Raw genomic sequence first — 108,906 nt, 5'->3', positions numbered from 1 at the left:
AGGGCTCAGTATATTTTTAGTATTGTTGTTCTGTCAATACTATGTCCTCACATAAGCATGTCATCTACTGTGTATTTTACTCCACGTCATGAGATTATTTTGAGGCTCTTTAAAAAAGAAGTCACTAAGATAGACATACACACATTATTCGAATGTGTCATTTTGCATTTTTATTAATCATAGAAAACCTTCTATTAATGCCATAGAAAAAGAAAAGTTGAAGCCTCACTGGCTTCTGTATTTGAGTTTTTGCTGTGTATTTTTCCTTTTGACTAGAATGTCCTTTTTACCTCTTTCCTCTTCCCTTCTGTGGGCAAAGGAGCACTCACTTATCTTTCAAAACCGTTTATATGTCCCTTCCTTTATGAAGCCCCTATTGACACACCTGCCACCAAGTAAACTGGACCACTCCCTCTTTTTGTGGCCCCACGGCACCCTGAAAGCTTCTACCTTCGTAATCATAATTTTTATTGCACTAATATATTTATAAAGGCTAATCAGGTCACCATATGGCTGCTGGCAGAGGGAAATGAATTCCTAAGTGCCTACCATGTGGGGAATACAAAGAGGAATAAGCTGAGTCCTTTGCTCTTGGGGACTCATCGTCGATTAGAGGAGGAGATGGCTATCAGGTACATATTTCAAACACAATCTTAATTTCAGGGCTAGAGATCTGTACACGGTATATGGAAGCACTTTAACCACTTGAGTGGGGTTTCATTTGCCAGAATACTAGGAAGGCTCCCTAAAAAAAGTTTTGCTGCCTAATACAGGTAGCTTCAAGAAGTATCACTATAATGATCTCACATCCCAAATGCAGCCTTTGTCACTTCTGGGCCCCACGCATAAGTGGGATGACCTCAGAGAAGCGAAGACAGTGACAGCTCATGTTTACTTGGAGCGGATGGGGATTTCTGATGGATAAGGGCTGTCCCACTGTGCGGTGAGACTGCGAGGACCCTACTGAGGGCCAGGGCTTCTAAGACCTTCGTAAGGTGGGATAAGGGCACCGCTTGAGACTTTAGTTCAGTTTCCTTGCAGGCCAGAGAAGTACTTTTACGCCGAAGAAAAAGACAGATGAAAAAAGCATCTGAAGACATGAAAACTACCCTTGAACTCACCTTGACCGGATGGGTTCCTGTAACAGCTCANCTAAGACCTTCGTAAGGTGGGATAAGGGCACCGCTTGAGACTTTAGTTCAGTTTCCTTGCAGGCCAGAGAGGTACTTTTACGCCGAAGAAAAAGATGAAAAAAGCATCTGAAGACATGAAAACTACCCTTGAACTCACCTTGACCGGTAACAGCTCCTGTAACAGCTCGGTGTACTGGGTTATGCTGCTGTAACAGATTATCCCCAAATTTCAGTGGCTTATAAAACAAAGGTGTACTCCTCACGGACATTACACGCCAACTTCTGCTTGCCTGGGGCTCTGATCTATGCGTCTTCTTCATGCCAGGATCCAGAGTGACTGAAGAAGCAGTCCCTTTCTTGGATAGTTTGGGGACAGAGGGACAAACAGGATGGCAGAACCACGTGACAACTCCTGAGGCTTCTATTGGAAGTGGCATGTGCCTACCTACCCATATTCAATTGTCAAAGCAGGTCCTATGGGCAGTCAGTGAAGTATAATCTTGCAGAGAGGGGCAGCGAATGACATAAACAATAAAACAATCCGCCACAGTTACACCAGTTGATGTTCGGAAGACAAAGACCAAGAAGAGGTCAAACCAAAGTAGGTTCATAAACAAAACTGTATGCAGGCAAAATATGAGATTAATCTGATAAGAAAAAAAAAAGAAAGCATCAGAACTTCTTGACTTACAAGTAAAGCTTGAAAGCTTCAGAAATCAAAATGTACATAATGAGAAAAATTTTGATGTTGTAAAATTTAAGAAAGGGAAGCCTCACTAAGATGGAGTTGGGAGGCCAGAGGGGGAACGCAGAAAGGGGGAGCCTTATCTCTCAAATGTCTATTAGAGGAAGAATTGTCAATTGCAGACTTGAACAGAAGAATTGTTGACAGGGAAGAACCATCAATTACAGGCCCCCATAGGGAATGATGTCCACTGTATCTCCTATAAGAAATGAATCCACCCCTGCAACTCAGCCGAGAAACCATTATCACCTTTAACTCTCGCTTTTCTCCAATGGGCTTTCATTCAAAACAACCCCTTCCAACCTTCTCCTCCTTCTCCATAAAATAATATCCCTTTCTTTTGTTTGTTGGACTTGCCTCTGGTTTTGCCATGGCTTACATCTTCTGAATCGCAATTCTCTGATACTCTTGAATAAATCTCTTTCTGCTGGGAAAACAGGTGACTGCTTTGTTTTAAAGACATTTTAACAATGTCTTTACTGACAGAACAAAAATCAGATTAACAAAATAAACCAAAGAAATGTCGTACTTCAGACATGATCCCCTTGAAACACACTTATTTTGAGTAATCTAGCTTGGTCTTGGCAGGTCACTGAGGTACTTCGTGGAGAAATGGATCCACAAGGAGCACTTCCAGGGTTTGCCATCATTACTTGTGCTTGAAATGCTGTTTGCTCACTCACTGTCCTCTAAATCCTACTCATCCTTTTGCATTTGCCTTAAAAGCCATCTTTTCCGTGAAACTTTGCTCGAATGTTCCCATCTGTATGCATCGCATCTTCCTTAGATGTAATGGTGCTTGCAACTCTATTAAATATATTGCCTTTATTATAGTTAATTATTGACTCCCCCCTCGCCCCCCGCCCCTGTCCCACAATCCTGAGAGAACTACGAATTCCTTGCGGGCAGAAGGAGCGTTACTCATTTTGGGGTCTCCCACAGGCACAGGGCAGAGCAGTGCACATGAAGGAATGTAATTCATTGTTGAATCTCAGAAATTTACAATCTGGTTAGAAGCCACTTGACATACATATGTTAGCTCTGTCCTGGAGGTGCTCCCAGAGCATAAGATGCACACAAGAAGAAGGTAATAATTGTTTGTGACTGCTGTAGGGCCGAAACTCGTCAACACAGGAAGAAAGCCTTGATTAGGTAGGCAGAGGAGAGGAAAAGATTGGGAGGAGAGGGGTGTGTAAGTCAGGGGCGCTGTGAAGCAATCTTAGTGTCTCTTTGTCCCTGTGACATCTACATCAGTTTGTCTCTTTTAGGTATTTCTATTTCTATTTTCTTAGTGTCAAATAGCAATTAGTTATATAGGTCTTAGTTTTAACAGATTGTTCTACTGATGTGGTTTGACCTCAGTTATGCAAACACTAAAAGCGAGCAATAGAAAGTTAATTTAAGGAATCGAATATGATATTAGGCTGAAATATTTAAAAAATTACATACGGGGATATGAGGAGTCCTTATGTTCATAATACAGAGCATGAATATTTTTAGATTATCTGATATTAGATTTAGGTGTGTTTGTTCTAGTTTATAAATCAGAGAATTGGCCTATATCTTCGGTCTGTGTGTTTAGGTTTTATGGTGACAGATACCTTATAATAACTAGAAATAGAAATTCCATCTTTAGCAATAATATAGTACAGGGACCTGAGAAGAGAAGGTCTTAAGGTGCTGTTAATTAGCAGAAATCTGAAGCACGCAGTCTCAAAGCAATTAAGGCTGTTAATTGAATACTTGGATGCAGGGTGGAATGGTTCATATGTTCCTGGGTAGGGTATCCTAGGCTTGCAGTGGGGAGCTACGTTATACACACGACGTTGAATAATTTAGAAAGAACAAGTATGGGTAAACATATGTTTGTCTAGTGGTTAACTGCATTTATGAATAGTGATGTATTGTTGGCTATATACGAAATGGTCTATTAGCTGCAAAATTCAATATTGGTAATTCAATCTTTCAGCCTGTCTGCAGTAAATATGGCACACCATTTACTCATGGAACATTGAGTTTTTTGCCATGGTGATTTTGCTGTCCTCTGGTTTGGTAAACATCTCTATAATTCATGTGATACTTTAAATGACATTGGTTACAGTTTGGCACCTATGCATGTTTGGGCCATGGAGGATGGACATTGCTGATGAGATCAGGGTGGCAAAATGATTTTATTATTTTTTACAGGTTCCATTAGCTGCAGCGTTTGATTAATGTGTGAATATACTTCTAGAAAGAAACTTTAATGAAAATTTCAAGATTGTGAAAAAGTTTTCAACAATGGAAAGATAAATGAAATGTTCCTTTTAGAAGAACTTCAGTGAAAACTGTTAATACTTTGGGTAGGGCTTATTATTTTTAAAAACTATAGCTTTACGGTAGCCTTACACTTCTTTCAATCTCAGGCTTATTAAGGAACAGAGGAGAGAGGCTATCCACTAAAGAACACCCAAAAGGCAGTGAGTGGAAGAATGAATTTCATCTCTCTTAGACTGTGCTGCAAGTCCTCCTAATGGTAGACTTTCTAGTCTCTATGTTGAGGGGGAATTTTTTTTTTTTTTTTAACTAATGCTTGGAATCCTCAAAGCTAAAGCTGACCAATAGTTTTCACCTATTTTGCTAAATGTTCCAGAAAGTGTCAGAATTGATTGATTTGAGCTCCCTCCTTCAATCCCAATCCACTTTGTGGAATAATTTCTCATAACCTGTTAAGCGGCTTTTTTAAGTGTGGAGGGCTGAGCAGGCAGTGAAGGGTAAGGAGCACAAAAGGGAAAAATCCCCAGGAGGAGCGCCTCCATCCTAAGAGGAATTAAGCGTTCTTAAACATGGGATGATTGAAGAACCGGCTATTCAAACTGCTAACAGACGTTTTGGTGCATGCACAGAACATATAAAAACAGATTCTGCTTAAGGTCCAAATCTGAGCTTCTAAAAATTTGCAGTTAACCTGGTCAGAGGTTATTAGCTGGGGCTTTTAAAGCGCATTGAAACACGTGGGTTAAGGCATTAAGTTGTTGGGAAGCATGTTTAAGAGGTAACAATGCGACCTCTTTGGACCAGGAAAGTTCCTATCTGTTATGCAATGTGTGCATTTCATTATTTACACGATTTCACCTGGCGTTTGGGAGCTGGGTACACAGCCCCTGGGCCTGCAGCAGCACCCCACACTCCGAAACTAAAACCAAACACCCTTTCTTTATTGCTTTTCACTACTCTTGCTTTTGAGATAATTTCTTTCAGGGGAAAAAAAATCCCCAAAGTGTATCTACTTCTCTAGATTAAAACAATTTTGTCTTACATGTTTTAGGAGCTCCAAGTTTCTTGGAAATTGTTCTATTCTCCTTTCCACCGTCCTTTAAGGACGAATGATAAAGTAAATAGCCAATAATAAAAATTCAGAGTGGGAAACTTTACGGGGTCTTCCCAGCCCTCTCTTCTCTCTTACCCAGGGCAATTAATCTCTCTCCTTCCGGACCCACCCCTCCGCTTTTTTTTTTTTTTTTTTTTTTTTTTGGTATTTCCTTCAGTAAAGCCGAAAGTAAGTAAGGTAGAAAGCCCCTGGTCTAGGGCCTGCACACACGCGTCCTTGGACTACTCGCGGGCTTCTGAAAGGCAAGCGTGGGCCAGCCGGCAGTGGGGAGTCGACCCCGCAGGTAGGGCGACCCGGCTTCTGCAGTTTCGTTGGTGGGGCCGATAGCCCCAGGCCCTTTCCCCGGTGTCCAGCCCCCGGAGCCCGGGCCTTCGAGCGAAGGGGGCGGATCCTCCCGTGCCAGACACGCCCCGGTCGGGTTTATAATCCGCCGGCTGCCGCTCCTGGAGCTGCGGCACCCCTCGCCCAACGCCGGGACTCGGGACGCACTCCCCGCCCCGGCCGCCCTAAAACTCCGGCCCAACCCGCGCCCGCTTCCTGCCCGTTCGAGCGTTCACACCCACACGCGCGCGCTCACACTCACACACGCGTGCGCTCGTACCCCGACGCGCACCCGCTCGTCCTCACACACGAGCTCACACGCCCACTCCTGCCCGCTACCCTGCGGCCGCGCAGGCACCGCGGGCGAGGGCACCGAGGGGACCCACGGCATTTCCCATGGCTGACCTGAGCTTCATCGAAGATTCCGTCGCCTTCCCGGAGAAGGAGGAGGATGAAGAGGAAGAGGAGGAGGGGGTGGAGTGGGGCTACGAAGAAGGTAACCGACCGCGAGTCGGGCGGGCTGTCCGGGGTCCCGAGCCACGCGAGTGTGTCCTGCCGAGCGCGGAGTTCCTGCAGCTCTTGCGCGCTCCCAGCTCCGCCGCGTCCCCTCTGTCCCACGTGCGTCTCTGTTGCTTTCCCGCTCCCCAGGCCGGATTTGGGTCCGAAGTGGCTCCAGGCAGAGCGGGCGTGCCCGCCGCCTGCGTTCGCGTCGGGGAGCTTGGCCGCACTGCCGGGCGGCAGTTGGCACCTGCGGCCGTGCGGAGGGCCAGCCTTAAGCTGCGCCTGTAAGCCTTCTGTGCACTGAGTGCCCGCGAAGAGCAGCGTTACGTTCCACTCAGCATCTTGGGTACACAGTGTTCCCGAAACTACTCGTTTCTTGCTTGCTGTGAGGACTCTGCTGGGAGAAGGCATTCTTGCCACTACTCTTTCCATGAAGGATAATAACGGTGTTCAGCTCTTCCAGAAGAAGTCCTAAATTTCAAGCTGAATCAGTGGGCTTGGTCGGAAGGGGGTTGACTTTTTAAAAAAGTTTTGTTTGCCACGTCTATCCCAGAAGATGTAGGACTCTTAATAGATTTGACCACTGGTGCTGATGTGGAAATACATGTGGAATTCATAACTTTATAAGATATGCCAAGAGAATATATGTATATATTGTATGAATATATCGGTGTGCGTATATATATGCATGTGCCCACTTCAAAATTGCTGTATTTGCATTTCTGATAAGAGGTGTTTATTCACTAGCATCAGATTTATGGTATTTGGCTCTCGTCAAGCAACTTCAGAGTTTCAGATATTTCTCAAGTACTGCATGTAATTGAACTGATGAGCGGAGGAAATTTTTATGGAACTATTGATTCTTTTGCAATCCCTTAAAGATGACCTAAATTTCCTAGGGTCACATAGTATTACCGCTATGTGGACAAATACAAGTAGAATATTTTGTTAGTACAATACTTTGTATGTGGTATTTGATAGCATTAGATCATTGAAAATATGAATGCAGAAATTCATACACATTTACCATATTTCATCTCTAAGGAAACAGTAGTCATAACCTTAATAATGTCAAGGATCATAAACAGTGTCTAAACTAGCTTTTACATGTGAAATTTTACTGGAACTTTTTTTAACCTGTTCTAAATTTGCTTTATTTTGTGCTTAGGTGTTGAGTGGGGCTTGGTGTTTCCTGATGCTAATGGGGAATACCAGTCTCCCATTAACTTAAACTCAAGAGAAGCTAGATATGACCCCTCACTACTGGATGTCCGCCTCTCCCCAAATTATGTGGTCTGCCGAGACTGCGAAGTCACCAACGATGGACATACCATTCAGGTTATCCTGAAGTCAAAATCAGGTATATTAGAAAATGCTTTTGCATGCCCTTGTAATGGAGCTATTGAATTGATTTGGCTTATATGATTTCAAAGGTAGAATTAACATAGCATCATCATCAGGATAGCTTAATATAGTATAAAATGCATTTTTTGAATTAATTTCTCAGATCTTTTTGAAAGGATAAAAGGATGAAATTATGGAAATGGTAGTTTGGTTGTTCGGTGTCATATGATGTTGCTGGAACAACCTTAGTTGATCAACTTAAACTTTGTGGGATTTAGGGAAAAGTATATGCAGGTGTACTAATCTGCATTTTGTCCTAAGTTGTTTATTAGCTTAATTCATTCAGAAAGCTATAATTCTCTGTTTCAGTGCTCTGTAAAACTAAAGATTAGGATTTATTGCCATAATGTGGCATTCGGGATAGACTTCTCAAATTAATTTTCTCTACTGTATTAATGTGGCAAGGGGAATTTTAATAGCGATCAAAAACATCCTCTAAACTTAGAAAAGATTTAAATGGCCAAAACTCGTGTTTGTATTTACTTATTTTTAGCTCTTCCTCTCCCTTTGAATCTGTTTGAGATAGATTTGAAACGTTTTGTGGAAGAGGTGTTGGAAATTATCAAGGAAATTGGCTTAAATGTAGGGGAGAAGAAAGAAGAATTTAAGAAAATTAGCATTAATTTTATGCCTTTCTTAGTGAATAGTTGGATTTCACTCTTGGAAAGAATATAAAATTAGAGTATGCTGAAATGGTAGGAAGTACTAATGAACAGAGATCACCTGTACTCAAAATTAATTCTGAATCAATACTTTAATATTTCAAACCATAAAGTCTTTAGGTTTATTATTTGACAGGGCAGGCATTGATTTCCAACTATGGAATCTTTGTTTTAAAACTCATTGTGAATGTTCCTGAACTTCAGTTTAGAATCCATGAACTAGTCATAGATTCACGTAGTCTTCTCTGATGTTCTGAGTTGAGTCAAGGTATGGGTATCATCCTAAACAGAATCCAGGTGTTATTATGTGTAGTCAAAGAGAGACAGCTTCAGAAGTAAATTTGAACTTAAATAAAACTTTTTTTTTGGGGGGGGTGCTATCCATGAGGGACATTAGATATTATTTTTAAACTACATAGTTAAATTATTAAATGCTGACTGTCCTGGTTTATAAAAAGCATATTAATGTAATATATGTGTACTAGTGTGTTGACATGCCTTTGTATTTCTGGAAATAAACATTTATATATCCGTACAACAAAAATGCATTTTGCATCGGGCAGTGTGGTGAGTGAGTATAGGTTGCATACAACTGCATAAGACCATTCTTGAGGATTCATAGTTTAGTTAAAAGGCAGTCCTTTAAAGTATTAGTATAAAAATGTTAGAGACGAATTATGAAATATGAAAGCACGGAGGAATGACTGAGTACAAATACTCTCTGCTCTGAGATCCAACTTACTTGATCAAATTGAATTTAACATTTTCTTCTGGTACCTTCTCAGACATTCGCGATTTTCCTTGACCCCCTCTCTCATCCCCAAAACAGAGACTATCAAGTAGTGCCATGACTCTCTAAGCACAGGTTTCCCCTTGTTTCCCCTTGCAGTCCTTCCCCTCCCCACCCCTGTCCTCCACCCCTAACCAGCAGGGGAGAGCTCTCTGTCCTTCCCAGCCTAATTTGGATACCCGTGTTCCATACCCCTTACTCCTGTCTCCTTAGAGAGCTTGCTCCTTGAGATACTCTGTCTCCTTTTTGCTGCTGGAATAATGTCTTCTTCACTGTTTCTGTCTTTTCCGTATTTCTCAAACTTAGAAAAAAAAACAAAACAAAACAATACCATGCGTGGACCATTTATTTTCCTGGGATATTTAAACTTCTCAAAGGAGTAGTCTGTGAGCCCTGAACACCGTGTCCTTCATTTATTTAATTCCAGGCTTATCTTTATCAAAATAGGATATACACATAACTTAAATCTTTGACTAGTGCTATATGTTGTTTCTCTCTGCCCCTGGTGAGACCCCACCCCCCCAGGCCCCACCTAAAAGTTTTTTGCCCCAGTGACAACCACTGTCAACTCTTAGCTATGTCTCCTGTCTCCATCCCTTATGGGTATGTTCATCCTGTCCTGCTTTGCCATTTAAGATACCTGTGACCTCCCTGCTATGGAAAATGAGGCTGGTTCTCTTACTACCCTCCTTCATCATGGTTTTCCCCTTTGTTGTCTGTGTATACTTAAATTACAATTTTTCTTTAAATTAATACTTAGTATTTTTATTGTTATGACCATGTAGCTGTTGTTTCCAGCTGAGGCTATATTCTGTTTCCTTTATTGAACAATGTGAAGTTTTTCTCCCCTGGAGTTAAGGCATTTTTGGTGATTTACTTTCTTACTTATCTATCATGATTTTATTTCCAGACTCTGACACATGGCAGCGCTGCACCGAGAAGTCCTTCCCTCCCGCCCCTTGGTCCTTCCCACCTCCCCTTGCAGGCCTCTCCCTTCTTCTGCCCCTCCAGACTGCTTGATCTCTAGGCCTGCCCTCTAGCCTTCACCTGCAGCTCCCTGGACCTTATGCCTAGGAGGTGCCCTTGCTTGTCTCTCATGTCCAGTTCCATGTTTCCTGGATGCCGGGAAGCCACTTTTGAGGTTGATCCCTCATTTCAGAGAGTTTCTTGGTTTGGTCCCTCCATCTTCTAGTAACTTCCTGAGGGCCAACGTTTGGATACCTTGTGTGTCTCTGTGCCGGGCTCTTGGTGGGCCTTTTGATCAGGAGAATTGTATCTTCCACTTTTTAGGAATTTTCTTATATTATTTAACTGATTAAGTTTTCTGTTTTTCCTTTATTTTCTTCTTGCATAACTCCTTTATTTTTGTCTTTTCGCTCTACTTCCTGGTAATTTCCTCAACTTACATCTTTTAATCTTTCTATTAAACTTTTATTTTCTGCTCTTACATTTTTAACTTCTAAAAAAGTTGTGTTTCTTCTTTTTTTTTTTTAGTTCAAGTATAGCTTCTGGTATTTATTTCATAAACGCACTCTTTCTCCATTCTTTTCTGTATTTTTTTTCCTGTTCTTTATCTCTGTTCTGGGTTCTTTCTTTTATTTGGTCTCTCTCTTTAAGATGGGAGTTCTTCTCAAATGTATAGTTATCTTTGGGTCTTTGTTCATATTTAAGAATGGATCTAAAAATTGGATTAGAAGCTCTGTGCGCATGGTCAGGGGTTGCGATGTGGTGGACATCACAGTAATGTGATTATGTAAGGATCTGGCCATGTTGTAGAAGGAACTTTTGTAGGTTTATCCATTATTCTGGGGAAAGGGATGTGGTGGCTCACATCTGGCTGTCAGCATTCTGGTTGTTGACCCAGAGGCAAAAGAGTCAAACCATAGTGGTACATTTGTTACAGTTGATGAACCTGTGTTGACACATCATGGTCACCTAAAACTTACAGTTCACATCAGGATTCACTGTTGGCGTTGTACGTTCTATGGGCTTATAATGACATGTCTCCACCATTGTACTGTCCTACAGAATAGTTTCACCCTTTTAAAACTCCTCCGTGCTCTACCTACTCTTCCCTTCCTCTCTCCATCTCCTGGCAATCACTGACCTTTTTACCATCACCATGGTTTTGCATTTTTCAGAATGTCATGTGGTTGGAAACATACATTGACTTCTTTCACTTAGCAATATGCATTGGCTTCTTTTACTGGTTTTCTCTGGCTTGTAGGATGTAGGTGGCAATCTTTGTTTTACCTTCTGCAAGGTGTTACCTGTTTTGGGTCAGGTAAATTGAGATCAGGCCCCCAAACTGCCCTCAAGAAGATTACAGTGGTGGATTGTGAAAGATAGGTGTACAGGAAGAGATGATTTTTGGCTGCCATTATTAGGGAAGGATGGGCAGAGGAAGCAGCATTTGCAGTGATCACTGAAAGTGAAGAGCATTTGGATGGGGAAGATTAGAAATATGGGAAGAGAGGGCAATAAGTGAGAAAGACAGAGCTATGGGAAGGTCTAGACATTGGATGAGGAAAAGTGAATCCTGAAGTGTTATCTGGAAGAAAAGATGGATTCACGTTAAATGAGGTTAACACATAAATTGAGAGGCTGTGTTGGAGCAAACTCACGAGGGATCTTGAATCAAGTCTAATGAGTAAAACCTTTTTTTTTCCCCCCTGTACAATATGTTGTTTTAGAAAACTCCACCTGGCCATACTGAGTAAGATGGGATCTGGGAGAGAGTGGGAGCTGCTGTGTTGGCAGTGGCAGTGGAAAGGGAGGGATGACACAGGGAGTTTTCTGAGATGTCATCCACAGGAAGACGGCGATTGGCTCTGTGGAACAGGGGAGAGGAGGGAAGTGTGGGAGGGAGGCGCTGGGGTGGAGCCCCTGTGACTGGACCACACTGTGCTTCACCCTCTGCTCTGAGCTTAGTTCAGGTGGCAGAGTGCCTCCTAACATGGAGTTGAGCCAAGCATCCCATACCAGGTCCTGTCGTCACCTTGAGTATGAAGAATGTTATTAAGGCTGCCGCATCTGTCATTTAATCTCTCTGTCGGGCACGTGACTCACTGTAGCACAGGATTGTCCACGTTTAGGGTACACGAATGAAAGTCAGACATGTTACAGTGGAATAAAGAGTAACTTAAGTATAAAAATACAACTGTAGATTTCTAGCCTGAGCACTCTGATACTCAAGTCATGAGAAAGTGTGAGACTGGCCAAGCTTCTGCAAAGAATGTCATTCCATCTGATGACAAGCCATGTGTTAAGGGTAATGACATTTTTAATGGGCCATCGGTAGGGGAGAAATTGCTAATCAGGGTAGGTCATTTGCATCCTTCACTGTAACTTATTATAGAAACCTTAATTAGACAGTTTTACTTCTGGGTCTCTTATAATTCTCAATATTAAATTTAGGCTAGATTACTTTTATTATTAATCATCCTTTTTTTTTTCAAAAACATGACAACTTTTTTATAGTGCTTCTTAATAGCCTTGCTGATTAGAAGATGAAGTTGTCAAAAATATCTTAAAATTATTTTCACTTAGGAAGTGGCTCTGTATTGTTTACTTATATGAGATGTCAGGGTTGAATTTCTTTATGATTATCCTTATTATTAGCTAACTTTGGGGGTCTTGCATTACGTGGACAGTTGCCTTAATCTGCTTTCCTTCGCTGATGCAGACCCAGGCTAACTGGCCCCCGCCTCACACTGTCAGTGTTATCCGCACTCGTAAGAGCTGACCATATTCATTCTTTAATATGAAATGAAACTGTAGGTTAGAAGCTAAAGGCAATAAAATAATTGATTTTTGCTTTTAAGATTTCAAATGCTTTTTAGAAGCACTAATTTATACTATTTTTTGGAATGTTTTGTGAATACATTTTGGATTCCTTAAAAGTTAAACTGAGGTTATAAAATCTTTTATTAGGTCATAAAGTCAAGAATGAACTGTTTGGGTCTTTAGATCCTTTGCGGGACGCATCAAGGAGCCTTAACAGTTTCCCTCTGTGTTAGAGACACGGCTCTGGCGGACTCTGTCTCCGGGCCCCACCGTCTGTGCCCGGGTTATGACAGCCAACTTGTTAGGCTTGCCCTTTGCTGGTCCACTGTCCATGAAGGTATGGAAATAATATTTTAAAACGCAAAAGATATTAGTCCTCTGCTTAAAAGCTATTGGTGATTCCCTGCGTAATAAACTCCCAGCTCTTAGGCATAGCCTACGAGTCCCCTCCGGTGCTTGCATCTTGAAGCCTACTTTTATTCTCCTGAAATACACGCAGGCCTTTCTCAGCCCCTTCTCTCTGCTTGGAATGTACTTAATCATTTCTCTTAGCTTACTCTTCCAGACTCTGCTTAGTGATCTTCTCTGGAAGGTCGTCTCTGACTTTCCGATGCCCCCTTGGTTCTGGCATGGTCCTTGTTGGGTGCCCTGCTGGTTCCTTGGTGCTTTCCCTTACTGCTCCTCATGTAATCTGTTTAGATGACAGTATTTAAAGTTTCTTAAGCACTGAGAATGCCCTGCCAGCACAGAGACTGTGTCCTTCTTTTTACATCCTTGGTGGGCAGCACAGGGCTGGGCATGGAGTCCATCTTAAAACGCGTGTTGAACTCAAATGCCGCGAGGGGGAATACGCCTTGATCAACAGCCTTTGAACTATCTGGCAAAGGCTTGCGGAAACTTAGCTAGAGTTGGGTAAGTGCCTATAGAGCACGTCTTTATGGGGTTCTCAGATTTTGCAGAGGCTTCTGAAAGGAGCCCTTTTTATATGTATGAGCATCATAGCCATGCCTATTAAAGAGCATTAAAGAAAAAGCAGCTAGCGGCTGTGGCATTAACTTGTTTTATATTCTATCCACCGTGTGTTAGTCTAAGGAAATGCAGCGTGTCATTGGTGGGAGTTTCGTGTTGTTTCATTGTAATTTCATTGAACATAATGTCATCACAACTAATAAACCTGCCATGTGGTGACAAAATATCACTCGGCAAAATTTGATGCTCATAAATGTAGGAAAAGCGTACCCCTTTTGGTAGGACTAGTTTCCTTATAAAAAAACAAGCTGTGTAAAGGGAGAATAATGCTTTAAGGGGATGTTGCCAAATGGGTACAACAGAGCTACTATTTCTTTTTAGTCTATCAATGCAATCATTCTTGGGGGATGAACAGGTAATGCTTTTAGCTGGAACCTCATAAAATTCTGAATTCAGTATTTTGTTATTTTTTATGGCTTTGTACAGCCATGTGATTTTAGTGTGGTTTAACTTTGGACTATTCATCTGCAGCAAAAGCGAAAGGTACCCAGAGCCTTGACTGCTGGCTGAAAGCTGCGTCTTTGTCACCTCTCTCTGGGGACCAGGCCTGGGCACAATGCATCCCTTCTTTGTGTTTATTTTCAACCCAGTGGAGTGTAAGACCCATGAGGGTCTTATTTTATTATAATTTTATTGAATATAATGGCTTCACAGCTAACAAATCTGCCAGGTGGTGACCAAAGACCACTCAGCAAAATGTTGATCTTCATAAACGTGCGGATTTCCATTTCACTGTAATAGAATGTAAGATTCTGGAGGCTAGTGAATTTGGTCAGTTTCAGCCAAGTCAGTGTATCTTTTTTTTTTTTTTAAAGATTTTATTTATTTATTCGACAGAGATAGAGACAGCCAGCGAGAGAGGGAACACAAGCAGGGGGAGAGGGAGAGGAAGAAGCAGGCTCATAGCAGAGGAGCCTGATGTGGGGCTCGATCCCATAACGCTGGGATCATGCCCTGAGCCGAAGGCAGACGCCCAACCGCTGTGTCACCCAGGAGCCCCCCAAGTCAGTGTATCTTAAGCATTTAATGTGGTACCTGGTATAAAAATATTAGTTGGGGGCGCCTGGGTGGCGCAGTCATTGGGTGTCTGCCTTCGGCTCAGGGCGTGATCCCGGAGTCCCAGGATCAAGTCCCACATCGGGCTCCTCCACTGGGAGCCTGCTTCTTCCTCTCCCACCCCCTGCTTGTGTTCCCTCTCTCGCTGGCTGTCTATCTCTGTCAAATAAATAAATAAAAAATCTTAAAAAAAAATATTAGTTGAAAGGATGAGTAAGTGAAGCCCTGTGGGCCTGGAACTGCTCCCTGTCAGCACATAAATTGGTGCAGTTTGAGTTTCTAGGGCGTTGAAAATAGCAGCTCTGTCCTCCAGTTCTAGACGAAAAGCTTGGTTCCTAGGAAAGCACTACTGGGCATCGATCAGATGGGCGTTGTATTCTGGGGCCCTGAATTCATTGTCAAGGTCACTTTCCTCCGTTTCTGTAGGAAAGTGTTGGGAGACTGCTCCGTACCAGCTCAGAAAAGCCAGGGGCTTTTGTGCGTGAGCCCTACTAAGAGGTTTTGGGGGAAAGATTTTTGAAATCCTCTTTCCCATTTCACATGTGCTTCCTTTCACAATGCTGCCCTTTCTTTTTCCTCAGCCACGTGGAGCTAAGCTTCCTCTAAGACAATTTCCACCTTCTGTTGAAAGCAGAGTCTTAGGGAACCAGCCTCCAGGTCTCAGGTCAGGGCCTCACCGCCCCAGCGAGGGGTGTGTTTTCGAGTTCTGATGATGCAGGCCAGGGTGTGGCATGGGATGTTACAAGAAGCTTTTTCCCATGTATTCTTTTTGGTTTGGGAGGTGGGGTACATTCCACCTTTGGGAGTGGGTACAGTCCAGACTTCCTTCCTGGTTTTTCTTAAGACCAACATCGGGCAGCCAGTGGGAAAGGAGTGATTTTTGAGGTTACTCACAAGCTGTGGCATTGCTGGTTGAAATACAAGCATTTCATCCACAGCATGGGTGGTTGTTGGAGAAGGAGAAGATGCCGGCCGCTTGCTCTGCAGTTGGGAATATCTGTAAACCTTTGTGATCCATGTATTTCTTTTTTTTTTTTTTTTTTATTGTTTTGGGAAATAGGATGAGGTGTAGTGCTCAAAGGAGGGACTGCGGTTTTGAAACCCAGGCTTAAAGAACTCATTGTTTTTTTAGTTCCGGCTCACAGATGCAGAGATTTAAATTTCCCTGTCCTGTCTCAGTGGGAGATGTGGGTCAGAAAATTGGAGCTCCAGGCTCCTGAAGCTGGCTAGCTGGAGGCCCAAGACAAATCACACTTAGCCCGTCCCAGCCACAGTTTCTCCCCTGTCCATTGGGATGGTGACAGTGACCCCTCCAATTTTTTTTTTAAAGATTTATTTATTTGAGAGAAAGAGAGAGAGAGAGAGAGAATAAGCAGAAGCAGTGGGGAGAGGAACAATCTCAAGCAGACTCCACGCTGAGCACAGAGCCCGACGCGGGGCTCGATCTCATGACCCTGAGATCACGACCTGAGCTGAATGAAACCAGGAGTTGGATGCTTAACCAACTGCACCACCCAGGTGCCCCTGACCCCTCCGATTTGTTGTACAACTTAAAATATGACCAAGCATGAAGATAATATGAAAATTGTGTGAGGTAATGTTCTCCAAAGGCCATGTGTCTCACTTCCTTTCCTCCTGGAAAGGGAAATTATAGTTGTGTTCTGCTGTGTTCTGCTGCTCTCGCTCTTTTTCTTCTTTGAGCTGGCGGAAAGCGTAGGACCAAACATACGGGGTACTTTTCGTAAGGACTTTGTGGCATTCATTTGTGCAGTAGCCTTACTTCTCCATCTGTTTTCTGTCTCTGTCTTCGTGTTTCCTTTGCTCTTCTTTCTGATTTATGTCTTCTGGCTGGATGACAGGTACTTGATGCAAGGAGCCTTGAATTCTTTTTGGAACAAGTCATTAGAAGAAGAACCAGCCAAACAAATAAATATTGCTGCTCCCATTCCCTTTCCTCTCCTCTAAGGTTTAGGGTAAGGAGGGACAGCAGGCCTGTTCCAGTGTGTGGCCCTCAGCTCTGGCCGCTACCGCTTCCTCCACAACACTGGCCCAAGTATGAATGCTCTTCTCTTTCAGACACTGCTTCGTGCGGGAGGAGATAAATTTTATCAGCTCTTTGACTAAAAATAACTTCTCATTCTCAGCTGATATCATTTAGAATTAACAAGTTTTTTTTTTTTTAAAGATTTTATTTATTTATTTGAGAGAGAGAGAGAGAGACAACATGAGCGGGAGGGGCAGAGGGAGAGGGAAAGAGAGAGAATCTCAAGCAGACTCCATGCTGAGTGTGGAACCCAATGCAGGGCTGGATCATGACCTGAGCTGAAACCAAGAGTCTGATGCTTAACCAACTACACCACCCAGGCACCCCTAAAATTAACAGTTTGTATAGGAAAAATGCAGACCATCTTTATTTGTGTCAGAATCGGTCATTTGTAATGAACTAAGTTTTTCTCCGTGACATCAGGGTGTGTTTAATTAAAGAAAGTGTTTTTATTGCTTCAAGACAGGTTCTTACACAAATTTATTTTCATCACCCCTTAGAGTGCTCTTGTTTGGGACAAAGTTCTGGGTCCTATCCGGAAATAAGAAATAGAGGCAGGGCCCTGGAGAACAAATGTTAACATTTGAAATATTGTTAATGTTTTATCATAATTTTACTTCATTTGCATTTCTGTGGTATTAAATGGTAAATAGCTTTTTAAGTGTGATTTTATTGTCGAAAAATCACTTTGGTGTAAGCGTTCTTTTCATGAGTAATGCTGTTGGCTTACGCTTACTCTCTAAATTGAGAGTATGGTACAAATGGATGATCTGCAAACAAGATTTAATGTCTCGATTGGTCAATAGCAAATTACTGGTCAGTCTAGACGCAAACCCTATCCATGTCTCCTGAGCAGTGCTAAGTGTGAGTCTCGGAGAACAGGTGCTCCGTGTCTTCTTTGTCTATTTCTGTACCTGAAACACACAGGAAGTTGATGGTATGCAATATTACCAAGTATTTCAGAGTTTTTGAACTGCTGTATCAATGTGATAGTGTAAATGCTTCTCACAGAATGTATTTCTCATTTTGGCTATGTGAATTTAATCTATAGAACTCATGAGAGCTTTCTGGCAAAAAATGTCCCCCATGTTTAGAATGCTGTACTGATGAATATGTTTTCTGTTAATTAAACAGAACTTACTTTCTTTTTTCAGTTCTATCAGGAGGTCCATTGCCTCAAGGGCATGAATTTGAACTGTATGAAGTTAGATTTCATTGGGGGAGAGAAAACCAGCGTGGTTCTGAGCACACAGTTAATTTCAAAGCTTTTCCCATGGAGGTAAGAATAACAAATCATCTTGTAAAAATCTTCTTGTTTACGTAAGGTATTCAGCAATTTACTGAGAATGGTTGAGTTTAGAAGTAGGTGTATAGCAATTAAATTTTATCAATTTATATTAAAATAACGAAGTGCTTAAGGAAATGTATGCTTGGGCAGCAAATGACACTTCCCATCGACTTTGGTGAGCTTGGAGAATGCACACGGGCAATTGGCCATAAAGGTAATCTACAGTATTAAGTTTCATTTCGGTATTGTTACTGTTCTAAAAATTCTGCTGCCTTTGCGAATTCAGTAGGTCATTTTTGTAGGTGCTACAAATAGGTGATAAACTGAAAACCAGTAACTTTTGGAGAAATCTCAATGTTAGTCCAAAGTCCAGTTTAGCTCTGATTAAAATTGGTAGGTTGGTTTTATTCACCCTAGGCAATTAGAGAGAAGGAGATTTTTTGAGAGTCGTTCTTTTGTCTGAAGAATTCCCTCTTCACGTACCTTCTTAGTTAATTTCTACTGTTTCTTCAATACCTAGTTGAAGTATCATTTCTTTCACGGGACTTTTTCTGAGTCTCTTCCTAAGAAGAATTAATTTCTGCCTCTTCTGTGTGCCCAGTGTACTTGACAGATTGTTGCCATGGCACTCATAGATTATAACCCTTAGTGTCTACAGTGTCTATCTCACTGATCCTGTAGGTTCCTGTTATGGACCAAAGGGTTCATGCTTCCTCCCCCACAATTGTATGTTGAATATGATGGTATTAGGAGGTGGGACCTTTGGGACATAATTAGGGTTAGATGAGGTCACAAGGGTGGCCTCACGAGTAGAATTAATGTCCTTATAAGTCCAGAGAGAGATTGCTTTTCCCTGCTCATTGCCATGTGGGGACACAACAAGATGGCTGCCTACAATCCAGGAAGTGGGTCCTCTCCAGACGTCAGTTCTGCCAGGCTCTTGATCTTGGATCGCCCAACCTCCAGAACTGTGAGAAGTAAACGTCATGTAAGGCACCCCATCTATGGTCATTTGTTGTAACAGCCCACGTTGACTAAGACTGCTCCTGAAGAAAAGTCTCCCTCCCATTCTTCTCTTTACACCCATCATTTAGTCCACTGCTGGGTACATCAGAGACAGTCCATGTTGGTGAACTTCAGGTGATGTTGCTGTTGGTCCAGGCCTTGTTACATCTTCCTGTAAGGACCCACAGTTCTCTCTAGGAAACAGCACTTTGGTGGCACATAGCAGTATATTTTGGGGGCTGCTGGAGTGCCAGTCTTCCTTCTCTGTGGTTCCCAACTGCCTGTATCCTTAAGTATGGAATTGAACATGTTTCCAGTCCCACCTGAGTGACTGGAAATCACTGCTGTGTAATTCCTACAAGTGATACATGTACTTCACAGAATCAAGGTTGAGGAAGTATTTCTCCATATTATTTTAATGACAGTGTTGAAAAAGTGCCTTTGGAATCTCAGGATGTTCCTTTCATTATAAAAGACTCAATTTTTTTTTAAGATTTTATTTATTTATTAGAGAGAGAGAGCATGAATGGGGACGGAGGGAGGGTGAGAAGCAGGCTCTTCTCTGAGCAGGGAGCCCGACACTGGGCTCGATGCCAGGACCCTGGGATCACGCCCTGAGCCGAGGGTAGATGCTTAACCAACTGAGCCACCCAGGTGCCTCAAGACTTGAGTCTTAAAAGTGAACTATTAAGTGTTTTTAGGAGAGAGGGGAAGGGGAAACGGTTGCAGTATGATGAGGAGCCCCTGAGTATGTGACTGTGCCCTTGTGCCTGTGCTTTAATGCCTTGGTGGGGAAGGTTGGGTCTTCATCTGTGACCGTTCTGGGGACTACTTTTCTCAGTGCCTACGGCATTGTCTCACTTCTGCTTCCTTAATACAGTGCTGCCCTGTCTCTGTGTCACCTCTGGCTCTGTGCTGTCCTCACCCAAAATGAGAAGGAGAGGCACACACCAGGACGCGTCAGAGAGCAGAGAGGACACAAAGCAGTCCAAAACAGTTCAACCTGCAGGGTGGGGGACGCCAGAGTGAGGGGCTGGGGGACACTGGATGGGCAGGGCTGCCTTGGGTTTGTAAGACTGTTTCATCATTTCCTCTTGACCAGTCTTCAAAGACGTACTTGTAATATAAAAAATTTAGGGAGAGAAGGGAGGAACTGGGTAGGCAACAACTTCCGGACGAGAATTTAGTGGCTTTGCTTGCGACACACAGAATTTACAGCCTTGGGAAAGCTTAATTAGATTAAGCGAGTCAGTGGCGTGTGCTTTTTGCTCTGTGGTCGAATAGAATTTCCAGACCACATGTTCAGACTGGTCCTGTTACTTGGTGGCATTCTAACTGCTCTGGTCCATTAAACACAGGTAATGGTTTGTTTTGAGTGAAGATTAAATTCTGATAGGCTTTGTTTCTGCAGAAATATTTATATTTAGGATAATGGAATTACTGGCTGTAATTTTTCCAAAATAGGTGACGAATAATATTTATACTCTCTGTTATCCCAGATTATCCCTGACTCAATCCTAGAGAAAATACTTGTATCATCATCCGATGTTTGTTTAGTGCTCTATGCTATTGGGTGCATGAATGCAGGGGCAGGGCAGAAATAGAGGGAGAGGCTACAAGCCACGTGTTTTCTATTTGTTTTGTTTTGTTTTGCTTTGTTTTCATGGAGGCTGTGAATACTGAGCTGGGTTTTATTTTATTTTTTTTAAAGGTTTTATTATTTGAGAGAGAATGAGCTAGAGAGAGCATGAACAGTGGGGAGGGGCAGAGGGAGAGGGAGAAGCGGACTCCCCACTGAGCACAGAGCCCGATGCAGGGCTCAATCCCAGGACCCCAAGATCATGACCTGAGCGGAAAGCAGATGCTTAACCACCTGAGCCACCCCTGAGCTGGGTTTTAAGGAAGAGAGGGTTCACATGGTGTGCTGAAAGAGAGACGAGACAGACGCCATGTAGAAAAGTCCAGGAGGGAATGAGGAGGCTAACGTGGAGATAGGTAACTTACCACTGGTCCCCTGCTCCTGAACAGCCCTCACGGGCCACCTTGGAGACAAGAGCCACCTTGCCCACAGAATAGTGGAGAGTGAGGGGATCAGGTAGGTACCTTCTTGGGTATGTGATTAAAAAGTTTTAAGACCCTTTCCATGTTTTATTTACATTTTAGGACTAACTTTAATTTCCAAATTACGTATGTATACATATTTTCTTTTTGTTTTTAAAGATTTATTTATTTGAGGGGGAGGGGCAGAAGAAGAGAGAATCTTAAGCAGACTCCGTGCTGACTGCAGAGCCCAATGTGGGGCTCGATTCCGTGTCCCTGAGATAGGGACCTGAGCCGAATCCAAGAGTCAGAAGCTTAACTGACTATGCCACGTGGCGCCCCAAAATATTTCTTGATTTCACTTAAACTTAAACGGATGGCTTACTAAATGCTGTAAAAAGTATTTTCCATGCCTGTTATATGTAACACAGGAATGGTTTTTAACAGTAATTCACCAATGTCCCTCAACTTTTTAAAATTATAAATACAGTAAAAACAATCCTGAATATATTTTTGATACTAGAGTAGCCAGCACCCACAGCATTTCAAAAATTAGCAGTTTGTGACTTGAAACAATTTAAACCGCAGCTCTTTTGCTAAACAAGATGGCTAAAACAGGCCATTTCTGTGTTTCCTTCTTGCAGTGCTTAGTTTTGAGAAACACATGCATTTCCATGGCATCTGACATTCTCACTGTGCTTTCATCGTGTAAACCTGACTTCTATTATTAATACTCCAGGCTTATGCTTACATGACAGCATGTTAGCAAGAGAAAAATAAATTGTACCGCATTTTTCTTCCCGTTACTTGAAAACCTAATGGGCTTGCATGTATTAACTGTATTCTTACGAACGTCTGAGGCATGTGTACCAGCTGGAATTCTTTTGGTTAGTGTGCGGGTACTTTGCATCGTGGTATTTAATCAAGAAAGCAATAGGAGTAGAAGGTTGTTGATTTAAGAGAAGTCTGAGATCCAATCAAATTGATTCCTGTGTCTTTGTCCTGGTGGCCGCAGAAGCTTCATATTTTCTTTGGACATCATTAGATACCACAGCTCTTGAAGTCCAACTCCAGTGCTCTTTGAATTTTGCCATTTTGCTCACAGTGGTATGCTCCATGCATCCACCATACCACTGGAATTATTTATTCCGTTCCCATTAATTTGTGTTACAAATCTGACTGATAGAGGAACTTCTGAGTATCTAGGTTCACATTCAACTTTCAGGCTGTGTATTCTCTTTCTGTCACTTGTCTGAGAAGACTGTCAGCTTCTTTGTGACTTCGAGGTAGCCTAAATTTGTGGTCTGTATAACTCTTGGAAATTATGATTAATCTCTACACATGAACTGCTACTTTCATACCTGTATGGAAGAGGGCTTCCCAGGCATTTAGATTTTATGCTGGAGCGGTAAAATTGAAAAGGAAAATTAGGGGTGCCTGGGTGGCTCAGTCGGTTAACCCTCTGACTCTTGATTTCCGCTCAAGTTATGATCTTGGGGTCGTGGGATTGAGTCCCACACCAGGCTCTGCGCTCAGCACTGAGTTTGCTTGGGTTTCTCTCCCTCTGCCCCTCCCCCTGCTCTCTCTCTCTTTCTCTCTCAAACAAATAAATAAATCTTAAAGAAAAATTAGAGGATGGGGAAACCAATAGTGTGGCCAAGTTTTTTTTTTTTCTAAGTAAGAACATATTAACTATGCTGTCCCCATCATTTTAGAGAGAGAGCATCTCTACTGGCTAAATGTAGGAAGGATACGGTCTGAGAATAAACATAGACCTGTAAATTGAACAGATTTTAGCTTTTAAAAAACTCACTACATTTGTTCTATCTTCTCACTTCACTGCAGATGAAGGATGGGCACTGGTCCTGCCCACAGACCAGCAGGGGATCATGCATGGTGGGTCTGACTTTCTGGCCCTGTGGGCCTAAAAATTTATAATTTGAGAGTGAATTAACAAGAAAGAGCATATTGTAGGACACATGCTTATCTTTCTCTTGCCTATTTAAAGAGCAGCCATTGGTCTGTATACTCTGAAAGGGCTCAGTGGTAACTGGAACACATACCAGCTGTTTACGGGAAGTTGAGTGCATTAGGTAAATATTAAAAAAAAAGAAAAGTAAGTTTGATTGTACAGAGCAGGATTCTTCAGTTGTGAGGAGTCTAGGCCTTGGTCGCTGAATAGGCCAACCGAACATTGTGAACAATGTATCTCATAACATAGTGGCAGTCCTGCATATTCCATTCCCCACCCTCCAAGTCCCAGGTTTTCCAGTGATCCTCTCTTTCTCTTTCCTTTTCAGGCCAATGCTAGCTTCTGCCATTTAAGTTTTCTTTTAGTAAAAATGATCTGGCCTTTTGTTCACTGCTTCCCAGGTCATTTGCATATTCGCTTGACTGAAAGACATTTATCCTGTATTCATTTATTTTACTACTCTGGGGAGATACCAGGAAGAGTTTGCCTGGATAACAGTGAAATGAGGATCTTTCAAGTTACATTATTTCCACGGACAGCTCATAGAGCTTCGTGTTTGTGAATAGCTTCCAAAATAGAGCCTTCCATAGACTTTCCTTGACTTCAGTGAGAGAACATGATGAGATTAGATCTATGAGATATATAATCATTATTATTATTTGTTAATAAGATATATAATTAATTTTCAAAAGGAGCTTTAGAGCTCACCCAGCACAAACTCCTGCTTAACAAAAGAGAAATCTGAAGCTCCAAAAGGTCCCAGGGCAACTTCTAGGAAGCTATAATGTAGGGAAGCCTAGGTAGAGAAGGGTATATTTTGCCTAATTAAATATTCCATTTAAGAAAGAATTATCCCTTAATATTGGTCTTTTCTCTAATAGGTTAGATCGGAAGAGACAACACAACAGTCTTGGTCTCCCTACCTCCCCCACTCACTGTGAGGCGCTTTTGTGTCTGCATGCGCCCGCATTCAGAGGGGGGCATACCTTGTGTAGGATTGTAAAGCTGTGGCATAGGGCCCTGGCTTTACAGGCTGTGAGGACAAAACTCAGTGGCTTCGTGAAGGTACAGGACCGTGGTGTCACGAAGGTGGAACCCTTGCTTGCCCCCTGGGGACTGGTGTGGGTTTAATGGATTCTGTAGTCCCCCCACTTTGCCAGGGTGCTCACTGAGGCCTGGAGAAGAAGGAGACTAGCTCAGGGTCATACAGCTAGGAAATGGCAAGGGCCACACAAGACGGTGAGCTGCCTTCCCCAAGGAGTGCTTTTTTTTTTTCTTCACTTTCCAAAGCCGATTCTTACTGGGAAAACCAACAATAGTGTTGAGATTTTATTTGCAATGGTAGTTAATACTTTGGATTGAGGTTGCTTTAGAAGAAAAGGGAAGGCAAGTTATGACTGATAACTAAAGGACAGGATTCAGAATTTGAATGTTCAATTTTTCTGGGAAGTTTTATTATTTTGATCAGAAAAAGGAACAAATTGTCCATATAATGATTATTATGATTGTAATTTGGCATCCTGGAAACTTCTACAGGGCTAGCAGATTAAGCCTCATGGATAAACAGACGAAGGAGTTAGAACCTTGTGCTATGGCCTTTCTGTGGTCATAATTGTGGAAACTCCGTCTCAGATCTGGGTAAAAAAAAAATAAATAAAAACAAATTTTATGTTTCCTGAATTCTGATGAACACTTGCATTTTTACTCCATTAAAATCACAGTTCTTGCTTTGATTTACCATGTTTATTTTCTTATTTATGAAAATATATTTCGCGTAGAAACTTCACGGTTTACTGAATAGAAAATAAATTACAGTGTTGAACAAACAGAAATGTTCTTTTAGCTGTACCACATGATGTGGCAATCTGCCATTCCCACTTAGAAATACAAGTGTGTAAGGCCAACTTGACCTTTGGGTAGTCTTTGAACCTACCTTTGATTTTAGATCTGTAAGTATTCTTTTTTAGTAGATTTTTCTTTGTTGTTGTTTGAAGATGTGGAAAATGTTTTTGGCAAACTAAATTTGAAAGAATCCTTTATATGTATATTTTTACAATGTAGGGCAAATTTGTACAAAATGAAGAATTGTTTTTGTAAATGTATATGATGTATAATTTATAGGTGGTTATAGACTTACAGATTGAAAATATTTTAAGTTGGGTTCTAACAGATCTAAATTCTACAATAAAACATATCTCCTAAATATGTCTTCATAGGGGCACCTGGGTGGCTCTGTTGGTTAAGCTTCCAACTCTTGATTTCTACTCAGGCCATGATCTCAGGGTTGTGAGATGATCCCTGTGTCAGGCTCCATGCTAGGTATGGAGCCTGCTTAAGATTCTCTCTCTCTGTCTCTCTCTGTCCCTTCCCCACCCTCTAAAAAAATAGTCTTCAGATAAAAAATAGACTCTGATTTAAATATATGGGCTGTAACCAAGTGACCATCTCTAAAATAACTCACTTCTGTCTATTCATCCATTTGTCCATCTGTTGTTTGTTGATCCATCTATCCATCCATGCATCCATCCACCCATGCATCCATCCACACATTCATCCATGTATCCATGCATCCACCCACCCATGCATCCAGGCATCCATCCACCCATGCATCCAGGCACCCATCCATCCATCCATCCATGCATCCATACATCCATCCATCCAACCATGCATCCATGCATCCGATCAGGTGTTTCTTTGGAATCTACTGTTCATGCTCTGGGCTGAGTGATAGGGATACAACAAGTAGGAAAGGCAAGTAGGATTTATTACATTGGGGAGTCTGAATGCAGTGTATTTGAGTTCTCTCCTCCCCCCTTTTCCCCTAGATTGATGAGCATTTAAATCAAGGGTTTTCATGGCAGTTCAAGGGTCTCATCCCCTCTACCATGTCTATGCAGTATGCAGCCTCTGGCTGTCAGAAGCTAATTAGAGGAAGGTTTTGAAGACATTTGTTAGAAAGCAAATACATTGTTTGAATGTAAATGATTGTCAACTAAACAAAATATCTATCGACTAGTATGTGAAAGGCACTGTGTTAGGTGTAACCCCGCTACAGTGTTAATTTAACTGCAATAACTTAATATAACTAGGCTCAGTGAGGCACATGATAGGGAAGTTTTGATGGTGGGGGGAAAGTTAGGAAAGGTCTTAGGTTCTGGAAAGCTGCTGGAGAACCCAGCCATTTACTGGCGGGACTGTGTGGGAGGGGTCAGAGTGCTCAGGTTGGTGAGAGTTTAGGCTGGGAAGGCAGAAAAACCAGGACTGAGATCCCAGCTCTGCGACCTTGAGCAAGCTAGTAAACCTCTTACAGCCTTGATGTAAATCAAGCCTGTGTAAGGGGCTCGAAACTAGCTCAGATGTTGGCAAGGAGTAAACCTTTTTCTATATTAGAAAGGTATATTTATTCCTATTATTATGTTATTCATATGATTAGGAAAAGATGGGAGGGACATCAAAGGAGCAATTGTAATTGTGATGATAAAAATCTAGTGAAAATATCCTGAGGGGAAGACAAAAGGTTTTGTTGTTGTTGTTGTTGTTTTGTTACTACATAAAATATGAATGGTGAAAAAATTTGAAGTCTTCTTGTTTTCTTTAAAATCCCTGTTCCCCCCTTTACTTGAATATGTTATCCTCAACAAGTCTAGTCAATATATTTCCTGAGGCATCTTTTTATGATTATTATGTGTGTGTGTGCAGTAGAATTTATATCTTCAGCTTATTTTGTAGTCAAAATCAAATATTTCCTGTGTAAGATAGTTGAGTAACGGCATGATAAAACTTCTAATCAAACAAAAGAATATCAAGAGATTTTTAACTCTGTAAGATCTTAATTAGTATAATAGCTATGTAAGTTTGTTCTGTTCTGTTTTTTTTTTTTTTTATATTTAAGAATGACACTTAAGGGGTCTCTCAGTCAATTAAGCGTCTGCTTTCGGCTCAGGTCATGATCCCAGGGTCCTGGTATTGAGTCCTGCACTGGGCTCCCTGCTTAGCAGGGAGTCTGCTTCTCCTCCTTCTGCAGCTCCCTGTGCTGGCTTTCTCCCTCTCTCTCTTTCTCACTCTGTCTCTCAAAAAAATAAATAAAATCTTAAAAAAAAAGAATAACCACTTAAAATGGCACAGTGATATTGGTAAGATAATTGTGCCCTGGCCACAGCTTTGCTATGCTTGCATACATTTTTTCTTTTAGCTTCTTAGGGTGACACACAATACGAGCTCACAATGGAAACCTAGAACAACATGCCATGAACCTTATGGGAAACTCGAATTTTTGGTGCCATGGTTTTCCAGGAGGAAGCCTGCTCTGGTGATCGGCACTGTCAGTCAGGGGGAGCCACACTCTTTCTGGTTCACTGTGGTATTTGCTGTGGGTCTTACGTGTGGCCATTAAAGCCCCATTCCTGCCCTGGTACCTAAGGATAATACAGTCGCATCGACCCTTATGAAGCTTAGGGAGAGACTATAAAAATTAATGGTGTAATATTGGAGGCACCAGCCACTAAGTGTCTCATATGGGGGTTTAAACACAGTCTAGTGTTCACTTCATGTACTTTGTAAAGGCATTTTAAGGGCATAATTAGCTGCATTGGATGTAAATGTTGTAATTTACGACAAGATGGTTGTTTTGGTGGTTTTTTTTTTTTTTTTTTAGAAGCTTTGAACAGAAGAGAAATCCAGATTTTAAACTGTTGATGTAAACGTTAGGTATAGAAGGAAGACATTTATGCTTGTAAGAGCTGACAGATGAGAAAGATGGACCTTTTTTTCCCCCATCAGTTAATGTTTCCACTTGGGGACCCTGAGGCAAGTACGTTCTCCAAACCCAGCTTAACAAGTCACTTAGCGCTCCGGACGCTAGAGTTCATTCAGTGGAACCAATTTATTTGGCTTCGGAGTTCATGTATTTTGTTACGAACATTCCTTGATGAGTTCTCTAAATCGATGAGTTCTCCGAAGAGATCCATAAGAGGATCCCTTTCTCCAGCCTGAGTTTTGGACAAATTAGGAAATAGGGCATGATTTGAGTCCTCATACAGAGAACAAAACATCCCCCGTAGGGTGACTAGACCGACATTGGAGACACAGCTTAGCTTGAGAGAGAAAGGGCTCTGGCCGCTCAGTTGTAGGCAAGGGGAGGGGTCGCGAGGGAGGACAGAGCTGATAGTGGTGGGGAGGGTTCCAGGTAGGCTTTATTAGCCTGCTCTCTAAGGGTAGCTCAAATTTCAAAAGAAGGGGAAAAAAAGAGGAGGAGTTAGTTGAAGGAGTGTAGCGGAAGGCCAGCCCTGTTTAGGGAAAATCCCTCTTTACAGGAACTGGGAACCGGGAAGAGGCATTTCCTGTTAATAAGACTCCACATACCCTTTAAAATCGATGGCACTAGATGCTAGCAGGAGACCAACTACATTTGGGAATCAGTGGGGAAGGTTCTGTTTCTTTTCATTGCGGGTTTGCTCATTTTAGCCAACTGGGACCAAATCCCTTTTTGCTTGCTGCTCCTTTGTACCGAAGATGGCCACACAGTCCCCACTGCCTAGAAGCTGCTGGGAGATGGAGTGAGCAAGGGTTTTGATGCTTGCGGAGGATTTATTTATTTTTCTTTCTAATTTACTTGGCAGGGTTTCCACCCAATATGCAGCCTCGCAGCTTGGGCCAGTGACTGTTTAAACCAAAGCTATAATTGTATTTACATATATAAATAACTCTTCACTTTTCAAAAATGGTGAGCTGGGTCCAGGGCTTAAATGATTAATCCTGTTCCAAATTTGGATTGTACGGTGCTGGAACTATTTTGCAGTAATTTTTAAGAACAAATGTCACTTATTCACCTTGTCATAGAGAACAAATATCACAGATTTTTATCAGCAGGCATTGTTCTTAACCCTGACGTGGTTTAATGGTGCTCCCAGTCTCTCTGCTTTCCAGCTGATCTAGAGCGTGCCGTGTCGGTCAATGGCTTGGGTCTGGAATAAAGGCTGTACCATTAGTAATGTCATCTACCTTTTCCTCAGCTGAGCTCCAGTGGGTTACCTCCTTTGAGGTTTTCCCTTCTGTCTTCCCCACAGCAAGTGAAAAGAAAAATATGACTGGATTTTGAGTCTCTTAGGAAGGCAAGATAGTGGAGGGGTGCATACCATTCAGTTAGCAAACATTAGTTAAGGGTCTGTATTTAAAGCCAAACCCTGTGAGATACACAACATGTAAGACAACAGCATTTGTGTTTAATGACTCTGTAGTGTGGTTGGAAGAGGTGGGATTAAGATAAAAACGTGTGAAGAGATAACAATTGGAGGGTTAGATGTAAAACCATTCAAAACACATTTTTGGGCAGCTACTATGTATTTGCTGCTGTGTGTGGTGCTGATATATGACAATAAATGAAAAATAATCAGGTCTAGAAGAAGTTCATATTGTCAACAGGGTGACAGACCTTTTAAAATGGCTATTATGGAGTACCTGGGTGGCTCAGTAGGTTGGGTTCTTGATTTTGACTCAGCTCATGATCTCAGGGTCTTGGGATGGAGCCCCGTGTCAGGCGTTGCACTCCTTGGGAAGTCTGCTGGAGATTCTCTCTCTCCCTCTGCCCCTTCCACCCTAAAATAAATAAATAAATAAATAAATAAATAAATAAATTCTTTAAAAAATGGCTATTATATGAGAAAAAATCTTTAGAGGATAAAATAGAAAAGGGAACACATATCACGAAATAGTGGATTTCTGCTAGACTCAGAGAAAGCTGTGGAAAGGAATGAATGTTGGAGCAGGGCTTGACAATTTGGTAGGATAAAAATGATATGGGAAAGGATGAAGTGGATGCAAGACATATCATAACGGACAAGTGGGATAGGGCTTGATGAGTGATTTGCAAAGGCCAGTGTGCTGAGAAATGGAACCTGAGTAATTGAAATAGCTGTGGGACAATTAATAGGAAAATGAGGGAATCAGAAAGTGAGGTATAGGGAGGTATAGGGAGAGGCTGATGAATTTGGGTTAATAAATGATACTATTTTAACAAGTATCACTTTACTCAATTACATCCATACTGTTTTAAATCCCAGAACACTCTCAAATTAGGTAAAAAATAGCACAAGTTAGGGTTGCAGTTCCTTGAAAGGTTGTAAAGGGGCTCTCAGCTGTAGGTAAGGTGAAGAGAGAAAAATATTTGAAATTCTCCTTGGCCTTACACAGTATGGATCTTAATGAAAGCAGGGCTAGGCTTTCTCCACACAACGGGAAAGTATATTACACAGAGGATTGCCAGATTTTACTTTGTGTTTATTGCTAATTAGAGTTGATTTGTTTTCTCAGGGAAATAATTTTCAGCTTTGGGATTTTCATTCCCTCTCTTTACTTTGATGGTCTGAATGCACTGATCTTCACTGGGTAGCATGTATTTCTGCCTTGGGTTTCCTAGGCAACACCCAGCAGAACCTCTCCTTTCTGGTGGTATTTTGAAGACTTTCTCTTGATAATCTGTGCTCCTTGGAATTGCTACAGCTTGCCGTTGTCAGTTGCTGTTTCCGGAGGGGCTCCTTCTCCTCCCTTTCCTCTGGCCATGTTATTTTTTAACATAGATGTCCATGCCCTGTCAGTGCCCCTGAAGGCTCTGAGAGGTTTCTGCATTTTAAAAAATTAAAGTGGCAGAAATAGGAAAGATATTGACTGGGAAAAGCATACGAGAAGGTGCATCAAGTTACATGGATATTTACATGTCCCTATGTCTAAATTTTATTTGAGACTTGATTTTGAGTTCGGTGTGAAACTGTATTTGTGCAAACAACACAGAATTTTGTTTTAGGTTAGTAGGATTGGCGTGACAGGCGTTACTGGTGTTACTGCTCTGGTGAGCCAGAAGTCTCTGGTGAACTAGATTTTGTGCTTCCTGATTCCGGTCAAATTTGAACCACCTTGACAGAAAGAATTATCCTTGGTTGTTTGAGTCTAATATCAGAAACATCTTGGTTGCATCTCTTACTGAATAAATATTGAATCCTGTGGGGAAAAATTTTGAGATAATGGCAGACAGCTTTGCCTTTCTCTTCCCAGCCTTCTTTTTGGGGGTGGGGTTGGAGAAGATAGTAGGTATCAAATTGGGCTGATATATAATTGGGGGGTAAGCATGTACATAGTTCTGTTTGTCAAAAAGGAATCAAGATTTTGAGCAGGTGGCTTTGGGAGCCCTGTGAGTTGTGAAATGACATGGAGATGCCAGGAGGGAGAGGGAATTGGAGGAAAGATGTCAGGGTCAGCTGAAGTCATGCTGAATTTGCGAGTGGTTGAGGTTTTTATATAATTAAACTCAAAGGTAAATTCTAGGAATTTTCACATTGGGAAGTTTGTTTGATTTCTAATAGAATCTCAAAACCTTTCATACAGAGGGCTCTAAATAAATATAGACAAGCGTGTGTGAAAGAATAGACGGGAAAGTCCTAGGCATAATGCCAACTTCTGAGGAGATAAATAGGACAGTTATGACCTTCTCCCACCTTGGGAACTTTGCCTTTGCAGTCCCCTTGTCTAGAATATTCTCTCACCAGATAGCCACATAGCCTACTCCTTCAGCACCTTTGGGTCTCTGTTCAAATGTCACACAATCAGTGAGGCTAACTTGAGCTTTCTTTAACCTGCTGTGTTTTTCTCCATTGTATTTCACAGTAATTTAATAATAAATATAGCTATTTATACATATGTACTATATACATGTAAACATACAAACATAGCGAATTTATAGTAATCTATTGTAGCTGGAGTTTGGGGGATCTAGAAATTAAGTAGCTGGAGATACATTTTGAATGGCAGGTTGGGGACAAAGAATGGAAACTCTTGAATGTCAGGATTATATTGATACGCTTTTCCTTGGTCAGATGTATGATGTATATTATGGTGTAACTGGGCATTTGACTAAGGGCAGTGGGGATCACCAATTTGCATTTCACAGTTACAGATTTTTTCACGCATTCACTAAATATTTATTGAGCACTGACTATGTACGTTGTAGGCAGTTGTAGGTATTAGGACCACACCAGTGACAAAGTATGCAAAAATCACTTCCCTGCTAAAACTGGGCTTCTAGGGAAATATAATCATTTTCATTGATCAGAAAGGTAATGCTTTGGGGAAGTCATTTTAAAAACCAGGTGTAATACAGCTGGGATGATGGCCTTGACAAAGAAAAAGAAGGGAATGTTAGAAACAGTGTGGGGAGAGAACATTCAGGGCTTACCAAAAAGGGTTTTGATAGTTTGTCTGGAGAGCAAGTGAAAGGAGGAGTCAGTGATTCTTCCAAGATTTGAGCCTTGGTAACTGGAAAAATGGTGGACCTTTTAAGGGATGTCAGAAAGGAGGACTGTTTTGGTGGAAAATCGTGGTGTATACTTTGATATGTCTTGAATTTGATAGCCTCCTTTCCTCCAAGTGGAAATGCCCAGGAAGGGACCGGAAATGCAGATCTGTAACTCAGAAGAGAGGTCACTAACCAGGATTTATTGCAGCAGCTGATATTATTTACTTATGCATCTATTTGAATCTGGCTCTAGGTAAATGAGTTAATATAAGAACACACTATATCTTTCCTTCATGCAATGTCGTGGGAAAACAGTTGCAATTTTAATTTGGTATCCTATCAGTACTGCTTCTTGGTATCACAGGAGTATGTAATGTTCCCCAGTAAGCCTAATCATACAGTACTTTACCAAGGGGAAATTATATTCTTAATCCTAGGTAATGGCTATTTTATGCCCTTAGTTTACATATTACAACTGTAGCTATCACTATGATAGCATATGTTGTCTTCATCCACATCAATAATTAATCCATTCTTGAAACTTACTAAGCTACTCACCTTAGTAATGAACTCCTAATAAAATCCACAGCTTATTAATGAGAAATACTAATGTGAGCATAAGAGATTTAGGACGAGATTTATATTCCTCAAATTGCTGCGCTGATGATATATTTTCTGTTCACTGATAACTGGTTTACGTTTTTCATGTCTTTATTTTTCAGGGTATTAAAAATGATGATATAGAAAATGCCCCTTAGAATATTTTGTGAAAAGCTCTCTGTCAGAGCAAAAAGCTCCATCCACTTTTGTCTATTCTTGGACAGAACTTTATTTTCAGGAAATATCCTGTTTTGTCTACCAGGAGCCCAAATTTGAATTGTAATAAAATTTTTCTTTTATTTATTAAGTTATTCTGCTATGTCTCCATTGAAGAGATTTGATGTAAGAAGCCAATGGAGTATTTTTGTTTAGCATTCTCCGTGTCTTTTAGACAAGTGCCTTGGTTTCAGGCAAGTAATAGGAAACACAGCTAAGAAATGATCAGACTCTTTTCTTTCACATTACAGAAAGCCCCAGAGGGCAGTTCCAGGGTTTGGTTAATTCAGTTGCTAAGCCGTATTTCTAAGGGCCAGTTGCTTTGTTTTTCTGCTAAGTCATTTTAGGAGTTCGGCTTTTTGCCTTTGTTTACACATGGTGGCAAGATGACTGTATCACCTCTAAGTGTCCCATCCTCACAAATTAATGATTGGAAGCTGTATTTTCTTGCATTAAAAAATTGTTTTACAAGCAATGTCATGGTTTCTTGCTATTACATATAAAAAAACCAAAAAAAATTGTTTTACGGAGATAGAACTTACATACCGTAAAATTCACCCATTTAAAGTGTACAGGTCAGTGGCTTGAGTATATTTACAGAGTCGCACAGCCATTAGCACGGTCTAGTTTTAGAACACTTCCATCATCCGAAAGAAAAAGTTACTCTCCATCCCCTACCCCCCACCCCTTGTCCTGGGAAACCACTAATCTGCTTTCTGCCTCTGTAGACATTTCATATAAACGGAACCACTCAAGGTTTTCAACATTCATTTATCCACGTTAGCCTGTATCAGTCCTTTATGACTTTTATTGCCGGAAAGCGTTCCATTGTATGGATATACCACATGCTGTTTATCTGCCAGTTGATGGATACTTAGTTTGTTTCCACTTTTTGGCTGTTGTGAGTAATGTAGCTATGAACATTTGTGTACAAGGTTTTGTGCCGACACACGTTTTCATTTCTCTTGGGCATATACCTAGGTGTGGGACTACTGGGTCATATGGTAGCTCTGGGTTTAACATTTTCAGAATTGCTTATTTGTTTTCCAAAGGGGCTGCATCATTTTCCTGGTCCCAAGAGCACTGTATGAGGGTGTCAATTTTTCCACTTGTTATCGGACAACGCCTGTTATTGTCTGTCTTTTTGTATAGCCATTCTAGTGGGTTTGAAGTGGTATCTCATTGTGGTTTGATTTGCATTTCCCTGATGATTAGTGATATTGAGCATCTTTTCATGTGGCTGTTGGCCATCCATATGTATTATACTTTCATTTTGTTGAAGGTGTTGCTTGATGTCCAAAACTTTTTGATTTGGATGAAATCTAATTTACCAAATTTTTTCTCTTACTGGTTGTGCTTTCGGCGACATCTCTATTTTTTACAGTAAAAACATTTTCATAGGGAAATAACATATGCACAGAAAGGTTGCCCAAACCACAGACAGAGAATGCATTGCATTTTCAGAAAGTAAACATACCTATGAAAAACCAGCACTCAGATTAATAAACAGAAATAACCAGTAGCCCAGAAGCTCCCTTCAAGGTTCCTCCAGGGTTAGCTGTGATCTTGACTTCCAGCATCATGGTAAGTTTTGCCTGTCTTGGATTTTATAGAAATTGAGTCATATAGCAGTTGTTATTTTGTGTCATAGATTTTTCTAAAATCTGCCTTTGTGTTTATAGAGTCTTCTACACTGTGGTGTGTTCTTTCTTTCTTTTCTTTTTTTTTCCAAGATTTTATTTATTTGACAGAGATAGAGACAGCCAGCGAGAGAGGGAACACAAGCAGGGGGAGTGGGAGAGGAAGAAGCAGGCTCATAGCGGAGGAGCCTGATGTGGGGCTCGATCCCATAACGCCGGGATCACGCCCTGAGCTGAAGGCAGACGCTTAACCGCTGTGCCACCCAGGCGCCCCTGTGGTGTGTTCTGTTTGCTTACGTTACTTTCATGTGTAGTATTTCATTGTATGGATTTTCCACAGTATATGCTTCTACTGTTGATGGACATTTGGATTACATTCAGAATCTCGTCTGTTAGGAGCTTCTGTGAATATTCTATCCTTTTGGTGTGCGTACACTTAGAAGGGTAGCCTGGGTTGTAGGAAAGCCATAGTGCAGCTGTAGTGGATGCTGGCAAGGAATTAACCAAAGTGTTTGCCGTAATCCACGTTATTACCAGTCTTCTGAATCCCAGAAATCTTCCTCACCCCTACCATCCCGCAGAATTCCCCTCACGTATCATTGTCCAGAATTTCTGTACATGTAGATTCCTGAAACAGTCATTTCAAGGTCAATGGCAAGGTTGTAATTCTTAGCTTAAATCAGGTTCACCCTGTGGGGCTGAGGAGGGGTCTAGCCTTCCCACGAGCACTTGGCCTCCTGATACATAAAGGCAATTGAGGTTCTGTCTGCATGGAGGGAAGGGGGGGGGAAGGATGACAAGTGGAAGTCAGCTGTGTCTGCTGAGAGTGGGAACATCCATTCAGACCAATTAGATGCCTACCAGAAAAGTGGCTTTTTGCTCCACAAGATATCTCTTCTGGAATTATTTTCAAAATATAACAGGCCTTTGGTTTTCAGGGTAGCTAAATATAGTTAAGTGCTAAATAAATATTTTCTATAGTGATTGTGCTTTTCCCATTTTAATTTGTATTTTTTTAACATTACATTTTCATCAGGCCTGCTCTAATAAATTGAATGTTGACCTTTGTACAGGGTAGCGAGTCCTCACTCTTACCTTCATCACAGTGCCTTATTGAAGACGTGCTGGGGAGCACTCGTGATGAGGTAGTTACCATTTTCCCACAGAAACAGGGTTTCCATTAAATGTTCGTTCCTGTTTAAGGTTTAACCACAAATTAATTAAAAATCTCACATACGGCGTTCTATAAAAGCAAAGGTAATAAAGTGACTGTATGCCTGTAGAATAATTCTAGATAGCAAAATTATCTTCCGAGTTATGTTACTGTTGAGCAAGGAAGGGTCCTTGCTTTTCTTAGGGGCCCATCTCTAGGACTGCACGAACACACAAAAATACGGTTTACTCACTGATGTATTTCAGTGGTCTAAAACAAATACGCTACCTATACTAAAGACTTCTGGAAAAAAATAATTTCAATTAGAATTTCAAAAATTCAGTTAGAATTTTTGAGAGTAGTTTTGCATGGCCAAAATGATAAAGGCATCGAGTAGTCCAGCGAAAGTACTAGTTTGAAACTGTGACTGGACCAGGGGAATAAGTGTCATAAAACAGAGACTCTAGTCAGCCCTGGAGAGATAAGCCCCATTGGTAGGCAAACTCAGGCCTAGGTAAGGGTCTCCTCTTCTAACCGGTGTTCCCATATCTGCCCTCTCAACATTGAAAGCACTGTGGTCATTGGTGATGATTCATTTTGGACTAGGTACCACGTGTAATCACCTTGTTTCAGAAATGTTTTTCCCTAAGTCACTGTGAGTGGTGTGCAAAGTTGAAGTACGCTGCCGCATTAGTACAGGTTAAACTTCCTATCTGAATTGTTGTGGTCTTTCTGGTTCACACCCATTCATGCCTTTCCTGTTCCTAGTTTGACCTTTTTTTTTTTTTTTTTTAACTCGAGCTGTTTTGGTACAAGTTTCATCTCAGTCAAGCAAAGTGCTACTTTACCTTGTCACGGCATTGAAAAGAAACTTGGACTCCTTGTTTTAGGCCAGTTGTAGGTTAAAACCGGGTTTTCTAGAAGGCCTTTTGAAAAAATTCGATTCGCGTATGGTTCTCTGTAGCATTGCTCCTGTGTTGGCCGGAGAGCCTCACACAGATTTCAGGGAAACACGGTCCCCTTCAGTTAGCACTGGAAGTGATGTGCTTTGGAGTGAGTTTGCTGGAAGAATGGTTCTTTGTGCAATGCTCTTGAGCAACAAGGGAGTCGGATTAGTTTGTTATGATTTTAAAGCAAATTACAAAACTTATGTAAATAAGGAAGTACTTGTGGGAAAAGCATAGGTGTAGATTTGCTGTAGTTTTTGTCTTGAGGATTAGGGCCGTTCTCCGTTTTCATCTAGTTGTGGGGGGGGAGGAGGGTGGAATTCCTCTCTTGGTGGGGGAATGTTCTGGTGAAAGTCTGTGACGTGCGTTTCTATGTATACATTTATTTCGTTACCTTGTCAGTGTTCACTCTTCTCAGAATATTTCGAAGATACAAAATGTTTTTTTGTTGTTGGAAAGTTTTATGTCCCTTGCATTAGCTCAGGTCCATGCAATGAATGCAAGACTCACTTTACTGCAATCCTCAGGGAATTGTGGAGCCAGCATTAATGCTTCTGAAGACCGTCCATGTGCCAGGCATACGCCATATCTGATCGAATCGTTAAATTAGCCCTTAGAGCTAGATGGTATGTGTATTTTTTAGCTGAATAATCCGGTCAAGAGGCGTTAAATAAGTTGCCCCAGGTACGTCAGTAATGGCTGAGACTCAGACCAAGTACCATTCTTTCCCCTCTACAATATACGCCTTCTCATATTTCTACTAAAATGGTCCTGATTCTTGCTCTACATAATTGCAATTCAAAAAGTAAAAGTAAAAGCCTCTGAGTACACTGTGTTAACAGACAAGTACCTTTTCAGGTGCAGTGAGGATTAAAATGGATTTTCTTTAACGTTTTCAGATAAATGCATTTTACTGTGAATTGTAATATTTTGAGTATTGTAATTGGATTTAAAATATATTTCCTGAAAATTAGGTTAAGAGGCAATGTATTAGGTATATAAAGATGGAATATGAAAATTGACAGAGGTATTTTACAGAGAAATGAAATAGTGTTGACTTTGAAGTCCAATTAAAATCGCTTTATATGCATTCTTATTGCTAAAAGCTTATTACTGTAATTGTTATTACCAACATACATGAAACAGTGAATATGTATTAAAGCCGGCATACTTTCGAAGATTACAAAAAGACATCTTGTAGCTCACTGTGTATTAAACAGTGTGGTCTGTACCCCGGGGGGCAGTAAGAAGCCTTAGATGAGCTTTCCTAAGGAGGGTGACATGATCAGATTTGCACCATATAACTCTACAAGGTGGGGAACGAATTTGAAATGCCAACTTTGGAGGCATGGAGATTAGTTAAGAGACCTAGGCAGTAATTCTAGCAATAGATTACGGATATCTTAAACTAAGGAATTGCTCATGGGAATAAGTCAAGTGGATGGATTTGGGAGATTTTAAGGAGGTAGAGAATGGCAGGACATAGCTCTTGGTTGTTTGTAAGGGAAGAAGATGATGAAAGAGATTTCTGGCTTGGGTCTGTTAACAGAGCTAGGAGCAAAGGGGGACATGGCTCTGTGGACTGGTGGAGGGACATCAGTGATGAAATGCCAGTGTGAAAATACTTCAGTGGGCAGTTTGGTAAAGGGATCTAGACTCAGGACAGATTTTGGTGAAAGATGTTGGTTTTGGGCATCTAGATGGCCAGCGAAGACCTGGGAGTTTATGGGTTCCCCCAACCACAATATGCTCGATGGGAAGAGAAGAGGCAAGAGGATGTTTTTCCTGGCTCTCCCCCTCCGTGTTCATCATGTGCTTTCCCTCACTGATTAGCCTGCTTGCTGGCGGCATTTGGATTTGTGACTCTGATAGAAGTGATACGCTATATGGAAAAACTTGCTATAATGGAAAAACTTAGTAGTTATATTTAACCTTGAGGACAATAAATAGGTGAGTTCAGCAGCATAATGAGAAAATAACCAAAAGGAAGGTAGATGAGCATACCTTTGTTTCCCAAGACTTTCAATACAGTTTTCACACAGTACCTTTCTGTTGGCACCTCCTGCTTTTCCCCACTCTCCTGGGCTCTAGCCAGCGCTTTGTTGATATTTTCCCGGAGCTTTGCATGCCGTATCTCTTGCCCTTGTAAGGGCCTTGAATGTTAGCTAGTATGATCTCTCTTTTACAGCAGACTCCTAGAGCTCAGGTAGTTCGCCCAGGAGCTCAAAGTGAGTAAGTGTTCATTCACAGCAGGTGTGTGCCTTGGCACCCTGTGCTTTTGGCATCGGGCACAGCCTGACTGGATTACTAGCCGTTTCTGGGTTTGTACACCCTTCATTCTTTCTCCCTGGTTTGTTTTTGTCTTGAGAGAGAACGTTGTATATCATTCCTCCACGTGCTGTGTGAACAGTTAAGCTGCGAAAGCTGCCCTGATTCTTCCGCCCTCCGTCTTTGCCACGGGGGGTGGGGGTGGGGGTGGGGGAGGGAGTGGCTCACTGGTCACCATTAGGAAGAGCGCACGCCTGGGCCACCTCTGGGCTCTTTCACTTGTTAGCTATGTGACCCTGGGCGGGCTACTTTGCCTTCTGTGCTCCCATTCCCTTCCTGTCAAGATGGGGTGTTCGTGGTAGTCCTAGCATCTCATTAGAAAGACGATAGTGAGGACTGAAATGAGGTCGTGCTTGTAATGAGCAGCGCCTAGTGGAGAACGTCACACATTAGAGCACATCAAATAAATGCAGACACCCAAGGCATCCTCCATAATTTACATTGCATCTGACCCTTTGCACGTATCTTTTTCTTCCATTGAATTAGAAGTTTTATATTTTTATTTATTCATATCCTGTATTACAAAAAGATTTGAGGTCTTTGTGTTTCCAGTGTTGAAAGCAGTAAACACTAAAGCCCAGGGATTACTGGTGCTCAGTAAATGTTTTGTTGAATGCTGCCATCCTTTCAAAACTCTTGTCAAATGTGGTTTTTATTTGGGGGCAGTGGGGAAAGAATACAGACATTATTTACCGATTCACTGTACAGAGCAAGCAGACGCGGTCTATAAATGACTTCTGTTCTATAACATCAAGACCCTTGGACATCCCTTAGCCTTCTTTATTTTATAGAATAACAAATGAAATGTAGAGAATTTTGGTTACAGCAAGTGAATTACAGCCCATAACCCACACTTCAGATTTTCTTTTTTTCTTAATAAAAATAAGACAGGGGATTAAAAAAAAGATGGGGGATATTTCTTGGAAAGCAAAGAAACCAATGTTAAAGAATTTGTTTTAATTGCTTTTGATCTTACATTAAATAGAAATTAATTCAAAATGATGTGTTTGTTTTCCTTGATTCATGACTGCTCCAACAGCCTTTTCCAACCTTTCCTAGTGAATTTCCAGAAGGAAGCTTCCGTTTTTGAGAGACTAGCCCTAACAATATTAAGATGCCCTCTTCCGAAGAGGATGGCAACATCAAAGCAAACAAAAGGAAATTAGCATTCAAAGAGGAGGTCATTCTGCTTTGAAAAAAAAAATCTTTTTAGAAATTACAGAGAACTCCAGTGCCTTTTGAATTGAAAATTCCGAACCCTAAGAACACTATAAATAGCTTTTTATATTAATATATTAATAGATGGAGTTGCTCTGAAATGTTCTAACAGACCCTCCTATTTCTACCTATGTAAGAGGATACATAACTAAGTTTAGGCAAACATAAGAAGAAAGTGACAGCAGAGATAGAATTTCAAATAATTTGTTTTCCATTTCATGCTTTACAGCGCCTTGTCACTATTCTATCTGTCTGCACCTTGGACGTCCTTCTCTGAGTAATAGCCGCATAATATATTGACAGTGACATCTTAAAGTGCAGCAGCCCCTGGAAATAATCCACACTAAATCTCAGTTTATCTGCAGATGAATGGCTGCTTCATATAAGGAGGAGTGGATCTGCAGAGAGGGGCTGCTCTCTCTGCTCTTGTTCAGTTAATTATTGCTCCCACTTTGTTACTCAAAACATTTCACTTCCAGTTTCCCATTCTTTTTAAAATTTGAATACTTAATGTCTTCTTTGTTTCAGCCCTCTCAGTGTAAGGGTAGCTGAGACATGATCTTTTCTTTTCCTTTTTTTCATTTCATAGCTCTTGCCCAGTGCTCTGAAAATGGGTGTTTGGAGTGCGATGGAGCATGGGTGCGGTGACACCTTGGCTTCCGAAACTCAGAATCTAGTGGGAGATGGGCTGCAACTCTTCATCCTTGCATTTCCTTGGGACTAAGGGAAGCAGTTAAGCAAAGTCAGGACACAGAACCCAGGATCTTTCCTTGATGAATCTAGAATAGATAGTGGCTCAGCTCAGGGGAAAGTTCTCGATGACTTTAGTTTGGCAGAAAAACGGTTTTCAGGGGCAATTGCATCTGAGTTCATAGGTGCACTGAATGCTTCTGATTTGTCAAAACTTAGAGCAGTTTGTGATTCTCTCAGGTTTTACTTTTGCCCATTGAAAGAATAGATTAAAAGAATACTAAAGGCAAAGGTGACTTTTACTTAAAATCAAGCGTAGTTTCTCCTCATTTAAAAAAAAAAATCATTTTGCACTTACAGTTATCTCTTGATTTGTTTTCTGATACTCCCTGCCCACCTTCTTGGATGAGTGACCTTGTCCTGCAGGTTTTATCCAAATGTCTTTAATATTCTGCCTCTGCCACTTTTATCCTATTGCTACTGCCTTCTCGATCATCTTTAAAAAGAAATAAATCCCAAATCTCTTCCTTTCCTCATTTTCTTGTTTCTTTGTAGCTTTGTAGCAGAGCCTTGACACCGTTGACCACAATTTCTTCTAGAAGGATTTTTCTCTTTTGTCCAAACAAGATTTTGGAATTTTCTGGGTTCCCTCCTGCGTATTTGATATTCCCCATTCTCATCTGAGCATTTCTGAAAGCTCAGTCTTAGCCCTTCTGTCACTCTTTTTTGTGACTGGATCCATGGGTGAATGGACTTTGTAAGGCTATCTCTCTCGATATCTAAGGACATCTGTAGTCCATACCTTCAGCCTTTCTTCTTAAGGCAGTTCTTCATTCTGTTTCACTTACTCACAGGAGACCAGTTGGACTGTTGTGATGTAACTTTCAACTCTTAGCTACAAGGGAACTCACCTTACTTTTGGGCAGCGATATGGGGCGAAAACAACAGTTATCCCTTTTCTTTTGTGTCTGTTGGTTCAAGTTGTATCTGTTTCCATCTCCCATCATCTCCATATTTGGTCTGTCTATTTCTCTATGAAATGTCTGTTGAGGACCAGGAAGATAGGTAGACTTTGGATAAGTCTCAGGACAGAATGGGAAATGGCGTTCCAAATGAGTGGGACATAAACAAAATAGGGAGGCTGTTGTGAACGGTCAGGAGTCCCACTGGGTTTGAGTATTTTGGAGATAGGATGGGGAGGGGTGAGGTTAGAGAAATTTAATCTTGTGTGGGCAGGAAATAAAGCAAATTAGACATTTTTGAACAGAGGAAATGTGGAGAAAGCTGCATGAAATAGACATCAGTTGAGCTTTATAATGCAAACAATTAAGTGCCAGGAAAGGCATGGGTGAGTTGGAGATAAAGAGGTTGGGGGCAGTTCAAGGTCTCAAGCCCAGGGCGTTAGAGCTCCGTGGTGAGATGGTAAGAGGGCACCTTTGAAAGGAGCTGATGTCAGTTCTAGTGATACCTGGACATGAAGCCGTTTGGAAGAAATTGTCCATCAAGCATCTGAGGACAGGAGATTGCACAGAACTTGTGCGAATTAGTGCACAGGGCTGGGGAACAAAGTTTGTGAGTCATAAGTGTCTTTTCAGCCTTTACTGCTTTTTCCATTCCTTATGATTCATTCTTTTGTACTTTAATGCTGTCGTGTTATTTATGTTAATAATAAACCTCATTTATCTTGAAGATAGCTTTCTGTTAGGCTGCCATGAAATCTTCAAACTTATTTTTCTCGGTGACAAATAAGTGATTATAAGGCTATGGCTTGTCACAGTTTCATAACTTCGGACAAATTTATCTATAGCTGCGAGTTAAGTACATTAAGATTAACGTGTCACGGGTACTAATGGCAGAGAGGCATAATCAATTGCAGGAAATTTGAATTTGTGAGCCCTATAGCAAAGGCTCCCAGATTTTCTCCGAAACTATAAAAGGAAACTATAAAAGGAAGGTGTTGTTGTTGGTTTTTTTTTTTTTAATAGGAAGGAATGATGGTCATGATGCTGATAAGAGTAATGATCTTTGCTTTCTTATTTCTCCGTAATATGTACATTGTTAACTCACATAAGGCCACACACCTTGAGGTCTCATGGTTGGGCAGTGGTGGGGGCTTCAGGGAGAACAGTAAGAAGTGAGGAAGGATTTGGCTTTGATAGAGAGAAAACCACTTTCTTCTACTCAGACATACGCACGTTGGGAGGAAGCCAACACCTTTTGTCTTTTTCTTTTTTGAACTGGAGAGCTGAAGATTTTATTATTTTTTATAATATTTTTTTATTATGTTAGTCACCATACAATACATCCCTGGTTTTTGATGTAAGTTCCATGATTCATTAGTTGAGTGTAACACCCAGTGCACCATGCAATATGTGCCCTCCTTAATACCCATCACACCTTCCGTCTATTTTTTTTTTAAAGATTTTTTTATTATTTATTTGACAGAGATAGAGACAGACAGCCAGCGAAAGAGGGAACACAAGCAGGGGGAGTGGGAGAGGAAGAAGCAGGCTTCCAGCGGAGGAGCCTGATGTGGGGCTCGATCCCATAACGTCGGGATCACGCCCTGAGCCGAAGGCAGATGCTTAACCGCTGTGCCACCCAGGCACACCACACCTTTGTCTTCTAAGGGCGAGTCTGAAGGGAGCGTGGAGAACTGCCCTGTTGTTTTGGTGGAAGAATTCTCCTCTCTTTTTCAACTACTATTATTGGTAGCCGTAGCAGGGGTTGGGGTTCAAAGGGCAAGAGGCAGGCCCACTGCCACCTGCCTTGCTGGGTGTTCAGGCTCCAGAGGGCCTTAGTGAGGTGGGGCCCTGCCCGCAGTCACCTTCAGTCCTGCAGACCCTGACACAGTGGGATCGTGGTGAGTCTGGGCGGCAGCTGTAGCCATAATGCTGTCTAACCCCCAGCCTCATTTGCAACGGTCAGGGCTACGTAGACACTTGGCCTTCACTATCAAGTAAGCTGGTCTCCATTCTTGAAATTCTTCACCCTGCTTCTCGGCCTCTGCTGCCTGCATATCATTAATGCTAATGAGTACGAACCGTGAGAGAAATCTAGGAATAAAGAGCACTCCGGTGGGCAGGGAGAGGTGTGAAGCAGCCAAGCTGGGAAGACACAGCTCTCCTTATGTTACAGATCCTGGTGCTCAGACAAGTTAGAGGCTTGTGAAGTTCACAGAGCTAAAGAGCTGTGAACTGAACCAAGACTCTAGGACTTGATCGCTGGCTCAGAGACCTTTCATGAGAGCATGTGGCCTCTCAGAGTTTAAGAGGTGGCCGTGTCCCCGCCTCTGCGCTCTGTCGTGGACCGCGGACCAGACACACCCCGGAGCCTGCAGTCTACTGTTAGGCTTTGAAGTGAGCTTCCAAGCTCCCTCGACTGATAATGACAGTCTGCTTGGACCTCTACAAAAGCCTCCCTTTGACCAGATGGGCTGCCTCATCATTTTCTAAACCATGTTCGTAGTGTCACACGCCTTTCCCTTCAAACTCCTCTGTCCCTCAGCAGATCTTGGAGCAGGATCCTCTCTACTGTGCACATTCATTAATAATTTATATTCATGCACGCCTATGGATTTGATCCAGATCTGTCTTTTTCTGTATATATATAAGTATTTTGTGAGGCATAGGGAAACAAATTTAAAAAAGGACAGAAATAAATGAGCATAAGTTCTGGTATGTATTTTCTGATCATGTGTGGATTGTTTCGTCCCTCCATTCCCCTTCCCTACAGGAACCCCACTTAGGCTTAGGAGAGTAAATTCCAGATACTGTCACTTTAATCATCAGAGTCCTTTGTCTTTATTCCTATGGCTACTAGCCTTGTTCATATTTAAACCTCCATTTGTCTCCACACTTCCGGTTTTTTCATTTGTCTGCACAACCTGTGTATTGGTCAGGGTTCTCCAGAGAAACAAAATATATATTGAGAATACATATCTGAGACAGAGAGAGAGAAACTAAGATTTGTTTGGAGGAACTGGCTCGGTCCAAAATCTGCACAGCAGGCCAAATATTGGAAATTCAGGTAGAATTTGTATGTTATAATCTGGAGGCAGTATTTCTTCGGAGGAGGAGGAGGACCTCAGTTTTTGCTCATAGGCCTTCAACTAATTGGATGAAGCCCACCCACATTATGGGGATTAATCTACTTTACTAAAAGTCTCCTGACTTAAGTGTGAGCACATCTTTAAAAAGTACCTTCCTAGCAACAACTAGACTGGTGTGTGTGTGTGTGTGTTTTAAAGATCTTATTTATGTATTTGTCAGAGAGAGAGAGAGCGCAAGCACACAAGCAAAGGGGGAACAGCAGGCAGACCAGGCAGAAGCAGCAGGTTCCCCGCTCAGCAGGGATCCCAGGACCCCGGGATCATGACCTGAGCTGAAAGCAGACGCTTAACTGACTGAGCCACCCAGGTGTCCCTAGACTGATGTTTGACCAAGCAACTGGGCACCATCGCCTAGCTATGTTGACCCACAAAATGAACCATCGTGCACCTCTGGCATGACTTTTCAGCTGGAGCTTTGTGGTATCCTTCTAGCTTATCTTCCAGCCTCTTATGTCCATCTTTCACTTCTTTTCTACCCTCATACTGCCACAGGGCTTTAGAAGGGCAGACATTGATGTGGGCAAATTTGATTCTAAGCAGCATAAGTAATAATAATAGTCACTGTGCTAATATATTCTTTAGTGTTCCCCAAAATACAGTTATGATAAAATTTAAAGTTCTGTGCCACCCTTTCACTTCCAGCCTCATCTTTCCTGTCACAGTCAGACGTACACTCTAGCTACCCTCAGAGGTGCTTTTAGTTCTTCATATACACTGGTAATTTCCCATCTCTATGGCTTTGCTTTATGAAATAGAATCAAGAGTAATAGAAGGCAAAGTATAAGACGATAGGAATAAGGAGGGGGCTATAGGAGAACAGAAGTCGATATGAATAATTCACGCTTTCAAGATCTGAGAAAACTTCCATTAATGTCGGGAGAGAGGAAAGGGTGAGGTACATGGTGTGATGGGCTGCATTGTGCCCCCCTCCCCATTCATATGTTGAGATCTTAGCTTCTGCTAACTCAGGATGTGACCATATTTGGGGACAGGATCGTCATAGAGGTAATTACGCTAAAATGAGATGGTTCGGGTGGGCCCTTATCCAATATGACTGATGTCTTTATGTAAGAAGAGGAAATTTGGACACAGACGTGCACAGGGGAAAGATGATGTGAGGTCACAGGGAGAAGGAGGGGAAACCAAACCTGCTGACACTTTGGTCTTGGACTTTCAGCCTTCAGAACTTGGAGAAGATACATTTCTGTTGTTCGTACCTCCCAGTCTGTGGTGGTTTGTTATGGCGGCCCTAGCACACTAATGCAGATGGAGTGAGGAAGGCCGCGGGGAGCACAGTTGCGCGGAGACGCAGCAAAAACGTGGAGTGTTATGTTAGTGGGTCTTGCATCTAAGGCACTACTACCAGCTTATAGCCGATTTCCAGAATGTGTTGGAAATTTGCCTGGTCCTTGAATTAACCATGTTCTAATGGTGTGGAAAGAGGATCTCTAATGATGTTGGTGAGAGGAAGAGCCTCCAAGTGAAGAGGATTTCCAGTAAGTGCCGGAACAGGGCTGTGTTTCCCAGTCTTCAGTCCCTTGTTGATTGTGCGGGAAGAATCTCTTCTGACACTGACTGGTTAAGACCCAGATGGTAGAATGAACAACAGGTGGGAAGGTTCTCTGGCTGGTTCATTTTGTGTTGTGAGGTAGTCACACAGGAATCTTTGCGATCTTCCAGTTACCTTTTTTTAGTTTGGGTTGGCTGAAGTGCCAGCATTTCCCCTCCCCCACTTCTTTTTAATAGACCTTTTTTTCTAGAGCACTTTTAGATTTATAGGAAGACTGTGGAGACAGTCGAGGAAGTGCCCGTATAACCCATACCCAGTTCTCATTATTAACATCTTACCCCATAGCATGTTATATTTGTTAGAATTAGTAGGCCAAAAACTATACATGAAGTTTGAATTTTATTCAATTTCCTTAGTTTTTTTTTTTTTTTTTTAGGTTTTATTTATTTATTTGAGAGAGAGAGACAGCCAGTGAGAGAGGGAACACAAGCAGGGGGAGTGGGAGAGGAAGAAGCAGGCTCCCAGTGGAGGAGCCCGATGCGGGGCTCGATCCGAGGACCGCAGGATCATGCCCTGAGCTGAAGGCAGACACTTAACGACTGAGCCACCCAGGCTCCCCAATTTCCTTAATTTTAAACTAACTTCTTTTCTGTGTTCCAAGAGCTCATCTGTGATACTGTGTTACATTTTATTTTCATGTTTCCTTAGGCCCCTTTCATCACTGACATTTTCTCAGGCTTTCTTGGTTTCTGCTGACCTTGACGGTTCTGAGGAGTACTGGTCAGGTATTTTGTAGACTGTCCCACTACTGAGATCCGTGTGATGTTTTCTTCATTTAGATTTGACTGGGGTTATAGGTTACTGGGGGGAAGACCACAGGGGTAACATGTCGTTTTCAGCACATCCCGTCGAGGGTGCACACTGTCAATGTGACTGATGACTGGCTGCTGACCTTGCTCCCCTGGCCCAGGTAGCGCTTGTCTGATTTCTTCACCGTAAACTTACTCTCTGAAACAAAGTCACCGTGTGCAGGATCCGCTTTACGGCGTGGGGACCCTCAAATTTTTAAACACAAAAAGACCGTGAAGCAGGTGTTGAAGATCACGTGTGAGTAAATGATGTTGCTGAATTATAAGGAGTGGCAAGATGAAACACAAGAAGAAACCAGGCTTTTTTTTTTTTTTTTTGCCTTGTTTTGTTTCAGAAAAAATACCCCATAATGTTGCTATGGGAAGTAAGAAAAACGTTGATTTGAACTTTGTGATTTGCTGAATAAAAATAGATTACAACCTTGGGCCTTCTTTGTTTATTTAATTAAAGCAATCGGCTCTTATCTGTACACTGTACACTAATCTGTACCACTGGGACTCCATGCTATTGTTGCAGCCAGAAGCGGAAAGATTAAAATTGGTCTGTCTTTCATTATTAATTGAAACATTATAGAGCATTGTTTTCTCTAAGGCAGTGCCTTGACAGTTGCATTCGCTGGGCTGTCTTGGTCCATGCTGGTTTTTCACAGCCTGTCCCAGCTTGGCCTTGAATGTGGTCTTTTTCTAGGTGACGGTTTCTATTATAGGCAGAGGACTTCACTACCTCCCTCTAGCGGTCAGTTTGATAATCTCGAATTCTGGTCGGACAAATTCCGCAGTAGGGAAAGCACAGCAGTGACTATTCTCATGGTAATTGGCCTTCACATTTTAATATGGATGCTAAAATGACATGGTGATTGAATTTTAGCGCTGTCCTTTTGGATTAGAACTGATTTTTAAACGAGGCCGTGTTTTAACGTGCTAAGTAATTATAACTTGATTAAAAGCTGTAGTGATGAAGATAGCATTCTCCGCAGAAGGTTTACCTAGCTGCGGTTTTCCTAAGAACCTCAGTGGGCATTTGATTTTAACCAGGGAATTGAATTTGGCGTCTTGCAAGTCTTTTATCAGTGCTGTAGAAGCAAGCGCATTTTCTAGATAAACTTGAAAGCTACAGAGCTTTCTGAAGCTAGGAGTGAGGGAGTCCTCTAGAGCATTGTTTGTCATTCCTTCACAGATAAAATTTTATCTCCGGTGCAGGAAATGGCCTTCCTTTAGAGCTCTACATTCAGCATTCATTATATTGCCATGACTTTAAGCAGTTGCAGCATTATAGGGTGCTATCTCTGTATATCCTTAGAGAGTTGAAGTAATTTACTGGAACTTGAGGCTGGCTTTGTCTTATTTTTGATGGAAAAACCGGGTGACACAGTGTGTGATTTTGCAGGTACTGATCCCTGGAACGAGGGCTGGTGTTTGTGCCCAGACCCGAAGTTTTGTCCTCCCGAGAACCAGAGGGGATGGCATTTAAGGAAAGGCAACTAAATCAATGGGCAGGCTGCCAGTCTCCTTAGATACGCTGCTGATGAGGACTAAAACGGAGCTCAAGAGGCAGCGATCCACTGAGCGTTGCCTCTGTTCAGAAGTAAGAAGGGCAGAACTACAGGGGACCTGGATTAAAGCAGTGCTCCGTGTGTGTCTACTTGGGGATTCTTCTGTGCGTGTGGTACCATAGAGATGTAGCCCGTACAATGAAGGGGAAGTCGATCGGTCTTTGTTGTTCTCACTAGAAATGCATTACTCATGAGGCGACCTGTCTGTTGTTTACCCAGCTCCACCTGATCCACTGGAACTCCACCCTGTTTGGCAGTATTGACGAGGCCGTGGGGAAGCCACATGGCATTGCCATCATCGCCTTGTTTGTCCAGGTAAATGATCTCCTGCCGTGACTATTGTATTGTTCAGAGATGCTTATTTCTAATTCCTTTGCAGACTATTTTGTGTTCTCTCTCAATTTTATGACTTCTGAAACTGCTTGTACAGAGAACACAGGTGATCTGAAGGGAACACTTGATTTTTCTGGCTCGTGAGAGAGCAGCCATATTCATTGGTAGAAAATGGTTCCTTTAGTTCGTAGAAATTTTCTTCCAACTGGCCTTCAGGGTCTTTGGAGAAATGATGTAGAAAATGTCTCCTGAAGGCAGAGTTCATTTTATTAATGAAGAAGAATTTTAGAAAATGGTTTTGGACCCCGGCTTGCTGTGAAATCGAAAAAAAATCAATAACGTAATCATGTAGCTGGCTCTTTTAGCTCTTTGTTATTAATAATTTTCACTCCAAGATGATTTGACGTGTCCGATAGGAAACACTGATAAAATAAGACTGGCAAAGATCTGGGTGGATACAGTCAGTATGAAGTTTAGATTTGAGCTCTGTGGTGGGCAAAGGATAGTAATTAGATTTTGTGGAACATACAAAAACAGACTACATACTTTCAAAAGTAAAAATCTCATCTAGTTCCCCCGCCATGAATCTTTTTAACTTTGTCTTATCATCTGTTGGATGTCCTAAAAGATTAAGAGATGGACGAGACCCTGCTTTCTCCTTCCCCATCCTACAGAAGAGAAAGCAAGACCCACAGCGGTCAGTCACTGGTCGCAGTCACACACAGATTTGGGGTCACCATTGAGACCAGAAACCATTGCTCTAACTCTGCAGTTCTGCATGGTTCCAGGCTGCGTCTTGGAGGACGTGGGACTAGAGCAGTAATGTTAGCCCAGTGATCGTTAGTAACTTAATTTTCTGAAGAGAGTGGGGCCTTCGCAAAGGGGCCCCTGCTCTTTTTATGTTGTATATATTTCAGTCCTATTATTCAGCACAACGATTTTCCATTATAAATTTCTTTCTCAGGTATTTGTCTATTGACGTTTAGAAGCAGCCACTGAATATTTTAGCCTTTTAATATTTTAATTTTAAGCCTTTTCATATTTTAAAGTTTTAGCCTCTTAATATTTTAAAATCAGTATCTTAAAAGTATGACACGTCATAGAATTTAAAAGCAAATTCTTACAGTTTTAAATGAACCTTCTTACTGCTTACTTCACGGTTTTTCTTTTCTTTTTTTTTTTTTTTTTTACAGGCAGGGCCCTAGATTCCTTCTATTTTATAACTGCATTGTATAAATAGAACGAAATCGGTAAAAATGTTTTGATCATCTCTAGTGTACTAAAGTGGTAACTATTGATGTCTGCTTTTGTAGCCTGAAGAAGTTAATAAAGCACCCAACTTTGAGAAGTTGAGGCAATAGCAGTAGAAGGCAATGTCTTTTTTTTTTTTTAAGACCTTTATTTATTTGACAGAAAGACACAGCAGGAGAGGGAACACAGCAGGGGGAGTGGGAGAGGGAGAAACAGGCTTCCTGCTGAGCGGGGAGCCTGATGTGGGGCTGGATCCCAGGACCTTGGGATCATGACCTGAGCAGAAGGCAGACGCTTAACAACTGAGCCACCAGGCACCCCTGCAATGTCTTGTTATTAAAAAATAAGAATAAAATAAGATAATACAAATAACTGAGCAGTCCTGTAGAGAAGGGAAGTCAACATGTTCGTTTCACCTCTGGAGTTGGTATTCAATAAATATTTGTGAGTGGAATCAAATATGAGAATATTTTCACTTACTGATCCTTAGCATAGGACAGGTGGTGTGGACTAATGGAGAACTAGACTGAAAGCCAGGACTCTTGGAACCAGCATCAATGTTCCAGGAAGAAGCTCGTTGTCATAGGCCCGGGAAGATAAAGAGTCTGCACACTTGTTCTAACTTTCCCCGAGGAGAGAGTAAAGTTACAGAAACTCTGAGAGCAGAATTTCATGAAGGAAAGAAGGACTGATGAGGAGTGTCCACTGAAGCAGAGAGGAGAGGGACTGCAGTCCATCTGGGGCTCTCACACTTCGGTAGGAGGAGTGGGAAATGGGCGGGGGACAGGCAGAGGCAGGGAGCGGCTTCCCTTTCAGGAAGCATGGCTCAAGAAAAGAAAGACAGATGGGGTAATAACTCGTGCTGATGTACAGAAATGTTCTCTTTGTTTCATTTCAAGATCTGCGATCTGCCTGTATTTTTATTCTGAGCAAAGAGCGCTAGCGCAGAGGCAGAGTTTAAAAATACTGGGGAAAAAGGGATACTTGATGCATAAGAGTTCTGGAGGAGACTAGAGGATGCAGGATAGAGAGCTTTTGTGGATAGACTAACTTCAGAGACGAGGGGGCTCCCACCCTTTCTCCAAAACGGAGGGTCAGGAAGGAAGAGTGGGTAGAAATGGGATGGATTTAAAGGTGAAGAAAGGCGAGAAGTTAAAGGAGCTTGTGCCTGATGACCATCATTATCTCTGAGACATACAAAGCAGAATGATTTCTAGAGCAAGGGAAGCATGGGTGTGGGATTGGGTTTTGAAATAGCCCAGGAGGGGAATGAAAACAGACTCGACAGTCAGGATGGGAGACCCACTTGCCATTGAACATCATAGATGGTACAGGACAAGATCTTGTGGATTGTTCTCTAGCCAAGTAGAAGAGCAGAAAATTCCCACAAATGGTTGCATCGATGTCTTGCGGAACAGGATTTAGGAGGACCCAGGGATTAGGCATTGAGGATGGTTGGAGAGCTGTCATTCAGTGTAGGCAGGAAGGGAAAGAGACAAAGCCCAGAGGCTGCTGGGAACCGTGGCTCCTTAGATCAGTGAATGGGGAGAGGAGAAGAAAGGGTGAGAGCTGCATGGATGAGCAGCTGTGGTCGGAGGGAATGGTCTTCGGAGCTGAAGTTTTCAGAGCGAAGACGAATTCAGGGAATGTTCTCAGGACGGGTGCTGTGGTGGAATGAGGCTGAAAGACATGGACTGAGGGCTGAAGACGCATTCCAGGGAGTTGAAGTCCTCTGTACTGACGGCAGGCGGGGACGACGATGAGGGAGTGACCAGTGGGTCATTTTTTAAAAACTTGACAGCAGTTTAATTTCCCCAGAAGTAGAGCATGGTAGTGTCTGAGGAGAACAGTCCACTCTGAGGAGGACGGCCTTGTGCCTGGGCTCAGAGTAGCCATCAGAGGCCCAGCAGGGCACTGACCACGGCTTTCAGCCCTGTCCCTGGGGGACACGGCACAGCGTCCACTCGGAGGGCCCGGGCCAGCTGTGCCTTGGGCAGACCTGAGGGGTTCACACAGAGCAGCAGGCGGTGACACCCTGTTGCAGAGGGCACAGTGGAAAGGAGGTGAGGTTAGGGTGAGAAGTGGCAAAGCACAGGGCCAGGGCAGGGTGGGGCTGATGGGTTGCATTTTGCATGGCGAGAGGTAAGGAGGTGACGGGTCTCGTGGTTCTTGGCTGACTCGTGACACTAGGCTGTGTTGTCCTCGTTCAGAGTAGCGTGGGGGTTATCACCTCTTCCTACAGAAATCTGGCAAAGAAGGAAAGGGAAGAGAGGGAGCAACAGCTGGAGTTTGTTGCAGATTTAAACCTCTTGCCCTTATAATGCAGAATCTTCACGGGAGGAGGAGCCCGGAGGGTTAAGTGCTGCTGTAGGGAAAAACTGTATTTGGTGCTGTTTGGCGTTCTGAGTAAGGATGATAGTGGGTGATATTAATTGAATTCGGATGGTCCATGTCCTCTTCTCAGGTCTTGGTGGTAGTTGTCTCTTCAACGCTGTCACTTTTATCCCCCTCCCCGCCCCTCCGCCTCTGGATAGATGAGGCAGCTGGAGGACAGAGAGGTTAAGGAAACTTGCTTGAGGCTAAAAACTAAGTCAGGATCCGAACCCTGCAGGCCAGCATAAGCAGCCTTGCTTCTGAACCGCTACAGCATGTGACCTTACAGCATTCAGATAAGGGCTCTTCAAAGAGTTCTCATCTGACGGGAGACGCATGAAAGGAAAACACATGAAAGGAAAACACGCCAGCCAACCGAGGCGTGGTCGTCCAAATGCTCCTGCATGGGTAAACCAGTGCAGTGGAGAGAGCTCCGCTGTGCCCAAAGATCGGGCCCAGGCTTCGGCACTCACGCGTGCCTTTGCCTGAAGTATTATTTTCTTAACCCAGAGGATTCGTTTTCCATCTTTAAAGCCTGTCTGAGGAATTGCAGGCCCTTGGCAAAGAGTTGAAGTCTTGACTCTTTGAAACTGATTGGCCTGTCTTAGGTTATGTAAGTGTCTTGTCCCTTGTCTTTCCTGTCTGATGCCCCTTCACCCAGCATATTTCACACGTGGTGCACGTGGCGAGAAACAGGGAATGGGGACACGCTGACAGCTTTTCTAGCCCCTGTAGGTCCCCCTGCACAAATTTGTGTGGAAGAGAAAAAGCAAATGATAACATTGTTTATCTCAGATTTTAAATTACCTCCTGCCGTTATTGTCCTCCATTATCACGGACCATTGAAACCTGGTTGAAAAGTGGAAATCAGATGGCACTTACAATTTTTAAAGTTAAAGTCAAGAATACTTAATGTCACATTTCTTTTGAAATCTCACATTCTTTGGAGCATTTTATACACTAAAAATATGTAATGACATATAATGTTTTAAAATAGCTATGAACAGCATATTCTGATACATTTAAGAATAAAATGGTGATTATACAATTATATCCAATCTTTTAAAAAAATTTTTTATTTATTTGAGAAAGAGAGAGAGTGAGCAAGAGTAGGGGTGGGGGGGGAGAGAGAGGGAGAAGCAGACTCCCCACTGAGCAGGGAGCCTGATATGGGACTTGATCCCAGGCCCCCAGATCAATCTGAGCTGAATGCAGACACTTAACTGCCTGAGCCACCCACCACCCCCAGCATGGGTACAATCTTTGTAACAATGATTTAGAAATGTCAGAGGTAAAAAAATGAAAGGGTTTGTAATCTGATCAGCAATTTTAATTCAGAAATATCCTTGAGATGTTTATATTGTAGTATTATATCATTTGATATACAGTTGGCCCTTGAATAAATATGACTTTGAACTCCATGGGTCCACTTATACATGGATTTTTTTACAGTACTGTAAGTAGATTTTCTCCTTCTTATGATTTTCCTAATATGTTTTTTCCTCTAGCTTACTTTAGTGTAAGAATAGGGTATATAACACCATGTCACATTCAAAATACATGTTAATTGACTATTGTTGTTAACAGTAAGGCTTCTGGTCAACAGTAGGCTATTAGTAGTTTAGTTTTTGGGGGAGTCAAACATTATACGTGATTTTCAACAGCACAAGGGTCAGTGCCCCTAAACTCCTCATTGTTCAGGGGTCGACTGCAGATAGCACAGTGAGTGATAATCTGTACACAGATGAATTTAGAGCAAATTCTTGAAAATGTCTAAGAACTAATACTTTCTTGTACTAGCCTCTCTTACAACTGTAATCGCCCTATGTAGATGTTGACCTGGTTATTAATGAAAAGGTCATTTACTTATTCCCGGAGAAGGAAATTCACGTGGACTTGAGGTTAACTTTCTGTTAGTTCTTTTGAATGAAAGAGAAGTATTTAAAGATTGTTGTGGTATGGTTTGTGCTTTTTGTATCACAGATAGGAAAAGAACACGTAGGCTTGAAGGCCGTGACTGAAATCCTCCAGGATATTCAGTACAAGGTAAGTTCTTATTTAAAAGAAAATAAAAATACGGGTTATGAAAGCGATTTAATGATTCTCTCAGGGGACTCACAGAGTAGCTGTTATTCTCATGGCTGTGGTTTATAACAGAGGAAGGATACAGACCAAAAACAAGGGCAGTGCAAAGTTGCGAGGGGCCGAGTCCAGGAGAAACCGGGCACAAGCTTCCAGCTATTGCCCGACCAGTGGAATCACATGGGGATGAACCAAAATCCTCTCGGGATCAGGAGTGACATGCTACAACACGTGTGAAGTGTGACCAACCAGAGAAGCCTCGCTGAGCCTTCGTGAACGGGGGTGTTATTCGGGTCAGTCACGTGAGCGTAGGCAGTGTCTGTGTAACTAACCTTCGCTACTCGGACCCCATCCCTCCCCCNCATTGTCAGGATAAACTGATCTGGCTGGACAGCATGGCCCAAGGCCTCAGGCATAGGGAAACACTCTTATCAGGCAGAATAGTCCAAGACCTCAGAGCCAATCAAGGCCGGGCCTCAAGACAGCTTTTTGAGCAATCCGGGCCTGCAGAGTTAACCCTTTCGGCCCACTGGTTATAGGAAAGTTGTGTAAATGAAACAAAAATTATGGCAACTGTACTTCAAAGCATTTATGTTAAAAAACGAAAAAAGACAAGTACACCTGCGCTGTGAGATCACGTATCTCAGAGAAGGTGACTTAGTTTGAGATGCCTCTGTGGTGATTCAGCCCCGCTTTGCTGGGAAGCCAAGTTCTGTTATAACCAGTGCTTTTTACACTCACGGTGAATCGACTGAATCTGAGTGGCCTTGGAGGGCAGTAGTTTAGTCCTGGATGGGCCCCTGCAGATGCAGCACAGAGATTCAGACACCCAAGGCCGATCCAAAGTCAATCAGGGAATGAAGTCTCATTAGCTCTAGGCCAGCGCAAGCCCAGGGCATCTTGGACTAGGCAAAAACAGCTAGGATAGGTTTCTCGAGCAGGCTTAGAATGAATCCAGCTACCAAGGGAAAGCACAGACTAGTCAAAAAGCTGGTAAGAAGAGGGAAAAACACATCTTGACTGACATTTGTCCAATGGAAATGGGTTGAGAAATTTTCTTTTATTGCTTCAGCTCATAGGACATCAGTCTTACGGAATACAGGGGGGTGGTGGGAAGCAAGTAAGCTGGCTTCTTTCATGTGTCAAATAGCTCCTGGAAGTAAGGAAGAGACTCTGAGGTTACGCATTAACTTGCCCTGTTGTGTCTGTATTGATAGAGAAATCTTAGAGCAGACCTCCAACTACCGGGACAGGTCTGTTTGCCTCTAGGCCCTGAACAGTTTAAGTGGCACTATTTAAAATAGAGATTGCAAATGTGACTATTGAACAATGGCACAAATATTTTATGAAATTATTTATTTTAATTCATTGAAATTTAAATACAACTTTGATAAACAGTTGATTAGAATTGAATATTTTTTTTTTTTTAAAGATTTTATTTGAGAGAGAGAGACAGCACAAGCTGGAGGGGCAGGAAGAGGCAGAGCAAATCTCAAGGAGACTCCATGCCGAGTGCACAGCCTGCCTTCGATCTCAGGACCCTGAGATCACGACCTGAACCGAAACCAAGATCAGATGCTTAACCGACTGTGCCACCCAGGCACCATAGAATTGAATATTTTTCATTCAGGTGTTAGTTTTCCCTCTGTGCAGGAAGAGAGCTTCTAGACTAGATCATAGAGACAAGTTAACCAAATGCAAATGAAACAAAATGAGAATTTAGGAGGCAGGTTGTAATGCCAAGAGGGTTAGGAGCTGAGGTCAGAGTAGCAGGAGGAAGGTCATTTCAAAAGAATTCTCTGAACCAGGGTTCAGGCATTTTACGCCGAAGCCCAAGTCTCTGGTGTGGATGTGCGAGGAGCAGGAAAAGTGGGACAGACAGACGCTAGGCAGACAGTTGTAAGTTTCACTCTGAAATTATAGGGCACATTGAAGTGTGGTCGCAGAAAAATAGCCATGGACTGAGAGCAGGGTGTCTTGTTGGAGTCAGCTGCTGTGGCTCCAGGGAGAAGATAGGGAGACATCTACTGACCTGTGGGGTCCAGGATGCCATTCAGAAAGATGTCAACCTGGATTTTTAGTGCTAATAATTTTTTTATTCTAAAATTTAGGAATCTTATGATAACATAGGGTGAATTTTTTTCTTTTTCAGGGGAAGTCCAAAACAATACCCTGCTTTAATCCTAACACTTTATTACCAGGTAGGTGTTAGTCTTGCTCGCATAAGATGATTTTAACTGTGTGGATATGATTGCATTGTTCACCTCCAAATACATGTAACTATAATTAGTTAATCAAGTTTCTTTATAATTTACATTCTCTGTAGTAGGTAGCAGTTTCAGATTGCTCTAAACATGGGAGTAAACCTTTTGAAATAATAAGTATTTTGTCACTTTTTCTATTATTCTCTCAAGAGTTTCTTTTGGATTTTCATTTGCAAAAATTTCTACCTCTTTGTAAAGCATGAGCATAATAACATAACTCTGACATACTTCTAGGATTGGTCAGTGAGGTTTTTCTGATCTCTAGTGAAATAAAGTTTATATCTAATTTTATAAGGTAAACTCTTTGCAGTTCAACTATCATATAGACGTTATTCTAATTATTTAGGTATACCTAAACGTGTAAGAATTGTGTATAAAATACTCAAAACATACTTTGTAGTTAAAGGTTGTTTTGTACAAAATTTTGGTCTTCACATTTTTCTGCCTAAATTATGTGCTGTTTCTTGGTGTTTTAAACTAAACCAAACAGGCTGATACATTGTATCTTCTATAGCCTACATTTAATTGCTTTACAACAAACCAGTTTTTGCCATGTGTTGAACACTTATCCATCATATTTGACCGTGAATTCCTCTAATGCAGAACTAAAAGATTTCATAAGAATGATTTCTTTTGTCCTGTCATAATAGGACTTTAGTATTTTGCTCTTGAGGGAGATAGATCTAGAGAGAGCTAGAACAAAATGTTTAAAGACACAGTCTTTGAAGTCAGACTGCTTGGTTTTGAGTCCTGGCTCTGCCGGTTATTAGCTGAGTGACCTTGGGCAAATTACATAACCCTCTGTGGTTCAGTTTTCCCATCTGAAAAATGGGAACCTCCTTCTGAAAAGTGTTGTTTAGACAGTTTGTAAGTTTGACAATTATTGTTGGCATCTTCAAAATTATTATTGATTAACTTAGTTTTTCGTGACATGTCCACACGGTTGCACAGATCCTTTGCTGAGGGATTACTGGGTGTACGAAGGCTCTCTTACCATTCCACCTTGCAGCGAAGGTGTTACCTGGATATTATTCCGATACCCTTTAACTATATCCCAGCTGCAGGTGAGTACAGCACATTAAATCTTTCAGAAGAAGTTCTGAGTTAAAGGTTAAATATTGTTTCTGTAAAAGGGAAATGTCTGTTTTATGTTTTAGCTTCCTTTAGATCAGTCACATCTTCACAGATGGAAGTGAGATGTCTTGAACCAGTGAAAGCAATTGAAAGGTCAGGGATGAATAAAACCCAGCTATCATTTATGATCTGTATTTTAAAAGTTAGTTTTTACAGAGTAAATAGAAGTCACTGAAATAGTCAGACTTTTGATTAGTCTGGTTATTTCTTTATGTGGGATTCCGCAGGAGTGGAGAGGAGAAAGGTCTTGGAAGTGAAAATGTTGGTTATTTCTGTGAGTCATGTGGGCTTTGTTATGCTTCTTCCTTGGCTTGCACGGGAAAAGTTCTGTAAGCCAGGAGGGTGAAGGAGGTAAAAAGAATGCTCTGGAAAGAGCCGGACTGTTCTCTAGCTCCACTTCTGGTCGCCTGCTTCTCACCTTGGGCTTTGTGTAGGTGCTGTAAATGCTGATGCACAGTGGGTGGGGGCACTGAGTTGAACTGTCATGGGATGTTAGCTGGTGGAACATGAGGCAACATCGTTATAATGTGTTTAAATAATGAGTTTGGCATTATTAGAAAAGAGGTGCTTTAAATGTCTCCTATCCTCCAGGCATCTAAGGGATGTGTTCTAAAAGGCTATATTTTTCCTTCGTGATCAACCTTAGAAGGCTTAGGCTGTACTCCAAACAAATGAAGTTTCCTTTAATGATTTTTTATAAATTTTTATTACATCCTGTATCACTGTCTAAGAACTTTAAGTTTATTAACTACTCAGTAAAGCCTTCCTTTGCTTGTCCTTAAATCTTCAAAATCCTTTCAACCTTTAACAGTTTCTTCTTCTTTTTCTTTTTCTAAGGATTAATTTTAAAACTTCCCAATTTAGCTTCTCCATCCTTTTACAGACTTTGATCATACCACCTTTAGGCTTTCATATTTTTAAAATGACAAATCCCTTATTCATTTATCCCTATGTTCTTAAAAGAAACTTTCCCTGAGTGCCAAGGAAGCACACAAAGAATATAGAGATTAAAACAGTCTTTACCCTCAAAATGTTTACCGTAGAGTAGAAGAGGCAAACAATCATATAGATGGTTATGTTGATTGTGAGAAGTAAGGTGCTCCAGAAACACACAGGAAAGAAGACCAACCTGCCTGGGAGGGACAGGGAATAATTCCTGAAAAATATTAGGAGTAAGTCTGGTAAAGAACGGGGAAGAAATTAGAAATTTGAGTCCAACATTAGGGATAGAAGTTGGGCTAATAATTATGGGTTTGGATTTTAACCACAAAGATGGTAGCTGCCGTACTAGATGAACCTCATTTCAGTGACCTATCACGGAAGAGATTGATTGATTGATTTTTTGAAAGATTTATTTATTTATTTTAGAGAGAGACAGAAAGAGCACGGGTGTGTGTGCGTGCAAGCTCAGGGGAAGGGACAGAGGGAGAGAGAATCTTAAGCAGACTCCCTGCTGAGCACAGAGCCTGATGCAGGGGTCAATCTCATAAACCCCGAGATCATGACCTGAGCTGAAACCAAGAGTCAGATGCTTAAGGGCAGCACCACCCAGGCACCCCAGGGGAAATTTATTTTTCATTCAGAATCCGTCAAGTGGGTTTCTGATTCATGATGAAGGCTTCTCTCTGTTCAGTCTTTCTGGGAACCAGGTTGAGAGACACTCTTGTCAGTGCCTCGCTTCCAAGGTCTCCTAGATGTGGGCACATAGCTGGTAGAAAGGGGAGAGTGTGAAGGATCTCCAGGGGGATTTTGTAAGGGCCAGTCCTAGAAATGGTGAACACTTACTCTTTGACTTCTCTTTCTGGAACTCCACCATGTGGGCACATCGGACTGAAGGGGAGGCTGGAAAGTGCATTCAGGATTCATGTGCAGGAAGAAGAAATGGATTTGATGATGAGTTGAGCTCAAGTTGAGGAGGAGACAAGACAATCAGCTGACTGCCACACCTCAGTGCAGGGAGCTAAGAAGGGCTTGAGGACAGCTGAGAGGGAGTGATATCCTAGGACCCGGGATGGCAGAGAGGATGGCCAACATGTGGAAGAAGGAAGTTAATAGTGACAGTTGCCTCAGAGAATTTAAGTAGGGTGGGTGCTGCCCGTCCAAGTGACAGATAACTGTACCTTATAGAAATGGGCCCAGATGCCACTGGGTGGTTTTGGGATCCAACCCAGTTCCTGGTGATTATCAGTGTTGGGTGCTTAACCACTGTCCCCTTTCAACTCTTGTCCTTTATGACATCACAGTTCCTTTGAGACCCTCTTTCTATATGAGACCTTGTCAGGAAGATCTCACTGGTACTAGAGAAGGTTTCTACCTTTATGGCCTATGTTTTGTGTCCTCAGTTGGAGGAGTTTGGTTTCTTTTGACAGAAACACAGAATGAGACCTTCAGAGACTGAGGTGGGCATACAGATTTAGGGATCATTGGCATAAGAGAAGGAGCCAACGGACACAAACAAATGAGATATTCAAGAAAAAAGTATGGGAAAAGAAGAGTGGAGAACATGGGAGAAGCAGTCTCTTGGGAGGTTTTCCTGAGAAAACTTTTATAAGAGAAGTCTTTTATAAGAGAACTCTTCGAAGCTGGTAGGGTCCCATGGGACCCACAACTCTCCATTTGCCATCTGGTTACTCCAAGTCACTTCTCTCGCTGACAGCACATCTCCAAAGCAGGCAAGAAGGTTTGGGATGAGCAGATGGGCATGTGAAGGCCGTGCTTATTGTTGGCTGTGCCGTCCAGGTCAGTCTGAGACTGCAGCCTCAGCCATCCTGAGCTGGGGTGGGAGAGTTGTGATTGTTCTGGGAACGACGTATCTCAAAGATCAAACATCCCTCTGCATTTACTTTTCCTACAACTTGCTTTCAATGATACACATTTCTTCATTGTTGCTGCAAGTAGCACAACATCTTAGATGACTAAGTTTCAAAACACTGAGGCCTAATATGCAGTATGTTTTGCTGGGGATTCATTCAGTGGCCTTTACATGTCCCTGATCCTGTTAACACAAGCAATTACTGATAAGGTAATATGTTGCCATAGCCCTGTCTTCCTTTACCCTTTTCATAGGCAGATGTTAGCATGTGGAATTTCTCCTTTGAGAATAAGGTGAATAATTAATTAATTAATTCATTCATTGATTAATTTGGTAATTTGGCATTTTCTATATTCCAGGTGCTGTAGTAGGCACTGAAAGTGGAGGACCAACAAGACATAGATATGACCTCAAGGAATTCACCATCTAGGGGGAAAGGCAAATATGTTCACATTTAAAGAACAGTAATGTCATGTGAACGGTGCTTTGGTATGACATGAATATGTCCTAGCACATAGTACAGGCACCTGATAAGATTTAGCCATCTGGTAGATATTCCCCAGGCCAGATAATGGGGTGTGGCATTGCCGACTGGGGAAGAGGTGTCTGCACAGGCACAGAGGACCTTGGAGATGCCCACTGTTAGTGTAAAGGGTCAGCATCATGAGATGAAATTAGAGAAGGGATCAGGGGCCTGCCACTCATCAAAGAGCCTTGATGTTGTGCTGTGGAGGCTTCCTGAAGGCAACAAGGAATTACTGGAACATTGTGAGAAAAAGAGAGACAAGGCCAAGTCTGAATTTAGGAAACCTCTCTGTAGCTCCAGCATGGAGATGTAAATCTGAGTTGAGATTGTGACAGTGGGATGAAAAGAGAAGAATGGCTTCAGACATAATGAAGCAGTAGGATCAGAAGACTTGGTGACTGATGACATAGGAGGGTTTCCAGGGAGGACGAACCCGTATATCTCCCTGGATTTTGGCTTGAGTGACTGATGAGTGTAATGTTGCTCTTCACCGTGACAGGGAATAAAAATGGAAGAGCAGGGTTTATGGAGAGTATTAGGAGTTTATGGTTGTAAATGCTGAGGGTTTGAGGATGCCTTTGAGACATCCCAAGAAAGGGGTGTAATACGTTAGGTGATGGTTGAAGCCATATGTGGAGAAGAGGAGATCCTTTAGGGAGAGAAAAGAAATGATGGAGAGCATGGGGAGTGGCAGCTGATAAGGGTATGCATGGGGAGAGCTGTCCCCACGGACAGCTCAAGGGGTGAGAAGAGTCAGGAGGCTGATGGGATGTAATGTCTGGAAGCCAAGGGAGGTGTGCGTTTCAAGGGGGAGGGAGTGGAGAGATGGAAAGTATCACATTCTGCACACACATGAAGGGAAGGGCGGAAAAGTATGAATTGGATTGAGCCACGAGGAGAGGCCTCAGGCATGGAGATGGAATAGAAGCAGCTGAGTCTACAGGCCTGTTTGTTCAGCATTGCTTCATTTTGGGGTATTTTTCTAAAAATAGATCAAACCTTTTAGTGGAAAATAAAACTTTATCACCACAATAAATTTCTGTTTATTGGAAGTTAGCTGGGATTAACCTTGTGGAGCCACAAAAGAGAACATTCTCAATTCCTCTTGGAATCCCATTAAGGATTCCCTTGCTAGCATGTTAGTGCATGGGAATGTTACTGCTGAACTCTACCGTGAATGTTAACTGGTGTTCTGTAAATGTGAGCAATAACGTTGTACTCCCCTGTCGACTAGCATGTTATGCCAAAATTCAGAGACAAATCACTGTGCCTGCCTTTGTGTCTGGCTGGCTTCAAAGGGAACCTTCCTGTCTATTGTCCCTTTGAGTAAGGCCAGTGACAGACTCTAATAACCCTAACCCACCAAGTCATGTTCCTTGATTGTTGGGAAAAGCCCCATCTTCCCAATTGGGAGCCAAATCCAAAGGGATGTGTATTGAAAGGGGTAACATCAACTGCTCTTGAAAATAATGACTTTCCAATTAGCTGCAGCTTTTTAAGAGAAAAGATTTAGGTAGTATTAGCACCAAGCTCCATTACAACATCTGTTCAGAGAGCAGGGGTGTTAAAGTGTGCACGCGCGTGCACACACACACGCACACACGCACACACATATTAAAATGCAATTTAGAGTGATTTTGGAAAAAAATTATAATTTTAAGAGAATATAAATTAGTCTGTTCTTGACTCAAATGTTTCACTCTTGATGCTCATATAACTTCAGAGAAAGCAGAGCAAAAATAGAAAAGGTCCAGAGAGGGCAGTAAAAATGAGAGGGACCAAAGGGAGAGATGGGATTCTAGAATTTAGACCAAGAAAAATTGAGACATCTCGTATTATTGCTCTTAAAGAGGAACAGAGACAGAGGGAAGGACTATAAAATATTATTTGTATATAAAATAACAGAAGGAAAGACAAATAGTAGGTAGAGTCTGCATAGCTGAGTATATTAAGAAATATTAAACTTTGTATTGAAGAGAAAAATGTTTCCTTTAGATCATAGGGTTAATGTATGTAAATTAAGCTGCTGGGTATTATTATGAAAACAATTGGTGTTTTGAAATATACCATCTGCCATAGGATAAGAATGTCTGCACTAGCCACATTAAAGAAAAGGCTCTAAATCATCGTAGTTTTTAATGAAATGCACAGCAGCTCCATTAAGGAGGAGTCCTCTTCTGTCGGCGTGTAGTGCTGACAGGCCTATCATGGAACATTCACATCTTCCTGGTACTCAGAATTCTAGAGGAAGCCTCTGCTCAGTTGAATATTTTCATCTTATTCTTGGTTAGCATATACCATATGCTAGGGGAGAAAAACGTGCAATTGGATGGATTTGAATGAGTGTAATTTTCTTTTATTTTGCTGTGATCTATAACTGTTAAATTACTTTTCAATAAATAGTGGTCGAAGCATTAAGAAGCTGAAGGAAAAAAAATTTTCAGCTGAATTGTTATGTTTGGAGATGAGATTCCAAGAATAGAATAAAAAAATACCAAATATCATCATTACATATTTCTTAGAGGTTGAGAAGTGGGACCCTTCCTAGGACAGCCCAAGTAAGGGCATGGTGTATGCTTGGCTGGCGGGATCTGAGAGCCTGCCTGCTCTTGGGCGACCAATGAGGTCTGATTAGGTCCAGGACTCAGCAGCAGGGCCTTTCTTGTCTCTATGCTCCCCACATGGGTTTTGAGGGGCTGTTAACCCTGAAGACCCAAGTCGCTGTGGGGCCACCGCATGGTCATGTTTGAAAATGATTTCAGGGGACTGGGAACATTTGTTGTGAATTTTCTTCTGCATCCGTGATTCTCAGACTTGGGTGGGCTTGTTCGAACACAGATTGCTGGACCCTCCCCCAGAGTTGCTGATCATCCAGTAGGACTGAGGTAGGGACGTATTCCAGGAAGCACACTTTGAGGACCCCCATTTCTACTGGCATTTACCTCCATGTGTAACTTAGAACGGCACTCTAACACCAGAATGCAGAGCTTCTTAAGGGAAGTGTTGAATATCCAAGGGAAACAACACGTGAGCCACATATATAAGATTAAAATCCTAGTGGCCACAATAAAACATTCTAAATATAAATAGCTGAAATTAATTTAAATAGTGTATTTTAACCCAGTAGCCTAAAAACCATTTTAACATGTAATGAATATAAAAAATCACAGATGGGATTGTTTACACGGTTACTTCATGCAAAGTCTGATTTCCAGGGTGTGTCCTGCATTTCCAGCTCTTCTCAGTTCAGACCAGTCGCATTTCAGACGCTCAGTGGCAACACTGAGAAAGTGCAACTCTGGATTCTCTCTCCTGGGACGCTCCCTCTTCCCTTTCTTAAACTGGGTGGTTTTTAGGCACTTGGGGGAATTTTGGATGTATTTCCTCAGTGTCTTCCATAATGGAGAGCGCCTCCTCTGGGGTCACAAACTCTAGACTGTAATTCCTGACGAAGTTTGCGTATGTGTGGCTCATTGGTCACAGCCTTCAAGTGAAGATGGGAAGACCCGTGGCAGAGATCAGGACTGGCATTGGAATAAGGGAGGGTTGGCATCAGTCTTATTGGGGTAGAGGATATTCTCTTCTCTGAGCTCTTCCTCAGACAAATTAGGAAGATGAGACGAAGGAGTCAGTGACAGAGGTGTTGGTTGATGGATGGGAAGTCTTAAAAAAAAAAAGCAATGAGCGTTGACAAAAAATAAATATCCCTCATTTTGATGGAATATTAAGATACCCCACTACAAGTTCGATTTATATTTTCTCTTGCCAATTATTACAGACAAAGCCATTGACTTGGAAACATCTCTCTACTTTGATCATAGCATCAGACCTCATTTTCTCAGCACTCCTTTACAAAACAATAGTACAAAAATTTCAAAATGCCAACAAAGCATCTTCAGGTTACCAAGAAGAAGTCATCTTTGCTGGTGGTATCCTCAGAAGTTCATCCATATCACTGCTCATCCGACATTAGGACTGATGTGTTTTTGTGAATGAGGTTGCATGTTGACTATCTAACATAGATTTGATTTCCAAAGCAATCCAATTCGTATAAGTGGGGCCACTAACTATTTAGCATAAGCTTTATCTACTCTAAAGGTCAATAACACTAAAACATAAAAGAAAAAAAAAAGCAATGATTTTAGAAAAAAGTGAGATAGTGGGTTGAAGAAAATGAAATAAACAAAAATGGTAAGATTGAGTACATAAAAGGTGGAGAGTCCTATCAATGACATATAATCTCAGTATATATATGTATTTATGGACTATTTAAGGATAGCTGGCTTTTGACTCTTCCTTGATTGCTGCCCTAAAGAATTATATTACTCTAATTCATGCATTGTCATTGCCTGATGATAAAAGAAAATAAGANTATGTATTTATGGACTATTTAAGGATAGCTGGCTTTTGACTCTTCCTTGATTGCTGCCCTAAAGAATTATATCACTCTAATTCATGCATTGTCATTGCCTGATGATAAAAGAAAATAAGATTGAGAACGTTGACTTTGATGTGTTCTTTTTCTCTTTTGACGTGGTAACAGAGATGCAATTGCAAAGAAGTCTGTTAGAAGATATGCACAGGAACTTGGGAACTTTTAAAAATAATTAGTGCCAAACCCCAAGTCCTGTTAATTAGCACTTTAAATGCACTCCTAACGAAAGCGGTTTTCAAGCTGAACTTTGAGTGAATAATCTGGCTCGTGAGTCAGTGAAGGCTGGAGTCAATGCTTTAGACCAAGTAAAATGCACGCCTGATCCAGAGAATAGCTATTCAACACTGCTGCCTTCAGAAGACGAGCATTTCTCCCCGAAGCTTTGGTCTCTGTACTCTCTCTCTCTTTTAAATTGGTTGAAAACCAATAGCCATGTTTAAGTAGAGCAGCATTAAAAATTGACGAAATCATTTCTACTGATACGTGTGATAGGGATAGTCTCTGTACGGCCCTGACATTTGAATTTTGTTGAAGGCTTTCATCCTGAAACATTATTCCGCTCGTTTCTCACTCTCTCTCTTTTCAGCGGGAGATAACGCACACAGCACGTGCTTGAAACCATTTGAAGTGACTAAAGGTTTTGAAGGGTGGTTACTTCAGAAAAATTGGCATTTCAGAAAGACGTGTTTTCCCCTCGATCTCTGTTGATGTTTGAAGTCAAAGTGTTGCTATGATCAGAGAAAAACATTTCTTGTGAAACAGTTCTCTCCAAGAATGCAGTAGATTTGAGACTGGCTGGCTGTGGATTTCTGATCGTCTGTTCTAGAAGAAGCTGTTCTCATAGCATTTGCTTCAGGCTGAGGTCTGGGGCTTGAGAGATTTATCGTCAGTTCAGAATATGTAAATATAAAATTAACCTAGCTTTAATATAAGCCTCAAAGTCAATCAGAAATGGAGTCTTTCTTAAAATATGCTTAGGCAGTGCACTTTCTAGTCCACGTTGCTCATCAGCGACCCCGTGCATGGCGTGTGGATCCTACTTGCAGACATTATGTGTGATGACACGTAAAGGGGGCATGAGGAGGGCAGGACTTTCTGTTTTCTCAGTCAGTTGGTTTATTATTTCCTGTCTACTTTTTGCACAGAAAATTGTAGCTAAATATTTATCTCAAGATGCTAAAAAGTTTGACTTCAAAAGAAGTTGTGCCAGTATCTGCTGAACACTTCTGTGTGCTGTGGAAGTATGCTGAGTGATTCTCATGAATTATCTCGCTTCTTATACTGTCCTTGCAAATGCTATTATTGTCATCCCTTATATCCATGTGAAAACTGAAGCTTAAAGAGATGATGTAGTCTGGCCATTTGGGTCAAGCCAGGGTGTGAACTGGGCTTTTTAAAATTTCATTTATTTTGTTTTTATATTTTGTAGAGATTTTATTTATTTATTTGACAGAGAGAGAGAGCACAAGCAGGGGGAGTGGAAGAGGAAGAAGCAGGCTCCCCACTGAGCAGGGAGCCTGATGCAGGGCTCGATCCCAGGACCCCGAGATCATGACCTGAGCCGAAGGCAGTCGCTTAACCAAGTGAGCCACCCAGGCATCCCTGAACTGGGCTTTTGATGCAGAACCCAGCTACCTTCAGCTCCATATTCTCCTGTTTGAAAAAGCCTGGCTAGGTTCCTTTCCACTCCATGCTTAGACAAAACTCAGTAAAAATAAATTCCCCAAATAATGACAGGGGATTCTCATGCAGCCTTGGCTCTGGAAGTTTTCCAGGTGCAGCAAACAATAGGTGATGCCCATTTTCCCAACCTTAGATCCCAAGAAAGTCTAGGGAAAAACCACTGTGTAGAGTAAACAGCTAATTGCTTATGTCACTAGCACTTCTGTAGAAGGACAGCATGCAGGTATTATAAAAAAAAAAAAAACCAACAGGGCAGTGCCAGGCGGGTCAGTCTTATCCCATGTAGGGAAGTCAACATTTAGGGAAATCATTTGGAGACATGAGAAAATAAGATCTTAGAGGTTAGATTTCTAACTTGTGTTCTGATATAACAGGTGACTTCCTTTTCCCTCAGCTCTGTTTCCCAACATGTATAAATAGTTGGAATATTAGAATCCTGTGAGAGTCCATTCTTTTGGGGCCTGGGAACCTCTTCTTAGGAAATGCACATGTAAAATTTTGTATTTCGCTCAGGGGTTTCATGAGCTCTTAAAGTCTCTAGGGGTTTCTAGACTTTTATTAGAACCCCTGAATTCGTGGATCTCTTGCATTTCATTTTAGTTCTTGGAGGGCAGATTTCTGTGGCTGTGCTGTAGGAAGAACTTACGTAGATAAAGCCCTGTGATACACACCTGGCGGACTTTTAGGGGATTGATGCTGTTTAAAGCACATTTGTTCCACATCCTGGGATATATGGAGGATACAGGTTATACTGGGCTGATGAGAATTTCTGAAGAAGTGGCAGTGGAGCTGGGAGAAGAGCAGGTGGACTTGGACTTGTCAGACCCAGCTAATGTGGAAACTCTCTTAATCTTTCAGTTTCCTCTTTTGTGAAAGGAAGGAGGACTGTGTGGGGCATTTAAGTGAAATGGCAGATGANCACTCTAATTCATGCATTGTCATTGCCTGATGATAAAAGAAAATAAGATTGAGAACGTTGACTTTGATGTGTTCTTTTTCTCTTTTGACGTGGTAACAGAGATGCAATTGCAAAGAAGTCTGTTAGAAGATATGCACAGGAACTTGGGAACTTTTAAAAATAATTAGTGCCAAACCCCAAGTCCTGTTAATTAGCACTTTAAATGCACTCCTAACGAAAGCGGTTTTCAAGCTGAACTTTGAGTGAATAATCTGGCTCGTGAGTCAGTGAAGGCTGGAGTCAATGCTTTAGACCAAGTAAAATGCACGCCTGATCCAGAGAATAGCTATTCAACACTGCTGCCTTCAGAAGACGAGCATTTCTCCCCGAAGCTTTGGTCTCTGTACTCTCTCTCTCTTTTAAATTGGTTGAAAACCAATAGCCATGTTTAAGTAGAGCAGCATTAAAAATTGACGAAATCATTTCTACTGATACGTGTGATAGGGATAGTCTCTGTACGGCCCTGACATTTGAATTTTGTTGAAGGCTTTCATCCTGAAACATTATTCCGCTCGTTTCTCACTCTCTCTCTTTTCAGCGGGAGATAACGCACACAGCACGTGCTTGAAACCATTTGAAGTGACTAAAGGTTTTGAAGGGTGGTTACTTCAGAAAAATTGGCATTTCAGAAAGACGTGTTTTCCCCTCGATCTCTGTTGATGTTTGAAGTCAAAGTGTTGCTATGATCAGAGAAAAACATTTCTTGTGAAACAGTTCTCTCCAAGAATGCAGTAGATTTGAGACTGGCTGGCTGTGGATTTCTGATCGTCTGTTCTAGAAGAAGCTGTTCTCATAGCATTTGCTTCAGGCTGAGGTCTGGGGCTTGAGAGATTTATCGTCAGTTCAGAATATGTAAATATAAAATTAACCTAGCTTTAATATAAGCCTCAAAGTCAATCAGAAATGGAGTCTTTCTTAAAATATGCTTAGGCAGTGCACTTTCTAGTCCACGTTGCTCATCAGCGACCCCGTGCATGGCGTGTGGATCCTACTTGCAGACATTATGTGTGATGACACGTAAAGGGGGCATGAGGAGGGCAGGACTTTCTGTTTTCTCAGTCAGTTGGTTTATTATTTCCTGTCTACTTTTTGCACAGAAAATTGTAGCTAAATATTTATCTCAAGATGCTAAAAAGTTTGACTTCAAAAGAAGTTGTGCCAGTATCTGCTGAACACTTCTGTGTGCTGTGGAAGTATGCTGAGTGATTCTCATGAATTATCTCGCTTCTTATACTGTCCTTGCAAATGCTATTATTGTCATCCCTTATATCCATGTGAAAACTGAAGCTTAAAGAGATGATGTAGTCTGGCCATTTGGGTCAAGCCAGGGTGTGAACTGGGCTTTTTAAAATTTCATTTATTTTGTTTTTATATTTTGTAGAGATTTTATTTATTTATTTGACAGAGAGAGAGAGCACAAGCAGGGGGAGTGGAAGAGGAAGAAGCAGGCTCCCCACTGAGCAGGGAGCCTGATGCAGGGCTCGATCCCAGGACCCCGAGATCATGACCTGAGCCGAAGGCAGTCGCTTAACCAAGTGAGCCACCCAGGCATCCCTGAACTGGGCTTTTGATGCAGAACCCAGCTACCTTCAGCTCCATATTCTCCTGTTTGAAAAAGCCTGGCTAGGTTCCTTTCCACTCCATGCTTAGACAAAACTCAGTAAAAATAAATTCCCCAAATAATGACAGGGGATTCTCATGCAGCCTTGGCTCTGGAAGTTTTCCAGGTGCAGCAAACAATAGGTGATGCCCATTTTCCCAACCTTAGATCCCAAGAAAGTCTAGGGAAAAACCACTGTGTAGAGTAAACAGCTAATTGCTTATGTCACTAGCACTTCTGTAGAAGGACAGCATGCAGGTATTATAAAAAAAAAAAAAACCAACAGGGCAGTGCCAGGCGGGTCAGTCTTATCCCATGTAGGGAAGTCAACATTTAGGGAAATCATTTGGAGACATGAGAAAATAAGATCTTAGAGGTTAGATTTCTAACTTGTGTTCTGATATAACAGGTGACTTCCTTTTCCCTCAGCTCTGTTTCCCAACATGTATAAATAGTTGGAATATTAGAATCCTGTGAGAGTCCATTCTTTTGGGGCCTGGGAACCTCTTCTTAGGAAATGCACATGTAAAATTTTGTATTTCGCTCAGGGGTTTCATGAGCTCTTAAAGTCTCTAGGGGTTTCTAGACTTTTATTAGAACCCCTGAATTCGTGGATCTCTTGCATTTCATTTTATTTCTTGGAGGGCAGATTTCTGTGGCTGTGCTGTAGGAAGAACTTACGTAGATAAAGCCCTGTGATACACACCTGGCGGTCTTCTAGGGGATTGATGCTGTTTAAAGCACATTTGTTCCACATCCTGGGATATATGGAGGATACAGGTTATACTGGGCTGATGAGAATTTCTGAAGAAGTGGCAGTGGAGCTGGGAGAAGAGCAGGTGGACTTGGACTTGTCAGACCCAGCTAATGTGGAAACTCTCTTAATCTTTCAGTTTCCTCTTTTGTGAAAGGAAGGAGGACTGTGTGGGGCATTTAAGTGAAATGGCAGATGATGAGTCCTGTAGATAAATCGACTGATGGGAATGAGTCTGACGAAATGTTCATCACGTTTGCTTGTTGTTCAGCTCCTGCTCGGAAGGTCCTGGCAGGATATGGGTTCTTAGGAGGCTTGGGACTCTGGGACTCTCATAATGAGTAATGAGAATCCATGGGATCTGGGGAGGCCACCTGAGAAAGGGAGATGAACGTGAAAATTGATATTGCTAAGGGAGGAAGTTGGGCTCACATTTGTGGAAAGTCGGAGGTCTTCATCAGACCTGTGCTCTCCAAAAAGCTAGAAGAGCAGCTGCGAGAGTCTTGTGATGAAGGACTCCTCCGTCTGATAAGTCTAGGGCCTAATCAGTGCTAACATACAGTAATACTAGAATTCATTAATTAAAGCTATGCTTGGACCACTTACTCATTTGTTCGCTTCTTCTTACTATGTAACAGACAAGCACGAGAGCTTTTTGAGAGGTGTTTTTCATTTTGGCATGAACAAATCCAGCAGGTTTCTGTGGCTGTCGGGGTTGTCTTGAGACCTTACTATCTCTCCTTCTGCTGTCTGTATTTCTCGTGCAGCAGCGATGTCTAATGTCTTAGGTTTGGAAGGATTAAGTCCGTCTTACTCTCTTGGAGATTTAATTTTCATTTTCTTTTTTACACACTGTTTCAATTTATGCATATTTTAAGTCACTTAGGAAACTCCAGTCTTGTTCTTGTCTAGTAAGTAATCAATCTGTTTTGCTGTTTTTATTTTCAGATCGAAGAATTTCGAAGGCTGAGGACACATGTGAAGGGAGCAGAGCTTGTGGAAGGCTGTGATGGGATTTTGGGAGACAATTTTAGACCCACCCAGCCACTTAGTGACAGAGTCATTAGAGCTGCATTTCAGTAGCCAAAGAGAATAGGAACAAGACGGTCTTCACCTGGGTATGTGCAGATTAAGTAAGGAAAATGGGGCTCCCAGTTACATAAACCTGTCACGCCAGAGTTATTTTCATGGTGATCTGATAACTTAGCAGTATGAGTGCACTTTGTTTCGATAAAAGTGAGGACACATTCTCAAGCCCTATTATTTACGAGTCAGGTGGCCTTAAAAAATTCATGCAGTTTTGAAAAAGAACCTCTCATCCTTGTATTTTCCCACCAGAGCAGCCTTTAATTCCCATTTTGCTCTAATACTGGCCTTCATAAGGGGAGGAGCCCCAAGGCAGAGAAGCAGCCCTTCTTTGCTCAAGGTAGAGAGGTAAAGTCCTTTTTAGCGCTTCCTGTGCTGCACCCTTGAAATGGCAGCAGTCACCTCCTGATGACTGAGGATCATAAAGGGAGCCACTGGAGGGGTATGTGAGTCTCAGAGCTTGACCCTCGTCTACTGCAGATTCAATCCTCTTTATTGGGGTAGGTGAGGGCAGATCTGGCATGCATTAAAAAATCTTTGTCCTATGAAGTGGTTTTATTTGATAGATCAAGAAGCACTAATTAGGTATGTGAATATGGTACGTTTCTTTAGTGACTGAAATATAATCTATGCATTTTAATATATTGGATTCAGTATATGTATACCTTACCCCCAACAAAATAAAACATCACAGACATGGGAAGGATTAAATATACATAAACGACTATATACTGGATTATTTCTTTACCTTGTGAATTGCCTCAGAGTGCATACATAGGTCAACACATGTAGCTGGCCAATCCCTGCTTCCCACAAGAGGAGAGCATCTGTTGGAAATTACGTAGATAAACAGGACAGAGCTTGGACTTGGTTTAATGGATCATGGTGAGTATGAGCTCACATACTGTGCGAGTGGAACAGTAAAGACTGGGAGTCATAGATGAAGAGAAATTTCTGGCTTCGAGAAGCTCAACAGTCTCTTGAGCTAGACAGTTGACATTGGACTTTTCAAAGGTGATCATTTTGTCCATGTGTTCCCTAATCCATTTTTCTTGCCTGTCTATTATTATGATGCCATTTATACCCAGTAGTCCATCCAAACTGTCTCTTTTCTTATGTGAATGTGCTTTGCTCATACAGTCCTTCCCACCCCTCCTATCGCCTGTTGAAATCCTAGCTACCCTGCAGGCTCAACCCAAATCCTGTTCTCAGCACAAATTCTCTGCTTCTCCCTTAAATTGTACCTCTCTGTTCACTTTCTTTCTTCCATTTATCTATTTATGTATTTCTTATGTTCTGTGTTACAGTCAAACTTTCGAAGGACTGAAACGTGTTCATTTTGCTTTGAATCCATCATGACACATAACACTGTGTCTTGACTGTCTGTTGGCCAGTTAGCAATTCTTTAGAGCTACACATAGCATATATCAGCCAGCCACATGCCCGTCATTCCCTGACTCTCCGTTTCTGAGTTAGCTGGTACAGTTCTTCCTCTTCTGATTTTGGAGATGGTGAGGCCAGGCAAAGTTACTTTGGTAGGACTGAGAAGGTACTTTCAGTAATTCATATGTGGTAACGCGAGGGAACATCCAAGACTGCTTTAAGCTAAGCCTTATGATGATGTAACTAAGGAATTCAAATTATATTTGATCAAAAATCGTTACTGTGTGATTGGTTCTGGATATCCAGAGGTCAGAAGAACAGATGTCTCTGCTCTCAGAAAACTTGGAATCTCCTGTGGGGATCCTGACAGTGGAAAAATAAATACTTCGAAAAACATACAACTACAACTTATAATAAATCCATGAAGGAGAAGAACCAAAAAAGGCAGTGAAGGAGATTTCAGATAGAGGCAGTATATTTGCAAAGGCCCGGAGGGGCTACTCCGTGTGGAGGTAAGAATTTGATGCACTGGGGTATACAGGAGGGCCAGTCTGGGGTGTAGGAATCAAAGGGGCAGGGCTTTTATCTTGGAGGCTCTGTCAGCCACGTGAAGACATCTTTATTTTGCTGTTGATGCGTTGAGAACCTATAAAGGCTTCTACTCAGGGGTGTGGCCTGATCTCATGTACATTTTCATTAGATCACAGTAGCTGCAGAATGAACAGATGGGATTTTTGTGGGCCAGGGGCTGGAGTAGGGAGATATTTTAGAAGTCTGCTGGATAGCCAAGGTGAAAGACACAGAGACTCGAATACTAGACTAGGAGCAGTGGAGATGGGGAGAAGTTAACATATGTTAAATAGACTTTGAAAGTGATACCTAGTTGATGGTGGAGAGAGACGGAAATATCAAAGATAACTTGTGGGATTTGGGGGTTTTAGAAACTGCGGATGAAGTGCCTTCACCGAACGACAGCAAGAAAGCCAGAGGAGACTCTCGGAAAGTTAAAGAGTTGAGTGGGGGCTTGTTGAATGAGAGATGTCTGTCAGTCGCAGTAGTGGACTCTTCATGCAGCTAGCTGGAATTTCAAAGGCGGAGATCAGAAAGGAGGTCTGAACTGAATGTGGGAGTCATTGAGTCCTTGGCCTGGAGCTTAGATAAACATGTATTATGTTCTAAGGTTGCATGATTGTCTCATTAAGCGTTCACAAAATTTAATGTGAGATTTTATAGATAAGTTCACAGAAGCATGAAGAAGTTAGATCATTGGCCAAAGTAATGTCGTCTTTGAGCAGCAGGGCTGGAAATTGGACCCAGGCAGCCTGGCTGGTAGAGCCCTTTTTCTTACCCACTGCCCGGCAGAGGTCAGGGAGCATCCCCAAGCTGGCGGGGAGGGTGGTGTGAGGAGCAGAGATGCCTGTTGCAGCAGGCTGAGGTTGAGTGGGAAGGGAGGAGGAGGGGTACCCCGTGATCGCAGCTGTTGATGAGCTGGGTGGGAGGAGAGCAGAAGGCTGCAGCAATAGAGGGGGTGAAGGGATTAAGGGACACTTTATTTTTTTTATCTTTTAATTAAAAAAAATTTTTTTTTTATGCGACAGAGATAGAGACAGCCAGGGAGAGAGGGAACACAAGCACGGGGAGTGGGAGAGGAAGAAGCAAGCTCATAGCGAAGGAGCCTGATATGGGGCTCGATCCCATAACGCCGGGATCACACCCTGAGCCGAAGGCAGACGCTTAACCGCCGCGCCACTCAGGCGCCCCTAATTTAAAAAAATTTTTAAAAAGATGTATTTATTTATTTGAGAGAGAAGGAGAGCCCGAGAGAACATGTGCGTGCCTGCGCTCGTGGGGCTAGGAGCAGAGGGAGAGAGTCTTCAAGCAGGATTTCCCACTGAGTGTAGAATTTGACATGAGTCTTGATCTCATAACCCATGAGATTGTGACCTGAGTTGAAACCAAGAGTCAGATGTTCAACCAACTGAGCCACCCAGGCACTCCATGGGGGACACATTTTAAACAAAAAAAACACTAGCCCTTGTCTGTATGTTGGGGTAATGAGCCAGTCGACGGGAGGTGGTGAAGATGCCATTTCTTAGGGGGGCTAATGGTAGCTGTGAAGTCTCTGAAGACTTGAAAGGGGATGGAATCTGGGGTGCCTCGCTGGCTCAGTTGGAAAAGCATGAGCCTCTTGATCTGGGGATCTTGAGTTCGAGCCCCACCCTGGGTGTAGGGATTACTAAAAAAGAAAGGTAACGAAATCCTAAGCAAATGTGGAGACTGCCTTTGTTATGAGAAGGGACACTTTCTGGGCTGTAATAGGAAGGGAGACGGAGGTGGTGGTGTGTAGATTTAGCGTTTCCGTGACTTGCCTTTATTATTTAAGGAAGAACGGGGCTGCAGCTAGGAGAGGTGGGGGGAGGAGGGAAGGTGGGAGACTGGAGCAGAGGGAAGTGGGGGGGCGGGTGTGTTCACAGGAGCGACCCAGTAGGAGGGGCAGGCGAGCCGGCAGGAGATGCATTGAGGTTTGGTGAATGTGAATTTATTAATTTCTCCAGTCTCGGCGTAGTGTACTCTCTGAATATCTGTCAGTAACTGTAAATGACACTTTTAATGAAATCAGATTATTGCCTTGAATTTTTGATCCATATCTAGCCCTAGACCAGAGTTGTCTTTCTCTAAATATCTAAATAACCATCACTCTTTTATCTCCCCCACATGTGCACACAGACTGAAATGTCGTTGATGAGATTATGTGTATTTCAGATGCTTCATATTCCTTATATGATAGGAAGATAAGGTATAATTTTTCAAGGCTTTAAATTAATTACGATCTAGGTCTTTTAAAAGGATGGATTTGCATCCTTATCTTGGTGACTGAGATTACTTAAAAGGGGTCACTTTCACCAAAATTCCTAAGAATGGGGCAGGAATTCTTTCAAAGCCAACTCCAGTTCTGACTTCATCCTTCTATGAATACATTTTTGACCTTTTTTATCTTGAAATGTGTAATACAAATCTAGTCATAGTTCTACATAAAAATTATATTGGGAAATCAGACTTATGGATGTGTGCTTTTTATTTGATATTTAATAATGCCCTAAGGCAGGTAATTCAAATTTTTATTAAAGTGAAATGATTTGACAGTCAGACTTTGAATTTAATGCATGAATGTTTCATTTAAGCTCTTGGAACTGAAAAGGAAAAAAAATTTTTTTCTGGTGGTTCTCTAAAAAATGTTTAAAATAATTCAGATTTATTTTAGCTGTGTCTTACTAAAATAACTTTAGTTTTTGGACTTAAAGTGACTTTTTTTTTTTGCATGACATGTCTAGACATCTGGAGGGCTTTGATAACCAAGACTTATTATTTCCATGAATAATCTGTGACTTTTTATATTACCATTTAAGAAGTATGAACTATGGTTTTATACTTGTTTAAAGAACTAGCACATAACTCATCCAGGTGCTGGAAATTCTTTAGCTTGGCATCGCTAGTTCGGATTTCTGGGGCCAGTGGACATGAAATGATCCTTTACACACAGAATTTTCTGTATGAGAACCAAATCTTCATAATAACAAACAAAAAATAAGAACAAAGTTTTGGTCCAGTTTGCTTGTTGCTCTTGGTATCTTAGTATTGGTACTTAGTTCTGATGAGATGATTACTTGCCTGTTTGTTTCATGAAGTTTTAGCCCATTATGTAAAGCTTTTCCGACTGTTCAGAGGCTTGTCTGTTTCCCTGTAACTCAGATATTGTTAGGCTGCACATGCGTACAATAACTGTACTTAATTATAATTATTTATTTTCTGTAAAACCAATGCCACAAGGCACTTTACACAGTTTCCTTTCTTCCCCCCTAAAAGGGGGAAGAAATCTAAACATGCCTCCAGGTAAATTAGGGGGAAAAAACAGAAGAAGAAGAAAAAAGAGGGTTATTAACCAAAGGACTCTGAATGATTCCTTTGTCAGGCTTGCCCTCATTTTTCTTTCTGGGTCTTTGAAGCCATCCTTGACTGTGTTGAACTCTTCCCCCCATATACTTTGGCAATTAATAATGTTGTCTTTTTAGCTTTAATAATGCTATTGCAAGCATCAATTTCTTATCCGTTCTCTTTTATAACGTAAAGAATTATAGGTGAGAAGAGGATAAGGCATTCTAGAAAAGGAGGGGCTATGCGGGGAAAGGGAGAGTGTCAATTCTGAATGACCAAGTAGGGAAAAGCTATTATCCTGCCCGGACAAATGGAAAGCTCAAAGCCATATTTTCAGTCAATAGAACTTAGACTTTTCCTCACTCTAATAATTTAACTTGGTGCACAGCATTAAGGTGAGAAATGAAAACTCGATGGATATAGCTGTTTTCTATTTACTGTATCATACAGAATTTCTTGAAAATGGAATGGATTTCCTAAAGGATTTCAAAATGATTTCAGGAAAAGGCCAAAATATCAAGGGTGCTCAACCTGTCTATTATGTTTTGATTATGTGATATAAAAATTGTTATTAACCCAAGAATGAAAAGCTGCAAAGCTGTATAGGCATTTCTTCAAGATTACTCAGCAAGGAAAATCCCTACTTCCTTATTTATCCTTTTTTCCTTTTTATGTTTTAGAAATTTTAATGATTTATTGTGGATAAAAATTGCAGAATGATTTGGTTATTTTCTCTCCCCCTCCCCCCATGAATGCAAAGAAAATTGTGTTTAGGAGGAAGAAAAGAGAACATTGTGCAGTCCTGGGCCACTTGTATGTTGAACATTCATATATCCTGATACCTTAAATATGCTAGGTTTCATGATTTTAAACCTAGAGCATATATTTTCCATAAGAAAATTACTGAGACCAGGTGATCTCCTCTAAACATATTCTCTTATGCCTTTTGCATCACGGGTGCTCGTTTTTTGTAATTTCCTCGCATCAATGTTTTAGCTCAATTTTTCCGCTTCAAGACTAATTATTAAGAAAAGTGTGCTCATAAGGAGGCATTCATTTCAGTTTCCTCCCCATTTATTTGCTGTCCATTCTCTTGAGTTTCTCTTTTTCCTGATGGAGTTTACAGAGACTTAGGAAAGCAGTCATTCCAGAACTGGGGAGGTATAAAAGCTCAGTCCTCAGATGGACCTTCCAGGAGGCCACTTCCTGTTGGAGTCCTCACAGCTCAGCCTGTGAAGAGGCATGCTCTCTTTGTAGGTGACTTCTCCAAACCTACAGTTTCTCTTCCCACCAACTGCAGACGACCCGTGCATTTATAGTCCCAGACCAGGTCTCTCTGTTAAGTTCTAGTATTGAACGCCCAGCTGTCTGTCTGACTTGTCTTTTGGATGTGTCAAAGACATCTTAAACTCGCTGTATATGAGAGTGAGTTTATGATCTTTCTCCACAGACCTGGCTCTCTTCCAATTTTCTTAGAAACCCGAGTTATACTTGACAACTCTCTTCCTCACCTCACCTCGCGTTTCCAGTTTATCATCTAGTTTTGCAGATCTGCCTTCTGACAGATCCCAAATCTGTCTCTGGGTCTCCATCCCCAACATCACACCCCATGAAGTTTGCCCCATTTCTCACCTAGACTGTCACAAGAGCTCCCCCCCTTCCACATAGGATTATTAAAGAAAGATTGATAAAAATAAAAGACATGGAGGATGTGGTGCCGTCAGACTTGTGTGTCAGCTGTGATTGGTTGAAAAGAACACTGACTCCACCTCTGAGCACAGTGGGAAGGAGTGCTGTGACTAATTGGCTGCACCTGCTGTTGGGAGTTTGGTGGTGGTGGTGATTGCCATCCATAAGGAAAGGTACTATTATTGGCATCTGACTTAAATGTTCACTCTTAAGGCACAGAGTCTTTTGAAATGGGCTTTGGAACACCTATCTGTATGAGAGCTTCTGACATGTAGCTAGGTGTTAGCAGTTATCCAGGAAATATGGTAGCATGATGAAATGACTGAAGTCCTTTTAATATTTTCATGTTGTTATATAATAGTTATGGTCCTGACGATTCTATATAGCAAATTGCTTACATATAGCAAAACCTAGGGAATCTGAAATCTCAGCGTGGAATTGAAATGGCATGAGGGTGAGGAAAGAATTATGGCGTGACAGTGAGAAAGAAACTACCCCAGACCTCTCTGTTAGGGATAAAAGCCATCTCCTGAAGAAGGGGAAAGGGTGAGTTAGAGAAGAAACCATGGAAGAGAAAGATATTGATCAAACTCTCAAAAGCGTGAGAACGTATTTTAAAATATTTTTAGTAAAAATACGCCATAAAAAGTTGTTCGTTTAACTCTGTCGGTCTTGGAGGTGTGTGTGTACGTGTACAGGTTTGCCTTATTTTGGGGGATACTTCAGTTTTAGTTAAACAAGTGTTCCAGCTAAAACTTGTTTTGGTAACATACAAAGCTAAGATAATCTAGACAATACCCAGTATCTTGGGGCAGAATCTGATATATTTGTTAGGTAACGTGGAGGTTTCTCTGATCAAGAAATTTGCCACTAGGTAGGTAACACCGTCTCAAAATAAATTGTTAAAACAAGAAAACCACATTGGTTTTGGATGGGTCTGTTTTCCATTACAGCCCTTCTTTAACCCCCTTCAAAATTTCTGAATTCTTGTTTTACTTTTAGTGGTTAGAAACTCATAAATGTCCAAAGACATCTTGGAAACATGGAGTTGAATTGGACCTGAAAAAGTTACTTAATCTAGTCATCTGCCAGAGGAGGGCTTCAACTCAATTATTTCAGATGTCTGCTCCCCTTATCTATAAACAAGCAAACAAACCTTTGTTGTTGGAGACTATCTACTTCAGACTTTTTTTTTTTTACTCCTGTATAATGCAAAAAGGGGAAAAAAAAACCTCTCATGAAACAGTCTCTCTGTAAAGTAGTAACTGAATTTGGAATGCCATTTTGATAGTAATGTTTTTATGGTTTGCCATAAATAAATATTTTTTATTAATGTAACTGATTATATTCCAAATTTATGTTTTTCTTCTGTTGGCAGCATGTGAGAATTCCTATAACCTTTATGCTGCAGAGAAACTCATCTAGTCACTGATGCGAATGTTCATTCTGATTTTGGTACAACTAATGATTCTCTAATGGTATCTTTTCTTTAAAGAATGATTATATTTATTGGGTCCCAGCAATAAAAATCACTGTAATGAGGAATAAAAGATTGTAAATAAGAATAACAATGTTATTAATCATCTAAATTAGTCAGTTATGGCACATTCCTGTACCTGAAATATTTCCATAGGAAATAATGCTAAAATCCACATTTACTTATAATTAGACATAATACAAACCTTTTCTCATTATAATAGTTGCCCAAATCCCAATTCAACTTAATTTCATTGACTTTGATTTCTGGACTAAAAGCATTAAGCTTGAACTAGTGAAAAATGTATAATATGTGCATTCAATTAGAAGTAATTAGATACTCAATCACCCTTAGAACACACTAGGGATTAGGGAAGAAAGAAGAAAAATGTGACTCACTCTAGTGTATAAAAGTTTTGTTAATGGGTTTACTGCTAATTGAGATTGAGAAAGTGTCAAAGTATCATAACATAGGTTTACTGCTGAATAACCTTAAAAGCGAAGTTTAATGTTTTATGATGCTCTGATGCAGAATAATGTAGAAATTACCAAGCTGCACGATTTTTCTTAGAGTTCTGATTAAAGTTTATGTATTCATTCTGTTACACATATTAGCGAGTGGTGGGAAGAAAAAGAATGAGTGCTTTCTTATAGTTCAGACTTGGTGCTGTATTTTATCTCATTTAATCCCCACAACAATCCTGTGAAGCCTGTGTTTTGATTCACGGTTTAGAGATAAACCAAGGCTGAAAGAGGTTGAGTAACTTGGTCAAGGTCACGGCCAGTAAAGTACAGAGCAAAGATTCAGACCCAGGTAGGTTTAACTGCAAACCCGGAGCTCTTGCCACTACACCACATTTCAGATAACAAAGGGCAGAAAGTTATGAAGTCCTTGTATATCTTTGCCTCCTTATCTCTTTTAGATAATTTCCTGGAAATGAGATTTCTGGGAAAAAAGGACACTCATGTTTTCATTTTTGGTAACATACTGCTAAAATACAGGGTTATGATAATGAGGCTTATGCTAATGATGCAGGCTGGCTGGGTCCCTGAGGACCCAGAGTGGGTCCCGCAGGGCCAGCTAACCTGTCCTTGGCTTGGTGCAGGATGGAAAGCAAACTCGAGCCAAGAGGAAGTGAGAGCAGAGTTTATTGAAGACACAGAGCGAGTGCGGATACAGAGCGTCTGGGAGACTCGGAAAGGAAAGGAGAGGAGAGTGAGTCTCGTCGTTGCTCGGGGTCTGGGGTTTTTACTGGGGATTTTGGTCCAGTGCACATGTCTTCTCAGGCATCCAGGAACAAAGATGAGTGTTTAGATGTCCTCCATAAGTCACGTATGTTCTTAGTGAGTCGTGGTCTTGGAAAACGTTCATGATGACCCTGCTTGGTCACTGCTAAGATGTTATCTATTGGGCTGGAAGACTCCAAAGATATCACTAACTCCATGACCTCTGCAAGTGGGTTGAGACATTATCTGTTCTGTGAGGCATGTGGAAGGGAGGTGGTGTAGGTCCTAGCAAGAATAAAAGCATAAGGAGCAAAAAAAAAAAAAAAAAAAAAAAGCAGTTTTTCATGGGTTCCCTTTATGTATGTATGTATGCTTGTACCATTGATTGAATATTTTATAGAAGGTGTTTCTGCCAATTTTTTTAATCACTCAGTATACTTTCCACCTCTTTTTTGTCTCCTCTTTCCTCCTCAATTTCTTGATATGTGTTCATCTCTCATCTGCCTCTTGAAATTGCCGTGGCAAGAGTCGCCTTTGATTTCTTTCTTTTTTTGTTCTTTGTTCCCATGTCTCTAAGTGAGATACATGTTCATGACAGAAAATTCGAACAATATAGAACAAAATAAGAAGCAACGTTTTCTCAAACCTTCCTGTCAGTGACAGCCATCACCAGGACTGCGGTGAACATGGAGGCCCCATTGCATAGTAGGGATGTCTTGTGTTCCATTTGGACTCCACCACTAATTAGTTGTGTGATCTTGAAAAAGTTACTAATATCTCTAAGTTATTTTTTTCATCAGTTAAAAGAAGTCCAGAAGTACCGCATAGTGTGATTGTGAAGATACAATGACATAATGTAAAGGGCTTAACATGTTTTTGGTCCACGGTGGAAATATTCAGTGAATACTTACCTTTATTGTTATTTTTGTCCATTTGATCTCTCTTTATGCATTTAACTTCTGTGGGATATATAGACATAGAATGTTCCTTATGGGATTATATTCAGGCTATTTTTCTTTTTCTTTTTCTTTTTTTTAAAGATTTTCTTTTATTTTTTTATTTTTAAGTAATCTCTACACCCAACATGGGGCTTGAACTTACAACCCTGAGATCAAGAGTCACATGTTCTACTGACTGAGCTGGGCAGGCGCCCCACAGGATTTTTTTTTTTTTTTTTTTTAGGTAGGCTCTATATCCACTGTAGGACTTGAGCTCATAACCCCGAGATCAAGAGTTGCATGCATGCTCTACCAATTGAGCCAGGCAGGTGCCCCAGGCTATTTTTGTATTTTTCTATCTGCTTGATAATATATCTTTTTATGCCATTGAGTAGATATATGCCATACTTCTGAATGATTACCTTTTAAATAAGTTACCTTTAAGTATGTACCAAAATTTTATTGAGCTATTCCTCTGTTATTATTCAGGTAGGTTATTCACAGTATTTTGCTATCCTCAATGATATTGTGGTTGATTTATGCATGTTTCCTTAAAAAATTCTTAGTAATGAGATTCCTGGGTCAGAGAGTTTCAATTATTAGTATATATGTATGCAGATTGCTCTTTCCAGGAGTTGTATCCGTTTATGCTTCCACTAACCACAGTTCTCCTCACCTTCACCACCATTAGCTATTTTCAGATTTTTCATCCATGCCCATCTGACTAAAAAGGATAAAAATATGTTACAACATTAAATCCCGTGACTGCTTGGTGCTATTCCTGAAGTCCCTCTCCTGTTCCATCAACCTGCCTACTTATGAGCGTTGCTCACAAAGTTTGTGGCTTTAGTGTCAGTTTCAGTGTTTGGTAGGATAAGATCCCTTACCTGGTCCCTTCTGCAGAATTTTCCTGGCTATTTTCACATGCTTAATTCTTCCAGAGAAGCTGTAGGATCATTTTATCAGAAGGGTCGAAATAAAAAAGTAAAACAAAGAGGGGGTGTGAGAAAGAGTTTGAGAAAAGAAAAAGAAAAAAAATCTTGCTAGAATATTTCATCTGGATTGCATTGAATATATAGAGTAATTTAAGGAGAATTGGTGTCGAATTTTTCTATCAAGGAACAATGCAAAGGTCGGTGCTTGGTAAAGTTTCTATGTTCTTCATTCGTTGGATGGTTCTCTCCTCACTAGACTTATTACAGGGTGTGCATTTGGGTTCTAGAGTCAGCCTTGGGTGTGGCTGGACGGGGAACACGGCCCCGCCTCCTGCTGCACAGCTGGGGCAAATTAATGATACTCTGTCAGCCTCAGTGTCCTCATCCATGGGGTAAATATACTAAGGTATTACCTCGTAGAGATGCTGTGAGGACGAAATGAAATAAGGTAAAATGCACAGCACGGTGCTTAGCAGAGGGTTAGCGTTCAACAAATGTGAACTATTACTATTATTGTTTTTCTTTTTTTTTTTTTCCTATTATTGTTACTGCTGTCATTATCGATTCTGATTAGCGTCATTTTCCATTATATTTTTCTATGGGTTAATATTTCTTCATTGAACAAACAGTTGCTTAGGTTTGTCCTTGGCTTTCTTAACTGACCTTTCACATAGTTTCCAGTAACATTTTAGCTGATTATTTTGAATTTTCTAAACAGACCATGATCACATTATGTAAATAATGACAATCGCCTCCTTTCTAATTTCAATACTTACTGCACCATATAGTACTTCCAGAATAATGTTAAATAATCTGGCACCCCTTTCTTATTTCTGATACGCTTTGACTTCTCTTTCCAAACACAGTGGCATTTTCCTCACACTCTTTTCTTTGAATCTTCAAATGCATTGGACACCCCTGACCTCTTCTTTTCTCTTCCTCCTTTCTCTCTTTATTTCCTTCCTCATGACCTGATGCTGTTATTAGTGGGTATGTTGGGGAGAAAAAAGGTGGCCATGCGTCCTTGTTTGTCATGGAAGGACATTTATTTTTAGCCTTTTGGTTTGTGTATGATGGTATTCTAGGGGCCGTGTGAAAATGAAAACATCATCAGACATACATAGACTCTCCCCAAAGGGGCTTACAGCCTTCTGTTGGGAGTAAATCAGGTACAGGGCTAACTCCAAATTAAAGCAGCATGTGAAAACTCCCCCAAGAAAGTGTTCTTCTAATTAATGTACAGGACAAAAGACCATTCTGAAAGAGAGAATCCTCATGTCTAACATATCACTATTTCTTTCTTTTTTTTTTTTTTAAAGATTTTATTTATTTGAGAGAGAGAGCACAAGCAGGGGGAGAGGCAAAGGGAGGGGCAGAGGGAGAAGCAGACTTCCAGCTGAGCAGGGAGGCTGATGCCGGGCTCCATCCCAGGACCCTGGGATCATGACCTGAGCTGAAGGCAGATGCTTAACCGACTGAGCCACCCAGGCACCCCCATCCCTATCTCTTAAAAGATTCTTATTTTGGAGATTTTACCCTGAATTATCCTACTTAGGGAGGGAAACTTTAATGTATTATCAGTGAGCTGAGCCAGACCAGCACTTAGGTGAGCCCTGGGACCTGCGGTGGCCTCTGAGAAGTAGGGCACGTGTGCGCGCGTGCCTTTCTATTATTTTATTATTATTTCTTTTAATTTTACGTGCTTGTTTATTTTTGTTAGCTTTTCAGGAAATTCTCCCAGTAGTGATTTGATTTGCACTCATTCCCTAGAGTCTCTTCATAGAAGGTAATTTAAAGTTCAGAAATACTCACATGTGAAAGATAGCATCTGTTAAAATTATGCTGAAATAACAGATGATTTAGAGGACTTCTTAGGATATGGCCATACTTCGGGGTCTTGTTATGAACAGTGGTCATCGTATGATAGAACGTTCTTTTTTAGAGTTAAGCTTTCTTATTTTTTATATACACATAAATGGGTATTTGGAAGAAGTCCCAAAGGGGAGCAAGTCAGTCTAATTGCCTTTGTATAATGAAAGTATCATTTCTTTATATGGTTTTTCTGAATAAAAATATATTCTGATTATCAAGTAATATAGTTATGGTAGAAACTTGAGAAAATACACAAATATATAAAAAAGAACTTTTATATCAAATAATGATAAATCCACTGAACATAGGCAATTAATTTTGTTTCTACCACAAATTGCATTAAAATAACAGGAAAGGTTTTTTGTTTTTTTGTTTTTTTTAAGTGCACAAACCTACAAGGATAGAGAAAACAAAAGGGACAGCAGCAAAAATATTTTGGAAGCTGGAAGCAGATGGTTGTGAGGTAACAGACTTAGCAGATGTGAGGAACAAGCCTGTTTACGTGACAATCTCTCAAAGTCTCAGGAATTGGTGGTAACAGATAATCTCTAGATGTTGGAGTGAGAGGAGGCTGAGATCCTGTGTAGTGGTTAAAAGCTGATGAAGAGAGAATCTCCCTATTAGCGGACCTAGGTGCAATTGAGTATTAGGGTAAAATAGGGTAATTAAATAATACCCTCACGCCTTATGTTCTCCCCTCCCCCACTTGGCCTCCAGGACACGGCAGAAAGGCCTCTACTCTCTAGACGGGGCGGGGAGGGACTTTCTGGAGAATCTGAGCAACCGCAGCAACTTCTTTAATGAGATGGCCCAGCTGGTACACTCTGTGGTGAAGGCAGGACTGAAGGTGAAGGCAGGCTCTGTGTGCTCAGAGATTCCACTCTGGTTTTTTGTTTTTGTTTTTGTTTTGTTTTTGTCTTTTTGTTTTGTCTTTTTTTTTTTTTTTTCTAGCGGTTGTTCCCATTCTTGGGTATGAACAGTTAAGGACATTTGAAGAAGGTGTATATTACATAAGAGCCCAAAACAAATAGAAGAAGGCAAGACATAAGAAATGAATACTTAGAAAAAGTTCAAAAAAGGGATCATTCATACCTTCAGAGAGGTAAGGGAAGAAATTGCAACCATGAAATGGGAATTGGATGCTGTGAAGAAAAGGAATATTCTAAAAAGCTTTTGGAGGTGGAAAACATGATAGCAGGAATGAAAACTTCTGTAGTAGAATCAGAAGGCAGAACTGAAATTTCTTAGAATGTAGAGCAAAAACAGGAGATGAATAAGAAAATTGGCAAACCAACGCAGGAAGTCCATTATCCGAATAACAGGAAAACGAGAGAGAGAACAGAGAAAATGGGGGAGAGGAAACAGCAACAAAATCACTTAAACATTTTCTTAGGATTCATGGACATACACTTGCAGTTTGAAAGGACCCATTGAATTTCCAGCACAGTTGATCAACATGCCCTCACAGCAAGGCACTATCATTGTGTTATTTCTAGACACTGAGGGACGAATTTCAGAGAGAAAAAACACTGAAGGAACCTGGAATTTGAACATCAGACTAATAAAGAGCAACGCTGGAAGCTAAACGTCAAGCATGAATTCTGAGGGAAAATTACAACTCACCTAGAATTTTTTACCCACACTTCAAGTAGTCATTTTTAAATATCAAGATCATTGAAAATAATTTCCTAGGAAACTACTTGAAGATGTGCTTCACCAAAATGGAGAAAACAGATAGGGGATTTGGGAAACAGGAGATCGAGCAAAGGAGACACCCAGAATGATTGTGAAGTGGAGTTGTAGGGATGGAGGTGGTGAGTCCAGATGTGAGCAAATGAGAAGGTTCTAGAACTTTCTCCAGGAAGATGAAATTGGTGGACTGCATGATATGTCTTTAACTTCTTGAGAGTCAGACGGTTGGGAGGTAGCTTTGGACTGAGTACCTAGAAAATCAAGGTGGAAAAAACCCAAGATAATTATAGCTATCCACTCCAGAGGGGAAAAAGAAGTGCAGGGAAAAAAATGATACATTAATACACATAATTCAGCTCTGGATAAGATTTATCATCACAATAATAAAAAGGATAGAAACTGACCCAGCCAAAATTACTATAGAATGGTATTGTAAGGATGGAGTGAGGAAAGAGTTTATATGTATGTGGGTGGTATGTGTGTGTATGTGGGGGGGTGGTCTCTGACAGGAGGAAAGAGGGTCACATCTTCATTCTCCATGGGGAAAGTCAAGAGACAATACTAAAAACTGAAAAGGAGTGTACAATCACATTATTTAGCTCTGTGGTGTTAATAAAATAATCAGTTGAAAGAGTTGAGGAAATTGGTGGTGTAAGAGACAGGGACCTGCTAGTTTTCATAAACATTCTAGAACTATTTAACCTTTTATGTGAATGTGTAATTTTGATAAAATTTTAAAAATTAAATAAAATTATATAATAAAGTTTCCCCTGTCATTTTGTTATACTTTTTTATGTATGTACACACACACACACACACACACACACATACACATACACCACACTCATGCAAGTACACACACTTGAATTTTCTTGGAGTGTTTGCCATGAGCCAGATATTGCATTGGACCTTGGGAACACAGTGCAAATGAGATGAAGTGTAATTTCCTTCCGTGAAAACTTTCTCTGAAATTCTGAAAAGTAAATTTTGAACACATGCTATGAAAAATAATAGACCATAGTGTAGTTCAATTTTCAGCTAGTGTCTGTAGAATCAACCAAAATCCTCACTAGTAGCTTGATTATGTGCCTGGGACTCACTGTTGTTCACCTTTTTATCTGTTGTCCTACTACATTGTCACACAACCCTGTGAAGTTTCCATCTGGCTCTGCTATTTGAAGCTCAGAAAGGGCAAGTTGATTGCCTAAAATCTCACAGCAAGTTTGTGGCAGAGCTGGGATTGGAACCTTGGTCTCCCTGATTCCAAATCCATACCCCAGATTGTGATCAATTGAAATATTTTCCCAGGTAAGTGGTTGCTGCAGTGAACAACATCAAGCATCTGTCCCTGGGGGAGCTGACAAAGATCATCCTCCCAGTGCCTTGTAGAGGAGAAAAAGCTCAGCAAGCAGGGGGCATTATTATCTTTAGATTCTTCTTGAGGGAGATTTTAGCAGAGTGAGTACCTAAATTTACCAGGAAGAGCCCACACTCTGGTAGATTAGAATTCACTTGGCATCTTTTGAAAACCATTTACATCAGACCCTTAGAACTTCAAAATGAACGAGACACCAATGGGCACGTGCATCTGTTACACTCTGGAAGTATGAACGCTCAGTGTTAAAATGCTTTGTGTTAAGACCTGAATTTGTATGATTAGGGAGATCACATATTAACTATCTTTTGTTTAATTGGTATTTTGGACCACTGTAGTTTAGTTTTTAGAATGGCTTCATATATTCTTAAAATGAAATTTCATTACTTGATAAACTTGGAATATATATTCCTGTAGACTGGCCTTTTCCAAATGTGTTCTGCGGAGCCATTAAGATACCCATTAAGGTGTTTGTTAAGTCAAGAGCTGATTGTCTACAAATTTGGAGAATCCTGGATATAATAACCTCCTTTTGGAGATTTATAGTGCACATTAGCATGTTAGAGACTCTGAGGTGATTTTGTATAGAAGAACCATATATTGCTGTATTTAACCAGAGTTTTCAGTTTTTTTTTTTAAACATGGATTCATTTTTCCAACTAATTTTTACTTACATGGAACACATTTTAGGAAATGGGGGACTCCAGGTTATTTTTCTTTTGCAAAAAATGTATACATCATGAACTTTAGGCTCCTTTTAGCTCTAAAATGCTGTGGCTTCACAATTTTGATCATCAGTTTCATATGAGTCACTTTGACTTACAATTTGCTGGGTTATAATTGTCAAATATATACACAAAGTCCTATTTTACCTTTGAAGTTCTATCTGAGATCTTAAAGATTTGATTAGGACTCAATATCTTCTTTGAAAAATATACCCCACATTACAAATACTTTCTGATAAATTGTTCCAGAAATTGCACGTATCTTTATGTACACATGCATACATGGGCAGACACATGTATGTGAGTATGTACAACATATCCATACACATATGGCATATGTGGACATTTTTCAAGTACTCTGTCGTGTCCTACTTTATTAAGGAAGGAAGTCATTTAATTGCTGCAGTGACTATCCTAACATAAAAACTTCATATGATTGGATGGTTATATCTGTACAATAAGCTGCTAGGAATATAATTTCAAGTCAGAAAGTATATGCATCTGAATTTTAATAGGTATTTTTGTCCAAAAGAGTGGACCAGTTAACGTGCAGCAACTATATGAAAGTTGCTTTCGCCACTCCCATCGCTGGCAACACGAGTAGATGTTACTGAACTAAAATCTTAGCTGATGTTGTTTTCCTAAATGGGAAATCATGATCTCAAAAAAGCCTATTGTTTCATGTATTATTTTGTATTTATTATTATCCATTTATTTAATAGAATTGCAAAGTTCTTTGGGGGCTAGCAAGAAGTGGTCTTTGGATGCAATCAGCTATCATCTGCGATTAATATACATGAAATTAATGTAAGTTAACAATAACTTAAAGCTGAACTTTATTATGAAACATGTTTCAGAAATTTTTGGTTTAGCAGTTGAAACATTTACTTCAGGTGAAAAAACTTAACTTCTGTGAAATTTTGCATTAGATTTGGCCACAGAAATAAAATGATGGTAGACTTTATGGAAAGAGTGCAGAGAGACAAACTCGAGCGTGAAGATATTTTTGAAATTTCCACATTTTCTTATGAAATCTTGAGTTTTCACTGTCTCTTGTTGGACTGCAAAAAAGACTTTTCAGTCAGCTGTGGAAGGATGTCAGTAACATAATTGATTCATTCTTTTTGCCTCGAGGAGGAAGACAATGATTCTACAGTGCCCTTCAACGAGAAACGGAAACTTTGGACCTGCAGCTTCAGTTTGTCCTCAAAGCCTGCATTGTCTGTCTTCATCTAATCCAGCTTTGATGGACATCTGTGACCGTTGCCTGTTCACATGCACTAATGAAATGTTAGAAATGGCTGTACATTCAAAAGAAACCCGATACTGTATACCCACACCACGGCTGCTAGGATTCAGATTTTTTGCACATACTGTTTATTGCTTATGTGTAGAAGAAACGGAACTAGTTTTCAGAGTTGTTATTAATATGAATATATATCATGTATTAATACTGAGTCAGGAAAAAGACCTTCCCAGTGTTAGCGATCCTTCATTTCCTGTCTCCAAGAGAAAAATGCACTCATTCGGGGAATAATTCTTGATAATAAAGAAGAGTTTTGAACAGGAGCAGCATACGGCTTGCAAATGGAATGTGAAGGATTAGTAAAAGTCATATCTCATGTTGCTTTTCAGTCCTCATACCACAATTAATGTCAGGCTGGTTATTATGCAAAACAATTTGGGAGTTAATGCAAGAACAAAATCACTTTATATATTTCTCAAAGAATCAAATTGAATGTATGAATCTAATTGTATTTATTTGACAGATTAGAAGCTCTGGTTTCTAGGAGTTTGAGAAAGGCATAAAAATGGGATAAAAATTACTTGGGTATAACATACCAGAAATAGCTTTATTTTCCATGATAGAAACATAAATTTAATAGTAGTCTATAATAATTTAGTGTTGTACATTTTCTAAGACCTTAAAATATTTTATTCTATGGATTTTACTTTAGTATATTGAGCCGTTGCTTTCCAAGATAATCAACAATATCTTTATTTTAATTAATTTTAAGTGCTACTGGCGAATGTAAGCATATGCTTAGAAGCAGTTAGATGTGACAGAATGAGATAAAATTTATGTAAAGCAGTAGAGTGCCTGGCACAAAGCAAGTACTTAATAAATGTTATTTGTTGTTATAATTATTGTTATGAAACTAAAGACTTCATAGTCCTAATTTGGAGGGATTTGGGGATGCAAAATATCTAAGTTAGAAGTCATGCAGGTGCAAGAAGTATGTGTTGTGAGACTTTAGATGTGTTGTGTTGTGTTGTGTGATAATGAGAGCATTAAATACAAATAAAAATCACACCGAGAATCCCTGAAAATGACTGCAAAGGAAGATCCTGGTAGAGCCTTGTGCAGGGAGAGAAAGGACGGGTGTGACAGCAGAGTGAGGGAAGGGGGGGGGGCTTGCGAAGGTTAGGGGTTGCCCTGAGCCCCGGACCATAGGAGGGCAGCATCGGGCAGAGCCTCTGAGAAGCAGAGAGAAGCCCTGGGTTCTTCTTCCTTTCTGTAGTTTCTTGTATGCAAAAATGAACAAATGGCAAAGCATGGTTGCAAAAACTGTATCATATTTGAAGACTTCTTTCTCCTAGACTGGAACAGGCCACACACGTGCCGAACATTGGTCGTAGGTGTCGCCTCATTTGTAGTTGACGTTCAAAGATGACCTCCAAAGATTTCATTTTCTTGTGGATGAGAAGCCAGTCAAAAGGCGCCCTGGCACTCTTTTGGTAGAGCCCGTGTTCGGGCCTGAAAGCAGGGTGTAGGCGCCGGCCTCTGCCCCCATGTGCTTGGTACTGAGCAGTCAGAGGTTGGTCTGGGATTTAATTTCCGGTGCCTCCTGTAGTCTCCAACCAACTGTCTCTGAAATACACAAGACAAGCATAACAATTCAAATGACCTTTAGGGAAATACCTACTTGCCTATATTTTTCCATCCCATGTTTTTTAATTGAAGCAATCAAATTTATTTACCGTCTATTTTTTGGGTCAAAAGACTGACATGAACTACTTGATTCCACTCGTGGTGTATCCTTTGGTGAGGTTGTGTGAAGGCTTACTAATCTTTAATACAGGAAACCCTTTCTTCCTTCCACACTTCGGTACCTCAGACTCCGAATATGAATACTGGTGAGAGTGATGCTTATGTAGGAATGAATTTGAAAGTGTAATTTGTAAATCAACACAAATGTAAATAACTGATCTCAAATCTATATTGCTTTGACGGTGTGTCGTGGGCAAGAAAAGTAAAAGGTATGTCATGGGCCCTGAAATTGAGGAAGGAGCCTTCCAAAGCAAAAATGTGTGTGTGTGTGTGGGGGGGGGTTAACTTGGGATAAATGACAAATTTCACGGGTCTTGAAATGTAATTTAGGGTGGATTTGTTTACCTAACAGGAAAAAAAAAAAAGCAACAAACTGAGGTGCTTTTTCACGTAGCTTACACATCTGAAAGCGTCTCTGACTCATGGTAATTAATGTACCTGATGGTGTGTAAAGTTATATCATCTTCAGAAGGCTTGTCAATTAAGATAATTTGAGTCTTTTTCCTTGTTGTTGGTTAGTCAAGCTAAAGGCTTGCCCGTAGTGTCACTCCTTCCAAAGAACCAGCATTGGTTTTGTTGGTTGTCTCTACTGTGTTTCTATTCTCTATTTCATTAAGTTCTTCTCTAATCTTTATTTCTTTCCTTTCTGCTTGCTTTGGGTTTGGTTTGTGATTTTTCTAGTGTCTTAAGGTGGAAGATTAGGTTATTGGTTTGAGATTTTTTTTTTAAATAAAGCCATTTACAGTTATGAAATTTTCTCAAAGCATTACTTTCTGCTGCATCTTATAAGTTTTGTTTGCTATGTTTTTGCTTTCTTTTTCTCAAAGTATTTTCTAATTTGCCTTGTGATTTCTTCTTTGACTTAATGATTATTTACGTGTGTGTTGGTTAATTCCCACATACTTATGAATTCCCAAATTTCTGTTATTGATACGTAATTTCCCTCCATTGTGGTCAGAGGACTAACTTGGCATGTTTTCAATCCTTTTAAATCTATTGAGGCTTGTTTTATGGCCTAGCATATGGTTTATCCGGGAGATTGTTCTTTGTGCACTTGAGAAGAATGTGTATTCTGCTGTTGTTCTGTAGATGTCTGTTAGGTCTGGTTGGTTTATGATGTTGTTCAATTACTCTATTTTGTTGATCTTCTTACTTCTATTATTAAAAATAGGATATTGATGGCTCCAACTATTATTGAATTATCTATTTTTCTTTTCATTTCTGTCAACTTTTTCTTGAGGCTTTTTGGGCTCATATGCATATATGTTTATAATTTTCATATCTTTCTGAAGGAGTTCTTATATTATTATAAAATGTCCTTCTTTATCTCTAGAAACATTTTTTTTTTTTTTGCTTTAAAAAGTACCTTGTAAGATGTTAGTATAGCCATTGCAACTTTCTATTTGCATGGTATGTCTTTTTCATTCTTTCACTTTCAGTGTATTTGTATTTTTGAATTGAAAGTGTGTCTCCTGTAGACAACTTAAAGTTGGATCTTGTTTTTTCATCCAGCCTGACTTTTGATTGTTTAACCCATTCATGTTTAGTGTTATTGTTGATATAGTTGGATTTATGCCTGCCACTTTACTTCTTGTTTCCTACATGTCTCATGTCTTTGTTGCTCTTCTGTCCCTCCTTTGTTGCTTTCTTTTGCATTAAATGAATATTTCCCATTGTACTATTTAAATTGCTCTAATGATTTTTTTCTTTTACTTTCTTTGGATTTTATTTTCTTAGTGGCTGCTCTAGAGCTTACTGTATACGTGTTTAGGGCTTTTTTTTTTTTAAGTTTATGCATTTATTTATTTATTTGGAGAACATGAGTAGGGGGAGGGGCAGAGGAAGAGGGACAGTGAGAATTCCAAGCAGACCCCATGCTGAACTTGGAGCCTGACATGGAGCTCATTCCCATAACCCTGAGATCACTTCTTGAGCCAAAACCAAGACTTAACCAAATGAGCCACTGAGGTGCCCCATAGATCATACATGCAATTAATCAGAATCTTCAGATTTATACTAACTTAATTACAGTGCTATCAGAAATATTAACTTTATATTTCTTTATTCACTCTTCTTCCTTTTTGTGTTATTATTATATATTCCATATCTATTTCCTACAAACCCAACAATATATTGTTGTAATCATTATTTTATAGAGTTGTTTGTCTGTTAAAGAAGCTAAGCAAAGAAAGGACAAATAGAATTTCTTACTTATAGAATTTCTTATATTAGCCTTCTTATTTTTCATTTCTGGTTCTTTTAATTTGGCCTTGTGGGTTCACCTTGCTATCTGTGTAATTTTCTTACTCCATTTTCTTACTCCGTTTTCACCTACCTCTTATATGTTATTATTGTCAAATATGTTGCATTTCTATAAATTCTAAGCCTAATAGTACAGTTATATAATACTGTTTTATACAATTGCTTTTTAAATAAGAGATGGAAGAAATATGCACTTATACTATCTTTTATAATTACATAATTACTTTTACTAGTGCTCTTTGGTTTTTGGTATGGATTCATATTACTGTCAGGGGTCGCTTGGTTTCAGGCTGAAGAATTTCATGTAAGGCAAGTGTACTAGCAATAAATTCTTTTTGTTTATGTGGGAATATATTTATTTTATCTTTATGTGTGAAAGATAGTTGTTGTATATAAGATTCTTGATTGACAGTTTTTTTTTCTTTTAGCACTTTGAATATGATATCTTACTGCCTTTTGGCCTCCACTATTTCCATTGTTTCTCATGAGATGTCAGCCATTAAACTTAGTGGGGTTCCTTTCTACATGACAAATCATTTTTACGTTGCTGCTATCAAATTCTTCTTCTTCTTTTTTTTTCCTGTCCTTCCTGTTACCTCCCCTCTCCTACCCATTCTTACTATGATGTGTCTGGGTGTAGATCTGTTTGTGTTTATCCTACTTGGAGTTTGTTGTGCTTCTTAGATATGTAGATTAATATTCATCAAATCTGGATATTTTTGGTCATTCCTTCTTTAAATATTTTTTTCTGCCTCTCTCTTCTCCTTCTGGTACTTCCATTATGCAAATGTTAGGACACTTTTTTTTTTTTTAAAGATTTTATTTATTTGAGAGAGAGAGAGCATGCGTGCACGAGAGCCAGAGCAGGAAGGAAGGGCAGAAGGAGAAGCAGACTCCCCACTGAGCAGGGAGCCCAGTATGGGACTTGATCCCAGGACCCTGAGATCATGACCTGAGCTGAGGACAGATGCTTAACTGACTGAGCCACCCAGGCGCCCCTTGTTAGGGCACTTGATAATATCCAATATTTCTCTGATCCTCTGCTCATTTTCTCCCATTTCTACCCACTCCACCCCCTGCTTGTTTTTGTTGTTATTTGCTTTGTTTCTTTGTTTAATGACTTGACTGGACTATTTTTTATCACATCTATTACTCCATGCACTGTAAAGCCTATGATGTGGCTCCTTAGAGAACTGCAATTCTGGGCATGTGCACAGGAATCCTGGGATGACAGTGATGTAACAGGACTCTCCTGGGTGGTCTCTTTCCTTGACGTCTCTGCTAAGCTCTTTGCCTCACACCCTAGCTGTTAGGTCCACTAATTCCTGGCTGATTGCTTCATTGTTTTTGATAATGCCCTGAGACAAAAAATGTCCACATCTGGTTCAATTAAATTTGGACCCCTTTGCTGGAATGGTTTTGAGGCCAGCTGTGAGATTTGGTCTGATCCTAGGAGGGTTCTTGGCTGTCTCTTTTCATGGTTCTGTCTGATAAACTAGCTAGTGATTTAATTTGTTACCCTCATAGAGTTAATATTCTCTTAATTACTTGCCATCAAAATCTCCATTGTTTTCCAGAGCAGCCTCAGGCTTGAACTTCCCTACACTCTGTTACTAATAAAATTAGTTCTTTTAGAGAAAGTTTTGGTGCTTTTTGCTCTTACCACCTGCCTCTTGCCCTAGGCAAAGTCTTTAAGTCACAGCTCTTGAGCTGTGGATGGGGTCAGTGGCTTGCTTCTTATGGAGTAACACTCCAGCTTTGCAAATAGGGCTCTGGGTAGGGGCAGTAGCCACAGATCTTTGTGGCTTGCCTCTCCCAGGATGGAACTACCCCTGTTATGAGTGAGCTGGAGCAAAGGTGATCAAGGCCCCAGTATTCTCAGCTTGCTCTACTTGGCGTAGAACCTCTGCTCTGTGAGTGGGGGCTTTGGAATAAAGGGGCCTATAGTCCTCAAGGGCTTAGCCTCTGCAACCTTTTTAGTATCCCTGGATTGGGAATTGAGGGGATCCCTATCTTCTTGGTTATCCCCACCAAGAGTGGAGATCTAATTGTGGTAAGCCTGGACTAGTGGAAGGGAAGGAGTGGGTTTATGGCTCAAATTCCAAATACTCTTACTGTTCTTACTGAGCTTTAGGAGATTTTCTTGAATAAGTGTTTCTTCTTTTGCTGTATGTCCTTAGAAAAAATTTCAGACTTTTAAATTTCTTCTTTTTTTCCAATTCTGTCAGTTATGGTGGTTTTGCTGGGGAGTAATTCTGTGAAGCTCTACATGTTGTCATTCTGGATATAATTTTCTCTCATTTAAGATAGTGTATTAACTTGAAATGTCTGGCTTTCATTTCCCTTTTGGAATTTTCACTTGAGTGAGCATATTTTCCAGACTTTTGTGTCAAATATCATCATTGTGATTGAGGGTAGTAGACTCATGGTTTTTGGTAAAATTTCTTAAAATGAAAATGACCTTGACATAACAATATTAGTCATTAACTTATGGAATTAATTACCCTGAGATCTTATTTCTCTATTTAACCAACTAATTAAAAGCAATTAACTAACATGTGCTGATGATTTTCAAGTCTTTACAAACTAAATCCCGAGGTGGCATGTACATAAATAGACTCCTGATAAATCTCGTTTTCCTTAGAATCTATTCACTTCTCTTAGAACATATTAATATAGTGAATATTCCTATGATGAAAAGCAACCTATATTTAATTAATTAAATTTAATTTATAGTATAGAATGTTATGAAAAAGATGAAGTATTGTACACCGATGATGTAATGCGACCCCTAAGGATATGCATGGGGAAACATTCTTTCCTTCCTTTCTATGTTCCCTTCCTTTGTTTAGAGTTGTTTCCGGTGCTACTTTCGTGTGAAACACTCAACTGGCACTCACTGAGGTAGTGAGGCAGTGAAATATGACCCTTTAGACATTTTCAAGAAAGATAAGAACAACACATAAGAAGGGATTTTAAATTGGAAATTTTGTGTTTCTCAGGGTTAGATTATGTTTTTTATTAAAGCATACTAGAAGTTTTATACTTCAGGTTGTATAGGAATGCCCATTTGGAAATGACATTATCAAGTTTTAAGAAGCTTTTCAGTTTCTGAAACTTAAGTGACTCTGTGTAAACTGCCTTATAAGGCTTTTGTCCTCCCGCCCTCCACTGGAACACTATAGTTTTAGTGAGTCAATAGAACTGAAGAAATTTCTTAGAGCTGCTCCAAAGACCTAATATGCTTGTTTTACTGCCTTTGAGCCTGATTCATTTCCAGAATAATTCTACTGCATAATTCCTTTGATAAACTTTAATTGCTTTCAAATTATATTGGAATTCAGTCAGCCTCAATAGGAATTTTCCTGTGAAATTGTATTAGAATCTGGCCCAAAGGGATTTTCTTAAAATGCAGATTAAAGTCTATATATTGCATGAAAAACATTTTATCTTTTATAACATAAAGATGCTTCTTTATGGCATAAAGGAGATCTATAGTATTATTGTAGCACAAGACTGAGATGAAAATTGATCCCTTGAAATTTCAGTCATATTAAATAAATTTCCTTATGAATACTTTTTTTGAACAAATCTCATTTGAATGAAATGATCTTAATACAAAAAACTCTTGTAATATACGTGATTTCTTTCCCCCTTTTTCTACTCATACTTAGAAATTATTGTCAGATGAAATGGTTCCAAATATTCAATAAATATATTTGAGGCACTATTAAAAAAAATTCACACGCAAGTCTAGGGAAGTGTTTTGCGATGGCTTTGCAGAAAGGAATTTGCCTCTGTTCTGAGGCTCAGTAGTCAAGATGGCCAAGCTCAGCCTTCACCCGTAACCAGAAATGTGAAGCAGTCTGGGAAAAACAGAGACCAGGTAAGAGAAGCCTATAATTCCATATGTTTTTATTTTCTAAGTTCCCACAAAGGACATGTAAATACAGTTCTTCTTGTGGGTAGATTGGTCTTCCCAGGAAGAGAAATTAGTACTTCAGAGTACCAAGGAGGTGATTTTCTCATTTATGTAAGTGTGAGAAAACATCCTAAGTGGTACTCTGTTGAGTGGGACAAGAAGCAGGTGAGCAGTTAGCTCCAAGGGACAGTATATCACACCTAGGTTAGGACCATTATTACTGCTAGTCCTTGCACAAAACCACATATTTAAAAACATCTTATGTACATTGATTACACCTATTATTTCTCACTGTTGTTCTGACCCTTGGGTTCCAGCTTTGCCTGCCTCTGTTCTCAGAGCCTCATAGAGACTATAGGATACGTTGTTGCTAACTTACACATCTTCAGCAGGATGATACATATTTTCAGTGCTACTCTCAGAGAAGTTTTCTTACTTCTGGGTTACTGACAATTGGTCTGTATTTTTATATTCGCACACATTTGTAGTAAATATATTTTTTCTCACTGTGATTTCTATACTATAAGAATTAGTTCAAAGGAGGCAGACAATGTTGATGCCAGAAGAAACTTTCTTTTCCCTTTTTTTCTCTCTAAATCACCTTTTAAAAACCATCGAGAGAGGATGACATAATTGGTGGAGTTTCTTAATTCTGTCCTCTCATTTAGCCAAGGGAAACTTTCTTTCCTTTTTTTGACCAGAAAGAAAAAAAAATGTGTCAAGTACCTATGGTCAAATCTCTGCATCTGATGAAGAATTATTTGTATTTTTGATTTCCTTTAGAATATTTCCAATGAGTTGCACAATATTCTGGCCTCAAAATCATTAGCTCCTACCATTACTGTGTAAGGTTGAAGAGGCAGGAATAGGAAGCTATGGCACATCTCTTCCAGCTGCTGTGTGGAAAGGAAGCCCCAGCATAGCCAACTGGAGGGAAAACAGGGCCTGCATGTAGAAAGTGATGTATAGCAAGAACACGCACCTGGGGCAGGTGCATGAATGAAAGGAGCTGTGGAGACGTCACAAAAGGAACAAAGAATTTCAGTGAAGCCAGACCCACAGAAAAGTAATGGCTGTAGTAGATACAGGTCAGCATCATAGATGATTCAATGTGGTATTCATAATATCATTCTCTGAGCAAAGTTTTTGACTGACTCCAAGTTATGTGCCCACATCATGTCAGGTGGTCAGATGGGCAGGTGTTCTAGAGGTTCAAGGCACAGACTGAAGCCAGACTCCTTGATTTGAATTCTGAATCTGAGTCCTGCCAGTGACGTGTGACCTTGGGCCTTGTACTTAATCTCATTGGGTATCAGTTTCTTCATCTTTGGATCTCAAGATTTAAATCTTAGGTTGTTCATTTTTAATACATTAGCACTCATGGGAGTATCTGAATTAAGTGTTTGCTATTATTACTCCATCACTTACAGGAATGTCTAAGACATTAAAGAAGCCCTTTTAGAGTACAGTTGTCTTAATAGTATAAAAGATGTAGTCACTTGTCCAACCACTGTTGATTGCACAGTCTTACAAGTTCCAGGCATTAGTGAGGTGATGAGGATATAGTGATGAATGGGTCAAGGCAATCCCCACTTTTATGGAGTGACAGGTGTTAAGTGGGTGGGCTTCCTGGGACCTCAGCTTGCCCACCCATTCTGCACACTTTCTGGAGACTTGGCAATGTACACAACTCTGCGTTCAGCCTCTCAGCATATCTAAGACTGCATAGCTTTTCCCAGGTCTCATTTCATATCCCAGATGATGGATATCCAATTCCAGTCTTTGATTCCTCAGTCAAAACACTGAGAGGTAGGTTTGGTCTAACTTTTAATATTCAATGACAAAGTAGCAAACAGAAGCTTTCATGACCCTGAGTACAATATAAAGACTGAAAAACTAAAATTGTCTGGTGTTTTCATTGCCTTATCTTGTTATCATATGTATTAACTCTTTCTTGAGATTGGAATGGACCATCCTTATGGCTCTGTGCTTTCCTTGTCATGGTTGGCAGGCCTGCGTGTCCATGGACGAAGAAGGCACTTCATACCACAAGTGCCCAAGGCCCTGGGCTGTTGGAACAGGACGACCCAACACAGTCTCCTTCCTTCTTTTCTTTATCACTCACTTTTGTCTTTTTGGAAGGCTCATTGGTTTTGTGCCCACTGGCTCTCCCTGGGCTTCCACACAGATAGTCGTGGACCTCCCTCTGTGGCACATGCCATATTAGTCACTCCCATACTGAGAGAGGACTATCACTCCCCAAGGCAAAATCTCCTGAAGTGTTTCTCATCATGTTTCGTCTTCCCACATGCTGGGAACTGAAAATAGCTGTAGTCCTTAGGAAGGATCAACCTCAACTAGGTGCCTGAATATCAAATTACTTGAAGGAAGATGATGAAATAATTTGTGAAGGATGAGTGAAGCCATACTCTGAAATGAAGAGTGAAAAGGTTTACTTAATTTTATATGTTATTGTCTGTTGAAGCAGACAAATAATTTAAAAAGCTGACTATGCCTACTTCTTGTGTGGTTAGGGAGAAACAAGCTCCCAAGGGTAACTTCCTTGTGTTTCAGAGTCGCTGAGGGACCCCCTCTTACAGATGCACATGTAGGCACCTGGGTACGCCTCACTTGGAAGGGTGGGTACAGAGGAGTGTGACAAAGGGGAACTCCTCTTGGTAAGCAGAGCTCTGGGGTAGAGTTGACACTATTTCCAAAAAGAGCTAGGGTCCTTCTGGGGAGGGAAGTAGCTAAGACTCTCAAGAGAATTTGAAAGTTAGTGGAACCTGTGGGAGTTCATTGCTTGGGAAGGGCACCCCAAGGCCCAGGAAAGCAAGGCACCACATGGGAGAGGCAGGCTGATCTGATGACATCCAATGAAAACTAAAGCCTAGGGGTTGTGGGCTAAGACTGGCTGCAGTATTTTGGGGGCTGAAGCTGGAATCTTCTCTGGATCTCTCCAGCCTTCACCCTCTTGGATAACAGTGCAGAATGTGAGTGACTCTGAAGGCTATGAGAGAAACCAGAAGTGCCCAGACTGGCTCCTTTGGGATGAAAATGCTACCTGCGTGGACAGCATTCCCCAAGGGGATACTTAGACTTTCTCTGAATAAGGATATGTGGAGCTGCAAGTGCCACATTAAAAAAAGAGGTGATCAGTTTTGATGCCCAAACTGGTAAAGTTAGTCCTACTTGTTATTTATACCCAGGAAACTATAAAGAAGACACGGGATTCAGATACAAATCTGCAGTTCCTCCTCACTAAGGAAGTGTTATCAGTCCTTAAGCAATATGGCAAAAGGAACAAATGTCGTCCTCTCTGGATCCTGTCCTTGTGTTGCAGATTGTTCTCTTCCAAGCCAATTCCCTTTTTCCTCATAAATTTTTCCTCAACACTGATAATTCTTAGATTTTTGCTTATGTACTTGTTCAAAGTGCAGTTATTAAGTCCTGAGTCTTTCTCAGCAGATTCTCTTGAAGGCTCTCTTCCCGCCACAATGTTTTGTGAGATGATGGCTGCCACACAGACTTTTTAGTGGAAGTGGCCACGTGAAGCCACAGCTCTCCACCCCTCCTGTCCTGTAGGTGCTCTCCATGTCCTCTTTGGCGTTTCTTTCTCTCTGGTGATATCATTCTCCACTGCGTCCTGCTGGATGTCATACCTAGCACAAATCTGGTTGGAAAAAGTCACTCTCTGCTTGGAATCTGACTGGACTCTTATTCTCCCACATTCCCTAACAACACACCAGACTTCTAGGCAATAACATGAACTCTGGGTAGCATGGGGCAATATTTTTTAATCAATTAATTTCCAGGATTGTGTGTGCTAGATAATGGTTAGGTTAAGAATTTTTAGTTTGTCATCTCAAATGGAAGTAGAATATTTAATTTCCAAGAGCCACTTAGATGAGTAAGTTGAAAACTCTGTGAAGGTAAGTGGAATTGTTATCTGGAGAACTTCCTATATTCACTAAGGATCAACACTCATTGCTTTGGCTTCCAGTGGAGAGCTGGCATTTGTTTCATCTGTAGCCTGTTCATTGCCCACATTAATGAGGCCTCTCTTGGGGCCAGATGGGTGAATGAAAGTAATCTTGATTGGCCATCTACATTGATAAGTCAGACTTCTTCATAATGATAGAGCACCAAAGGCAAACAATTGCAATGCATGGACTGTTTGCTTCATCTTGGGGTGTGCAAAACAACGAATAAGGCTGCACAGAGGTAGATTTTCAGTTGCCCTTCATCCACCAAGCAAATATATAACGCTAACACAACTTTCCCGTTTCTGCCTGAAAACACTCTATCTAGCAAGAAAATCTGAAGCAGATAAAATTGATGGTCATTTGGTTCTTGTGAACCTGAAGCTACTGAATTCGATCTAGTTCTAGTACATTACAATTTTAGTAGCTTTGTTTTCGCTGGGCTTTAGACAAGGTTCTAAAAAAAAATGAGCAATTACTGAATTACTGAATTGCATAGTTAGGAAATGGGCAGGGCTCGTTGCAGTAGCACATTGAGTACAGAATTAAGTGACAAGGAGATTTGAGGGTCACCCTGGGACTGAAAGTCCCATTCACTTACACAATGGACAAGTCCCTTCTTGGACAGGATGTCGGTTTGTGGGAGGTGATCCAGAATACAAGTGTGAGTTAACAGTAGTCCTTTTAATTCCATTCTCCCATATCTCTAATTAACCTTACCTTATTGGAACACTACCTTATTGTGTTCCTTTATACATTTCTATCACAGAACCCCAATTGATAGTATCACCATTGGTAAGTTTTCTCAATGTACACATTCCATTTGTTTCCATGCCCACTCTCTAGTCAGGACCAGTGAAATTTGTGTAACAATATATTATTATATGCTTCTCAACTTTCACCCATCAGAAATATTTAACAAGAACCCTATGTAATACTGTGAAACTATTCCTAAAGGAGATTATTTTCGTGGATGCATTTAGTTGTTGCATGATCTTTTTTAAGAGATGGAGAGCCTTCTAGAGAGCAGTCCCACTGACAGGGGCCCCTAACTGATTGGGGTAAGTGGTACTGCTCACTGAGATGTCTCCTGGGATGACGGCCAGACTCCCTTTGAAGCCAAAGATAAAATAAAATAAGGTTTACATGTTGTTGGGGTCAGACCAGCCCATTAAGATGATTTTACTTAATGCTTGTCATATAGTCTATAGTTATCTTTAATATCACGCGTGTCCTGATGCAGATTTTCTATTTCGGTGAACAGGGATCTCTATCCACAAATGCAAGGGCTGTTGCACAGTAGGAGGGGTATATGCAAGATGGCTGTGATGGCCTTGGAAACATGGGCAAAGTCAGTGCAGTAATTAGGCTCCTCCTTCTGTTTGTTTCTCCTCTTCTAGTGTTGTAATTAAACAACGATTGGTAACATCTGACATTTCTCCCTTGGCAGTGAGGGTGACAGCATGCAAGTATAACATTTACGTATTCCATGAATACTTACGGAGTTCTTACTGCGTGTCAATTAACGTCCTGTGTTAAGGGAAATTCACTTCTTGCCCGAAACACACCTAAGTATAATTCGGAGCATCTTCTATAGCCAGATGGATGGTGCAAAGTGTATGTTCAAAAAAGGAAAAAAGAACATTCTGAGGTGAGCAGGGACTATTTCATGGGGACGGTGGCATAGGACTTGAAAGTTGGAGAGGAAGGTTAGAGAGGCAGGTGAGGAGAAGGCATCCAGGTACGTAGACCAGTAGGAAGAGAGGTGTGAGGAGGGTGGGTTACAGAGTTAGTGACGGGTCATTTTAGTTTAATCTAAATATATGCAAGAAAGTGGAGAAATAGTATGATAAAAGGCAGGTGAAGGAATCACACTGAGTACTTTGAGAGCTAGACTATGAAGTTTCACCTTTGTCTATCCACTGGAGATAATGGATTCATTATGCAAGTTCATATGAGCAGGTAAGTAGCATGCACCATAATAGGCACTGGAGACACTGGAGAATAAATGATACAGAGCCAGCAACAAGGTCCAGAAAAATTTTGAACAGGGGATTGAGGTTTTGGGAGATTAGCCCCCCACGTTATTCATGGTGGTCTGGGAGGGGGGAATCTGGGAGCTGGCAGGCCTGTTGCCCAGAGATGTGTGCGGGCAGAGACAGCACAGGGCCGAGAAGCAAGATGGCGAAGCCGATGAGGTGGGACGGGGGCCTGCTCCACCTCGTTGAGAGCCAGGGTCTGAGCCTGCCTCCTTGCTTGTACAGGCTCTTCTCCTCATGAGTCGCTCGTCTGACCAGCAGATGAGTCTAGCTGTCAGTGAGCTGCTGCCCCTCAGCTTACTTTGTGGGGCGGGTCATTTGCAAACCTTTCACATTACTCCACAGATTCCAAGAAATAGAAAACAGCTCTCTCGTGTGCCTTAAATGTCTTACTTGTAAATTGCCCTCAAAAATTGTATTGGGCCCATGTCTGCTCCTCACAGGTAGCATTTAAGGACCTTGAAAGTAAGGACTGTTTTTAGTCTCTTTGATAGGTTCCCACAGCATGTTTTCTCCCATACACTTTGGATGCCTGACAGAGTTCCCGATGAGGTAATAGATTCTGAACTTGCTACCAGACACAAACACACCTCAGTAACAACTCAATACAAATTCCCTTATCTTTTCAGAAGTGTAAAACATAACCTGTGTGTGTGTATGTGTGTGTGTGTTCCCCCCACCCCCCATCTCTTCTCAGCAATCCTTGCTGAATCCATGATTTCATAGTAAAAATATTTGTGATCTGGAAAACACCCAGCAGCTGGCTGGCCTTTCCCATTATCCTAAAGCCACATCACGCTTCTTTTCGACTTGCTGACAACACAGCTGTTCAGGGTCATACACTCAGGATGGGCGCGTCTTCTTGATAAAAACTAAGGGACATGTGGTTGTTCTATCAGCTTCTGACCTTGTTTCTGTTTTCTAAAAGTGTTCTCGAAGAGGATGCATGGGCCCGGCCCGTTTGGCTCCCCCTTAGCATCCTGTAATCCTGTAGGTTCCCCATTTTCTCCAGAATCAGACTTACCCGTGCCATAGAGGACAAATCCAAAAGGGCATTGGAGATAGGCATCCCCAGGCAAAGCAGAGGAGGTGGGCACTGGGCGTTCCTCTGCTGGCCCACGGAGAGTTGCTTGAACAGAGGGGTCCCCAGGCTGAGGGTTACTGGCTAGGGAGACAGCACAAGACCAAAGGGTGGACAAGCCCACCATGGTGCTCTGGTGGAGCCCATCCCTTCCCTGGTCAGCCTCCAGTCTTCTACTCACTTTTTTGCTTGATTTTACACAGGTCTCCTCTGCATATTTGTATTCTTTTAAAAAATGGATTTATTCTATCCGCTTTATGCCACACGAGTGATTTTTCATTTAATGTAAGCTAGTGCACTATCTCTCATTTTGATGGGGATTTGTCTTCAGAATTAATTTCAGTCATTTCTCCCTCTCTTCATATCTTTAGCAACTTGCAAACATTACTTGGAAAGACTAGTTTATGTGATTTATTGGATCTTTAAAAAGCCATTAATATCTCTTCCCATTCCATAATTATTTTACTTAGAAGGTTATAAAGTTATACTTTTTTCTTATTTAGAAGTGATAAGAAAACAGCGTCATTCTGTGTATGTGGTCAATACAGGATAAAAAAAAATGATTAGGATTAACTTGTTGTGTCCACATACTTCAGTGGATTTTCTTCAGCCTTTGCAAAGACAGGAGCAATACTATTATTTTTCTCCTACTTTAAACCTACCAGAGAAAAGGTACAGCCCTAAGCAGTTTTTCAGTGCACTTAAGTCTTTCTTTATACAAGGGTCTAGTAAGAGTGTTGCCTGAAAGCCTTGTCCCTTGATGTGGCAGTGAGGAGCCATGCCTGGCCCCTGGCACTGCTTCGCCATGACACCTTTCTCTGCGCGAGCATTCTGAAATGACTGTCGTGGATGAACTGTCTTAGAAGGACAGCCTCCTGTGATTCGTAATCCCAGCACCGCAACAGTGGGCAGAGCTGCCTAAGACAAAAAGGCTTTTTTCAGCTTTGTGCGAATCATCACTCAAGCATTTAAAAACATGGAGTCTGCTCTTTTCAGCTCAAAGCACTCCCGTTAATGTTAATGAAAAGTCACACATTTACCTCCAAGCCAGAAAGGGTGCCTCAATCTTTCCCCGGGAATCCTAGATTATAAAGAAAGAGTATCTGTCCTTTTTTTCGTAGCGTAGCAGACTGGAATAATGCAGTTTAGGCAGAGTCTAACAACATTTAAAATAAAGCTCTCCATTTGTTGACACTAGAAAAATACTTTTGTGTCAGCACATAAATGCAAATGGCCCCACCTTTGCTTGATATTTCTTAGGCTTGTCTTTTTCTCCTTGAAGTAAAAAGAAAAATCATTTGGATTTTTGCAAGGTAAAAGGGAGGCTTAAAAACATTTTACAGACGCTAGCCACTCATTTTCTCACTAATTCAAATCAAGTGTCTTATCAATCAGAAAAGGAGAGAAGACGTAATAGATGAAAGGCAGAAATAGTAGCAACACGATGGTCCTGGTCCTCCTCTCTTAAGGGAGCATGTTCTATCATTCCTGTTGAGCGAAATTACCTCTGATGTTGGCTGGCTAAGTGCACAGAAGATGAAGCATTTTCAAACTATTAGGTCAATTAGCAAATCCTTACAACCATGCTTAATGGAAAGCATTCGACAATAGGGCAATATTATGTAGGACTGTTCTAAGAATGACCATTTTTTAAATTTTGATTTTTTTTATTATGTTAGTCACCATGCAGTACATCCCTGGTTTCTGATGTAAAGTTCGATGATTCATTAGTTGCGTACAACACCCAGTGCACCATGTAACACGTGCCCTCCCTACTACCCATCACCAGTCTATCCCATTCCCCCACCCCCCTGCCCTCTGAAGCCCTCAGTTTGTTTCTCAGAGTCCATAGTCTCTCATGCTTCATTCCCCCTTCTGATTACCCCCCTCTTTCTTTATCCCTTTCTTCCCCTACCGATCTTCCTAGTTCTTATGTTCCATAGATGAGAGAAATCATATGATAATTGTCTTTCTCTGCTTGACTTATTTCACTTGGCATTATCTCCTCCAGTGCTGTCCATGTTGCAGCAAATGTTGAGAATTCGTTCTTTCTGATAGCTGAGTAATATTCCATTGTATATATGGACCACAGCTTCTTAATCCAGTCATCTGTTGAAGGGCATCTCGGCTCCTTCCATGATTTGGCTATTGTGGACAATGCAGCTATGAACATTGGGGTGCATATGGCCCTTCTCTTTACTACGTCTGTATCTTTGGGGTAAACACCCAGTAGTGCAATGGCTGGGTCATAGGGTAGTTCAATTTTTAACTTTTTAAGGGACCTCCACACTGTTTTCCAGAGTGGCTGTACCAACTTGCATTCCCACCAACAATGTAGGAGGGATCCCCTTTCTCCACATCCCCTCCAGCAATTGTTGTGTCTTGCCTTGTCAATTTTTGCCATTTGAACTGGCGTAAGGTGGTATCTTAGTGTGGTTTTGATTTGAATTTCCCTGATGGCTAATGATTTTGAACATTTTTTCATGTGTCTGTTAGCCATTTGTATGTCTTCATTGGAAAAGTGTCTGTTCATATCTTCTGCCCATTTTATGATTTGTTTATTTGTTTCTCGTGTATTGAGTTTGAGAAGTTCTTTGTAGATCTTGGATACCAGTCCTTTATCTGTGGTGTCCTTTGCAAATATATTCTCCCATTCCGTGGGCTGTCTCTTAGTTTTTTTGACTGTTTCCTTNATGGGCTGCCTTTTAGTTTTTTTGACTATTTCCTTGGCTGTGCAGAAGCTTTTTATCTTGATGAAGTCCCACAA

General features: G+C 41.0%; 1 protein-coding gene across 2 annotated transcripts; it reads left to right on the top strand.

Annotated features, from left to right (window-relative positions):
• Positions 1-5,615: 5,615 nt before the first annotated feature.
• Positions 5,616-91,369, top strand: CA8 (carbonic anhydrase 8). 2 transcript variants are annotated; one of them, XM_011220369.3, is made up of 9 exons: positions 5,619-6,065; positions 7,239-7,430; positions 17,996-18,120; positions 49,484-49,579; positions 55,205-55,267; positions 57,456-57,504; positions 58,519-58,631; positions 72,418-72,587; positions 90,935-91,369. In XM_011220369.3, the coding sequence occupies exons 1-8, from the start codon at positions 5,966-5,968 to the stop codon at positions 72,550-72,552; spliced, it is 873 nt and encodes a 290-aa protein (XP_011218671.1). In that variant the 5' UTR covers positions 5,619-5,965; the 3' UTR covers positions 72,553-72,587; positions 90,935-91,369. The 2 variants fall into 2 exon arrangements, with proteins under 2 accessions (XP_019651380.1, XP_011218671.1); XM_019795821.2 differs by lacking the exons at positions 55,205-55,267; positions 90,935-91,369 and having other exon boundaries at positions 5,616-6,065; positions 72,418-73,272.
• The last annotated feature ends 17,537 nt before the right edge of the window (positions 91,370-108,906 follow it).

This window comes from Ailuropoda melanoleuca, chromosome 9, assembly GCF_002007445.2.
Source record: "Ailuropoda melanoleuca isolate Jingjing chromosome 9, ASM200744v2, whole genome shotgun sequence".
Taxonomy (NCBI): Eukaryota; Metazoa; Chordata; class Mammalia; order Carnivora; family Ursidae; genus Ailuropoda; species Ailuropoda melanoleuca.
Note: the sequence above shows the minus strand (reverse complement) of the source record. Positions and strands in the feature narration are given on the sequence as shown.

Coding starts and splice junctions, on each gene's coding strand:
- CA8 (XM_011220369.3), top strand. CDS start 5,966: ATGGCTGACCTGAGCTTCATCGAAGATTCCGTCGCCTTCCCGGAGAAG. Junction 6,066..7,238: donor GGAGTGGGGCTACGAAGAAG/GTAACCGACCGC, acceptor TTTTGTGCTTAG/GTGTTGAGTGGGGCTTGGTG. Junction 18,121..49,483: donor TCAAAGCTTTTCCCATGGAG/GTAAGAATAACA, acceptor TTGTTTACCCAG/CTCCACCTGATCCACTGGAA.